At 36.9% G+C, this 144,179-nt stretch overlaps 2 protein-coding genes, 2 long non-coding RNA genes and 1 pseudogene across 13 annotated transcripts; 3 read left to right on the forward strand and 2 right to left on the reverse strand.

Annotated features, from left to right (window-relative positions):
• The first annotated feature begins 4,611 nt into the window (after positions 1–4,611).
• LOC114306503 (membrane-anchored ubiquitin-fold protein 6-like) lies at positions 4,612–10,602 on the forward strand. Its single transcript, XM_082874351.1, has 4 exons — positions 4,612–4,915; positions 8,105–8,110; positions 9,794–9,955; positions 10,253–10,602. Exons 1-4 carry the CDS (start codon positions 4,786–4,788, stop codon positions 10,303–10,305), a joined length of 351 nt encoding a protein of 116 aa, XP_082730477.1. The 5' UTR covers positions 4,612–4,785; the 3' UTR covers positions 10,306–10,602.
• A 931-nt stretch (positions 10,603–11,533) lies between these two features.
• On the reverse strand, positions 11,534–32,012 carry LOC114306531 (uncharacterized). 9 transcript variants are annotated; one of them, XM_082874359.1, is made up of 12 exons: positions 31,789–31,941; positions 31,292–31,454; positions 29,712–29,867; positions 26,650–26,850; positions 26,358–26,480; positions 25,851–25,888; positions 25,636–25,765; positions 18,816–23,282; positions 13,782–13,937; positions 13,584–13,685; positions 13,310–13,452; positions 11,534–12,157 (listed from the first exon to the last, which is right to left on the reverse strand). In XM_082874359.1, the coding sequence occupies exons 3-12, from the start codon at positions 29,787–29,789 to the stop codon at positions 11,905–11,907; spliced, it is 5,691 nt and encodes a 1,896-aa protein (XP_082730485.1). In that variant the 5' UTR covers positions 29,790–29,867; positions 31,292–31,454; positions 31,789–31,941; the 3' UTR covers positions 11,534–11,904. The 9 variants fall into 9 exon arrangements, with proteins under 9 accessions (XP_082730485.1, XP_082730481.1, XP_082730479.1 ...); XM_082874355.1 differs by having other exon boundaries at positions 13,782–13,940; XM_082874353.1 differs by having other exon boundaries at positions 13,782–13,940; positions 29,712–29,878; positions 31,789–31,927.
• Positions 16,563–17,835, reverse strand: LOC114258886 (agamous-like MADS-box protein AGL8 homolog pseudogene; annotated as a pseudogene). The gene has a single exon (XR_014332727.1). The product of XR_014332727.1 is annotated as an agamous-like MADS-box protein AGL8 homolog pseudogene (transcript).
• Positions 32,013–53,875: 21,863 nt separating the features above from the next.
• LOC145792347 (uncharacterized) lies at positions 53,876–55,767 on the forward strand. Its single transcript, XR_014331733.1, has 4 exons — positions 53,876–54,115; positions 54,494–54,577; positions 55,362–55,431; positions 55,512–55,767. It is a non-coding gene; the product is annotated as an uncharacterized LOC145792347 (long non-coding RNA).
• Positions 55,768–81,653: 25,886 nt separating this feature from the next.
• On the forward strand, positions 81,654–82,469 carry LOC145792348 (uncharacterized). The gene is made up of 2 exons (XR_014331734.1): positions 81,654–82,095; positions 82,203–82,469. It is a non-coding gene; the product is annotated as an uncharacterized LOC145792348 (long non-coding RNA).
• Positions 82,470–144,179: the final 61,710 nt, after the last annotated feature.

The following is a 144,179-nucleotide window of genomic DNA, read 5'->3' on the forward strand; positions in this document are numbered from 1 at the left end:
GGTTGAACCTGCAGTGGACAGAATGCATGCTAAAGGCAAGAGATCCTTGTATGAGTCTAGACCACCTAACTACTACAGAGTAGAAAGCAACCATTCTGAAAGAAGATTGGGGAAGAGTTCAGGTTACGGGATTAAAGCCAGGGATTGGCCTCCTAGACTAACCTCACGCAGAACTGAAAGTGGCCACTTTCATCAAAGGCCAGAAACAGACTCGAGACATGAAGTCAGGAACAAGCATCTACCTTCACAGCCAGTTTCGAAGGCGGTTTCGAAGGTAGAAAGAAACAGTTCCACATCTGGATCAGTAGGTTCGTGGGTGCCTGGAGTCCCAGACTGGTTTGTAATGCAAAACAAACCTAGGGAAGTGCTTGCTTATGGAGATGTTGTAAACCAAGGCAGGATGATCAAGCCTCCTATGGTGGCTCCGAATAACTGGGTGCTGCTTAAACACCCAAAGACGAGGGAACCAGACATGGTCCCAGTCATCTCAAGATCACAGAGGAGAAAAATTCAGCGCAGGTACACCCAGTACCAGAAAGATCTGAAGGAAAGTGGAGAAAATTCTTCACCAGTCAAAACGGAAGGAAGGAAGAACCCAAAGTCAGACCATGCTCCAAAGCCGGTTCCACAGAGCAAAGTGGTCTGCAGCCGAGAACAATTGGCTAAGGTTTATGCCAAACTAACAGCCAGAGAGAAGGCTAGTTTAGCTGGATTGGAGAAGGCTCTGATGGAGAGTGATAGTGAGACAGAAGAAGAGATTGGCACAAGCCAAAAGAAAAAAATGATGGAAGAAGAGATGTTCGAAGCCTTCATGGCTGAACAAACGTTTCTGACTGAAGAGCCAGTTGAGAAAGATCCTTCGAAGGGATCAGTTAGCAATGAAATACCAGAATGCATCATGCAGGATGTTTCTGAGGAAGTCGACCAAAGTGACCAAGAGGGGAAACAGGTACAGCCAGCCATCCAGTTTGGCTCGTTTCCCCCAGTATCAGTGAACATGGTACACATACTACCACAGGAATTCCAAGCTGGAGATGAGAATCAAGAGGGGCAGGAAGCTAATCCAGTTCAGATCTCTAGTGAAGACTCACAAGCAAGTATGGTGCAAGATAATTTCGAAATGGTTACCCCGATGGAAGATGAATATGAGAGCGAGGAAGTGGTAAGCATCAACCTATCGTATCCATTCGAGTATCCCTCGAATTCCATGACACAACATGTTAAGCCTTTGTACATCAAGGCTTTCTTCGATGGGATACAACTGAATCGAGTCCTAATAGACAATGGGGCAACAGTAAACTTGTTGCCAAAATCTTCTTTGAAGAAACTAGGGAAAAGGAATCCCAGGTTGATCCCAACCAGCACAACCATCGCTGGTTTTGCTGGAGATAAGCAAATGGCTCAGGGGATTCTACCCATTAATTTAAGTGTGGGAACCAGGGATTGCATGACAGCATTCTTCGTAATCGACAGTAATGCTAAATATAATGTTTTACTTGGAAGGGATTGGATCCACACTAACAAATGTGTGCCTTCTTCTTTGCATCAGAAAATCATGATGGCTTTAGGCAATGGAGAGACAGAGGAAATCGATGCAGATCCTCAACCCTTCATAGCCTGTGCAGACTTTGCGGAGGCTAAATTGTATATTGAGGGAGTGACACCGCTCAGTATACTGATGAAAGATGACGGTTCAGCCGAAGTGAAGGCTGATGAGGAAGTGACACACTTGAAGCACTTAGTCCAAGAAAGTGCTGATGAAGAGGTCGTTCTAAAGGATGACAATGATGCCTGGTTATAGGCAAAGAAGTGAAAAGCAAGAAGCCACATCCTTGGCTCTGATTAAATTCTCAACATTGGATGTAGAAGCTATAGTCCAGAGAGTACAGGAGCAAGAAAGGGAGGCCATGATACTCGGCTGCAAGCAGAAACAGCAACAGGTCAGAATTTTGACCCTTGGGAAATATTGTGCATTGGACATTGAGACAAAAGTCCAGGAGATACAGGAGGAGGATGCCTTATGGACAGATTTTGTCTATGAGGAGGAGGGCAAGGATGTTGAACTAAAGAACCTAGGAGCAGAACAAAGCAAGAAGGCTACTTCGAAGGTTGAAGAAATCAAGGAAGAAGCTTTGGTAAGTCCTCAGGCACAAGACCCTTTAGAAGAAGTAAATCTAGGGGAAGGTTCTGTACAACAGCCCACTTATATAAGTGTTTGTTTGAATGCTCTGGACAGAAACCAGCTATTGGTTGTTCTGAAGAAATACAAAGATTGCTTTGCATGGTCTTATAATGAACTACCAGGATTGGATAGGTCATTAGTGGAACATAGGCTCCCCATGAAGCCTAATTTCAAGCCTTACAAGCAGAAACCAAGGAGGATGAGTCCAGAAGTAATTCAGAAGGTCAAGGAAGAGATCCTTAGACTCCTCAAGGCAGGTTTTATTAGAACAGCCAGGTATGTCGAGTGGCTATCTAATATTGTGCCTGTAGTCAAGAAGAATGGCAAAATGAGGGTATGTATCGATTTCAGAAACTTAAATCTGGCAACTCCCAAAGATGAGTACCCTATGCCTATAGTGGACTTGCTGGTAGACAGTTTAGCAGGTCACCAAGTCTTATCAATGATGGATGGGCATTCCGGCTATAACCAAATCTGCATTGCAGAGGAAGATATCCACAAGACAGCATTCAGATGTCCTGGGAATATTGGCACATTTGAATGGGTTAAAATGCCATTTGGTCTAAAGAATGCTGGAGCTACATATCAAAGAGCCATGAACACTATCTTTCATGACCTCATTGGAGGGTATTTAGAATGTTATATTGATGACATTGTGGTTAAATCCCAATCCATGGAAGAGCACCTGTTTCACTTAGAAGCAGCCTTTGAAAGAATGAGAAGGTTCAAATTAAAGCTCAACCCTCTTAAATGTGCCTTTGGCGTATCATCTGGAAACTTCTTGGGTTATGTGGTACACAAGAAAGGAATACAGATTGACCAGAACAAAGCCAAAGCCATCATTGCAGCCAGGCCTCCATCAAGTAAGAAAGAATTGCAGAAGTTCCTTGGACAGGTTAACTTTCTTCGAAGGTTTATTTCTAACACTGCAGGAAAAATTAAAGTATTTTCTTCCTTGTTAAGGCTGAAAGCTGAAGAAGAATTCGTGTGGTCAGCAGAGCATCAGATTGCTTTCGAAGGTATCAAAGCCTACTTGGCTAACCCTCCAGTGCTGATGCCACCAAAGGGGAACAAGCCCTTGAAGTTGTACATAGCTGCAACAGAGGATTCATTGGGAGCTTTCTTAGCCCAAGACAACGAAGAAGGCAAGGAGCAAGCTATTTATTACCTTAGTAGGTTTTTAAATTCTTGTGAATGTAAATATTCAGCTGTTGAAAAGCTGTGTCTTGCTTTGTATTTTGCTGCAATAAAATTAAGATATTATCTTTTGCCTACAACTGTCTTGGTAATTGCAACCACAGATTTGGTTAAATATATATTATCTAGACCAATGTTGAGGGGAAGAATTGGCAAGTGGATACTTGCCTTATCAGAATTTCATCTAGAATATGTCCCTCAAAGGGCAGGTTTTAGCCAATTTCTTGGCAGATCATCCATCTCAAACAGAGAGCCATGAGATAATGGAGCTTGGTATGGCTAATGTTGAGCCATGGCAGATGTGGTTTGATGGGTCGAAAGCCAATGGTTTAATTGGAATTGATGTTGTAATAAGATCTCCACAAGGGGTAGAAACCACACATGGTTTCAGAGTAGATGAAGCCACTTGTTCTAATAATCAGGCTGAGTATGAAGCTTTAATAGTAGGATTAGAAATCCTTATTGGGCTACAAGTACATGCAGTTGACATATTTGGAGACTCTCAATTGGTGGTTAATCAAGTGAAAGGGATTTTCAAGTGTCAAAGCATAAGTATTTTGCCATATTATGTTGCTGCATTACATTTGCTTTCTCAGTTTCAAATAGCAAATGTAACCCATGTTCCAAGATTCTTGAACATTAGAGCTAATGATGTGGCTCAAAAGGCTTCGAACTTCAAGAGAAAGGATAATTCTCAAAGGGAACTCAGATCATACATACCAGTCTTTATTTCATATTTTACTTTCCAGTTTTACATTCCTGTACTTTCAATACCTGCACTTTACATATCTGCACTGCACTTCAATTCATAGGAGTAGTCTCAAGTAGATTCAAGTGGACTGTTGCTGTAAACCTCTTCGAGGCTGAGTTTGGACTATTGTAAGTTTTTCATTTTTATGAAATACTTCCATTGTTCTTCATATTAATTGTTATTTCTCTTAATTTCTCCTAAGTCAAGCCACCAGTAAAAGTCCTCTTCATTGAGGCTGAAAGAACTAAAACACTATCGTCTGGTAATTGGTTGGCAATTACAATTTCTGTAAGGACTGATTGATCCTTACTGGCACGCTCACATTTACAAAAATACCCTTCGAAAAGCCAAAAAGCCAACACTTTCCCATAAATTTTCAAGGGTCTTTGGATTGATTTCAAAGGTCTCTAATTTTGGTGCAAATTTGTCTAAACTAGTGGGTTCATTTGTGGGCATTTTTTTTTTTTTTTTTTGGGTTCTTTTGAGCAGCTTTTAGGTGTGATCTAGTGATATTTGATCTGGGTTCTTGAAGATTTTGCCTATAAGATTGATTTGTTGAATTGATTGAATGGAGGTTGGATCATTGCATAGTTTGAGCTGTTTTGGGTTTCTGATTATGAGAATTTGAGGTGGGCTTTTGGTTGGAGGTTCTAGAATGGCTGGAGAGGATTTGATTGAGCTCAAATTCAGGCTTGGAGATGGCACAGACATCGGACCGAGCAAGTATAGCCCTAGTACCACTGTGGTATCTCTCAAACGAAAGATACTTGCTCAATGGCCTAAAGGTTTAAAATCCTATTACTCTAAAATTTTGAATTTTGAAATTGAAATTTGGATGTGTTTTGAACCTTCTGTATTGCTATCTTGTGTTTGTTTTTTGCTTGAAAGTCAGATGGTTCTTATATACAGTTTTGATATATAATTTGCTGTTTAAGGACCCTTTCTCTCTTGTATTTGCTTCCTTATACAGTAGTTTTTACCTCAAAACAAATTGTGAGTTGTTCTATTATTTGTCTTTGCAAGTTGGCTCATCAGTGGTAATGAATTTATGATGGTCCATATTAATTTTTTGTTTTTGGCATAAAAATGTCTTTAAAATGTCACTTCTTTCATTTTTCTTATTGTTTTTTAATAATGGAGAACTCCAACCGGCCCACTCTTTCATTCATTATGAGGCCTCATGAATAAATTTCGAATATGCACAATCACCTGCAAACCACGTGTATTGGTTTAAGCCTTAGTGTTTTTGCATCCCATGAGGGTCGAAAATTAACCAACAGTGGAGCTTCCATGTTCAACCCCTTAATCACTAGGCCATCCGTGCGGGTTATAGAACTTATTTATTCTTAAGCCAAAATAGTGGAATTTGGATCATTCCAAAAAGTTCAATATGAAGTATATTGTTTTATTTAGTTCAATTTATATTGCAAACTAATAAAGTCTTCTAAACAAGTTTTTTAAAGACAAAGTAGTAGATAAAATGATGGGTAAATTACTAGTTGAACTTAATTCTTATTAAGTCCTATTGAAAGTTAGTCGTAGTAAAATCGTCACTAAAAATTATTTTTTACGACGATTTTTTGCATGTCACTAAAAATTGACAATTAGCGATTTTTTTGTCATGATTTTTATAAATTGTCTCGAAAACTTACAATTAATGATATTTTCTTGTAACAAATTTAGCAAATGATCGCTGAAAGTTAAAAACTAGGGACTTTTGTGACTATTTTTTTAAACCGTTGCTAAAACTTATAATGAGTAACATATTTGTAACCAAATTTTCAAAATGTCGCTAAAAATTAACAATTAGTGACATTTTTTAATAGTGTTTGATAAAAAACATCATTAATTATCACAGGACCTATTGAACATTAAGTTCATTTATTAATCTACATATGAATCTCCTAAAAGTAGACACCTTATTTGCTCGTCCTTCTACATTTCTTATATATTGTTCAATGGACCTTCATAGAATCTTAATTGGATCATGGATTTGTGGAGGGAAAAAGATATGGGAAGGGAAAAAAAAAAAATTAGCTTCTACTTCATACATTTTCCTTTGCTTTCTGCTCCTTTACAAATCCAAATCCAAACGCAGCCTTATTGTTCCATGACTTGGGAACTCTCCCAAAACTTTGGATGCTATGCATATGATTGTGATTAGTTTTCTATCTGCATGCTACGCGTTGGATTTAGACAATACATACGGACCTATTTAAAAATGCTTGCTTTCTGTAGAAATTTAATGTATAAAGAGAAATAGAGAAATTGTATTATTGATTGATTGATTGTTACAAGATTGATTAATTACAATTCCTATACAATCTATATATAGAAGAACATGTGGTAGTAGGTGTAGTGGAGGTGATAGTGGGTTAGGTGAAGTGGAGTGTGTGGTGAAGTGGAGGTAGGTGAAGTGGAGTGTGTAGTGGAGTAGGTGAAGGTAAAGATGGGAAATTCTAACAGCCCCCCGCAAACTCAAGGAGGAGAGAAACTAACCAACTTGAGTTTGGAGAGAGTAACAAAACAAGAAAATACATAAAAATAAAAGAGGATAGGTGACACTGTATGGTCGTGTCAGACCATTGGTGAAGACACTGGATGGTGGTGTCATAACGTTGTAGAGGACACTGTATGGTAGTGTCATAACGTTGTAGAGGACACTGTATGGTGGTGTCATAATGGTGTAGAGGACACTGGATGGCGGTGTCAGACCGCTGTAGAAGACAGTTTATGGGGTCATGTCGGACCGTTGTAGAAGACAGTTTATGGGGTCATGTCGGACCGTTGTAGAAGACAGTTTATGGGGTCATGTCGGACCGTTGTAGAAGACAGTTTATGGGGTCATGTTGGACCCTTGTAGAAACTAACCGGAATCAATGTCGGGACAGTTTACAGAGTCTTGTCGGACCCTTGTAGAAACTAACCGGAATCAATGTCGGGACAGTTTACAGAGTCTTGTCGGACCCTTGTAGAAACTAACCGGAATCTATGTCGGGACAGTTTACAGAGTCTTGTCGGACCCTTGTAGAAACTAACCGGAATCAACGTCGGGACAGTTTACAGAGTCTTGTCGGACCCTTGTAGAAACTAACCGGAATCTATGTCGGGACAGTTTACAGAGTCTTGTCGGACCCTTGTAGAAACTAACCGGAATCTATGTCGGGACAGTTTACAGAGTCTTGTCGGACCCTTGTAGAAACTAACCGGAATCAACGTCGGGACAGTTTACAGAGTCTTGTCGGACCCTTGTAGAAACTAACCGGAATCTATGTCGGGACAGTTTACAGAGTCTTGTCGGACCCATAAAAAAGTTGCACCCTCAAAAGGTGTGCCCAAAGTTGTCAAAAAAGGCGTGCCATCAAAAGGCGTGCCCAATTCATCAAAAGGTGTGCCATCAAAAGGCGTGTCCATTTTATCAAAAGATGTTCCATGAAAAGGCGTGCCAGTGTGTCGGGCGGCAAGAGGCGCGCGATGCGCGTGGCTGCCTCGGCTATTTAACCATGACAGAGCCTGAGGCCGAGGCAGAAGCAAAAAAACTGCGAAATCCTCTGTAAAACTCTTCGTTGTGCTGAGAGAGAGAGGCTGTAACACTGTTGTGCTGAGAGAGAAACTCTGTAATACGCTGTAACACTCTGTTGCCCAGAAAAATGGCTTCGTCTTCCCGCGGGCTGCTCACCCTCTTTCCCGACCTCAACGAGTCCACAGGAGAGAGAACTGGTGCGGTGGCCAGTGAACCTCAACCAAACACCGCTGGGTATACTCCGTTGAACTTTCCGATGCGGTCTGTGGAGCAAAGAATGGCAGTGCTGTCGGATGTGGAAGCCAATCAGTATACGTTGAAGGCATGTGTGGAAAGTATGACGGCGGTCACAAATTTGTCAAACCGGCTGCAGAGTAGGACAAATGAGGTGCAGCATTTAAACGCCCAACTGGCTCTGCTCCAACGCATGTATAAGGATGCGCGAGCAGAGATAAGCGTGCTAAGGGCAGAAAACAAGGAGCTGAAGCGGAAGGCCACCGTGATGTTCCGATTTGGAGGGCCACCAGATGCGGGAGTGGAGGAGCAGGGAGGAGGCAACTGGCGTGGTGGTCGAGGAAGCACGGAGGCAGTACCGTCAAAGGCTGTCCAAGACAGAGGCAAGAAAAAGAGACCGGCGGCAGAGTAGGTCGGTGGGTGGCCGTCTGCAGAAAAGAAAACAAAGCTGTTGTTGTTGTGATATTTGTTTTGTGGATTTTTGTGGTTGTTGTTGTTGTTGTTGTTTTTTTTTTTTTTTTTTTTTTTTTTTTTTTTTTGTAAAATATGGATCGGGGTTGATCCCGATATGAATAAAATGAGTGTATTGTGAAAAAACGAATGGCGTGAATGGACAAGACGGAGCAGAAAAAGTAAACTGGAATGAATTTTTTTTTTTTTTTAAATAAAATAATAATAATAATAATAATAAATAAAATGAAGTGGAGGCATGGTCTGAATGATGTCTTTGTGAAGTTGGGGGCATGGTCTGACAACGAGTGGGGTGGCATGTAAAGAAAAAATAAAAAAATAAAAGAAGAAAAGTAAAATAAAATAATAATAATAATAATAATAAATAAAAGGAAGTGGAGGCATGTGGTGATGAATAAAATAAAGGAGTGGGGTGAGAGAGGCGAAGCAATGGTGTCCAGAGCCTCAGTGGAGTGACAGGGCTGACAGCAATTTCACTACTAATAATACTCAGCTTGGATGGAGAGCTCTAGGGAACCATCTGTCGGGGTTTCCAAACCAGAGCAGGGAGACATCCTCATTGATATTAATGACCGATTCCCTCGTGATTTCCTTTCGGATACATTCTCTAAGGCAATATTGTCTGAGGTTTCATCCGGGTTGAGTCCGCTACAGAAAGACGGAGCTGGTTTGAGCTTCAACATAGAAAATCAGGATCCTAAACACTGGTCAGTTTTCCAGAAATTGGCAGAAGATGAGATCGGCTGAGATCTGCCTCTCGGCTGGAGACAGAAGTCGGAGTCGAAGCCTGGCGGGAGCGCGGTGCCAACGACGGCCTTAGCTACAGCTTCGAGCTCGTCCAGGACGGCGCCGGCAGGGAGCCCCAAGGGAAGTGGGAACTTCGGGTACGGGCTGTGGCCGTACTGCATGTATAGAGGGTTCGTGATGGGAGGGAAGCAAGTGCAGTAAACCCACGGTAGAAGTTAGTGTGCATTGCTTTCTTCTCTTTTTCCCCTCCATCTTATTGCAGTTGGTTTGGTGAGATGTTCAAGCTTCAAGGTGTTTGTTTTTAGTTTATGGACTCAAGACATTGCTTTAGTGGTTGAAAATAAGTACCTCGTTCCAAACTATTTGGGGCCGGCGACACAATGTTGCCGCAAAAGTCCAGCGATACTATAGACTGCCCAGTCACCCAAAATAACAGATTTGGTCTCATGGACAATAATGACCAGCTATGATGAGAAGTTTATACGAGTAAAGATTATATTGTGGCTATAATAAAAGTAAAAAATAATATCCATTTGTTCTATTCACTGTGCTGGTGTCATTGGCATTCAGTTTTTATACTTCTTTACGAATCTAGAGCTTAAAGTGCTTTGAACTTTGTTCTAGCTCTCCTTAAACCTTGAAAAGTTATAAGAATAATGTCGTCTGTGTTTCAATGTTCTGGATAAAGAAAATGTTCCAAAGAGTATAAATGACGTGACGCTTATTAATGCTGGAAAGATACTGGAAAACAAGACACTTGCTGAGTTCAGACTCTCAATTGTCGAACTTCCAGGAGGGATCATCACTATGCACATTGTCGTGCGTCCTCCTTTTTCAGACAAAAACAGTGGTAATTTATACATACGCATTTTTTTATGATGATCTACAACATATGTTATGCTTTCTTGAGCGTGCGTCATGGTTCCTCATAGTTCCTTGTTCAATTAATTTGTGTTCTTTTAACTATATTTGCTATTTCTTTTCAAAATTTCATGTGGCTTGGATGTTACTCCATTTTATTTGAACCTTCTCTGGTCTTTCCTATGCATTTTATTGCCTCAGAAGCCTCATTGAACTGCTGCTTAAAGTTGCTGCCACCAATGATTGTGCACAAGCACTAGATGATGCTTAATGCATTTGTCAACAGAAAAACTGCACAATGATTTCCTGAAGAACAGGTGTTCATGCTCCATCCTGTAAACCCCAAAGATGACAAGATTGACAATGCTTCATCAGTTGGTCTCTCTATGTCTCTCTCCATGCATCGGATGATCACTGAGAGATTCGTCTCAGAAGCCTCTCCAGATTTCGAGTATTCTTGGATTCAAGCGGCTGCTGAAGAAACAAGAATCTTGGAGGTTATTTGTCGCTTTGATGTTTTGATTTCTCACAGTAAAATGTTTTGTGGTTCGTCAATAGTTGAAAAATCTGAGGAGTTGGGTGGGTTGTTGGAGAGAAGCTTAGTTGGTGCAGAAAACTTTCCCAGAAGGGGAGGGGAAAAAAGAGAGGAAAGAAGGAAAAAATCAAACAGAAGAAAAACATTTTTTGGTTTGAGTTTGGTTTAATTGTTTCACGACAACTTCAAATAAGTACAGTGAATTATTAGTTCTTCTCATGATATGTTTAAAATGTACATGGTGCGACTCTGACTAGGTTTGTTTGAATTTATTTTCTTCATTAGGATTTATAAGTAGGTTTATATGGGTTGAAAGCCTTTAATTATTGTGTTCGATCCAATGATGGTCGCATTAATGTTGTGTTTAGATTATGTATTTGTGGAGGGAAGAAAAAGATTGAATATGTCCAACTTTGATACTCCTATAAAAAATAAATGTAACTACATAGATGATTTTCATTGAAAGAAACACATACGCGACGAATGGTAGGTCTCACTCTCACATAGAGTGGACTCAATATGTGGAATCTATTCTGTTTCACATTTGTGCCCGTTTCTATAAAAATAGTCTATGTTCGACTTAGGTAGGGATTTGGTAAATGTTTCTCACGTGATTTTTTTTTTTAATTTTATAAACAAGTAGCTGATAAAAAGCTTATGTCTTCCCACAAAAAAACAACAAAAAAAGTGAGAAGCAAGAGCCTTCAATAAATACCCAAAAAAAAAAAAAAAAATTGGGAATTTTTTTTTTGTGTGTTGGTCAGCTCAACAAGCCATCACCAAATGTGCCAAAAAAATTGGCAAAATTTTACACCTGCATTAAATGAATTGGGTATGTGTCAAACCTTGAAGCAAGAGCCTTTATGCATTGAATACAACCTAATTTTTTTTAAGATAATCTTCAAATGCATTAATCCACAACTGAAAAAGGGAAGCACGCAAACAATGTAATTGAACCAATAAACACAGGTATAAAGCAAGAATCAGGAATGCAACAACTCAATTTCCAGTCATAAGGAAGCATAAGCGGCATTTGAAAGGGCTTTTCTTGCATGAACTTAAATACGATCAATAATGATAATAAAGAATATAATTTTCTATACAGAGAAATTACAACAGAAAGAGAAAAGGCCAAAAAACAAAAAAAAAAAAAACAAAAATAGAAAAAGGGATAAGGTCCGCATGTTACAGACATCTACACCCTATATTGTAAGAGCGAAAATCAAGCGAGCGCGTTCATTATTTACAAATAAACATAACAGCATCTTAACTTCTGATCTTTGAATTTGCAAAAGGTCAGTAGCCCATGAGATGCCGATGTCAAATATATAAGTTAAACATAGCATGGTAGATGCCATTAGCTTTGCAAGACTTGTTCAACTGTGGGGATACCATTGTTGTGCCTACCAGGCATTCAAATGAGTGAAATTCTTGGAAGTACGGGCATTCTTGAGCGTCATCGTGAGTTTCTGTCTCTCTCCTTCGACCTCAGCAAATTGGAGGCTCAGTTGAGAGTAACGGTCATGCATCTCTTTCAGTTCAGTCTCCACAGCAGCATACCTTCCCTTGAGTTCCAACATCTCTTCAATCAGCTCGTTGATGTCTCTAAAGCTTTGGAATATGGCTTGCTCATCACCATGTTGTTTTAGAAAAGAACTGGACAATCAAGGAAAGGCGTGTTAATATATCTTAGAAGAGCGGTCAAATTCTAAACTGAGCTACCATTTTTCATGTAAAACACTACAAGTAGTTTGATTGCTTCTGGTAGTGCAAGTCTGATCGGTGTTTAAGGTGTCCGTGTTTTCCTAAATAACATCAGAGCATCACTATTGAGTTTCTATGGAACTATTACAAAACTGCCATAGCTGGTAGCTTGAACTGTAAAAGAAAAATATTCACTAGCAAGCCTACAAGGTGTGAGGAAAGCACTAAAAAAAGATTTTTATGGATATTTTAGGCCAAGAAAACCCTACTAAAATTTGTTACTTATTTTAGGGCAAAAATTCATATGAAAATAGATTGAATCCCCCAGAGACAGATTTCAGGCATCAAACCATATGCTAGTAAACCGTGTTTATGCCTTGCTAAACTAATAGCATGCCAGATGACTGGTCATACAGTAGGTCACCTTTGCTGCTGTCTGGGACACCTAGATTAGGCAATCAAAAAATGGTAGCATAAAAGATGAGAAACCTTCAACTCTACAATAGGTAGAGGGCAGGGCTGCCCGTGGGACATGAGTATAGTTTACAAGGCGAAGCAAAGCTGACTGATGTTTAGACATAAAAACAAGTAGTGTCGCACAAGTTCAAGGCTATAAAAAGTAAATTCATTGTAACTAGAAGGCACAGGTGAAGGCAGTGGCAGAACACCAGATAACCCAAGACAAAGCAGAACACAAGGCCAAGACAAGAGTACAACACATGGTCTAATGTTTGGTGTATGATGTGACATAAAATATGCTTCAAGACAAGAAAAACACATCCTGTAGTAGGTGTGACCCTGAAGTGCAGAGGCATTTTTGTTGGAAGTGAACCTCAGGTTTAAGCTATAGAAACCTCAAAATGCAGGTTTTGGGCCTTGTGTTTGGAGCTCAGGCAAAATAAATATGTTTATTAACCATAGTTTGAGCTTTCCACAAGGGCAAAAATTATTGTATCCATCTACTCTGACAAAGAAGGAAAAAATTGTGCGAAAAAAACAGCTCATATAACATTTATTTCTGTTGAATTTGATTATAAAAGTAAAAAAATAAATAAATAAATTAAAAAAAAAAAGAGAAAAAGAAAAAGAAAAGGGATGACCTACCTCTGTAAAAGGATGCTTGACCTCTTCTTTGCCCGCAGCGTTTCAGCAAGCTCAACTTCCAAAGCAAGTACCCTTTCTAATGCATTCCCATTGCCCGGAAATTCATTAAACAAAGGGAAAATGCTTCTCAACTCTTCATTTGCCTTAAAAAGCCACAAATAAATAAATAAATAAATAACAAGAAAAAGAAGATGAATAAATAAATAAATAAATAAGTATCTTGAATGAGGGCACTGAGACATTGTAAGGTGCTCAAGGATGTAGCTCAATTTACTTTGTGTAACTGCATCAATTCTCTCTGAAAAATTTCCAAATGTGGGTCAAAATGATGATTATCCTGTTGAAGAAGGGAGTTCTCACTTTTCATTCTCTCCAACTGCAATCATAGGACAAGAGATATATTAGGTTGCCACCAACAGTGTCCTGAACAAGCAAACTTGTGACTTCCATTACAAAAAAAGAAAGGAAATACCTCTTTATGTAGGTTATCCATGCTAGACTTCAGACACTGGGTTTTAAAATGATCATTGACAACTGCTAGATGCTTTGAGTCATTGTGTGGAAAGGCCACTTGCTCTACAAATGCATGCTTTGAAATTCCATGTACACTTTCTGATGCAAGGACGTCCTGCTAAATGATTGCAAACATAAGTTTGCTTAGAAAGCACTGTTCAATGTGCATAATGAAAATCTCAAAAAACACATTCATAGTGAAAGAAAAGAAAAATGAAATATCTGCGTAATCTTACATAAATCATTATAAAAGAATAAATCCCCTGGGGACACTCTAGTGTCTCAAGTCACATTCTCCCAATAAAGAGGCTCGTGTGTGAGTCTCTTTAAATAAACTACCAAAAATAAATCATTATAAACCAATGAAGTAAAATAACAATTTTCTTCACAAGGAGTGGCTCTCAAAAGAAACCAACTAAAATAGGGAGCCAGTAGCCACACACAGAAACAGTACAGATGTTGCAAGATGGGTGTTACTCGTTTAACAGGCTTTTTGCATGATACAATTACTAGAATTTTTAGATATTTTGTTCCTTTTTTTTCCAAGAGATAAAAATATTCATTTCACTAGACTCAATAGCCCAAGCTAACGCTTTGACCAGCTCAGCGATGTCACAAAGTAAAGGAATTAGTTCATTGTGTTTGCACACACACTAGAATACATAATAATTGGGATGTAGAATAAGCCAACACATATAATTAATATAATAGAATACAAATTATGACTGTGAAGTCTTTGAGTTTCAAAGTGTTAAGAAAAACATATGGACAAGAAAAGAGATTTAGAATATATTATTATGATATAGCAGATCACTATACTACTATATGCTCAAATCAAATTTACCCTCAAAATTTTTCTTATTCTTAATTATGGCATAATATGTTTTCTATGTATTATTGATTGATGTATTGTTAATATATTACAAATGGTGAGTGGCTCATTATATAGGAGAGGGTGAGTGTAGTAGGTGAGGAGTAGGTGGTGGTAAATTGGTGGTAGGTGATGGTAAATTTTAACAGCCCCCCGCAAACTCAAGGAGGATAGAAACTAACCAACTTGAGTTTGGAGAGAGTAACAAAACAAGAAAATAAAAATAAAAAAGGATAGGAGACACTGTATGGTCGTGTCAGACCGTTGGTGAAGGCACTGGATGGTGGTGTCATAACGTTGTAGAGGACACTGGATGGTGGTGTCATAACGTTGTAGAGGACACTGGATGGTGGTGTCAGACCGAGGTAGAAGACAGTTTATGGGGTCATGTCGGACCGTTGTAGAAGACAGTTTATGGGGTCATGTCGGACCGTTGTAGCAGACAATGTTGTGACAGTTGTTGTGACAGTTTACGGAGTCTTGCTGGACCCTTGTAGAAACTAACCGGAATCAATGTCGGGACAGTTTACAAAGTCTTGTCGGACCCTTGTAGAAACTAACCGGAATCAATGTCGGGACAGTTTACAAAGTCTTGTTGGACCCATGAAGGAGCTAACCGGAATCAATGTCGGGACAGTTTACAGAGTCTTGTCGGACCCTTGTAGAAACTAACCGGAATCAATGTCGGGACAGTTTACAGAGTCTTGTCGGACCCCTAAAAAGTCGCACCCTCAAAAGGTGTACCCAATCTTTCAAAAGGCGTGCCATCAAAAGGCGTGCCCAATCCATAAAAAGGCGTGCCATCAAAAGGCGTGCCCAATCCATAAAAAGGCGTGCCATCAAAAGGCGTGCCCAATCCATAAAACGACGTGCCATCAAAAGGCGTGCCAAGTTGTCGGCGAGCGCCGAGCGGCTCATGATGCGCGTGTCTGCCTCTTCGTCAAGGTCTTTATAAATCGAAGAGGAGGCTGAGGCTGAGGCAGACAAAAAACTTCTGAAAATCCTCTGAAAAAAAACTCTTCCTTTGCTGAGAGAGAAACTCTGTAATACTCTGTAACCAACCCGTCTCTGAAACACTTAGTAACATGGCCTCTTCTTCCCGTCCAGCTACCCAGAACCTGGCCTCCTCTTCCCGTGGTCTGCTCACGCTCTTTCCAGAACTGAACGAGTCCACAAGAGAAATAACTGGTGCGGTGGCCAGTGAACCTCAACCAAACACCTCTGGTTTTGCTCCGTTGAACTTTCCGATGCGGTCGGTGGAGCAAAAAATGGCGGTGCAAACTGATATTGAGGCCAATCAGTATACTCTGAAGTCATGCGTGGAAACCATGACTGCGGTCACAAATTTGTCGCACCGGCTGCAGAGCAGGACAAATGAGGTGCAACAGTTAAACTCCCAGCTGGCTCTGCTCCAACGCATGTATAAGGATGCGCGAGCAGAGATAAGTGTGCTAAAGGCAGAAAACAAGGAGCCGAAGCGGAAGGCCACCGTGATGTTTCGATTTGGAGGTCCTCCATATGCTGCAGTAGAGGAGCAGGGGGGATTGAATGTGCTCGGTGGCATGGGAAACACGGAGGCAACACCGTCAAGGACTGCCCAGGACGGAGGCAAAAAGAAGAGATCGGCGGCAGAGTAGAGAAGAAAAATCCCACTGTGAGTGTGGTTGTTTTGTTTGGTTTGTGGTTTTTTTTTTTTTTTTTTTTTGGTTTGAAATAATAATGAAAAAGGTTTCGTGGCCCACGGTTTTGTGAAAACCTGCAATGGGTTGTTCGTTGTATTTTTTTTTTTTTTTTGTTTAATAATAATAATAATAATAATAATAATAATAATATATATGATAGATACAAAAGAAAAGAAAAGAAAAGAGAGAAAAGAAAAGAAATTGAAGTCAATGTATATCTATGTATATGTTTACATATTAAAAGACAGTGGGTGGAAAAAAAAAATGATAAATGATTGTAAGAGATAGTGGGTGTGTCGGGTGTGGTTTGTTTTTGTTGTGTTTAATAATAATAATAAGAATAAAAAATAGATAAAGAAAAGGGAGAATATTTGTGAGTGGAGGATGTTGGGGGCAATGGTGTAATGATCAAAAAGAAAAAATAAAACATAAAATAATGATTTGAAAAACTAGTGATGGTGTGTGAATCTGTGAGTGGGGTGCAAAAAGAGGAAGGAAAGGGTTGAAAAGTGGACAAAGAGGTGCATGTCCTTGAGTGGAGAGAGGAAGTGGGTTAAAAAAAAATGGTGGGTTTTGCGGAGAGAGAGAGATGTAAACCGAATCTGAGCTGGGTCTTGGTTTTGCTGCTCCAATTGTACATGTCGGGCAAGAGCCTTCCCCTCCTTTTCCTTAATCTTCTTTGCAAGCAATTTGTTTTCCTCCAGCAGTGCCTTATCCTTTGTCTGAAGCTCGGAGATGGAGTCATTCATTAGTTGATTCTTTCTTGATCTTATATGTTTAAGAGCAGAGTCAAGCTGGTGCTCCAAACTCTGAAGTTCTTTGACACTCAATGTATCAAGGTCTTCTCCCATAAAATGCCTTTGGGTTCTGTCTAGAACCTCTAGCCTGGCCTGGAGTTTCACGTGTTCCAGAGTCCAGCGTACCTGTGAATCAATATCGGCTGCAACAAGCTGCCTTTCTGCATATGAATATCTCTCATATCGTTCAAGGATTCTTTCCATACAGGAAGTGGTGGAGTACTCGAAGAGCTTGCCTTTGGCGGAGAAGATGATGAGACCGATATCGGCGTCGCAAAGGACAGAGATCTCGTGAGCGTTCTTCAGCAACCTAGAACGCCTTTTCGAGAAAGTCACTGGCCGATTGATCTTGTTCTCTATTCTCTTCAGCGCCACTTGACGTTGTCGGCGAGAGAAGTGAAGGAGAGGAGGCCGGTTCGGACAGGAAGGGTTGAAGAAGGTGGTGGTATTTTGGTGGGCTATCCGTGGCAATTGGAACTTCTGTGTTTGATGGAAGTAAGCTTGGGATTGAGCCATACTCTGTGGAGGTGTTGAAAATTCCAGCGGGCAGCAAAGGCATGGGTGCCGGCCGACTGCCCGCCGGAAAAAAAGGAATATAGGCCTAAATCTTATTGCTCTGATACCATGTAAGAAAACTGATGTATTATTGATTGATGTATTGTTAATATATTACAAATGGTGAGTGACTCATTATATAGGAGAGGGTGAGTGTAGTAGGTGAGGAGTAGGTGAGGAGTAGGTGGTGGTAAATTGGTGGTAGGTGATGGTAAATTTTAACACATTTTGTCTTAATTTATCATTGATGTTTAAACTTATTAATTTACAACTTTTATGTTCTCAAATATTTTATTCATAGTAAATAACTTTAAGCTTTATCCAATGTAACTAGGTATGAATCATAGCATAAGATATTTAATATATTCGTACACGAGTTACAAAACAAAAGACAAAGTAGTCTTTTCATCTTAACAATATTCTTTCTTTTTTAACAAGTTAATGAACCTTTCTAATAATTTTAATTTTAACAAGTCGAGTTACTTTTTCAAAAAATGTTGAAGAAAATTTGAGTATTCATGTATTATATGTATCGTGTATCGTGTATCATATCATAAGGTACATTTAACATAAGATACATATTGGATGTGCATATTGAATAATCATAAGTAGAGCAAACGCAAGGCTTAAGGCACTAAAGATGCCCTGCTGAATGAAGACAGATAAATGTAGAGCAAACACAGGGCTTAAGGACTCACATAGACCAATAAAGGGTGTCTTATCATAAGTATCTGTATTACCATAATCTATTGAACAAGAGATGGAGTATTCAAACAATATGGAAATAATGGGTACAATGGCTTTCAATCTTGCCATTTTCGTATTCTTTGGGACACCAACCGAATGGTGGGTCAACAACCAAGAACGTGTACAAACAATAGTTCACCAATCTGCTGTTGGTATGCTATCACAAGAACACGATCATGGTTTCCTAACTTGTCTTGATTTCAAAGAACCTCAAAACAAAACAATGCCCAGAGAGATCATAATCTCTGAGTCATGTTTATCTGCCTCCATGCACAAATTACAAGCATCAATGGACCAATAAAGGCACTCTACGCATTTATTATCTAGAGAAAAGCAGTTACCTGAACAGGTTGTGCATTCCTGGGTACAGTTGAATGTTCACCTTCAACTATTGGAACTGACCTTGCATCAACTTCTTCATAGTGCATTAAACTATCTCGGTCCACGCAAAAGGGGATTCCAATTGAACCATCCGCAGCACTGCCTGCAGTTACACTTTCAAGGCCTGGTGTACCTGCAACTGCATTTTCTTCATAAGCCTTTCCTAAAACTCGGTCACTAAATACATGCTGCCCAACTTCATCTGATCCATCACTTTCTTCCTTTTGACCATCCATGGGAGGTACAGAGCTCACCAGTTGTCCTTTCATCAGGGAAAGTTCATTTGAAATTCTAGAATTCTCCTCACTGCACTCATGCAAAGAAGCTTCAAGCCTTTGTTTTTCTTCCCTGCAGCATTCAAGGCTTAATAGTGCACATTCCAATTCAGCCTTTGTATGGTCAAAAGTATTGATCTTTTCATATTTCTCAGAAACTAAGGACTGCAATTCAGCCTCCAATTCCAAGATCTTCAGTGATAGCTCTTCATTTCTCTTCAAGTGAGAAGCTTCAGATTTCTTCCTATTCTCAATTTCATCAATGGAATCTTGTAATTTCCAGAGGATTTCCTCTCCATGCTTCTTGGAAATAGAAAGCTGTTGCCTCAATTCTTGCATCCTGGTTTCATACTGTTCCTTGATGAAGGCAATTCTCAATGACTCTTGCATAGCAACTGATGGTCCTTCAGGTTCTTTTTTTCCACGAGCCTGGCAACATTCAGCATCAGCCTTGTCTTTAAGCTCCTTTAAATGGATGCTCAAGTTCTTAAACTCTTCTGTCTTCAAAATCTGTTCAGACAGCCTTTGGGCAAGCTCATTACACTGTTTCTGCAGCATCATCAGTTCATCATTGCATTCTTCCTGTGAGGTTATATGAGCATGCAGCTCATTCAATTTGGATTTGAGAACTATGACAGTGACTTCCAATTCTTCCTTGTACGACATCAATTTATCAATCTCCACTTCACAATGCTCCAACACATGCTTCAGCTGTTCTACCTCCAGAGCATGCCCATTTTTTTCCTTAGAAAAATTAACCTCCGATGTTGCCACCCTCTTCTTGTATTCCTCCAATTGAACAGCTATAACACCATTTAAATCTACAAGAAGTCCATTTTGAGCAATAGAGGCTTCTAATTCGGATCTCAGGGACTCAACAGTTGTCACCAAGTTTGCTTTTTCTTCAATGCAATGCGAAATCTCCCCAAGGTGCCTCTCTGATGACTGAAGTTGCAAGGCAAGCTCCTCAATTCGGTTTTCATACTGAGATTTAATGAAGATTACTTCAACATCTGCAGCTATTATGTATTTATGCATTTCTGACAACTGAATTTCCTGATCAATAAAACAAGATTTTTCATGAAACTTTTCTAGAAATTCCTCACGCTGCAGCAAAATATGGCAGACCCTAGACTTCTCTAGTTCTAGATCTGATGCAAGTTGTCTGAAATGGACCAATTCAGTTTCCTGCTGGGAAAAACAGAGCAACTGGTCATGCTTCTCATTCAATTGGGAAGTAAGATTCACGATAGTACCCTCTAGTTTAACTCTAAAGCTTTTTTCAATGTGCAACTCATCATGCATAAATCTCAAACTTTCTCTCAAACCATCAAGCTCAGAAGCCAGCTTGACAGATTCCTCAGTTTTATCCTGTAAAGACATCATCAGATCTTGCTTTTCATGTGTTAACTCAGTAATGGTCAACTTACTCCTTCCAAGTTCCTCAGTTACAGTGTCCAAGCCCAAAATCTCTTTAGCAAGGTCCATATTCTTAGCAGTAAGCTGATGCAACTCGGCTTCCATAAGAGCCAGATCAGCAAAAAGCTCTTTGCTTTGGTGTGCATATTTTTCTTCAGCTTCAGAGCTTATGTGGAGTTTATTAGAAAGAGCCTCAAGGTCCAACTGAAGCTTTTCCACAAGGGCATTAGACGCTTCTAGTTTAGTCACCATATTCGGTATGTCATGCTTGAACTTCTGCTTCATTACCAGAATATCTGATTTGGCAGTACTTAAGGACACTTTAGCAATATCTATTTCATCCTCTAGATTTTTCTTCTCTTCCAAAAGTTGAAGAATCTTTTCACATGCACTACGCTGGATCTCTTCCAATTGCAAGATGATACCCATGAAGTCCCTCAACCCCAAATCATGACACACAGAATTCATTGAGGAAAACAATCCATTGAGTTGCTTGTCATAAGATGCCAACAGACTCCCCAACTTATCTTCCAGAAAGTTGACAATTCTCTGCAGATTTTCCTTTGAATGAGCCAGCTCACCATATTCAACTTTAACAGTTTTCAATTCTTCTTTCAAAGAGGATATCTTATTTTGAAGATTCCCATTTTCCAGAGTATCCTGTTTTAATAAATTTGCCAGCTCTGTCTTCTCAGCAAAGCAAGCTTCATATTTGCTTTCACATTCCCTCATCAGTGATGCCCATTCTGTAATCTTCTCAGCAAGGAGACAATTTTCATTGTAAAGGCTTTCTAACTTTGCCTCTAAAATTTGATTCTTCAGAGCCATATCACTGCACTTGACAATACAACTAGCTTTGCACTCGTTCAGGGTCTGAACATCCTCCATGGCCTTTTGCAGCTTCAGTGTCAACAACTTCTTGGACTCAGCTGAAAACTCTAACTGCTGCGAGAGTTCATCTATTGTCTCTTTCGCAAGGACAATGTCAGCACTTGCTTCAAGCAAAGTTTCTTGTAGAATCTTTGAGAAAACATCCGACTGCAGGTTTACCAAATGCATCTCAGAGAGTTCTTCTTCAACCTTCTGGTAAAGCCCTTCCTGCAAGAGGAGAGATTTTTTCATGTCCTCTAAAAGAATATCTCCACCCAAGAGTTGTTTATTTATCCCTTCATTTTGATTATGATACTGCACGGGTTTAGCAGCCTCAGATTCTTCTGGGATCGGCACTGAATCTGTGTCTCCTTGGAAGAATATTTGTGAAGTTTCTGAAAAAGTTCGTTTAATAAGGTTCTCGTTAGTCTCAAACATAGATGAAACCTGGAAAGAAAGCAGATCAAGGTCCTTTTGTAATTGACCCACTGCAATGGAATAATTCAAGCGAGCCCTCCTTAGTGCTGCTTCTGAAGTAATAGCCCTCCTTTCAAGCTCCTTGCTAATGGAATCCAAATCACGTCTCTCTTCGGTCAATTTTAAGATCTGCTCATTCATATTTTGGCACATTGATTCCATCTCAGTTCTGGTGGTTGCAATGGTGTACAGGCAGGTAGAGTGCTCATTTCTGAGATTATGCAACTCTCCTAGCATATGCTTTTGATTTTCCTCAAGCTCCTGAATAAGAGCCTCATAGTAGCACTCCATCTGGTTCATTTTTCTAACAAGGCCTTCTCGTTCAGTTTTTGCTTCATCCAACTCCCTTAAAAGTTCAAAGATTTTGCCATCCATTGCATCGGTAGCACCAATAGAATCCGGTTCTTGAGACACTAGCCCAGGTATGCTTAAACAATGAAGCATGTCTGGTAGCTGATACAAGTCCACATCAAACCCATTACCCGTTACAAATTGTTCACTTTGACATGAACTCATTTCTCTGATCTCCTCTACATTTGTGCTTTCTGATGGTAACTTCAGAAGAGAAATTGCTTCCCCATTTCCTTGCTTAAGTTGTTGCAAAACAATGAGCAATGCCTCCAAGTCTGCTGGAAGAAACCTTAAGTCTCTGTCATGGAAGCTGAGGTATAACTTGTTTTGAAGCTCTCTTATCTTATCCTCCACTAACAAAATCCCCTTCAGCCATCTGAGCTGTACGCCTTCAAATAAATAATCCTGGTTGGTGTTACTAGTTTCCCTGTTCACAAACTCAGGGTTCGATTTTAGATTTTTAAGCCGTTCAAGATCATCTTTTAACTTTGAACATTCTGACTTTATGACAGACACCTCATTTGCCAGTTGTTCTCCTGAAGAAACCTCAGCAGAAAGTTGTTGAGCAAACCTTTGTGTTTCAATGCCTATTTCATCAGCATGACTTTGTAAAGAGCTTACCTCCAACTTAAGCTCAACAATAGAAGACTCAGCCACTTCCAAACTAGCTCTAAGTCTACTATTCTCCTCATAAGCAATTGATAAGTCATTATCCATGGAATAGTCTGAACTCCATCCTTGAACCCAATCACTGCTTCGCTGCAACAAAATTCGGTGATCAGATGTATCCCCTTTCTCTATCTGAGGGCTTTGACAGTTGGAAAGTCCATTTAGATCACCAGACACTGTACTTTTCAGGCTATCATTCTCGTGTGTGCTAGAGGTATCGTGCTTTTCCGCATATAAACTTTCTGAAGTATGCGACGATCCATCAAATCCAGCAGCTGAGTCTGCAGAATCTTCTGGTAAGCCTGCCTCTTCTTCGAGTGTCGGAAGCTCTTTAGATTCTGGCCTGAATCTAACTCTTGCATTGACCTATTTCCAGATAAAACAAAAAAAAAACACAAAAAAAAAAAATACAAAAAAAGAAAAAGAAGTTAGATCATGATGAAAACAACCAGACAAAACATTTACTGAGCACATAAAACAGACTAAAGAAATTAATTGCATATACTGAGATTTTTAATTTCTTTTTTACATTAACATAGTTTAACTTTTGGCAATACAATAACTCCAACTCAAGACATGAATTATAAAAAATGGTAATACATTATACAACTGAAAAAAGAAAAGGCAATAGCATGTTTGCTTCTCCAGAGACTACAAGGCACTAGGTCAATTCTTTAGGTATCAGATCAAATCCGCCAAATTGAGTGTGATTCAGCCATACCTATAGGTCAGTTTCAAGGATGCAAGACTCCAGGGTATTACGGATTTTGAGCAATTTTACACATAGCGATGTGGATGGCATGCACATTGTCTGTGCAAGCCAAAATGCAAATCGTGTAATCTGTGCACGTGGACATACAACAGGTGATTGATCATTCTAATAAGGCAGGGACGTTATCTCTTTTGAAACGACCAATCATACTAGGAACCTTGCCAACTATGTGGGTAATTGGGAAGTTGTTATTTTAGTAGGCTATTTTAATTTTTGGCTATTTTAGGAGGTTAAAATTTTTGTGTTTGGAAAGATAGTTGGATTTTTTTGTAGTTGGATGTGATGTTTGTGAGAGAAAAAGTGAAATGATTATGGGTTTGCTGTGACATTTTGTTTTATTGGCTATTTTAGCCTATTTTATCTTTTAGTGCTATTTTAGCCAAAAAAACTCTTCCCAAACACCCCCTATATTAGGTTCTCAAAGGAATTCAGAGACAAACTTTCTTCAAGAACATTATCTGTCTCCCAAAATAGAAGGATCTGTACCAGAACGTTTAGGAAGGGCACACAACCCATATGCATCAAGTCTGCTATTAAAAATCTTAATGCACCTTCTTCTATAAGATAAGAGTTTCATTGCCCCGACGAAGGAACCACTCTGCCACTACCAATAAAAGAACCACACATGCAGCGGGGGAGGGGGCACCAGAAAGAGTATGTTGGGGTAGTGTGGAGCCTGATAAATACTGATCACTGACCACTCAATCGTGGATCCAACAAAGTACTGATTACCGAATTTTGGAGTAAGGGTATTTTGGTATTTCTACACTTATGTCCTGTTGCCCTAATTTCTATTATCTATAGTTGATTGGGAGACAGCTATCTTGTATTTAGTAATTCTCTTATCATAGTGAAAACCACGACAGGAGTGAATGTAGCCCTAGTTTTGGGGTGAACCACGTAAATCCTTGTTCTTTGTGTGTGTGTGTGTGTGATTTATCGCTTTCTTGTGTTGTTCGTATATGTGTTTCATGTCTCACTGATCCTGGTTAGGAGTGTCAATTCCTAAGAGAGTATTACTCAACATTAGACATTCAGAAGTCAAGAAAAAATATTTCTACTGCACCAAAATATCACAGCTCTCATTCAGAACAAGGACAATATAAGTTGATCAGCATTCTGGAAAGCAAACCAACAATCCTTATCTTTGTCATATGTACAGTCAGATAATTGCAAACTTGTGCAACTTTGAAGTATCGCTTTTCAATGGACGGCTCCATACAGCATTATGTGTCGGACACAAGTCCAAATGTGTCCTATTATTCTTTTCAATTCTTATAGATCAAAACATGTTTCAGACACTTAGGAGACACAAGAGTCCATCACTAAAACACACATGAAAAACACTTTCAGTTTGAACAAAATAACTTACAATCTAATGACAAAAGAAAAACAATGTAGATTTATATTTTATACCTATTAATCCCTCCTCCTTTAAACTTTAGAAATTAAATAATTTTTTTTTTTTAAATATCTTTGAATGAAGTATTCATATATATGATGTAATATATATATATATATATATAACTATATTTTTGTGCATCCCCTACATATTGTGTTTTGTATTTTTTAAAAACTGCAAATCAACATCTGTGCCGTGTTGCATGTCCAAGTCTGTTTGTGCTTATTAGAAATCAAGAATAGAATTTCATTTTGATTTTGAAGTAAATTTTTCACGTTGCTTCATGTGTCCTACTTTTGCTTTCAATAATCAAAATGGTAAAATCCTCAACATTAATTCCTCGTCATTATCCAATCCTGCTTTTTCTTCATTAGGTTTTGTTAAGGGAAACATACCAAACAAAACAAGCTCACATTGATTCATAATCCAAAAAAATTGGAACTTCAAGTTTATTAAAGACCAATATCAAATGCAAAGCACGAGAATATGCTGTATGGTAATAACAAGGAACATTGTACATATACAGAAAAAACAAATGATCCAACCTTGTCCATCTGATCATTGGCAATCTCTTCAGAAGATGATGCTTTCCCAGAACCAAAGTCATCATGCCTCTTCAGATCGGTGCCTGTCTGCAAACCCCTCTCTCTGAGTTCCCTTTGCTGCTCAAATTCTCTGGACGCATATAAGACCTTAAGGATCAATAGATTACAATACTAAAAGTATGTACTTTTAAGTGTTATAAGTAATGATGCAATACCTGAATCCAGTTTTAGAAGTTAGTAGCTGGACTGTGACCTGGCAACAAGTAGCATAGTCAACTACAACAATCTATGGAATAGTGCTAACGAATTCTCAAGTAAGAACCAAAATGCTTGCACCTAGCACAAAATTATGAAATGGCGGCAAAAGGCAAAGTCAAATAAGCAAATAAGTTTTTTTGATAAGACAAATATGTTGTGGGTGAGCCTTGGAATCACCCCCAGATCTCAGGATACAGAGATCCATAAAACTGCCTAGAGAGCAACATGAATACTTAATCATTTCACAAAAAAAGTTCTAGTGATCTCCGAATGGGTTTATTTCTTTGTAAAACATGGCCATTGGGTATATGCCCATGCGGACAAGTATCATACATTTCAAAATATCCATGTAAAACATATGGTATGACTAATCATGCATGAACTAATACATTCAACTTGGCCACTGGTTACAATTGAAAAAGGTAGCTGTTTAAAAGCTTAAAGGACAGATAGAAGTGTCTCACATGTAATATAGTTCCAGAGTTACATCCATGTAGAGACAGTGAAATGACAGAAGGCTTCAGTGCGTCAGCATAATCAGCAAGGTTGATGCTAGCTTCACCGAGGATGCTAGACCGTGAAGAACCCTGATACCAATTCAATTCAAGATATCATAAAGTTAATTACTATTGGATAATGTGTGTAATAAGTGCAGAAACAAGAGGCATCAGTGTATCAAGTACAGATAACTAGCAGTACAGAAAAATATGTTTATAAACATAAGAATCAAAATGAAGAATTAGTGAAGAAAACTACCATGGCCACAACAAATTTGTATAGCTTTTCATCATATTGTTTGCTTTTGGAGTCTTGGAGAAGTCTTGTCGTTTCATAGATAGGATCTCCCCATTTGCATGTCCCGTTTCTCACATTTGTTTTGGTCGTCTTTGCTGTTGCCTTTCCAGAATCAGCAGGAATGAAAGATATGAATAACTTATCCCATCCAGCTTGTGGAACCTGAAAATATTGAAGGGGGGAAAAGGACATATTTAGTCATTGCACAGTTCCGACAACAATATGCATTTGTTGAACATCACAATATGATTTTTCTAATCAAAATGAAAACAAACTTTCTATCCCAATTTCACAGAACATATGCAGTTTTCAAACTGCTGCAACAAGCTAAGGACGACAACCAATCCAGATAACTAAAGAAAGTAAGCAAATTTAACATTATAGTCAATGGAACATTTTGTATGGTTGGGTCATATGCTAATTATCATATTACTACCTTGATTTGAATTAGATTTTGCTTTTTGTTTCAACAAATCTATATCTTGAATTTGTTTCTCAGATCAGAAATAAGCTTTAAAAAAACAAGGAGCATACAGGAAGGATTTGAATGTCAATTTCAAACAAGGATTGAAGAGGTAGATCAAGCACTTCCAAGATCCTCAAAAAGCAAGAGCCAGCTGGCAGGTGCCCTGGCCAACTGGTGGCTCCATCATGGCAGTATGGTACTAGTAGTTCTATTATTTAACTACTAAAATCCTCATGAGCACAATTCATAATATTCAACACAAGTTCACATGCCTTCTGAGTACTCAACAATAGCTTTGATGGAAAATTAAGTCAACCGGCTGAGAAAGGTACTTAAGGGTATTCTCATTGTAGGATGTACAAAGGAAACCATATAAAGAAGCAGGTATAATATATTTCAGTACGACATTTTCCTTTCCCTCGTTTGTAGACATGCAGCTGGCAGGTTTTCTTTCCGATGCACAAACTTTAAATTTAAGGCCAATCTCTATTTATCTTTAAGCCATCTTGAAAAGTTTGGCATTGTGTCATTTTTGGTCCTCGCTCAAATTTCCTTCATATTCGAGAACTGGTTTTAATTCAAAGACAAGTGAGAAAGCCATATTGTAGTAGAATGAAGGGTTCATTACACTTTACCTCACTAACAAGCAAACATACCCCCTTCAGGTTTTAAGAATCTGCATATAAGCCCTTTATGATCTGGGTAAAGTGTAAAGTCCAACTCTGTTAAACTTTTTGGTGAAAAGTCAATTCTCTTCTTCATGACACTATACCACCACAGCCTCCTCTCTTCCCCACTTCCTCCATTTTCTTCTTTCGTCTTCTTCTTCTTTCTTTTTCTTCTTTCATTTTTTTCTCTCCTCCACGCTACACCAACAGCATAGCCGCCACCGCTGCCCATGCCCACATCACTAGCCACAACCCTCTCTTTCTTCCTTGTTCTCCTTCTCTTCTTCTCCTCATTCTCGTTTCTCCTTCCCTCTCCCTCACTCATAGTGGCCACTGCCATCACTGCATGCATAGTGGTGCCCACAGTGGCTAGTGAGTAATTGTAGTGTTCAGGGAGTGGTTGCTGGGTTTTGTTTTGGAGGTGGCTTGTGTGGCCAGTAATGGTCACAGTAGGTGTGTGTTCTGCGGTGTGAGGTGGTGGCCTTGGGTTGTTGGAGGAAACGAGAAGAAGAAGGGAAGGGAAGGGAGAGTGGATCGGCTGCGAAGGGAAGAAGAAGGCAGAAGGAAGAAGGATAAGGAAGGAAGGAACAAAAAAAAAAAGGAGGACAAAAGCGTCAATGTGTAGCTGTAGATACACATGTGCTCAATTCAATGCGTGTTACATGCACACTGTTAACTTTGACAAAATTCTTTACTTTGCACTTCACTCCATACCACATGAGGCTATATGCATATTTCAAGACTACAAGGGGCTAATGTGCTTTCAAGCTAAACCAGACCAGATGGAGTAAAATGAAATTAACCTTAGAGTGAAGAATGGACTATAATGGCTAAAAAAGATACCTTGAGTTTCATATCCTATGAGACGATGACAATCACGAAATAACAAGATGCAAATTAAAGGTATGCAACTCAAAAGCTCTAATCTTATTTACATTTTGCTATTTATATCAGCCATGAAATCGCTGCTGGGTAATACAACTACTTATTTTGCATTCAGAAAGACCTTTTCGTGCCCGACTTATTTAACTTTTCTTATATTCCTTGGTTTTTATAATATTTTCCAGAACTTGTAATGTATTTCTACCATAATTAGTTGTTATAATATTTTCCAAAACTTTTAATATATTTTCTTGTACCATGACATTATCTCCATTCAAAGACCAACACACCAATTGTTGCCACCTGAACACCTGACATCCGTACCATTTACCTGGCCACCTGGTTGTTAATTACTGGTGACCACCATAGTCAGCCATTGAATACTGAGTTATGCACCATGGACTAAGGTAACAGGTCCAGTGCATATGTGCATCATTATCCCCTCTAAATCGTGCCTAGTCTGATACCTTCACTTCACACATACACTCTAGGAAAAACAAAGTTCAGAGCTCAGATACTTAATATGAGTTATTATGAACAAAACCCGTCCTGATAATTCCTGCTCTACTTATCGTCAAAACTTTCATGAATTTTCCTACTACATATTTTCCATTTCCAAATAGAAGCTACATATTTAGGCACCTTTGGAGGTACAGGATGCTAATTTACATTATATATGTAGGATTTTAGTTGTTAAAAAAAAAAATTCAAGTTATAAAATAATACAATTGAACTCTACTACAGTCATGCAGATTCTCATAGGGTCCCTAATATGAAACCTGGAAAGGAGGTTTCTGACTGTAGAAGATCTGCAAATTGGATAAGAAACATACATATGAGTGTCTACTTTATGTGTGGACTTTTATAGTTACCAACACAGTAGGTTTAATCAACAAGGAAATCAATAGGAGCCAAGAAGAAACCCACAAACAAAGGAAGAAGGCATACTCATCAGGATGGCACAAACCAGAAGTAAAAAAAATTAAAATGATCAAGAGCAAACATACATGTGTAGCATGAAATTGTAGCCGAAAGACCACTTTTACTTTTGTCTTCTCAATCTTCCACTTTGCAATCCTCGACATTGCTGGGCATTCAATCTACCATCAGCTTCAAAACCCTCAGGTTTCTGCCCCAACTCATTCAAAATGCATTCAAAAACCCTGTATCATTTCTACAATAAAAAAATAATTATATTAATAAGTTGACAACACACATAAGAAATGCAAAGGCTAGGGAAACAAAAGCATTGGTTCTACGATCATCATTGCTCAGAAATACCTCATAAAATTCTCTCATGAACATAAATAATGAATGGTCCCTGATATTTACAGGCCACAGCTTATATAAGAAGTTATAAGTGATCCATAGTCCCACAAACCATTTTAGACCACAATAGGATACTTCTAAACCAGCAACAATTACAGCATAACATCATCTTTAGACCCCCCCAAAAAAAATGTGAAGTCAAAAGAAAGATACTAGATGTTTCAGAAAAGAATACAACTTATATTTGTAGAACTATATGTGATGACTGACCATGATAAGAGGGCAGAGAACAATTGATTTTCAGAGCAATTCATGAGTAGGAAATTTCACAAATTTATACGTATAGAAAATTAGCAAGAATGCATACACAAATATTTTGTATTTCTTTAGCAGGAAAATTCATGATTATCTTATATGAGTTAGTATTCTTGATATTTTGGCTGAGAAATTCAAGTGAAAAACAAGCATACCAATATGAATCATGTCAAAATCATAAATCCTTAAGAACTTTGAGGTAAAAAGTTAATGGTAAGGCCTAGGAGAGAGGGCATATCAACACAGGCAAAATTCTACAAATCCACCTAGATGCATATTGCAGGCAAACTCAAATAAATTCAAAGCACAATATACTAAAGCAACTTTTGGGTGGAAAGAGCAGGAGGAAACTGTAAATTTATCCAAATGATTAAATAAGTTCTGCCCACAAGTAGTAAGCGGTAAGTCAAGTGTTTTTTGACTTCCCTAAACTTGAGGCATATAGATTTCTCATTTATTCACATTAATGTTAGGATTGAGTGTTTCAAATGAACACACTTGTTCTCAAGTACCCTGCTTACTTTCAGAATTAAGTAGCAAGGAACAGAGGAAGTAAATTCAATTATGGACACAAGAGGAAAGGGAAAAAAAAGAAAAAAGAAATAACTCAGTAAAATAACCACAACCAAGTCTTTAATGTTCTCACCGTATTGAAGGAACCCTAAACCTAAGTAAACTTCAAAATGGATTTAAACATTCTTAAAGGGGTTGGCAACTTAATCACATTATGCAGACAGAATTTCCTTGAAACCAAATTTAGAAAAATAACAATGAGAACTAATCAGAGGAACATACTGGTTCAGGTGTAAGAGACAGTGCCACATTTTCAAATTAAAATATCAAAATCACAACAAAGAAATGCTAAAACTAGCATCTGACAGAATAGCACTCAGATCTTTGGAATTACAGCAGCTAAAACCTGGCTTAAACTAACATTTTACAAAGACCCGCCTTGCTGAACATAATTATACACACAAATTAAGCCTTAAAACCGATCAAATACCTATAATCAACTTCCCAAAAACTGGCTCGTACAACCCACTCGTACAACACCACCAAACAAAGCCAATTCCAAACCAAAGCACCAGGCAAAAAGTCTTCACCAAATCTCTCCAACCCAAACCCAAAACAGAGAACTTCAAAATGAGCAAAAGAGTCTTCACAGTCTGATTCAAAAACCCAAAAAGTATAAATCCGAAACCAAAATGTCTAACCAAATTTAGACAAAATGTACCCCCAAAAAGCATAAAACTGAAAACCCATGAACAAAAAGATACTGTTTTTCTTTTTCTGTATCCACAAAACGTCAAAAACACCCCCCCAAACAAACAATTACAAAGCTTCCATTGCAGAAAAACCCTTGTACGTCACAAACCCATCACAGAAATCAGTAAAACCTTCACATTCCCAAACTCCAAACATCACATTCAAACCCTATATTATACATATATGTGTGTGTGTGTGTGTGTGTATAAAAGGAGGTACAGAGTTGTCTGGTACCTAATTTTGGATCTGAGTGAGCTTAAAGTTGAAGGGAAAATGGGGGGTATATGTGGGGGAAGCGTAAGAATGCAGTGAAATTAGGGTTTTGTTTTGGGGCATTAAAATGGTTGAGATCACAGTTGAAATATCAATTTTGGAGTGACAAAAAAATGGGGAGAGAGAGAGATAGGAGTATTGCGGGTAGAGATTAGATTAAGACATTAAACTAAAAGAGACATCCCGCCAAATCATGTGATTACTCCATTATTTAAAGCGCTGTCCTTTGTTGGGAAATTGTGAGATTACTAAAATGCCCCTTGGTGTTTGATTGATTGAGCCTTCATAGATTACTGAAATGCATCTCAATCTTGGGTTAAAATAATTACAAAATAATAAAATAAGTTAAAAAATTAATAAATTAAAGTGTTACATTCAAATCATAATTATTTTATTTTTTTCTCACGGGCGAATTACACTAACAGTTCCTATAGTTTGGAGTTTGTATCACTTTAATCCCTGATTTTTCAAGTGTAACATATTTTATCTTTAATTTTGAATCTTGTTTTAAATAAGGACAATTAAAAATCTATTACTCAATTTCAAAGGCAAAGTGATCAATTTGATAAAATATAAACTAGTTTGACAAAAATACATATAAAAAAATTATTTTTTAATTTTTTAAAATTATTTATACTCACAAAAAATAAAATTATATTATATTGATAAATCTTTTACATATTTATTTATTTATTTTTAACAAACTAATTTTTAATATATGATTGGATGATGATCATGTAATTGATGGTTATTTTTATTTTCATTAAATTAGTTTCTATTTTTTTAAAAGTCAAATATGCCGACAACTTTATCATTATTAAGGCCAAGTTTGGCAACCCAAAAATAATCCATCTTTTTATCTTTTTATCTTTTTTCATCGCATCACATCTCTACTTTTCTGCACATCTTTTCGTAAAAAGACAAAAAGTGCACTTATTTAGGTCATCCTAAACAACCCCTAAATCTATTCATTAAATCAAAAAATCAAAAACTAAATGCATTTCATATGTTCAACATATCGATTACATATTAAAAGCCTAATAACTATTCGTTACATGATAATCATCCAAAAATATCTGTTAACAACAAATACAATCATATATTACATGATAATCATCACACAAAAAAAAAAACAGCCATTACATGATTATCATTCAAATACATAATAAAAGTTAATTTGATAAAAATAAATAAATATATATATAAAAGATTTATCAATTTTACATAATTATCTTTGGTGGGTAGAAATAATTTTTAAAAATTCAAAAATATTTTTAACATTTAATTTTGTCAAATTAGTTTATATTTTATGAAATTGACGACTTTGCCTTTAAAATTGAGCAATGATATCTTCAATTGTCCTTATTTGGAATAAAATTCAAAATTCAGGGTTAAATGTGTCACAATTAAAAAGTCATGGACTAAAATGGGGAGGTTTTATTTACACACCACTTTCTCTCTCAAGGCAAACCACTTCTAATAAAGACACACCAAAAATAATTTACAAAAATAAATATTTTTCTCATCACACACCACAAATTTATATATTTACCCCTACTCACACACCAACCCACAACAATATACCCACAAAGTTCCATCTTTGCCCCCATACAGCCACACACCCCACACCCACGATATTCATCTCCCCCTCCATTCTCTATTCACACCGGTAAACACCATTACTGAAAACACTCATCAAGACGTCGTCGGTGGTGTTGTTCAACACGGTTAGAACTTCACATTGGAGATTTATTAGGTGAGTTATTATTTATTTTAGGGTTTTATGCACTTATCTCCATTGGCATGAAGTTTGTATTTGAGTTAATCGTATTTGAGTGAATCATTCGACACTAGTTGTTCGGAGCCTAAATTCGTTCGGCAGTTGATATTCGGACAACACAATTTTGTACGGGTGTTGACTGTTGAACATGTTCGGTTGTAGATTGCCGAACATGTACATTATGTTCGGACAAATGCTGTCGAACATTTTTTTTTTTTTTCCCTGCTTGATTTGTCATGTCTATAAACATTGTGTATAAGTGTTGGTTAGAAGTTAGGTGAAGATGCGTGGCCCCTAATAGGCACTGATAAAAACATCATATACAAGTTGGCTTTGCTGCATCAGTTTTGACATAATTACGTACAAGTGTCTGTTGTATCAGTTGCTTAATTTGTGTTATGTTTTTTCAATTTATGTTAGATTGGGGATTTTAAGATCTGGGTGTCAAGTTTATGAGTTTGATATGACATTGTTTTGGGTCTTAGTTTTTAGTGTGAACTTAATTGTTATGGTCAAGGAAACTTTTGCTTAATTAGCGTCTTTGTGTAGTTTATGTCTCCAAGTATACATTTTTTTCTTTGATGTGGAGTGGTACTTACAAGATCTGATATTTAGTGCCTTTTGAATTAGTTAGTGAAGCTTGGTGTGATGTGTTGATTGAGTAGCAGAGGAATGCTTTTAGTTTATGTCAACAACGAGTGAATCGAAGAACTCAAAAGATTTTTATTTTTATCCTCTTGTGGTACAAATATCACGTGAATCACGTCAAATTCTGCTTGAATAACTCAATGTGTACGAGTATGACTGTTTCGATGATTGTCTTTTTGTATTTGGGTGTGAGTGACTGGCTAGTGTTCGTAGCCATTTTCTTGTACACTGTTGAAGAATAAACTTTTATTTACTTATTTTTTATTATTTGAGACTAATGTTTTCCCTACATGTTAGTGGGCTGTTAATTTTGCAAGTAGTGAATGAGTGTTATAAATCCAACTTGACTCACAGCTTGGCTCTCTGTTGCCTCAATTCCAGACTCACTCAAATGGTCAATTTCTAAAGCCAAAAAATTGTCAATTTCTGCTCTTTGGCTCTCCCTCAACTCCCACTCCGTAGTTTGGCTCTCCCTCAATTCAATCCCACTGAAATGCCTACTTTCATCCCCAGAAATTGAGCCACCTTTCCATGAATCAGTACTGGTCCTACAGGAGTGGACAAATGGGTGTTTTCACAAGCCACAAATCCACACACCGGGCATGAAAACTGTGCTTGCACAGAGGCAACAATCTACACTTCTCACCCACCTTGAAATTGTCCAAACAAACAGCACAGTCCACTGGACTACTTCATTTCTCTCTTGCTTTGAAATCGAAGCTCGGAAGCCTTTGAGGTCGTCTTGAGACATGCTTATGCTTCCAAAACGGCCACTACTCTCAGTTGCTGTGCTTGCATTCATAAACCCTCTTCTGAAGGCTCTCCCAACTATATAGACATGGATTATGACCAAAAATCCAATACCCACAAATAGAAGTATCAAGTAAATCACAACGTTCATAACTGGTTTGAGTCACAGAAACAACTTCACTAGAAATGAGAAGGAGGTTGTGTACATCTTACCTTACCCAGAGCCTGCTTTAGCAGGAAGCTCATGCATTGAGTCTGCCTGGAAGGGTAAAAATGGAGGGGGAAAGAAAACTTGAAAAAAGATCAGACTAGATGAGGATGTTTTTCAATGTGTCTTAATTAAAGATGTAAATTCATAATATTGGACACTTCGGCGATACTTTTTGAACCCTCCGAACACGACTTATACGATGAATCTCTTCATAATAACAATATTTTGTATTCTTTGGAATTCAACTTATTCAATCTAAATATGTTTTGAAACATTTACAACATGATACATCGTGTGTATTTCTATATTCAACATTTTTTTTTGCATTCTTTACATTGTAGTTATTACGTGAATGATAATTTGATTTTAAGTTATGAAATATATGGCTTTTTAATTTTAATTAGTGTTATGTTGTTTTCTCACTATCTTTGAATAAACTATTCATATCTTCCACATATAATAAATTTATAAAAATATAATTTTTTAACGTGTCTCAAGTGTATCGTGGCTTGCATTTTTTTGAAAATTGACGTGTAAATAAGTGTGTTAGTGTTGTGTGACGTGTCCATGTCTATGCTACTTAGACACCAGCAAAGTGCCCCACTGGCTGCAACAGCAGCTTGGAAACCATTTCAGAAAGTCAAACTAGAACTAACCTCACAAGAAAATCAAACACACATAAAAAGGCAATCAAATTTGACTTAGAAGGAAGAACCAAACCAAGTAACTCTTCTTTGCTCTTGAAAACCTACAAGTCAAATTCAACAAAGTCATTAAACATCCGAAAAGAAAAAGAAAAAAATACTAATTTCCGACATGAGACTACCTCATTAGTAATAAATTGACTCGTGTAGTCAACAAGACCCCCAGATTCAACATTACTGCATTTCACGAATGCTCCGTTCTGAAAATAAATAAATAATAATAATAATTATAAATGTTCGGCAGTACAAAGTCGAATTAAATGAAATTACTCGATTTTTGTTAACTGAATATACGAATAAAGTTCGACTGTAGTATGTTGAACAAAGGCATTTTGTTCGACCATAGTATATTGAACAAAGGCATTTTGTTCGACCGTAATATGTTGAACAAAGACATGTTGTTCGACCGTAGTATGTTGAACAATGATATAATATCCACTTCTGGTTACCTGAATTGTACCAACTATTTACCACTCAACAAGTAACAAAAACGAAAACAAAAACAACAAAAAAATAACCTCTTCCTTGCTCCATTGTTGTGAATCAAAGTTGCTAGGTGCATCCTTCATTGAATCCATTCAAAATCTTCAATAATACTATATTTTTGATTATTTGTTGAAGAGTTTTTGGTTTTGGTTTTAGGGTTTTTATATTCTTGACAAAGAAGATACGTAAAGAACAAGTTTGAAATTAATGATTTATATTATATTCATTCTTGTCCTTTATGGTAAATATACAAATGGTGTGTATCATAACTTGTCCTCTATAGTCATTTCACTTAAGGTTAAAATTATAATAAAAAAATTAATTAATGGTTTGCCTTGAGAGAAAAGGTGGTGTGTAAATAGAATGACCCACTAAAATGACACGAGTCTCAAACTATAGGGACTGTTAGTGTAATTCGTCTTTCTCACAAAAATCAAAAAATTCATTACAAATGAAGCTTTTTAACCTAAACTAAAATAATTAAAACAATTAAAAAATCAACCCATATTCCAAATGAACACTGAAGATTCATGATGGAGTGGTTGTTTGGCTGTCTTTGGGAATTACTCCACAATGCTTATCATTTAACTCTTGTTAAATTAATTTTTTTTGAAAATAATAAAAAATATTAGATTTCATTAATCTAATCAATAAGGTGGTTTGAATTTTGTTTACTTTTTAACTTTTATGAAAAAATATATAAAAAAAAATAGAAAAGTTATTTGACAAGTAAATAAACAAAAATAAATAAATAAAATTATTACTTATTTAAGATTGTCGCCAAACCATCCTAATAAATATCAAAAAAATTATTACTTAGGTTTTGAGGGAGACATATTTTTCAATTTTTTTTTTATTTTTTTTTATTTTTTTACTTTCTTGACTAATCAAAGGCTTTACTAATTACCTTGTTATTGTCGAGGATAAATAGGATTGAGAAAAATAAAACAAAAATCAAAAAAAGGGTAAATTACATTTACCTCTCTTGAGGTTTCTAACAAATATAAGGACCTCCCCTATGATTTGAATAATTACAGTAACCTCTCCTATTTTACCTAACAATGTCAAGATTCCTCCTTCTGTCAAATTGTTCCAAACGGTGTTATTTTTTGCTATAATAAATTACCTTACGCCTTTTAAAATATTAAAAAATGTTTTTGGATTGGAGGACAGATTTGGAAGAAACAAACAGTGTTTGGAACAATATTTTTGGATTTATTTTTTTTAAATATTAAAAATTGTTTCAAAAAATTTATTTTTTATTTTAATATATAATTTTTATTTAAATATTTTATTTTATTTTGTAAATATTTGATTTTTTTTTAATTTTAATATTTTAAACTCAAAACACAACTTCACACTCATCGTAACCAAACACATAACTTAAAACTAAATTCAAAAATTATTTTCAAATCTCATAGCCAAACACATAACTTGACACTCCACGCTGCTTTCAAAACTTTACACTCAAATCATTACCAAATGCATAACAAAAAAATTAAAATATTTAAAAATATATTTATAAAATAAAATAAAATATTTCAAAAAAACTATATATTTAAAATAAAAAATTAAAATTTTAAATTTTTTTAGTATTTAAAAAATATTTTTAAAATATTTTTAAAAAATACAACACATAGATGTATGAAATATAATACACATTAAAATAAATGAATGAATATTTAAAATATAAAATATTTACCCTAAAAAAATAAATTCAAAAAATTTCAAAATTTATAACCAAACAAATTTTTTCTTTTCAAAACTCATAACTCAAAATACGACTCCACACTCAAATCATGATTCTAAAAATAATTTTAAAAAATAAAATAATTTTTTTTGAATTTTTTTTTCTTTTACAATAGAGTTTTTGAAAAAGTTTGGTTTTGAGTTTTGAATTAAGTTTTAAGTTTGTATTTGATTATGAGTTTTGAAAATAATTTTTGAATTGAATTTTGAGTAAAAACATGTTTTGAAAAAAGATTTTTTTTAGAAACATGTTTAGTTCTCTTTTAGAATCACAATTCCAATTAGAAATTTTCAAAAATCTTTTCAAAACTCATATAGTCTTATCCAAATACACAACTCAAAACTCAATTCAAAAATTATTTTCAAAACTCATAACCAAACACAAACTTAAAAAAATACAAACTTATGTTAAATATATTTTTTAAATATTAAAAAATTTAAATTTTTTTTAAATATATAGTTTTTATTTTAAATATTTTATTTTATTTTATAAATATATTTTTAAATATTTAATTTTTTTGTTATGCGCTTGGTTACGATTTGAGTGTAGAGTTTTAAAAGCAGTGTAGAGTGTCAAGTTATATGTTTGATTATGAGATTTGAAAATAATTTTTCAATTGAGTTTTGAGTTATGTGTTTGGTTACGATTTGAGTGTGAAGTTGTGTTTTGAGTTTAAAATATTAAAATTAAAATATTAACAAAATAAAATAAAATATTTAAAAATATTTAAATACAAATTATATATTTCGAGTAAAAAATAATTTTTTTAAACATTTTTTAATATTTAAAAAAAATAAATCCAAAAATACTGTTCCAAACGTTGTTTGTTTTTTCCAAACCTGTCCTCCAATCCAAAAACATTTTTTAATATTCTAAAAGGAAGGACAATAAGGTTATTCACTATAGCAAAAAGTAACACCGTTTGGAACAATTTGACAAAAGAGGAAATCTTGACATTGTCAGGTAAAGCAAGGGAGGTCACTGTAATTATTCAAATTACAGGGGAGGTCTTTGTATTTGTCAGAAACCTCAGAGCAGGTAAATATAATTTACCCTAAAAAAAATTATAATCCAATCGTATTATTTGATCTGTTTCCGTGAATGATTGATTCAATCTAATTATTTAAAAAAAAAGAAAAAAGAAATTGATAATGGTTTGATTTACTTGTTTGGGATTCAATTATTTTAAATTTTTTTTGATTTTTTATAAAATAACGTGTAAAACAAATAGATAAAATAATATGATAACTTACAATAACTTTTTGATTTTTTGACAAAAATTGTTAGTTACCAAACGAGTTTGAACCAAACTATTTATTCTTGTCATATACTTAAAAAGTGTTTTTTATTGAGTTTTTTTAAGCTCAATTTGATTAGATAGATAATACAAAAAAAGAAAAAATATATATATATTTAGATAGAGAGTCTTAAAAGTAACGGAAACTAACATTTTATGTACAACTCAAATTAATTTGTTAGGTTAACAACTTTTACAAAATATACAAGAAGTCCATTTATGGGATTTTTATTGATAAATCCATCTTAGAGTTGTTATAACCCATTAAGTCCACAAAGGAATATTATAACCTGATTAGTCTCATATACTTTTCTTTTTATTCCATAAATTTCATTTTTCTAATTTTATATTTTTACATGGACTATTATGCCCTTGTATATATACACACTGTGTTAATACATAACACGTTCCTGTGATTTCGTGATTCAGTTTTGGCAGTTTCTATCATTCTAAATCAAATGGATACGTTTCTATCTTGCATGCTATCGTTCTATCGTTCTGAGGCTTTGATGTACTAGGGTTTCATTGTTGCTGTTGTAGTCTGGTTCGGTGATTTTCAAGTGAAGACGACGAATTTGAAAGTGTTCGGTTCTCACATTTTTTGGAGTATAACTACTTCAAAGCAGTTGTTTTCGAGTTTCCGGACGATTGTAGGATTGCATGATTAAGGTTAGTATCATTTTGGTTATGAATACATGTTCACTTTATGTTTTGATTTGTAGAATGGATCAGATGCTCTATTTTTTTATTGATATAGATCGGATGCTCTGTTTTTTCAATTACATGCATCATACGTGGTCCTGTGGAGGGGAGGTCATTCAGATTATGTGAAGAATGTTATAATATTCCTTTTACTTTGATGTATCCATAATGAGGCTCTGTGTGAGTAATATAATTCAGAGTATGTGAAATAATGTGAATGTTTACATCATGTTAGTATTACGTGAAGAATGTGGATGTTTGCATTTTACTTTGATGTTTGCTTAATGAGGCTCTATGTGAGTGATATAATTCAGAGTATACGGATCAATGTGAATGTTTACATCGTGGTCCTGTGGAGGGGAGGTCATTAGATTAGTGATGAATGTGGATCTTCTATAATTCAGAGTATGTGGAACAATGTAAATGTTTACATCATGTTAGTATTACGTGAAGAATGTAGATGTTTGCATTTTACTTTGATGTTTGCTTAATAAGGCTCTGTGTGAGTGATATAATTTAGAGTATATAGATCAATGTGAATGTTTACATCGTGGTCTTGTGGAGGGGAGGTCATCAGATTAGTGATGAATGTGGATCTTCTATAATTCAGAGTATGTGGAACAATGTGAATGTTTACATCATGTTAGTATTACGTGAAGAATGTGGATGTTTGCATTTTACTTTGATGTTTGCTTAATGAGGCTCTATGTGGGTGATATAATTCAGAGTATATGTGTCAATGTAAATGTTTACATCTTGTTAATATTATGTGAAGAATGTGGATGTTCTCACTTTACTTTGATGTTTGCTTAATGAGACTTTGTGTAGGTGATATAATTCAAAGTATATGTATCAATATGAATATTCACATCTTGTTAATGTGAATTATGGATTTAACACTTGAATTGTACACGTATTCATCTAATTTTTGCACAATGTGAATTTTCATATCAGTTTGGATTATTGTTGATTATTGTATTATTGTGTTTTTACAGGAGATGGATACCTTTATGATGTTGGCGTGTACATATGGTTGCAGTACCACTGTAATAAATACTACCCACGCATTGTGTTATTCGTATTTGGTGGACTATTTGTGTGAAAAATGGGAGGAGTTGTCTGCTGGTTCTATTTCATTGTTCTGTCGATTACTTGGGATTAATAGGTGTGATTTGGAGAATGAGAAAGAATTTCAGAACTTGTTATTGCTTGCTAAATCAATGGGGGTACAACATGTAGAAGTTGTGGTTGAGTTGAAAAGTGATATTGGTTAGTCAAGTAGCTCGGGATCGCTGCGTGTGGGGATTGAGGAAGATATTGATGCACTACGGAGATTTTGCCACCGTAAGGAGAAGGTGTTGTTGTCAGCCCCTTAGGCAAATGGTATTACGCATGTGGGACAACGGTTTGTTGGAGGTGTACAAGAATTTCTTGATGTTTTATGTAAGTATGCCATCCAATGTGGGTTTCAGTTTACGTATGTCAAGAACGAGACAACAAGAGTTACTGCTGTGTGCGCGATACGTGAGGAGAGAGGCTGCTTGTGGGCTATACATTGTAGAGCACAACGAGCAAATAGTTTTTTCTACATCAAGAGGTTTAGTGATGTGCATAGTTGTGGTACGGATGTCCGAACATCGAAGAATCTGCGAGTTAGTTCGGATTTGGTATTGAGTACCATATCTGAAATTGTGAGGGACAAGCCGTTGACTCGGCCGTGTGAGGTGGTAACTATTTTGAAGAGGGATTATGGGCTAGATGTGAGTTACCATGTCGTATGGTTGGGTGTGGAGAAAGCAAAGGTTGGTATTCATGGAGATCACTTATTATCGTTTGACCAGCTGCGGTGGTATTCGGATGCTGTGATGCAGTACAATCCGGGGAGTTATGTCAATATTGACTATGATGCGGAGTAGTCAACAGTTTTGTCGTTTCTTTGTGTCATTCGCTGCGTGTATTTCTGGGTTCAATTCTTGTCGGCCTTTATTATTCCTGGATGGAACATTCCTCAAAGGAAGGTACAAAGGTCAGCTACTTGCGGCCACGGCGAAAGACAGAAACAATGGTTAGTATTTTTTTTAGCTGTCTATTCATGTCAATAGTCACTCTGAGCAGCATAGTCTGGACAAATGAGTGATTGATAAATTATAAGTAATGTGAACATTGACATTAGTATGCACTGATGTGAATGTTCACATCAGTGTATACTAATGTCAGTTGATCCATTAATGAATAGTACTGTGAATGTTCACATTATCAATGACTCAACAATCAACAATGAATTATTAATGGTTGTTAATGTGAATGTTCACATCGTTGATGTTTATGAACCCGAATCCAACAATAACAATAGTAATAGGGCAATGTAGATATGAACATTCACATGACCTGTTTCGTTTATACTATTTTTTTTTCACTTTGGAATATTGTGTATTGGTGTTGTGTTGTAGGTCTATTTCCTGTTGCATTTGCGATTGTTGATTTAGAGACCACGACCAATTGGTCGTGGTTCTTGCATGAACTTGGGAAGGTTGTTGATGGTAAGCGCCAGATTACTTTTATTTCGAATCGTAATCTTGGTCTGTTAGAAGCTATGCCAAAGGTGTTCCCATCGGCTCATCACGATTATTGCTTACAACACTTGAAGAGCAATTTAAGAGACCGGATGAAAGGAATTGATAATGGATTCAGGGATCACCTAGTAAGTAGTTTGGGTGACTGTGCTTATGAGCCAACTATGGTAGGGTTCCATGAAAAGCTTGCAAAATTAAAAGAGGAGGGTAAACAACGAGCTCATAATTTTTTCAAGGACTTGGCACTTGAGCACTGGGCAAATTCATACTTCAGGTAATAATAGTTTCCTAAGGTGTTCCATTTGGCAAGTTTAGAAAGGTAGCGATGTGAATTTTCAGTTTAGAATGGTAACAATCTTCGAATTGTGTTTCATGTTTAATGTAAATGATGTGAATGTTCACATCTACTAATGATGACTGATGTGAATGTTCACATCTGTTAATGATGACCTGTTAAATTCTGTATTGTACAATGTTTGTGATATTGTGCAGGGGCATGCGTTATGGGGAGATGACATCCAATGCGGCGGAGTCATTTAATAACTGGATTAAAGAAGCACGTAATCTTCCCATCACTCAAATGGTGGACGCAATTCACACTCAGTTGATGCCGCAAATGTCTGCATGGCGTGACCAAGCAAACAAATGGAATGAGCTTATTTGTCCTACATTCGAAACAAGGCTTATGGATTCGTTCAATGACAGCAGGTCTTGGCAAGTTAGCAAAGCCAATGAGGATGTGTTTGAAGTTCATTCGATACCATCTGTTACAGTTGATGTTGCGAGGCGTACATGTTCTTGTTTCAAATGGCAAATCAATGGATTCTCATGTGACCATGCTGTTATTGCTATTCAGAAGAGCCACTATAATCTCAATGATTGTGTGGAACAGTACTTTCATGTAGAGACATATCGTGCAGCCTATTTGGGTGCCATATTCCCAATACCATCGGTGGAGAAGTCGCCTTTTGATCCCACGAACTTCACTATATACCCGCAAACTGTGAAAAGACCACCCGGAAGGCCGAAAAAGAATAAGATCCCATCAAGGGGTGAGAAACTGAAACAAATAAGGTGTGGGAGATGTGGTAAGTTGGGGAGCTATAATCGGAAATCATGCACGGAGACGATATAGGATGTACATTTTTCATTTCAACATTGTATTTTATATTGGATTCTTATATTAGTTTTTGAAATAAGATTGTGTTGTGTTGGCAAACATTGTGTTGCAATAAGATTACGTTACGTTGGCAAATAAAATAATGCATTAGTATTTGATTTGTGTTTTATTTTTATTTTTTTAAGGTACTAATCTGAAATTTATGTTGTTGTGTTTTGGATGAATGCATGATGTTAACATTCACACTTGTGTAATATAATCACATTATGTGAATGTTCACATTGTTGAACTTTCAAACATTTCTGTGGTGTGAATGTTCACATTATTGTTACCGTTAACAGCATCAAAGTAGATGAAATGAACGTTTACATCAATGTAACCATTCACATCATCAACTCATAAGATGTGAATGTTCATGACATCGTTGTTGCCATTCAAATAATCAAAAGTTATGATGTGAATATTCACATCATCAAATTATTAGATGTGAATATTGACTTGTGTTAAGAAATATCACACTCACACCTGTCATATTGTGTTACATGAACACTTTAAGCAATATTCACGTCCATGTAGTATGGTTTAAAACATAAGAAAGTGTACGATCATTCTGTGATGTGAACATTCGCATCATGTCATGTGTCAAAAAAAAAAAATACAATCTCAATGTGCATGACCAACATAAAATAGGTCTGAAAATGCATATACATATATTGACTGAAAAATATCTGTACAAGCAGTGATATAGACTTGATTTACAATTAAGCTAGTCTGCTCCAATATGTAAAATTTATTGACACTAAATTGTCTTAAATGTGGATAACAAATTTGGGTAACAGTGATAGGTGGACACTCCCCACCTATAGGTTTTCACATTGCACTGTGTTTCTGTGGTTCAGAAAAAGGTGTACTAATGAGTCTCTTATTTGACACCATTCAAAGCGATCTAGGCTGGTAACAATGTCTTCACGGTATACATGCGCCCTCATGATATAACAAACTGCAGGCCCGCAATCCACCCTGAAAATGAAAACTTCTTGTTAGATTTTGAAATTTAGGTGGGCAATGGTTGTGGAACATGTGTACAAATCGATTTTAAGCTTACGAATTTGATGTTTGCTGAGGACAAATGTCTACTGATATGATTGTTTGCGAAGTATTTTGGCTTGATAAGTTGGTCCATAATGGTGATGATGGTCCAATGTTGTGCACCAAAGCCGCGATGTAGTCCTTCTGCCAACAATGAAATTTCATATTAGGCACCAACCAACATAGTGCATATGTCCAAGGTCAAATATTACACATCATGACAAGTATTATATGTGTCAGCCACTTACCATTATTTGTGCTTTGTCAATATGTGGGTCATGTATGCCTTCTCTTGGGTGCAGCGAGTTATAATGCCTCCATACATTCTCTTTCATGTCGTACACAACAATTGTCCAATGGAAGTTGTCATGTGTTGGAAAGATTAAGAATCTCTGGCCTTGATACTCCTTGATGTGTACATCAATCAGTTTATTCCTCTTGTGGGGGGGGGTACTCATGTATGATTTTCTGCACACAAAGGGCATACAATGATGTACCAAGTATTTATATCAATGTTTGATGTGAATGATGTGAATGTTCACATCTGCTAATGGTGAGTGATGTTACTGATGTGAATGTTCACATTTGCTAATGGTGAGTGATGTTACTGATGTGAATGTTTACATCTGTTAATGAGTGATGTGAATGTTTACATCTATTAATTTGTGAAACAGTCATACAATGTATTGCAGATGTGAATGTTCACACCTGTTATATTATGTTGTTGTTAACATTCACATCTGTGTATCATTTAAGTTAACAGCATAAAATGATGTTAATGTTCACATCTGTCAATGTGAATCTTCTCATCTGTCATTTTATGTTGTTGTTAACATTCACATCTGCCTATCATTTAAGTTAACAATATAAGCATATAATGCTGAGATGAACATTCACATCTATTGAAACATAAACAAAGCAAAAGTCTAGTGGTTACCAAACATGTGCTTGTAAAGATGAATAATGAATCCTCCAAACTTGGGTTGACTAGCCCTTGTAGTTCAAGTAGAATTTCACCATATGCATCTATCATCTGTAGAAACAGAGAGGTGGCAGTACATTATTTGCAGTGTCTTTACAGTGTGTGTGTGTGTGTGTGTTTTGTACACATTTACAGTTGCCATACGTTGTTGGTTATTGATTCTTCCTTGATGATGTGTATGATGTCATCAAAATACACATCTTTAGTCTTTGAGTCTCCTCGCCACACTAGCAACCTGTGCATTGTGATTACAGAAAACGTTCATGTCAACATTGCACATTTATAAAATGATCAAATTTATTAAGTATGTATGTAAACTGAACATGAGCAAAAAAAAAAAAATTCAGTTGGGGATATGTAAGATCACTTACCCATCATCGCCGTTCTTGTGCAAATTTTGGACCTTCTGCTTGTTAATTTTGTTTATGTTGGCCCAAACCTTCAGTTTGTTGTTCAAGGTTAACTTCTTGTACTTTGTTGGCTGATTTTTTTGTGGTTGCTTGTCTAAATCTTGTGCAATTTGGACTGCATGGGATTGCTCTTTGGCTCCCTCTTTCCCTTTCTTTTGACCAGGCAAGTTGGGGTATTCAAACTCATCCAACCGGTGTTCTTTCCTTACCTTCTGCTTTATGCACTTTACCCTTGATGGTGGGCTGATAATGTGTTCCAATGCTGCAGTGGGATGCTTCTTAAGGCTGTCATGAGCCTTTTGTGCTTCAACTTGAGTGATAATGTGGACGGACTGATCGTCAAAAAAGTCTTGAAGAATTGTTTTTTCACATTCCAAGTTGATGACCAACTTTGTCAGCCGTTGAATTTCTGTATCTTTCCACTCCATGCAAGTCTTCATGTCCATGTCCATATTAGATGAGCCCGATTGGTCAAATAGTTTGGCTTCAAGGGCAGCAATCACCCTTGCCCTCAACTCCCATGATTCTTCCAACTGTTTGTATTTCGCTTCCCATTGTCGTACAAGACCCCAAGCTTTTTGGTTTTCTTTTATAAGTACTTCCACAATGTCCGGCTCAGTTGGTTGTGCTATGATGATACCTCTCTCGGCATTGGGGGTGCTACAGCTGGGGTTGACATCATGTCCAACATCATTCAGGTCCATTGCATCGACAGAAAATCTATCATTGTCGTCACTGCGTTGACTGTCTTTGCTTTCATCATCATTGCTTTCATCTTTCTTTGCTGGTGCAGTTGACAAAATCTCAGGTTTGGACTCCACATTCAATTTTGTATGATGGTACATCTTCGCTTCAGTTGGGGATGCCATTAACTCGCCGCCATATACCTGCAGTTGGAAACAGTATGTTAGTTAGATAGTTTCTTGTCTCACTATGTAAATGGGCACAATATTTTTGGTTGTACTTTTACCTCATTTAAACCAAGCTTAGCCAAAGATATGGACTTCATGTTGCTATGTAAGGCTGTGAGGTCCCACTTTACGCATCGCGGAATGGCATTGGGGTTGCGGGGTTGTAAGATTGTTGTATGCTCACACAACCAGTACTGAAACAAATAACAAATATCAGTAATGTGAATGTTCACATCAATTAACACTGATGTGAATGTTTACACCACTAGGCAGTAATGTGAATGTTTACATCAATTAACACTGATGTGAATGTTTACACCAGCGGCTAATACTGTGTGTTTATACATTACTGAACAGTAATGTGGATGTTCACATTATTGATGTCAACTTCCACACCATTGCCTAGTAATGTAAATGTTCATATCAGTAATGTGAATGTTCCAAATTTGTTTTGGTGCTACCATCACATCAATCTAGATTGATGTGAATGTTTACAGCAGTGTCTACTAATGTGTGTTTGTACATTACTGAACAGTAATGTGAATGTTTACATCACTGATGTCAACTTCCACACCATTGCCCAGTAATGTGAACATTCACATCAGTAATGTGAATGTTCCACATTTGTTTTGGTGCTAACATCACATCAATCTACACTGATGTGAATGTTTACACCAGCGTCTACTAATGTGTGTTTGTACATTACTGAACAGTAATGCGAATATTTACATCACTGATGTCAACTTCCACACCATTGCCTAGTAATGTGAACATTTACATCAGAGTAGGCAGACCTCGTAAATGTTCATATTAAACATAGAATAAGTTTTATGAGATTTACCATTAACAACATCACACATCCGGTGACTCGTCCTGATTTTTCACAGTTTTGGCCCAATGAACCCATCAGGGTTGCCCGGATGCTCTTAGCTCAATCATACTCGATCATCTTGTCTAATGGGTCCATGTATGAAAAGAAAGCCCATCCAATTGTTTCTCCCGATGTAGAAAAGAATAGCTTGACGCATGCATACATGCAAACTAATCTTGCGACCTCTTCATTGTCTTGTTTCTTTGTGCCCTTCAATGCTTCGCTCAGAATTTCTTGTATTTTGGCAGCACTTAACCGACTAACATCCTTGCACATTCGATGTATGATGCCGGTTGTTGGTTTTGCATCGTAAGAGAGGTCCATCGACTTGGTGCTGTAGTCCACCCTAAAAATCAGTGATACGTCGCTTCTAAAAATCTGGATGTTCTTATCCCCAATGCAAAACCTCCCACTAGACGGCTTGAATGTCTGTACTATACGTACAATGACATCATCATATTTCATGCAGTGGTTGAGGTCGGCTTCATTACTGATTAAGCAATCAAATAATGGCCAAAACGGTGTTTTTCTAAGGCACTTCAATTGGCCACTTGTAAATTTTGGATCTTTTAACAGTTTGACCAATCCAGTTATATTTGACCGGTAGTTAACTTTTTTCATGTTCACTTCTTCAGGAACAGCTATTTGATCAGGTTTGGCTTTGGCACGAGATTTCCCTCGCTTTCGCTTGCCATTAAATCTATGGAGAAGACCTGGGTGTTCAAATAAGAACATATAATTGGCTGAAAAACAGAGGATGGAACCAAAAGCACCAAACAACATTCAACAATCAGCATTGACAGTAATGTGAACATTTACATCATTGTACACTGATGTGAATGTTCACATCAGTGTATACTAATGTTAGTTTACCCAGTATAGTAATGTGAATGTTTACATCATCTATGTTTGCAAAATCAATTCCGAAAACAACACCAGTTACAGGACAATGTAAATGTTTACATGGGTGATCACATTATGTTATAATTTGCTAAAAATCAAAGGGTGGAACCAACAGCACCAAACAACACCCAAGAACACAAACAAGTCGGACATTGATGTCAGAATGTGAATATTTACATCATATTTCATCACATTGTTGAATGAAGTTTGGGGGTTCTGTAGACATTAACAATCAACAATATCAACAGTGACAGTAATGTGAACATTTACATGATGTGAATGTTCACATCAGTGTCTACTACTGTAAGTTTACCCAGTAATCAACACTAATGTGAATGTTCACATCATCTATGTTTACAAAATAAATTCCGAAAATAACAACAGTTACAGGACAATGTAAATGTTTACATGGATAATCACATTATGCTATAATTTACTAAAAATCAAAGGGTGGAACCAACAGCACCAAACAACACCCAACAACACAAACAAGTCTAACATTGATGTCACAATGTGAATATTTACATCATATTCCATCACATTGTTAAGTGAAGTTTTGGGGTTTTGTGGACATCAAGAATCAACAAAATCAACAGTGACAGTAATGTGAACATTCACATCATTATACACTGATGTGAATGTTCACATCATTATACATTGATGTGAATATTCACATCAGTGTCTACTAATGTAAGTTTACCCAGTAATCAACACTAATGTGAATGTTCACATCATCTATGTTTACAAAATCAATTCCGAAAACATCTATGTTTACAAATTCAAATCCGAAAACCAGAAGGTGGATGTATACATCGGTGATCACATTATGATTGAAAAGCAGAAAGTAGAATGGTATTACTTACTTTTGTTTCTCATGGTTGGTGGGTATGGATGACACTCAGTGGATGAAATAAACTCAATGCGACGACAGGAATTTCCGAACGACGAAGCACCCTCCTTCCGATGTGAATCTTCGTAGCGGTGAGATGAAGAGGAATCTGGGGTCGACGGTCGACGGTGGACGACGACGACGTTGGTGAGGCGATGTGAATCTAGGGTTATTGGAGGCGATGTGAATCTCGTTTCGTGGATTCAGTTTTTGTTTTGGAAATTTTGTGGATTGAATAGTTGGAATGGGAATGGGCTTTGTAGAATCGGTTACACGCGGGAGAGGCGGAGGAGGGTTATGTTGTCCTTTTACAATTATTGGACCTAATGGAATATTCAAAAATAGTTTGGGTTTTATGGAATAAAACAGTTACAAATAGAATTTATCAAAAAAGAGCCCTTTATTTATCTCACAAATCTTGACAATGTTTATTTTGTTTTCTTTTTGTCCATTTTCTCTGCACAACTCTATGTTATGTAGTGATTATATTTTTTTCATTTTCTTACAAAAAAAATTCATCTATTCAAATATATATAAGAAAATAAATTTTCATTTCTTTTTCTTTTCTTTCACTTCACTTTCTACCGTTTTCACTTTCTATCATCCATTTCTTTTTAAAAAAACGGAGCCTTAAGGAGTTTTATTTTATTTTATGTTTATTAGAAGTTAAAATTTTAAATTGTCTTTAAAGTTGTTAAAAGAGTTTTTTGTGAATAAAAACAATTAATGTGACGTTTTGACAAACAATTTTTTTGATTTGTCCAGTCAAAAAATTAATTTATTTTGCGCTTCTCAAATACCCCTTTTAAGGTATCACATGTGAAACAAATCTTTCGTTACTCATAAAAAATCTATATAATAAGGCAAGAGATTTTTTAAAAATGTGTTAAATGTATGAGAGATACATTTTGAATTAAGGGTTGAGATCATACTTGGCAAGTATCTAACGGTCAAGATAATTTCTTTGATTTTGTTTTTCCCCAAAAAATGTGTCTTTTCACTTCCTCTATTTCCCTTTCCCATGTTAAGAGATTAAGAGATACATTCATATCTCTCTCTGGTTTTAGCTCTAGCAACTCCAGCAACTCTCCATTTTCCAGCAACTCTCCATTTTCCTCACTGGTTTTAGCTTAAATTTCTCTCTCGGTTTCGATTCTGCAATCTCCAATAACTCTTCACAGGTGACATTCCTATTCTCCTTTGCCCTTTCACTCTTCTAACCTATGAAATGGGTTGCAAATATGATGGGTTTTGATATCATTGAAATGGGTTTCTATTTCTGTATGTATTTCAAAAAATGTGATGGGTTGAAAATTTGATGGATTTCATAAAATAAATTTGAAATGAGTTGCAAATATGATGGGTTTATATTATGTGTTTTAATGGGTTGTTATTGATCCAACAAGGACTGTTTCGGCTGGAAAAGTTGAGATTGGGGCATTCAGAACATACCCAGAAGGATATAAACCTCCAGATGAGCCTGTTTCTAAGTATCAAACCATCCCTTTAAACAAGATTGAAGACTTTGGTGTACATTGCAACCAGGTTAATTTGTTTTCCATCAACTCCTTTCTGGAAATGATGGTTTAAAGCTGGATAACTTAAGCTGGCTGTTTTTTGCAGTATTATTCATTGGACATCACGTATTTCAAATCATCACTTGACTGCCACCTCTTCGATCTGCTATGGAATAAGTACCGGGTGAATACTCTTTCCTCATCGCCTTTACTGGGGAATAAAGACTATGTTGCCGGGCAAATTTCTGATCTAGGTATGTCTAAAGCTATTCTTGAGAGATATAGAGGTTCTACATTTCTCCTGAATTACTTAAATAGTTACTTAAAAAGCCCCAGGAATCTGTGATGTTATGGGTTTTAATGGGTTTCATTTTTTAAATGGGTTTCCATGGTTTCATTAGTTAAATCTGAAGATGCCCCAATTTAGATTTAGGAAACTGTTTATTTCAGTTTGATTTATGTTTATTTCAGTTTAAACAATCTGTGTTTATTTCAGTTTAGATGGGTTTTATTTATGAAATGTTTGATTCTTTAATGGGAAATGGGTGCTAATTCATGAAATGGGTCCTAAATACTTTTGAGTTTGCTAAATACTCTTGAAATACTGATATGGGAGTGGGGATACACTCAATTTTCCTACTATTTTGAACAAATTACACCCACAACAAATTTAATGGGTGTTTGGACCATATGAACAAAGATTAGAAGTTTTTTGTTTGTTGAAATTGAAATGAATGTAATGAAATTTTTAGATGAGATTGATAGTTTAGAGATGATGTAGAAAAATAGTGATATTGTAAGGGGGATAAAAGTGAAATTAACCCTTGGTTGCTAAATGTTGTTTTTTTTTGTTTGTTGACATTGAAATATGTGATGTTATGGGTTTTAATGGGTTTCATTTTTTAAATGGGTTTCCATGGGTTTCATTAGTTAAATTTGAAGATGCCCCAATTTAGATTCAGGAAACTGTTTATTTCAGTTTAACTTATGTTTATTTCAGTTTAAACAATCTGTGTTTATTTAGATGCCCCAATCTGTGTTTATTTCAGTTTAGATGCCCCAATCTATGTTTATTTTAGTTTAAATGGGTTTTATTTATGAAATGTTTGATTCTTTAATGGGAAATGGGTGCTAATTCATGAAATGGGTCCTAAATACTTTTGAGTTTGCTAAATACTCTTGAAATACTGATATGGGAGTGGGGATACACTCAATTTTCCTACTATTTTGAACAAATTACACCCATAACAAATTTAATGGGTGTTTGGACCATATGAACAAAGATTAGAATTTTTTTTGTTTGTTGAAATTGAAATGAATGTGATGAAATCTTTAGATGAGATTGATAGTTTAGAGATGAAGTAGAAAAATAGTGACATTGTAAGGGGGATAAAAGTGAAACTAACCCTTGGTTGCTAAATGAATCTTCAACCAGTTTGGTGCGAAATCGTGGAATTTATCAAAATTAGAATTGCATTTTAGGTGAATGGGTGGGCCAATCTCTATCATTGCAACATGAATGATTTTCTACACTCTCTAGAAGGGCTGAAATACACCAGAATTAATTTGTAGCTCTATTTTTGTTGCTTCAGTTCTGTTTTTGCTGATAAAAAATTAAAAAAAAAATGCATTGTGTTTGCTTAATAGGCTCACATTAGATAGCTTGATACTTCCTAAGAACAATGATTGATCATTAGACAGTTTGAGGACTTCCAAACATTGAGGTAAGAATTTGATTTGTATTCTTACTGAAGCAGTGATTGATCATTGTTATTTAGTGATTATTTCTTTGGTTGGTTGTCTAACTTCACTATACAAATCTAGGAATTTTATCATCCATCATGCTTGCTATAGGTATGATTTGTAGGTATATGATTGAACACAATAAAAATACATATTTTTTTGTGTGTCATGTGTCATGTGTTAATGATGAAATAAAAAAAATCATTAATACAAATTCATTTGATGAATGAATGTGTTAATAGTTAGGATTTGTATAGTCAAGTTAGACAACCATGGCTTTAACACCTACCCAAAAAAAAAAGAAACCATGGCTTTAAATTTTTATTCTGTTAACTGTTAGGATTTGAATCTTTTTCAGTTAATTGATTTTGAAATTCATGACTTAATTGGCTATTTTCAGTTAACTGATTAGCGAATGTCTTTTTATTTTCTTAGAATTCTCCATTAATATGATTTCAAATTTTAAAATTTTCCCCCATTTTTTATTGTTTCAATTATGAAGTTATTTTCGAATTCCAAGTATTATTTATAGTAATTTTGTGTTTGGTTTTAGATTTTGATATCTGCATTTTCAACTCTACTGTACAATAATTTTTCTTATCAAAATCAAATCATTGATCTACATGTAACATATTATTAGCTCAATGAAGAATATTATATACAAAGTTCCAAATTGAAATTGTATTTGTGTTTGTGTTTGTGTTGGAAAAATTAAACATATTTGATTTCTGAAATGTGAAATGGGTTTCATTTTTAAATGTGTTTTGATTTGAAATTGCTTTCACTTTAATTTTTCTTTTTAGTTTTAAGTATGAAAGATTTTTTCTCCTAAAATCAATGCACAATTTTATGTTGAGTTGGAGTGTTGTAGAGAAATTATCAATGCATGTAAGGATGACGGAGGCATTGGAATTTGGTGAGGAGAATAGTTCTAAAGGCTCTATGAATAGAGGTAACTAAGATTCCATCCTTTTTTTGCTTCTATTTTTTATTTTTTGTACATTCATGTCGTAAGTTGATGATTTAATCTTTTACTCGATTTCCATAGTTCAAAGACCAACTTCTTCATGTCACTTGACATAAATTACAACCTATTTCCTATTATTTTAATTAAATTTATTGTTATGCATTCCATTGTAAGGATTTGGGTATAATTTTGCAATAATTGAAGTTAAAAATAATTGGTTTTGCCACAACATAATTTCTGCTACTACAATGTTCACCAAATGCTTGATAAATTGTTTGATAAAAAACCATTTTTATATGTTCGCCAAATGCTTCATAAATTGTTTCTCTATTTGATTTGTTTGATGTGTTTGTTAATTCACAGGGAATGGAAGGTGAAAGGAGATTGATTGAATGATCAAACTTTTGGTTGGGGAAAAAGTTCCCCTATGCTAAACTTTTGACTAGGGTGAGGAAAAAGTTCCCTTTACTTGATTAGGTTGAATTTATGAATTTATCTATTGTTTGGACAATGTTCTCTTTACTAATTATTTTTATTATTATTTATTGTTGGGGAAGACAAAAAAATTAGCATTTTTTTTTTTTGCATTACTTCTAAATAGTTTGAATGCTCTCAATTGGATCTTGGTTGTGAGTTTATGAAATCTTTCTTTTCAGATTGTGGTTTGAAGATTTTTGAATATTTTTTTTTTGAATCTTTTGTGTGATTTTTTTTTTTTTTTTTTTTTTTTTTGTGTTTTGAATAGTTTGATGTGTTTTTTTGAATAGTTTGATGTGTGTTTTCAAATGGTATGATTGTTTAACACCTACCCAAAGGAAAGAAAACTACCCAAAGGATAGTTTAACACCTACCCAAAGGAAAGAAAACTACTCAAGAAAGGGAATAAAAAATACACAAATGGTATGATTATTTTCAAGTTTGTTTTGGAACATGTATAAAGAAAATCATGGGGGAAATGTAATATTTTGGAGGATGCATAATCTCTGTGTAATTTCTTTTTTATTGCAAAGTTTGTGAAGATGGACATGGTGCTTTTAATGATGTTCAGACTAAATTATGCATCCTTAAAAAATTATAAAGGATATTTTACAAAGATATATAAAATTTTGCAAATAGAAGAGAGAAGTAACTAAGTTTAAAAAAGATTACAAACGATGAAAGAAGGAAATAAATTGAAAGTGTATTTTAATTAAAATTGTGTTTAAATTATGATCAAGTCAAACTTTTGTAGGATTGGGTTGAAAAAGCTAGAGCTCAAGAGGATAAATAAGTCTACATTGCTCCGATGGAATTGTAATAAGGTATCCTTAGTCCATATTGTTTCAATATTTATTTTTCGTATTGTTTCAATATGCTAATGTTATTGTTTTTTAAATATTAGATTGTTGTGCATGCTCCTCATTGAAAAAAGTACACAGAAGTTGATACATGGACATTTCAGAATGTGATGGAGAACAAGTTTGAAGGTGTCCAAGCGCTTTAGAGGCGGCCATGTACTTTTTGTAAAAGAACAAGTTTGAAGACATTATACGGCTTACATTTTGTAAAGTTGACAAATATTTTGTAAAGTATATCCTTGATGTTAACCACTTTTGTAAAGCTTCCTACTAATTATGTACTTCATTGAATTTCTAATATTTTTGTGAAGTGTCTTATCAATGTAAAAGATTGGATCTTATGGATGGTTATTGAGTGTGGCCAGTAAAGTGCCCTTGAAAATTCACTAAATTTAGTATCTTTGCATATTTTGGTGGAAGTCACATATGCTTGACATGGATTTTTGTGAAAATTTAGTGTCTATTGTGCATGAATAATTTATTAGTGGGTTGAAGGAGGATGTTATACTATTGTTGCCTCTTAATTTTTATATACTTTAGTTCTCCCTTCCCCTTATCATGGTTATGAATTTTCATGGTTTGTTTTTGAATTCATTTTTCTTTTCAAGACCTCTGACTTTCCAACACAGTTGGTTGTGAAATTAGCTTGGATTTGTTGTATCATCCATGATATTCTGGTATTAACAATAAGGTTAGTCTTTAAAGTAATTTGGGTTAGTTTTATTTCATTTATTTATAAGTAGTTAGTTGAAACTGTGAAAAAGTTTGAAGGATTTGAAGTATTCCTATTGATTTGATGTTTTATTTGATTGATTTGAATTATTTCTTAAATAGGGCAGATTTTGAAAATATGTTAGAGAATGAGGTGGGAACTCTTGAAGACATCACCCCAATTATGTGAATGAGGTGGGAAACCTACATTCATGATAAATTCATTAAAAAATAAAAAAATTGAAATTTATTAGTTATTTATTTCAATTTTCTTTATATTTTTTGTTCCAGTTTTATGTGAAATTTTAAATTGAAGTGATATTGTCATTTTAAATTAATTTATTATAATTGAATTTTGTAGCACGTATTAAACAAAAATTGGTCACAGTGTCTTCAGGCACGGATTATCCTTAGTAAACAAATAAAAGAGCACCATTTAGAGAGAAGTAGATTATTCATCATTATCAAACACTCGCTTATACACAAGATGGTGTGCATAATTAACAAGAATCGGATGTGTAATTAAAATTGCAAAAATTATTTAATTTGAAATAAGCAATCACACACGAGTGATTTCGAGATAAATAAAAAAAAAAGATTTTTATTAATAAATCTCATTTAGAGGTGTTCTAACTCAATAAGTTCATAAAACAAATTTATAACCTAATTAGTCTCATGTTTTTATACTTTTATTCGATGAGGTCATTTTTTCCTGATTTATATTATTTGTTTGACTATTATACCCTTATATTTATTGTTGATATATATTACAGGCAAAAAGGATATACACGTTTCCTTTTTTACTATAATTCTGTTTTGACAGTTACCATGATTCATGTTTTTTATTGTGATTCAGATTCACTCTCGTTATGGTGTTGCTTCATTGTGCTAGAGTTTCGTTGGGGTTGAGCGAAGATGACGAATCAAAACCGCATTAGTGTTGTTTGTTTCTGCTCTGTTGTTTTATATGATTTTGCAAAGTAAGACATTGATCAGAGAGAGAGAATGAGTAGATAATTTCATCTCATGGTTAATATTATTTTGTTTAGCGATGTATGTTTATTTATGCTTGGATTTATATAAAGAATTTTATGCTGTATTTTTTGCTTTCAACTTCATTTTTGGAATCAGTGGTGCTACATGCACCAATTAGTGGACATACTAGTGTACCAACTAGTGTTATGATATTATTATTGACCACATTTATTATATAAGGTACAAAGATTGAAAATCATACAAATGATGTCACATCATCTGTTAGTACACTAATGTTACATTAATTGGTACATATAGCATTATTCATTTGGAATAAATGGAGATGCAAGTTTATTTTTGTTGAATGATGTTATGATTTTTGTTTGGTAATTCGTTTATATAGGATTCTGTTTTTTTGGATGTTGTAAATGTTTACATTGCGTGAACAATGTGAATGTTCACATATTATTGGTTATATCATTATAGGAGAATGTTTGCATATTGTTTATTGCCATTATATTTGGTGGTGTAAATTTGAACTTGTCTAATCTATAATGATGTGTAATGATGGCAAAAAGTTTTCGGTTTGGAATTAGCAGTGCAAAATATGGATATAGCTATATTTTTTCTAAGTTGTGAATGTTCACATATCATTGGTTATTTCATATTTATGATATTATATGGTTATAATGTGGGCATTCACTTTCTTGTTTTTGTGTTTTTGCAACAAATGGATACTTTTATGTATCAGTGTATGTATGTTTATTGGGTGGGTATTTCAGTGAATGTGAATGTTCACATTCACTGCAGTTATTATAGTTATGAATTATCATATTTTGCATTTTATGATGTGAACTTCAAAATTTAAAACATGTGATGGTTGCATGACATGCAATGTAGAGTAATGATTGCATAGTTATTGCATAATGTGAATGTTTACATATCACTAAATATTATATGAGTTTTGCATAATTATTACATGGTATGAATATTCATATTGTAAGGAGTCATTGTTTGTTATGAATTTTTATATTGTAATGTGTTTCAATTGGTGTTGTGACCATCACATTATTAATCAATGTTAGTATTCACATTCAGAAATAGTCATACAAGGGCAAACAATATTAATGTGTTATTTTACCAACATACATTTGTAATGTAAAAGTTCACATCAACATTTATTTACCACAACTCATATTAAGCCAATTGTTATGTGTATACAAATATAAGTAACCACCAGCAATGTGGATGTTCATAGTGTCTACACTTCAATCGATGTGAATGTTCATAGCGTTGCTTCTTCACGCCGAAGTAAGGTAGGCGATTTAAGATTTTGGAAATGTGAGAGATTTTCTCCCTAGAATAAGGAAGAGATTTTTTTCCATTAAATGAGAGATTTTCTCCATGAAATAAGAAAGAGATTTTTTTTCTTAGAATGAGGGAGAAATTTTCTCCATGAAATAGGAGACTATTATTTTTTGTTGTATATTGGTTTCAAAATGGAAACACAAAAGATATGACCATCAATCAGACAAGATCGTGGTTAAGAGTATAAAATTAATTGGGAATGTTCAATTGGGAGAAGTGCTAAAGATGAAGCTGTGGTCCACCACGTATTGTTTTTCATTATAAGTGATAATAGTCCGTTAGATTCCGTCCCCATACTTGACAAGATATTTATTAGAGTTGGTGAAGGTAATCCTGAGACCTAGATTGTTGATCTTGACTAGTCCAATTGGTTTTGGATGCTAAAGAAAATGAGATTTAAGCTCGTTGGTGGCAAAGACAAAGAGTACATTCGTCACGGAATAGAAGTTGTGGACCAATTCTTCCCAATTAATGTTTGGACAGACTACAAAGATATGCTATTGGGATATGTTGAAAGTATTCAGAAGAGTGCCATATATTTAATGGCTGCTACTGTTAGTGAAAAAGAATGCAAATTACGTTAAGGAGTCAAATGTACTTTAAAACTGTTTAGAATTATAATTTTATATATTTTTATTTGTAATGTTCAGGTGAATGGAAGTGGACGATATAAAAACTGGAGTTGTTAAAGGTGTTTCAGCAAGTGATTTCAGTTGTATTGAACTTGTTTTGCCTAATTTATTTTCTCAGTTGAGATTGAAATACAAAAAAGAGAGTATTAAGGTTGATAAAATATTCCCTCCTTTATGCACCCAATGCCAATGGGTTGGTTAGAGTAAATGTGTATGATCGGAGGTTAGATGGAAATGACAGTTTGCAGGCATATTTTATTTTCCCTGTGAATTGTCAATGCGAGTTAGTGTATTATGGGAATGGTTATTATTCCATTAACGACAAACAAGTGCCATGAATGGTGAAATATCAACTTGAAAATTCGAATATCAAAAGGGATATTACGTATTGTAAAATGAAAGGGCATTTGAAGTATATTACGAATGATATGCCAGAAGATTTGCAAATGAGGGCCCCATCTATTGTTGTGTTATCTAAAAAATATACTAATGATAATGTTGATGTTTGACATTGTGCTCTAGCCAAGGCTATTCTGATTCTGACACGAACTATGTCTATGGGTTTATCGGAGAGGCGAAGAGATTTGTTGTTAGAAGGTTTTGGGGAAAGTGGTTCAGTTATTCATGAACGCAAAGGTGGTGATGGTGCTAGTGATGTTGATCCTGGTCCGTCGATTTCAAAGGTTGGTGCTGCTAGAAAAAACAAAGTTGATCGAAGAGGATCAGTTGTTATGGACCCCGCAGAATTTTCTGATGTTTTACGAAATGTAATAATGAGTGTAAAAAATAGTGATGAGACTCAAGATGTAATAGTTGATGATAAGGGAAATGTAGTAAGTAAATAAAAGTTTGAGTGGTTTCATAAATAAAATTAATAAAATTTTTCATTAATCATGACAGTGGTTACATTTACATCAAACCATTCTCTCATTTTTTGGGACATTGTATCTAACCAACTACTGTCCCCATTAGTTAATATAATACAAAGAATTCTTCCTCTAATAGTGAGATATGATTAGAATTTAACAAATACATGAAAGTCTCTCTGGCAACCTACTAAATTCTTCATTAATTCAGTAGGGAATATCGAATATTTGATGTCGTCTATGAAGTTATAAACGGCGTCATGATCATAGTCCTTGAAGCTTATTCTGCCGGAGAAGTAGTTGTGTCATCCGAGACTTCTGGCTCAAGCGGTTTTTCCTATTCTTGAGGGTCCTTCGAGGTAGAGGAAGATTGGGCGGATGGGCTACTGTTCTGGATCCTGTTATTAAAGGAGGATGAGAGTTTTTCGTCAGTATGTAAATCATGTAACAATTTTGACATAGCTTGTATTTTATAAAATTCTGACTTACAAACAAAATATTATTTTCTGCCCATTTTTTTTACTTCTTCATTTAAAAAAGGAAATGAATTAAAAGGGCTAGTATATAGGGGCCTCTCTCGTTTATAATGATCCCTCAAAAATGTTTTTAATTAGGGGTATTTTGTGACGTAATCAATAGGACATCTTTCTTTGCAGGGTGCAAAGAATTGTTCCTCCGTTTCTGCTTCTACAAGTATTCCCCTCTAGGGTTTGTCTCTGTTCTTTGAAGGACTTTTCCCCTTCGATGAAAATTCTCCCCATTCTACGAAGTCGCACCCTTTCTGTATATATTGTCGACTTGCTGTTGGAGAGTAGAGTTTTTCTATATTTGGATGATAGATTCTGCCGTTGATTCCAGTAAGATCGAAAAATCTTGAGTTGGTGGTTTGGATCTCCTTTGTGGATTAAACCACGGCATGAAAGTGAGGGTTTCCATCTTAGTAGAGCTCCCTTGCCACAAGTATTTAGTACGGCTGACAGGCTAGTTGGAGAAAGTATTTAAGGAGTTCTAAGAGTTGTTCTTTTAGGCATAGTCATCGTGGGTTGGTGAGGACAACATTCTCGGCATAGAAATAGAAAGAAGCTTGGCGAGGCATTTTGTAAAGGTAAACGAGTAAACTCACACCGACAGTCCCCACCAAATTAATGAAGAATTTAGCAGGTTGCTAGAGAGATTTCCATATATTTGTTAAATTCCAACCATATCTCACTATTAGAGGAGAAATTCCTTGTGTTGTATTAAGTAATAGGGACAGTAGTTGGTTAGATGCAATGTTCCAAAAAATGAGAGAATGGTTTGATGTAAATGTAACCACTGTCATGATTAATGAAAATTTTATTAATTTTATTTATGAAACCACTCAAACTTTTATTTACTTACTACATTTCCCTTATCATCAATTATTACATCTTGAGTCTCATCACTATTTTTTTACACTCATTATTATATTTCGTAAAACATCAAAAAATTCTGCTAGGTCCATAACAACTGATATTCTCCGATCAACTTCGTCTTTTCTAGCACCACCAACCTCCGAAATCAACGAACCAGGATCAACATCACTAGCACCATTACCACCTCTGCTTACATCAATCTCAAACAAACTTAGACGAGCATTGCATTCATGAATAAATGAACCACTTTCTCCAAAACCTCCTAACAACAAATCTCTTCGCCTCTTCGATAAACCCACAGACATAGTCCGTGTCAAAATCAGAATAGCCTTAGTTGGGGTATAATGCCAAATATCAACATTATTATTAGTATATTTTTTAGATAACACAACAATAGATAGGGCCCTCATTTGCAAATCTTCTGGTATGTCACTCGTAGAATACTTCAAATACCCTTTCATTTTACAATACATAAAACCCCCTTTTAATATTCAAAATTTCAAGTCGATACTTCACCATCCATGGCACTTGTTTGTCGGTAATGGAACAATAACCATTCCCATAATACACTAACTCGCATTGACAATCCACAAGGAAAATAAAATACGCCTGCAAACTGTCATTACCATCTAACCTCTGATCATACACATCTACTCTAACCAACCCACTGGCATTGGGTGTGCAAAGGGGGAAATATTTTATCAACCTTAATACTCTTTTGTTTGTATCTCAACCTCAATTGAGAAAATAAATTAGGCAAAACAAGTTCAATACAACAGAAATCACAGCTGAAACACCATCAACAACACCAGTTTTTATATCATCCACCTCCATTCACCTAAACATTACAAATAAAAATACATAAAATTATAATTCTAAACAGTTTTAAAGTACATTTGACTCCTTAACGTAATTTTGCATTCTTTTCCACTAACAGTAGCAGCCATTAAATATATGGCACCCTTCTGAATACTTCCAATATTTCCCAACAACGTATCTTTGTAGTTCGTCCAAACATCAACTGGGAAGAACTGGTTCGCAACTTTTATTCCGTGACAAATGTACTCTTTGTCCTTGCCACCAACGAGCATGAATCTCATTTTCTTTAGCATCCAAAACCGGTCGGATTGGTCAGGATCAATAATCCAGGTCTCAAGACTACCCTCACCAACTCCAATAAATATCTTGTCAGGTGTGGGGACAAAATCTGACGGACTGTTATCACTTATGATGAAAAACAATACGGGGTGGACCACAGCTTCATCTTTAGCATCTTGTCCCAATTAAACATTTCCAATTAATTTTATAAACGATCTTGTCTGATTGACAGTCACATCTTTTATTACCCAACTTAATACTATTAAGCAATCTCGCTACACCTTTATTATCAAATTTAACGTCTCTTAATTGTTCATCGTACAATTGTAACTTTCTTACTCCCCTTTTAGTATTCTTAATATATCGGAAAATATTCTGTACATACCATTTGCGTACATACACCACCTTAAAAGGTGCACAACCATGATAACTACGCTTATATCTACTGGTCACCGGTGTCCTTGACCTCCAGTACGCAAGGGGAGTCCGATACTAACTGCTTACTACTCCTTCCATTTTTGATAAAACACTCCAAATCTTTTATCTTATAAATTCTGTAGATTGTCTTACCTTTGTTAAGCCTTGTGTTCAGACACCTTAGTTTTGATATTTTTTCCCTTTGCTCCTCGTCCCCATGAACAAACTTCACTGGAGCTGACCGTTGGCTCTCTTCCCAAAGTCCTATTTGCCACGTCAAAAAACGATCTACACACATTTGAGTGAACTATCTATAATTCTCAAGATACTCTTCTAAGGAGTATAACATTGTATACCAATACAATCAACAAAAAAGAAAGACAGAAAATGAGGAACGAAATAAGGTACCAGAAAATAACGTCAGCACAATAGATATCCCACTGCAAAAGCATATTCCTCTCTGCCATCAAATATTTTTTGGTACCAAATAAATGGCAAAAGTGGCCCGCGTGTAAGGATGAAGATTCCCGATTTAAAATAATTCAAAAGCATAATCATTTTCCCACCTTTGCTTTATGTCAATCATTCTGAAAATATTTTTACTTTACAACCACGCAAACCACCGCAATCATGACACGTGTGTAGCACTATTCAGCAATGGAATCAAAAGTACTCACACCACTCATATCTGGGCCTGGGTGTGACTTCCTTTTAACCCCATCCATACACGTGTCTACAAGTACAACAATGGACGACCCAGATTAGCACGAAAGAGAGGGCGCTGGTAATATTAACATAGCCCCCCCCAGTCATACCATTCACACCATTCACACTAGGTTTTTTAACTAATAGAGAGTCTTTATACGGCCGGTGTGAGTTTGCTGTTTACCTCTACAAAATACCTTGCCAAACATCTTTCCGTTTTTATGCCAAGAATGTTTTCTTTACCTACCCACAATGCCCATGCCCAAAAAAATAACTCTTCGAACTTCTCCAATCCCTTCTCCAACTAACCTGTCAGCCATACTAACCTCCGATCATACACATTTATTCTGACCAATCCACTAGCATTGGGTGCGTAAATTAATGGGGGAATATTTTATTAATATTTTATGAACATTAATACTCTTTTGTTTATATCTTTAATTTTGTCGTCTTCATTATAAATAGAGAAACAACAATTTTGACATAGCTCGTATTTTACAAAATTTTGACTTACAAACAAAATATTATTTTTTGTCTATTTTTTTACTTCTTCATTTAAAAATGAAATGAATTAAAAGGACTAGTATATGGAGGCCTCTATTGTTTATAATAATCCCTCGAAAGTGTTTTTAATTAGGGGTATTTTGTGGCGTAATCGGTGGGACATCTTAAAGTTTAGAAGGGTGATTTAGTCATATTACCTTAAACAAGACCTAATGGAATGTTAAAAAAAGAAAAAGAAAGAGTTAAATGGAACATAAAATTTAGGAATAGGACTTTCTACAAAATAACAAAAAAAATATATATATATTGCCAAACTTCAAAAAGTGTTTTGAATTGTATACTTTATATAATAATATAAATATACTGAAAACTTAAACCTTAATTTCGTTTCTCTCGCTTCTTATATTGTAGATGACCAGTTGCTTGTTAGGGTTAAAAGTAGTGACCCATTAGTTATGTTAGAAATGGAAGGTTGTTTGATGTTTAGGTTTGAAAATCATCATTTTTATTGTTAATTGTTTGAATTAAATGCAGTGGATAATATTTGAAGTTTGGATATTTTGTGAATGGAATATTTGAAGTTTGGATATTTTGTGAATGGTCAAACCGTGTTCATTCCAAAATATAATATTCATAATTTGTACAATTTAAAAATATAATTTTAAAACAAGTATACATTATTTATGAAATTATTGTTTACATTAAATAAAAAAAGGGCTAAATTGTGATAAAATTTACATTATAGATAACTGAACTTTTTAGAAACATCTATACAACAACATAGGGCTGGTTTTGAAAATGTGTTAGAAACATTTGTCCTATGTGGACATTTGGATGGCTCAGATCAGCTCCAAGAAGAAGATCCAACGATTTTTTATGAAATCATACGGTTAAGATTTAGTAACTTTCTATTTCAAATTTTGAAATTCATTCTTCAAATTTCAAATTTTAAAATTTTGATGGTTGGTTCAGATTGGGCTACATTATAGTAGAAAGGAACTTTAGATATGAATTACTCCTAGTTTTATATAAAAATAGGATTTACTTGTTGTGAAAGGATAAAATATTGGCCAAAACCCAAATTAATTAAGCGTTTGGCCCAGATGAAAGGGAAGGCCCAAATGAACTTTTTAAGGAGTCCATTAGAAGTAATTGGCAACAAGCTAGCACATGCCTACGAGTGTATAAGACAATTAAGCACACAGAATCCTTCTAGAAAAAAGATCCACAGAACAAAAAAGAAGCGTTGGATTAAGCTTCATCCAATGGTAGAAACATTAGACAAAAAATGCAGGAGCATAAGTCAGGTCTACTACACAGTAAATCTGTCTGATCAACTTGATCTGACGAAATACAATGCTTGACAAGTTTGCCACTGACATATAATATAATCTAAGTCGTTCATAAAAGGATGATCAAACAATCAAAGGCAAATACAACTTGGCCACTTGCTCGACCAAAGCCAAAAGCAGGTAGAACCCGCGGATCAAATATTGATCCAACGTGTAATGCCCCAACCCTTTACATATCATCGATATTGTCCACTTTGAGCTACGCCCACACGGATTTGTTCTTCCCAATAGGTCATCCATCCTAGAACTATGCCTAAGCACGCTTAACTGGGGAGTTCTGCTAGGGATTTCATCACCTAGGAAAAGGCTTCGATGCTATATAAGGGTTTAGGTTTTTACTTTTATAGCCTAAGAACTCCCCATTCATTCCCGATGTGGGATACCGGGACCTTACAATCTACCCCCTATAGTTGCTCGTCCCCGTATGTAAATACCCCATTTTTGACCGCCCTTAAGACTTGGGCGCCTTAGGTTGATCACTCGATGATGAAAGATATGCTATACAAACGTTCGATTTTTTCAACAAGAAGAGCTTCTAAATCCCAACCTTACACCCTTTTTTTGATCAAAACTATTTTAGACCTTAAAACCCTCTTTTCCCAAAATATTTTTTCAAATATTTCTACGATGTTCTGAGGCTTGCATTTCATTGAAAATATTACACTTTTCGGTAAACCGAGCAAGGACAAAGTGAACATAAATGGAAGAGAGGTGAACTCTTTGAAAAATCTTTAAAAACTTTTTATTTAGAGGTTTGGAGTTTGTCACGACCCAGACCCGCCCCTATGGGTTTAACATCGTAACCGGCCAGTAATTCGTGATTACTAAAGGCCTGCTTAACAGTAATGACAGTAATACAGAGTAAAGGGGCTGGCGGAAGCCAAAACAGTAAATAAAGATGTCCAATGAGCTGTGATATTCTGTATGCAAAAAGACTTTTCTGAACATATTCACATTCGTAGTCAAAACACATTTACATATCAGATATACATACATACAAGTTAGGGATTCAATCCCTATGCCATAACTGTACAGTCAAACTTATTCAGTCTATACAAAACAGAGACAAAAAGGGTGATGCTGGAACACCCTAAAACAGCCTTGGCTTGGATGGACTTGGAACCTCGAGGTGAGGCACAATAGTTGGCTTGACAAAACAAGAGCTAACCTGACGCTCTTAGCTCCGGTCCGGTGCCTGGACACCTACATATATATATAAACAGTGGGCTAAAGCCCAGTGAATAACAGTTATGTAAAGAGGTTAAGAATGAATATCCTTTCAGTAATTAAACAATCATGTCAGTCACTTAGAAACCATAGCAGTCATATGTGGTGCATCCCATAGCAAAACAGTACAGTAGGTCTTAACAGACCAAACAGTCAGTCGATGGCCATCATAATAGTAACAGTAGTGGTTCCAAACATGGGAACCAACAAAGATCTCTGTGTCAGTAGTAGTAACAGTAAATTGCTATGGATGCCACGAATACAGTTTACAAGCAGGACAAACATTCATTCATTAAACAATAACGTTTCAGTAAGCAGGACAGTTGATCATTCAGAAAATAATCATAATTGAACATATCTTTACAACATTGTTACTCACAGAGCACTGGGTTATAAGCAGCTAGTGGGCGTCCTTGGGTGCCAACCCTACACAGTTACAGAACGAACACACACTAAGTTACACACTCAGGAATCAACAACTTAGTCCCTATCTTGACTCGGTGTGGTTCTACCTCAATATCCTCATTAAGATGCCTTAAACATGGCCTAGGAACGCCTAGGATGGAAAGAGGATGCAAGGATGCACTTTAAAACACTTTTCAAAATTTGCTGAAACAGGGGTCCACGCTCGAGCAGACATACAGACAAAGGAGCTCCGCTTGAGCGTGACTTCCTACGCTCGAGCGGACTGCAAACTTTATGAAAAGTACTGGATGCATGCAATTTATGCTCGATGGACACTCGACCCCCGCTCGAGTGTGAGACTCAGGTCCTCGCTCGAGCGTGAACTTTCTCACTCGAGCGGACTGTAAAGCACATGAAGTTCTGGGCATATGCATTTCACGCTCGAGCATGACTTTTCACACTTGAGCTGAGGTGTATGTACTCAGAGTGCATGCTCAAATTCGATCCCCTTGGGCTAATTTTCTGGAATACTCTTGGAAACTCATAGTATAACATGTTTTTGAAGATCATTTGTAAAATCAAGCCCAAAGGTAAGCCAATTGAACACAAAAATTAAGTGTAAGCACGAAGAACATTGCAAGACCATACATGCATGAGTTCTCATGAACTCTAGTGTTTCAAAACAAGATCAAATGCAATGTTGAGCTTAAAATCATGATGAATTCATGGACCATAACAAAAATATGAACTTGCATGTGGAAATTCTCATGAAACAACTCCAAAATTCAAGAATATGCACATGCATGCAAAGATTAACTCTCAATTCAACATTTTAAACCAATTCTTGACTTAGATCACTAATTTACCATGAACCATGCAAGAAACAATTTAAATACATAAACCAAAGGATGAATTCTCTACCTTAGGTCTTGAATTCAAGTATAGAAGCTCAATTTTGCAAACCCCCTTCAATTCCTCTAAGTTTCAAGCCAATCTAGATGAACTCAATTTTTCTTCCAACACTCTTACTCTCTCTCACGTTTTTGGTCTAGAAAATGGCTGAAGAGGTGATGCCAAGCATATGTAAATCAAGACTAAATAAAGGGCCTAGCATTGTCCACTTAATGACAATAAGGTAATTACTTGAACTAATGTGATTTAACATCATTTAATCTAATTTAATCATTCCAAATTGAATTTTAATTAAACCTACCATAAAATTGCCTAAATTCTAATTAGCATAAAACACTAATCAATTTCTGGTTCGGTCGCCGATAAGACCTTCAATTCGTAGTTCAAGGTTAAAACATGAACAGATTCATTTAGAAATCAAACAGATAGAAATGCATTCAAAACAATACACTCATACAATCAGTTCATAATTTCATTTTTATCAGTTACTTATCATACTTATCATGGATTAGCACTAATCAGAGGTGAGGTTTGTCACAGAGTTAAAGAAAATTGGAAGAGAAGGAAGAAAACTAGTTGGGGAAGAAGTTGGGCATCAATTTGTTGGGTCAGAAATGAGCAGTCTTCACTAAAATAGACAAATATCTTTGCACACTTAGAATTTAGATGTGAGGCCACCACTGTTGGAAATTAGACTTCTAGGGATTCAATTTAGACTCAAGAATGACCTGAAACCGAATCCAGATGAAGGAGATATACCCGTTTGAAGTCCGGCTTGGAAGCAGCTTTTTGTCTGCCGCCCATTTATAGTGGCCGGCAATCCACTTTTAGTAGCCTGCCGGCCACCATTAGTGGTCTACCAACCACTTGTGTCAAAAATCAGATATTTTCTGCCAGTTGTCCCCCCATGTGCATGCACCATTCCAGCTGTGTGTATACAGATATTTTCGAGTTAGACACATGGTTTTTTATATATAGATAACCCTCTCTTTTGTTGGGAAGGTTGGAAAAATTGAGGAGTGAGAAAATATTTTTGGAAGAGCAAAATTTTCTCTCTCTACAATTCTTTTTCTCTCTTACAAGTTACATAGCCTTTGTTTAAACACTCTAAACCAAACCTAGAGAGTTCCTTGCTGAGGTGATTTGGGCTTGAATTTTAGCTCTTGAGGCACTTGAAAGTGTGAAATTGGTGGTTTGTAAATCAAGGGTTCATTTTTCTTCAAGAGGTATACATTCTAGTTCTTTTGTGTTATTTCTTTCTCATAGTTTCTTACTATTTTTAAGCTGTTTATTACCTGTATTTTTGGGCTAAAATTTGTGGTTTAAGGCCATTAAAGATAGAGGGGTTGATAACCCTTTTTTGAACCGTGCTTCTAAGGCCTTTGCCCTTGTGTTTCCCACCTTCTCATCATCTTTTTTTAAGCTTTTTACCACTGATTTTTAGAGGTTTTTCAGAGGCAAAAATCATGTTTTAAAGTCCCAAAGTGGAGGGGTTAGCCTCCCCTCCTTGTGCTTGTGCACTAGTTTAATTCCTCAATATTTTAGCTAGTTGTTTTAGTTGTTTTCGTCTTAATTCTAGCACTTTTTTGAACTGTTTTAGGACTATTTTTATGAGTTAGCTTCATTCATGCCTTGTATTATAGGCTTGTAGTGTAACAGTCCTCATAGGTTTGGTGGTTTAGGCTTTAGCCACTAACCTATTTGAGTTGATAACATTTATTTCTTACTTTTCATACTTTTGTTTACCTCTAAACATCTCTGCAACCTCCCTCATTTCTTGCATTTTCCTTTGCTTTCAGAGTTGTTTCAAACCAATTGCATGTTTAAGTTTGAGATAGAGGTATTGTACTTAATGGTTTAATCCCTTTGGGGGTTCATTACCAACGACATGGTGTCTCTCTCATGTCTAAAACAACACTTGGTTTGACACTTCCCTCCTTTAGTGGACTTAATAAATGATTAATGGATGGAAAGGTAATGAAATGGAGTAATAAAATTGGAGTAAAATAATGCAAGATAATAACATAATTTGGTGTTCAATCGGATGTTAATTGAACACATGGAGACTTGAATCATTTCATATTTGTTGGTGATGAAATGGTTCAAGTTTCCAAGATCAACCACTTTCCTTGATTAAATCATGATGGGGAGGAGGTTTGCAAGTCTTTCATTATGTATTTATTGAAATTGTATCCCTTGGTTAATAAGTCATCACGCAATGAATTTGCACTGATTGATGGCTAGCGAATCGAGCCTATCACTCCGTTGAACTGTTTGATGATAAAGAGGGGTAGGGTGGACAAACATGTCCCAAGGATGCTCTGTTTGTGTTTTGTTTGTCATCTGTCACAGCAGGAGAAACCCAACACTAGTGGCCAACAACCCACTTTTAGAGGGCGGCAAGTCACTACTTTTGGGCTGCCGGCCACTTTTGTTGTAACAACCCGAAAATTTAAGTTGTCCTTTAAATTTTATATTAGTATTTGTTAGGTTTTTATTATTTGCAACCCCGTTTGACAAAACTCCTTTAAGTTGTATTTATTTTCGCACTTTTTATTTTAGTGAGGCTATGAGTGTTTAGATGCGAATCCAACCCGAATTGTGCCTTGCAGAGAAGTTTGTGATGTTAATACTTTCAAGATTGCCACTTCGCTGATTATGACGGGGATTGAGCTGCCCGGTCAGCTCGCGGGGGTCCAGGGGGCAGCGCCTCTTGGCAGGTCCGAGGTAGCGCCCCGAAGCAAAATGCAAAATTACATTCGAAGTCGCATGTCCGCCCTTGCTCGCTCGAGCGAAGGAGTTCTCACTCGAGCGAAGGCTGCGTCCATATAAAAACCTGAAAGAGATGATTTCATGCTCGAGCGCAGGTTGTTTGGCTCGAGCAAAGCCATTTACGGAAAACACGCGTTTTTGGTTCCTCGCTCGAGCAAGAGAGTCTTCGCTCAAGCGAGTATCGCGATTCAGATTTCTATAAGTACGTGTTTCTGTCAGATTTTAGGATTACTTCTCCAGATCTTCTTCTTGGGTTCTAAGGTTTATATCTGGGGATATTTTGCTAGTTTTCTTTGATGTTTTGATTGAGTATTCAACTCATGGTTTAAAGAGTATACATTAAAAGATTATTTGTTTGTTCTACACAAAAGAGAGAATTGTTCTTCGGTGGATTCTGAAGAATTTGAGCCTGAAGCTTTGGTGGATTCTAGAGTGGCTCATCGTCAAGACAATTCTGAGGTGAAGACGGGGTTGTAAGAGACACATAGAGGTTGGTTCAATTCGGGCGTGTATTCGCTAGGTAATTGAGAGTATACCTGTGTAATTCCTTTATATCTTCTTAGTGGATTGTTTTGTGGCTGTTGTCCGTGATTTTTTTTATCACAATTGGAGGTGTCCAATTGTGATTTTTCCACGTAAAATCGTTGTGTCGATTTGTCTTGATTGTTTGATTGTGATTGTTATATACTGCTTAAAATTGATATAAAATCACAAATCAACATCTAGGGGATTTCTAGATTTTTCAGTATTATTTAATTATAAATGAGAAAAATCCTAAATGTTTAATTAAATATTCTGTAAAAATAAAATAAAATATTGAATGTTATGGTTGTATGTGATAAAGTGTAATTTAATTTATATTGTTATTGTGTAATTATTCTATTAATTAGGATTAATGTAAAATTATTTGTGTTAATTTGGTTCCAAATTAAAGTTAAAAATAATAAATAAACAAATACTAATAACAAATCTCATAATAATAACGAATCTAATAATAATAAAAACAAATCTATCAAGAATCAACTGTGTATTTGCTGGGCGACTCAAACTTAGCCATCTGGGCTGCCTAGGAATTAGGGAGGATAGATTATCCAATTCGGGCCATTAATGCCCTTAGGCTGTGTGTATATATATATATAAAGGGAGATGGGTGGGGCTGTAAAAAGTATAGGGAGAAAGGAAAAGGAAATAGAAAGGAAAATGAGAGCGAAGGGACATCTGTGAGAAGGTAGTAAAAATAAGAAGAAAATAGTAAAGGTCAATATTAAAATGAGTTATATTATACCTTGAGTCACCATAATATATTTTACGTATGTTTTGACGTACCGTAATTTATTTTATACAAGTTATGTTTTATAAATTATTATAAATTATATTAATATTTCAGTTACATGGATTAATTTCTGAACTCTATTTGTTTAAAATGAAACTCATGGATATGTTTGTTTAAATTTAAAAGAATGTTTGACTATGACCTTATAAACAATTATGTTTTGTAAGTACCACCACGGGAGTCTCACGCCTTGGGGGAATTAAATAACCATTGGCCTCTGTTTGGTCACTTTGTGGACCTTTGTTGTCATGGATTTATTGACATCTGTTTTGTGCGGAGCAAAGTACTGTGCAGATATAAGTGCTACACTACTGTGAGAGCCACCTCTATAATCCATATGAGCCACCTCTTGAATCCGTACCTCTGTATTGTTATGAACCCATTGATCTCTGTTCTGACTGTCACTCCTGTGACCTCTGTTCTGTTTTGTTCGGTACCGTGGTTATGGTTATTTATTTATATAATCTCAATTTTGCTACTTAAATGATTATTTGTTCAGACTAAGTTATTTTAAATATTTTAGTTACATAACTATCCATGGTTATTTTGTGTCCCTTATACTCTTGGCATAATATTTCTGACTCTGCTATGTGCTTATAGCTGTTTGCCAATTTTCAGGAAACAGTGTTATTCAAAAATAGCTTTTGAAGAGTCTTAGACGTGGGGCTGTAGAATAGACACATATAGCACTTTTATAGTATTTAGAATTCTATTCTTCATATGTAAATATTGGCTTTTTTGGTCAATAAATTTTGTTATAAAAATAGAGGCTCCAATAATTATTTTGGTACTCTCACTTAAATATTTTTCCTCTCGTGTTTAGTAATTTGTTTAAGAATTGGTCGTAGGTAACTTCAATTACTGGCCATCACGATGCTTAACTCTTGGATACGGGGAGCGGATTGTGACATTTGTCCCCCAAGTAGTACCTTTTTTTTTTTTTTTTTTTTTACAGAACAGAGCAAAGGCTGAGGTAAAATAGTGCAAGTTTCTGGCTGCAAAACAGAACCCTATTGGTAGCAAAACAGAGGCATCTTTGGGTGGAAAATCTGCATGCACGCATGAGTCATCCCTCGTCCCTCGAGGCTCATTAAATTATGCTTGTAGTAGTTAGTTAATTAATGATGTTTTTAGTCAATTAATTAGTTTAAATTCTAATTTGTAATTAATTAGTTGGAATAGCCAGTTAATTTTTGTGTTGTACTTAATTAATTAGCTAGAGTAGTTAGTTAATTTGTGGTGTTGCAATAATTAGCTAGTATAGTTAATCTATTTCATTTGGTTTATAATAGCTAGTTAATTAGCTTAGCAAGTCCCTTTATTCTGACCCTCCTGTACGAGGGCCAATATGTAGTAATGTGTGTATGTTTTCCAACCCCACATCTTTCTCCCTTTTATTTACTTGCTTATGATGGATAGAATAGAACATCGTATTTCATTTAGCATATTCCATGATTTGCATCCATTTGTATTGCATGAATCAAGGCTTGGTTCATCATTCTAACAAGCATTGTAATTTACATACTTCGTTGAAAACGTGTTAAAACGCATGCTATCAAATTGATTCACATGTCATAATTAGTAGCCGAGTCTATTAGTTGCATCATTGCATATGTTGCATTACTTAAGAGCATGTATGTTTTCTAACTCTTTTTGTTTCTTTTGGCTCGTCTTGGAGTACTAGGTGAACATTTTATGTTTTAGCATATTGCATGAGTGTGATTGTTGCCATGTCTAGCATGCTTGCCATAAGGCTAAGTGCTTAAGTGCTATGCTTGCTTGTGAATGAAAGCTAATGGCTTGAATTAGAATAATTTAAGTAATGTACATATGATATCACTTTTTCAAGTGGTACATATTCGAAGCAATTTTCAAACAAACATGAATCAAATGTTTCAATTTTTGCAAATTAGTTTATACTTGTGTGCGCATCACATAGTAATGTTAGCTTAATAATCGAAACAAGAGCATATAATGTAAATAAGATTCACATCATGATTAGTAGAGGGCGATCTTTGATCAGGCGAGTGGAGTGCTCAATTCATGACCTTCTCCTCTCGTACTTAAGTTCTTGAGCTGAGACAATCTTGGTGATAACGGACATGTGGCCTTTGGCACGAGTCATAGGTTTCCTAAATTTTCCAAAAATATTTAGGTGGCGACTCTGTATCTGGCAAAATAGTCCATTTTTGGCATTTTGATTCAAAATCGATTTTCCAAAAGATTTGCCAGATTTGGACTCTTTAGTGTTTATCTATTTCACATTACACTTGTGAGATCAAATTCAGAATCACAAGAGTCCGAACTATAGGGCTAGCCGTATCCGAAAGGAGCACGAAAAGTCGAGCTACACCGTGCAGTAGCCTGCAAGCTCACAACCCCGCCCATATGCATCGAGAGACACCAAAGGCCTACACTTGGTACTCCGAAGAGTCGGCTCTGATGCCATTTGTAATTATAATTAAATATCACATTAAATTAATTAAAATCCACATTAAATTCTCATGTATCCACACAATTAATAAAGCCAAAAATAAAATAAAGTAATAATAATAAATAATGACTTACGAAAAATTAGGGTCGCTACTGGTGTGTTTGGTAACGTTTACATTTTCAGTTTATATTTACAAAAAAATTTATAAACCGGTTTTTATTTATTTTTAGAAAAACATAAATTACAAACACATTTGGTAATTGACAAAATATTTAAAAAAATTTAAAAATATAAAAAAAAAATAAGTGAGAAGTGGCAAGTGGCGGCGGAAGACGGCAGTAGAAAGTGGTGACGGTGGGTGGTGGGTGGTGGTGGTGAGTAGGTGGGTGACGGTGGCGGGTGGTGGTGGCAGATGGGTGGTCGATGGCAGGTGGTGGGTGGTGGTGGCAAATAGGTGGCGGGTGGTAGTGGTGGTGGGTGGGTGGGTGACGGTGGCGGGTGGTAGCGAGTGGGTGGTGGTGGCGGTGGTAGGTGGGTGGTGGCGGGTGGGTAGTGATGGTGGTAATGGTGGCTGGGTGGGTGATGGTGGCGGGTGGTGGATGGCGGCGGGTAGGTGGCGGGTGGTGGTGGTGATGGGTGAGTGGGTGATGGTGGCGGGTAGTAGCGAGTGGGTGGTGGTGGTGGCGGTGGGTGGTGGGTGATGGTGGCAGGTGGGTGGTCGGTGGATGGCGGGTGGTGGTGGTAGTGGTGGCGGGTAGGTGGCTGGTGGTGGTGGATGGTGATGGTAGATGGGTGGTGAGTGGTGGTGGTGGTAGCAGATGGGTGACGGATGGCGGGTGGTGGTGGGTGGCAGCGGTAGGTGGCGGGTGTTAGTGGCGGTGGTGGGTGGGTGGGTAGCGGTGGCGGGTGGTAGGTGGTAGCAAGTGGGTGGTGGTGGCGGGTGGGTGGCTGGTAGTGGCTACTGGTAGATGGTGATGACAGATGGGTGGTGAGCGGTGGTGGCAAGTAGGTGGTAGGTAATGATGGCGGGCGGTGGATGGTAGTAGCGGGTGATGGGTGGTGGCAGGTGGGTGGTGGTGGTGGTGGTGTCAAGGGGTGGGTGGTGGTGGGGCAGGTGGGTAGTGGTGGCGGGTGGTGGGTGGTGGTGGCAGGTGGGTGGTGAGTGGTGATGGCAAGTGGTGGTGGGGGATGGGTGGTGGGTGGTGGTGGTGAAAGGCGATGGTGGAAAATGGTGGCGGGTGGTGGCTAGTGTTGGGTGGTAAAAAAAAAAAACTCAAAACTCAAAACGGAAACACATTTTTTGTGTTTTCATTTTTTGGCCAAATTTGTAAAGTGAGACCACTGATTTATAAATTAAAAATTTTACCAAACAAGTTTTTGTTTGAATTTTTAAAATTTTTATAAATATAAACTGAAAACTGAAAACGTAAGTATTACTAAACGACACCTACACAATGGATGAGATTCAAGTAAGAAAAACTATAAAAGGCGAAACAAGTGAAGCAAAGAGCACAAACCGAAGGTAATCAAAGAACTCTCTTTTAAATACAAATATTTATGGCCAAATAGTATTCTGACTTACCAGTCAGAGGGTCCTCCCAACCAATCCTGATTGAGGATGATCACTGACGTTTTGGTTTCTTTTGACATAGTAAAGGAAGGAACACGACATCTCGCTTTTCCTGTGAAGAAGAATTCTACTTTCCACACTTGTCTACAATAAAATATAATCTTGAGTAAAAAATAAGGTTGGTTAGTAATTATCCTATATCATCATTGATATTCTTTTATTTTAAATAAGGTTGGTTAGTAATTATCCTATATCATCAATGATATTTTTTTATTTTATTTTTTATGAAATGTATAATGTTACAAATTTTCAATTCAATTTGTTATTCAATCCTTGAGACCTTTTCATGAACAAAAAAAAGTTAGGATTCCACAATTTACCATAATAGGTATGTGTGCTGGAGATTAAATTGATAAAATATAAAATTCGTAAGTGAAATGAATTTGAACTATTAATTCTTATTTCTGGATAACTTCTAAATTTGTAGTCTTATTGTTTCATCAATCTTATGCCAAATTTCAATTTTAAGCACCTTGATTGGAAGATCCTTATTAGAACGTCTCCTTACATCATGAGAAAGGTGGGGTGCTGTGTCCTTAAGTGGAAAATGATACAAGTCTCAGATTTTTTGCTAAACAAATGATCAAATATCTCACTTGGGTATGAGTAATTTGGTATCCCTAACATTAAGTTTACGAGGAAGTGCATGTACACATTGTTCACGTAGTTCTTATTAAGGGATGGTTTTACGTCTAATTGAAAAAGGTATATCTTTTTGAATTTTTATTTTTATTTTTAATGATTTTCTATTTTTTTTAAAATTTGTATCATTTTTTTTTTTTTTTTTTTTTTTTTTTTTTATAGTTTTCTAGTTCATCTAGTCGAGTAGATTCTAAAAGTTAATTTTTTTTAAATTTTATTAAAAAAAAGTTACTAAAGATAAAAAAAATTAACAAATTAGTCACTAAAAAAGTCAATTCTAAACTATTATTAATTCTCAAGTATGTGTAATTCTTGTGTTCTACATGTTGTAATCATGGGTTTTTGCTAAGAAATGCCTTTAGGACACAAGAGAAAAATTAAAAATTAAAAAACATGAGATACTTTTCATAATTTAATATATATGTATATATTTATTGATATCAATACATTTTATAACACTTTTACTATGATTCTAATACTAAACAATACCTTAAGGGAGCTTTTAAGCATTTGCCATTAATTGCTAGGGTGCCAATGGGAGTGAAAAAATAATCTTTTTAATTATTAATCCATTCATTAAAGTTCCAAATCATAACTTGTGATGTGAAATCATAGTAATTATTATTAATCCATTCATTGAGATTTAAACCTCTAAGTTTTTAAATGAAAATCATGAATTCTGATAAATTGATAATCCATTCATTAAAGTTCCAAATCATAACTTGTGATGTGAAATCGTAGTAATTATTATTAATCCATTCATTGAGATTTAAACCACTAACTTTTAAAATGAAATTCATGAATTCTGGTAAATTGAGGTTGACTTAACACATTGGATGATAGTTGTGTTCCTTCTTTGATGTCCCCCTCATAAGTAGAAGGAAAATGCCCCTTTCAATTATTATTATTACTATTATTATTATTATTATTATTATTATTATTATTATTATTATTTTTAACCTTTTCCCATACATCAGTCCAAAATAATTTGAGTGCGGTGATTGGGAACATCTTTAACTATAGTATAAACAAAATCATAAAATAATAATTGGGATAGAAAAAAACTATAACTAAAATGAACCCTGCTAAATATCCCAGTGGGGTCGCACCCCAGTGAAGTGGCGCGCCCCCACTGGCTGACAACCAAAAAAAAAAAAAAAACAATTTTTTTTCGCCCAATCACGGGTCTCCATCTCACTAGGGGTCGAACCCCAGTGGAGGTATAAAGCATTTTTGAACTAAAATTTCATCAGTTTTTATTATTTGAAACTATGAATTTTTTATGTCAATGTCAAAATTTTATTAAAATTCTATCAATAGAGCTATTGAAAATAATATCATAGTGAATTCGTGTATTTCTCAACGTGTGAGTTTTGATGAATCTTATATTTATACTTTTATTTTTGAAAATTTATTTAATTTCAACAATTAAAAATATTTTTATTACAAAAATGTAAATAATTCAAATTATTTATGAATTTTGTTGTTCATATTTTAAAGAGAAGGGTAAAACTAAAATAATATATATTGTCTTGGAGAATTAAAAACTATGGAATTTCACAGTTTTTTCTTCAATTTTGTATTGAATATAGATCTCATATAATAACTTTTAAAATATATAAATTTTATGTAGAACAAATGTGCATAACAAAATTAGAGTTTTGAAGTTTTAAATTGAGAAAAAAAATTGAAAAATAAAACTAATTGCTTGACACGTAAATTAGGTTGTTACACACATAAAATAACACGAGTATTACTATCATGGTTAATATGTGTGACTTATTAGGTTAAAGAATCCTTTTGTAAGAAAATAAGGGGAAAATGTTTTTTTAGTGATTTTTTGACTAAAATATGAGATGAGAAAAATTTAAATATTTGGGAATGATTTTTTTTTTTTTTTTTTTTTTTTTTTTTTTTTTTTTTTTTTTAAGAAAAGACGGTGCACAAACAAGTAAAGAAACAAGAATAAACGTCTGACTTTTTTCAAATGACCTTTTAATTTTTTGACTTTTTAAATTTTTTTAATAACTTTTTGTTATACTTTCACTTTCGCTTTGTGGAATATGTAGAAGAATTTTCCTTCTTTTATTTTAGAAAATAAGAAATAACTTGAAGTTTAGAATTTCAAACTAATATATAAATAATACATTTCACTTGTTGGGATAAAAAGTGGTTGAACAAGTTGTGAATTATTATTTTTCTTAAGGTCAATAAAGGCCAAGTTTGGGAAGATTCAAAAAAGTCAAAAAGTCAAAAAGTTACTCAAAAAGTTAAAAAGTTAACACTATTCACCAAAAGTCAACAATTACGGCTGCACAACTCCCAATTCAAATTTTTCCCTACAAATCAATTTTTACAATTTTTTATTACACATTTTTCAATAAAAAGTCAAAAAGTTAACCCAAACATCCATATTTTCAACCTCAATTTTTTAGTCTAAAAAAACAAAAAGTGCACTTTTTTAGTCTTTCCAAACTTGGCCAAAATCTTGGCTTCAATTTTTATCAAGCCAAATTAGTGTTTCCTTTTTATAATTGTGTGTTATAAAATTCTTTATAATTGTGTTTGAATTATAAATTTGAGTGAAAATTTATGTAAGAAAAAAATGACACTAATATTTTTTTTGGTCTTTATATAAATTTATATTCAAATTTAATATTCAAACACAATTTAAAATTATAATGAATGGTTGAAGCTGTATAGACTACCAAACCACCACAAACAAATGCAAGTAGGGCAGGTAAAATTGTAGGCTAGATTTTATTCTAAACAAAAACATGTTCCACCATATATAGGGGTATAAATAAATTACAGTCCTTTCATTTTAAATTGTTTGTTTGGTTTCTACTTTTCTGTCCTTTAATCTAATCAATAAATAATGTATTTTTATTTACAAAATTAATTAATTTTTATATAAATTAAACTATTCCAATTAATTATCGTAGATATAGAAAATTTAAATTATTAAAAAATATAAATATAAATGATTTCTCGGTAGGTCTAGAATAGTAAAATAGACAAACAAATTTAAAACGAATAAAGTATAATTAAGATATGGATCAAAATTCTTTGTAATGAATCTTTTGTTAGATAATGTCTCAATGGGACCACATAATTAAATGTGGTGTTATCATTTATAAGAAGCCTACAATTTAAGTGATTCAATTTAGTTAATAGGCTTAAGGGTGTATGTGTTATGGACCTAATGTGTAGATACTAGTTGTATAATTTCTATTTCTATGAGGGGCAAAAATAGAAATTAAAACATATTGGTTAAAGTTGGTTTTCATTACCTTTCAGTTTTAAAACCAATAATGGTTAATTTATTGGTTTTCATTACCTTTCAGTTTTAAAACCAATAATGGTTAATTTATTGGTTTTCATTACCTTTCAGTTATGAAAACCAATTACAACCTTTAAAAGGTTATGGTCCCTATTCCTTCCCAAGGTGAAAAAATAAGAACATTGTTTTGTTTTTCTAAATCCTCTCAAGGAGAAACATAAGGCACCAAAGGGGAAAGGATTAGAAGGCAATAACATAGTCAATATCAAGGTTTTATTGACAATCAGACGCTTCCGTTTAACCGTTCATCGATGGATTCAGGTATGTCATTTTGTCTTGATTTCTTGATGATATACATGGTTGATGATTCGAAACATGAAGTTTCATGTTCTGAAATTTATGTTAACAAGTGGTATCAGAGCGGTTATATCATGTGTATTATCAGAATAGATATGCTTTTATTCATCCTATTTAGTTTCTTGGAATCAGATTCTGTTTTTTGTATTTCTGTTTTTCCCTCTGCTGCAAATTCTATTTTGTTTTCTGGAAATGGAACATAATTCGGATGGGCGGTTCATTTTTCAAATGGTAAACATCATGTATTTACATATATATGTATATAATTGGGATTGTTGCAGATTATATAACATATACGGGTTAACAAATTTAGAAATCTTTAAATTTAATGTAATTTCATACAACGTCTACGGAAATTTAATTTTCTAATGTTCTAAATATAAGTCAATTCAAACAAGATGTCACAAAAGTGATCTCTCTTGTCTAGATTGTTTTATATGGAATGCTTTGAAATTCATGTCTGTGTATCTCATGCGGGTATTTATCGGTCCAAAGACATGATTAAGACTTGGCAGAATTACACACACATTTTGTGGTGATAAACATGTGCCAATTGTCAAGGAAACCTAATGTGAATAATAAATCCATCAAAAGATAGATTTGTTATTTGACATAACTTATTGTCAATGTTTGATCATTACAACAAGAATACCACTTACAGTTAATATCACTACCCAAAGGCTTGGTATTAATGTTGTGCTAGGTATCTTGAGATGTTGTCATTAAATTAATTTATTTAAAGATTATCTGTTTGGTAACTTAATGTGAGTATAATTGTTTATTCCTTTTATTTTCTTTTCGATTCAGCTTTAATGTCGACTAATTCAATCTCTGCCAACATGAACAATGTTCCAATGTTAAATGGAACAAACTTTAAGGACTGGAAAGAGAACATATTGATTGTTCTCGGCTGCATGGACATAGACTTGGCATTAAGGATGCCAAAACCGAATGCTCTCACTGCACAAAGTACTCCTGAGGAAACTGTGTACTTTGAAAAGTGGGATCGTTCTAACAGGCTAAGTCTTATGATCATGAAGCGTGGGATTCCAGAAGTTTTTCGGGGTGCAATAACAGAGGATGTTACCGTTGCCGGTGAGTTTCTTTTAGAAATTCAAAAGCGTTTTGCTAAAAATGATAAGGCTAAAACAAGCACGCTTTTAGCAAGCTTGATTTCAATAAAGTACAAAGGCAAGAGTAATGTTCGCGAGTACATCATGGAAATGTCTCATCTTGCTTCAAAACTTAAGGCACTAAAGCTCGATCTATCTGATGATTTGCTCGTGCATTTAGTTCTCATCTCTCTTCCTGCACAATTTAACCAATTTAAGGTCAGTTATAACTGCCAGAAGGAGAAATGGACTCTCAATGAGCTCATTTCATTTTGTGTGCAAGAGGAAGAGAGATTGAAGCAAGAAAGGACTGAAAGTGCTCATCTGGCAAGCACCTCCAAGCTTACGGGCAAAAGAAAGCATAAGGGAAAGGAAGTTGCTATTCCTCAGGGTCCGGAACCAAAGAAACAGAAAGTGCAGGATGGTTGTTTCTTTTGTGGCAAGCCCGGACACAGAAAGAAGGATTGTGCCAAATACGTCGCCTGGCGTGTAAAGAAAGGTACATCTCATCTTTTGGTCTGTTCTGAAATAAATTTAGCTTCAGTACCAAGAAACACTTGGTGGGTAGATTCTGGTGCTACTACTCACATATGTGTTTCTATGCAGGGTTGCCTGAACTACCGAAAGCCAACTGATGCTGAAAGATACATCTTTGTGGGTGATGGCAAGTCAATAGAAGTGCAGACAATAGCGCACTTTAGATTATTACTGAAAACTGGTTATTATTTGGATTTATTAGACACTTTTGTTGTACCGTCCTTTAGACGGAATTTAATTTCTGTTTCTGTATTGGACAAATTGAGATATTATTGTTCTTTTGGAAATATGAAGTTTAGTATGTCTATTAATTCCAATATTGTTGGTACTGGTTTACTTAATGTGTTTGATAATCTATATTTGCTCAAAACTATTGCATCTTATAATGCAACCTTGCACGTGGAATCACGAGGTACAAAGCGTAAATTAACTAAGGAAAATTCAGCCTCATTATGGCACAAACGCCTAGGTCACATCTCTAAATCTAGAGTTGAGCGCCTTGTGTCTGATGGAATTTTGGACTCTCTTGATTTTTCAGATTTTGATGTCTGTGTTGAGTGTATCAAGGGAAAACAGACCAAAATAAAGAAATATGGTGCCCATAGGACTACAGATGTCTTAGAACTAATTCATACGGACATTTGTGGCCCATTCCCTATGGCGTCTTGGAATGGTCAACAATATTTTATCACATTCATAGACGACTATTCCAGATATGGGTATCTATTTCTTATCCATGAGAAATCACAGTCTTTGGACGTATTCAAAAAATTTAAGGCCGAAGTTGAGTTACAACTCAACAAACGGATTAAAAGTGTCAGGTCTGACCGTGGTGGTGAATACTATGGCAGATATGATGGATCAGGTGAACAACGTCCAGGACCGTTTGCAAAATACCTGGAGGAATGTGGAATCGTCCCACAATACACCATGCCAGGATCACCTAGCATGAATGGTGTATCTGAGAGACGAAATCGGACTCTTAAGGATATGGTAAGAAGTATGATCAGTCATTCTACTTACCAGAGTCCCTCTGGGGTGAGGCTCTAAAGACAGCAACTTATATCTTAAATCGGGTGCCAACTAAAGCAGCTGCAAAAACACCTTATGAGCTTTGGGTTGGGCGAAAGCCTAGTCTAAAACATTTGCATGTGTGGGGGTGTCCTGCTGAGGCAAGGCCTTATAAACCTCATGAACGAAAATTGGACTCTAAAACCATTAGCAGCTACTTTATTGGCTATGCCGAACGATCACGGGGTTACAAGTTTTATGATCCCACAAATAGGTCAATATTTGAGACGGGAATTGCAACATTTTTTGAGGATGTTGAGTTTGGGGGGAGAAATCCAGTTAGAGACATTGTCTTTGAGGAGGAAGCAGGAGTAATCCCACTTCCTACTACTACTTTTGACCAATCACAGGTTCCTATACCTGTCATTGCTCGAGAAGTAATTTCGAATCCTCAACCAGACAATGTTGTTCAAGATAATATAGTTCAAACCCCCATTCAAGATGAGGTAATTGTTCCTGAGGAACAAACTCTACAACCTCAACCTCAAGAATATGTGCCATTAAGGCGATCCACCAGAGAAAGGAGATTTGCATTTTCAGATGATTATATTGTATATCTCCAGGAACATGAGGTAGAAAATGGAATGTCGAAAGATGATCCAATCAACTTTCGTCAAGCCATGGAAAGTTCCAACTCTCATAAGTGGATAGAAGCCATGAATGAAGAATATAAGTCTATGCAAGACAATAAAGTTTGGGAACTTGTCTCATTACTAGTTGGTGCGAAGCCCGTAGGTTGTAAATGGATATTTAAAACCAAAAGGGATTCAAATGGTAATGTGGAGAGGTATAAGGCACGTCTTGTAGCCAAAGGCTTTACTCAAAAAGAAGGAATTGACTTTAAAGAAACTTTCTCTCCAGTTTCTTCGAAAGATTCTTTTAGGACAATTATGGCGCTTGTTGCATATTTTGATCTTGAGTTGCATCAGATGGATGTCAAAACAGCTTTTCTTAATGGTGACATTAAAGAAACAATTTATATGGTGCATCCAGAAAACTTTGTGTCAGGAGACCCAAAGAATATGGTTTGCAAATTGACTAAATCCATCTATGGACTCAAACAAGCTTCTCGTCAGTGGTACTTCAAATTTCATCAAATTCTCACTTCGTATGGTTTTGAAACTAATGTTGTTGATGAATGTGTGTATCACAAGTTCAGTGGGAGTAAACACATATTTTTGGTTTTATATGTTGACGACATATTGCTTGCCACAAACGATATAAACTTATTGCATGACACCAAGAGATTTCTATCTAAGAATTTTGAAATGAAAGATCTTGGTGATGCTTCCTTTGTATTAGGAATCGAAATACTCCGAGATCGTTCTCGGGGTATTCTGGGATTATCACAAAGGAGCTATATCGAAAAAATACTCATTAGATTTGGCATACAAAATTGTAAATCAGGTGAAACCCCGGTTGCTAAAGGGAGACAAGTTTAGTCTCAGCCAATGCCCGAAGAACAGTCTTGAAATTCAAGAAATGCAGAAGATTCCTTATGCCTCAGCTGTAGGGAGTCTAATGTATGCTCAAGTATGTACGCGTCCGGATATTGCGTTTATAGTTGGCATGTTAGGCAGATATTTAAGTAATCCTGGCATGGATCATTGGAAAGCAGTCAAGCGTGTTATGCGATATTTACAGAGAACAAAGGAATATATGCTCACATATAGGAGATCGGATAAGTTAGAGGTCATTGGATATTCCGACTCCGATTTTGCTGGATGCCAAGACAGTAGGAAATCCACATCAGGCTATATTTATCTGTTAGCTGGCGGAGCAATTTCTTGGAGGTCTGCAAAGCAGACGTTCATAGCTTCATCCACCATGGCTGCAGAGTTTGTAGCATGTTATGAGGCATCAAACCAAGGGATATGGCTGCGGAATTTTGTCACTGGGTTGTGTATTTTGGAAGGCACTGAAAGACCACTTAAGATATATTGTGACAATAAGTCTGCAGTTTTATATTCCAATAACAACAGGAGCTCGACAAAATCAAAGCATATTGATATCAAGTTCCTAGTTGTAAAAGAAAGAGTGTAGAGTGGACAGATTTCCATAGAGCACATTGGGACAAACTCCATGATAGCTGATCCACTTACGAAGAAACTACCACCCAAGGTCTTTCATGAGCACACTGCTCATATGGGTGTTGTTCTATTTGAGAACATTCTGGTTTAGTGGGAGTTTGTATTTATATTACTGCTTTATGTCAGCCTTGAGTTTTATCTATGTAATTAGATTAATTTCTGCAGAAATGAAGTATTCAGTTTATTACGCTCTGTTACGTATTGTGAAGTATTGATCTCAATAAAGTTAAGTAGGACCAGTTGGACATAGGCATGTATGGATCACATCACATGTAATTTCCATGCTACGCATCCATGATTGATCTATGTCATTTAGCTATATTTGTATACGTGACCATTGGTGGGTTGAGTTACGATTGATGTAACGAAGACCGCTTTGATCCTATATTAATATAGTTAATGGACAAGATTGTTTGGATACCCTCAAGTTATGATAACAAATTTATGAGCTCACTAAAGTTAAGCACATTTTTCAAGATACATATGTGGTCCAGTGGGAGATTGTTAGATAATGTCTCAATGGGACCACATAATTAAATGTGGTGTTATCATTTATAAGAAGCCTACAATTTAAGTGATTCAATTTAGTTAATAGGCTTAAGGGTATATGTGTTATGAACCTAATGTGTAGATACTAGTTGTATAATTTATATTTCTATGAGGGGCAGAAATAAAAATTAAAACATATTGGTTAAAGTTGGTTTTCATTACCTTTCAGTTTTAAAACCAATAATGGTTAATTTATTGGTTTTCATTACCTTTCAGTTTTAAAACCAATAATGGTTAATTTATTGGTTTTCATTACCTTTCAGTTATGAAAATCAATTACAACCTTTAAAAGGTTATGGTCCCTATTCCTTCCCAAGGTGAAAAAAATAAGAACATTGTTTTGTTTTTCTAAATCCTCTCAAGGAGAAACATAAGGCACCAAAGGGGAAAGGATTAGAAGGCAACAACATAGTCAATATCAAGGTTTTATTGACAATCAGACGCTTTCGTTTAACCGTTCATCGATGGATTCAGGTATGCCATTTTGTCTTGATTTCTTGATGATATACATAGTAGATGATCCGAAACATGAAGTTTCATGTTTTGAAATTTATGTTAACATCTTTTTGTAATAGTTATATTATGATAATTCAACACTCTATATTTAAAATTAAAATAAAATTACGTCATTTTAAGATGTTTAATTTTAATTTTTGTTTTGATTTGAAATGATTGAAATATATACTTTGATGATGTATATTGCTGCTAAAAAGAAATACAATTACAAAAAAATAAAAAATCATAGCATCCTTTAAGATATGCAGTTGTAAATGTTAATGAATGATTGGATAGGGAAGGAGTGTATGAAAATTGTCATAGAAAAAGAAAAACATTTATTTCGTGGTTAAAGTTATCACATTTTCAGATTGCTGACCAATCATGAACATCATGTCTCTTTTTAATATCGTCTCCATAGAATAGGCATTGTAGACTCACCTTTCTCTGCTCACCTCAATGGGCACCACCCAATAGACTTGGCGCAGATGGGGGCCAATATTTTTTTTTAAATATCAGTGACGTTAGCTGAGTTTAAGGCTGAAATAGCGTCAACTTAAAAAATAAGTCAAAAAATTCTTAAGTCAATACTTTATATTAAAAAAAATAAAAAATAAATAAATAAATAGTTGAAATCGTGGGCTGTTACAGTAACACTGTCACAGTGACAGTGTAGGTATAGGCTATCACTGTCACAGTGACAAATTGTCGTATTATTGGTAAATAATGATTTGTTCCTTTACATTAATTTCGAAAAGAATAAAGTTTCGGATCCTCAATGGGGGTGTTGGGATCCCTTTCTATTAGTCTAAAAAATAGTTTTTTTTTTTTGATTTTCAGCCAACCCTAGGTCGACACGTGACACTGGGAGGTCACTGAGGTCTGTAGCATTGTTGTTTTGAAAACTGTAATATTAGAGACAAATTTATCATTTTAATTTTAAATATCATTTTAACATATTTTTCAATACAACAACTTAAATAAAAATTCATTTCATCTTTCCAAACACCAAAATTAAAATAGCCTACTAACATAGTAAAAAAGTCAAAAAACCTCTAAAATAATCACTTCTCAAACATCTACTACATAAGGTTTATGTGGACCTCATAACTATATAAAATATTTAGTAAAATATTTAAAATTTCTAACATTATTCATATATATTTTTTTTCGCCAATGACGGTTGTTTCTTGGAATTCAGGTAGGAGTAATTACTTAATAGTTAGATAGTAAAAAAAGAAAAGAAAATAATACACAAATATAGAAGAGTATAAATAAGACTTGCATTTCTATAGTTTTTACTTGTATCCGACTACATATTTATTACACTAATATTTTTATAATTTTTTTCTATATTTAACTGTCAAGTAATTCCCCTATTAAAATGTTGAATTAGACTCTGTATTCAATAGATTTATTTTTATTCCTATTTTTATTCCATAAGTATGTCTAATAGATTTATTAGTCAAATGTAAATCATTTATTAGTATGTCCTATCAATTGAACTTATTTACTCATAAATTCTAAGTGAAAAAATCATAAACATACAAGTCCTCTGAATGAAAATTTTAGCAGTGTAATTTATTCACTTACGCTTTTGTTTATATGAGCAACTATGAGCTTTATTTATTAGGTTAATAAATTTATCAATGTAGTTGAAAAATTTATCATTCTGATAATTGTTTATATATTAACAGCACTTATTGGTAAATAAGTTTAAATCAGATATAAATTATCTAGTAGGTCATGAAGACCACGTGTTCATGTGTCTAACCAATAAAATGTCATATTTTATCTACCATCTCCTTGTTATTAGGATCATATATTCAATTTACCCCTTACTATTGGCAAATTTATTTTTGCTAAGGGGGTATTATTTGCCAAAAATAATCAGAATGGCGTGATTGATATATTTGAAAATGTTGAATTTATTTATTTTTAAAATTTTACAAAAATAAAATAAATAAATTTAGATAATATTTAGTGAATTTGTCATCTTTTTATTTTATATTTATAAAAAAATAAAAAATAAAAAGCAAATGACATGTTTGTACACATGTTTTAAAAACACATAAAACAATATAACATATTTAGCCTCTGTTTGGGAATTGGGTTGACTTTTTGGTTTTTCGACTTTTTTGGCTATTTTAGCCTGGGTTAAAAAGTTTGGTTTGGGAAGGACTTTTTGGCTTTTTTGATTTTTTTTGTGAGAGAAGAATGTAAAATTATGAATTGGATGTGATATTTTATTTTTTGTGGCTAAAATAGTCTATTTTGTCTTTTGTGACTAAAATAACTAAAAAAATCCCCTTTAGCTCTTACCAAACGGAGTCTTAGTGAGTTGTTGGTTTGGTTATCAGAGGCGGTAGCTAGAGGGAGTGATCGAAGGTGCGTATTGGATGGGAGGATGGCTAGATATACAAGGAGAAATCTTCAGAATTTTGTTCAGAAATATAATATGTGATTCAGATTCACATGATTTTAATAATATATCAATTCAATCTCAATAATGCACTCACATTTTGAATTGCTGGAGGGGCTGATCAAAGAATAAAGTGAGAGGGAGAAACGAATGTTTCCAATACTCTGCTTGTTTGGACGGAAATTTTTTTCTCATACAAAACATTTTTTATAAAAACTGTTTTTCACAAAATGTTTTTTGGAGAAAAATATTTTTCTATGTTTAGTGGTGGTAGTGGAATGAAGGTGAAAGTGGAGGTGGTGGCATGGTGGAGGGGCAATAGCGGCGGTGGCCATGATGGTGGTGGTGGTGGTGGTGGAGGTAAGAATGGTGATGGTGGTGGTGGATTAGTGACATTAGTAAAATTTTAGTTCAAAATATATTTTTTCCTTTTAAAGGTGGAAAATATTTCCTGCCTAAATAAGTTTAATTTTCGTTGATCATGGAAAATATTTTCCTTTGACTTTTGTTTTTCATTGTACCAAATACCAATAAATATGAAAAACATTTTTTAGAAATATTTTTCACCTAAACCAACCGAGCGTATTTGAAAATGTAATTTTTTTCCATGTCAAAATTGTTTCACCTTATTTGATTCCAATTTTCTGAATTCAATTTTTTTTTTAAATTTATATTTTTAATTTTTCATATTTTTTTTTGTTTTTTGTGAAATTTTTAATATTTTAAGTAATTTTTTTATATACACCTAACGTAGATGTATCTAAAAAGTAAAATATTTATTAAAAAAATATTTTAAAAAATCAATAAGTATACAAAAAAACAAATATGTGATAAATTTTCATATATATATTTTTTGTATTTTTAGTATTTAGTAAATTTTTTAAAGATTTTTTTTATAAATATTATAATTTTTAATTGTATTTATATTAAGTGTATCTAAAAAGTAAAAAAAAAAATTGCTTAAAATATTACTAAAAATCACTAAAAATAAAAATAACAAAAAATTTAATTTTTAAAAAATTGAATTCGAACAAAAGAAATCATATTTTCACAAAATGACATACTCAGTTAACACCTCTATATAATTGCGATTACATGCTCAACTTTCGACATATTTGCAATTATCCTTTAAATATTCACCTGCACTTACTTATAGCTATTATTTGACACCAAGGATCCTCTAGAGTGAAATTTTCCTAAAGTTTCCTAAAGTGTTACATTGTGTGGTTGAGATTTATTGGCAAGTCACATCAGAAAAATTGATATGACTTGCCAGTAAATCTCAACCACACAATGTAGCACTCTAGGAAACTTTAGGAAAAAATCACTCTAGAGGATCTTTGCTCATTATTTGAGGGCAAATTACTCACAAATCTATTTTAAGAAGTGTGTATTCTATTTAATTCCAAAATCTTTTAGATAGACCTAAAAGTCTTATGTCCATTATCTTCTCTTTTCTCTATACGTTACTTTTTCTCTTTATCTCTCTTTCTCTGATATTGATGATAACCACGACCATGATCACGCCTTTCTTCTTTTCTTTCTCTTTCTAATCTACAGTCACCGACGACCGGCAACTACTATTGATTTGGGTTTATAGACAACCACCGAATACCAACTCCTTGTATTACGCTCACTGACAACGAAAGAGATGAGTTTTCGACGAAGAAGATAGATCTATATCAGATCTAAGTAGATCTACATTAGATCTGGTTAAATCTAAATAAAAAAATAGTTATCGGAGTACAAGAATCTCTGTCTCTTTTCTTTGATTTCTCTGTTTTAATGCTTTTTCTGTACTACACAATTTTATTTTCCTGTTATAATGGAGAAAATTTTCAATTTTTGAACAAATTGTTTTCGAGTTTTACTTACAGATGGTAAAAACTATAAAATTTTACAGTTTTAGTTTTTTTGGTGCTAAATGAATCATTTTTTAGAACTGTAAAATATTCAATTTCATAAATTTCTTTAGAATTGTAAAATTTTATAGTTTCATAACATATTTTTCAGTTTGATTGATAAGAGTAAATTTTTAATAGAATCATACTTTGAAACTGTAATATTTTATAGTTTCAAAGCTTGATTTTTAGTTTGATCAATATTGAAAATTATTTACTTAAATCCTACAAAAATTGAAAATAACATATGTTTTTTTTTTTTCCCATTGTTGCTATTTGTTGTTCTTAGATTTTTCTTCTTCTTTGAATTTATCAATATTTAGCACATTTTACTATGTTTTTTTTCACTTTAATTTCTCAATTTATTATTCTTCTTTTTTGGGCATTATTTTGGACATTCCGATGAGTTTCCGGCGATATTCTTGACGCCCAACAAACATTTTAGATATTTCAGCAACTTTGGGTGACATTTAGAACATTTCGACAATACTTAGGCAAATTTCTGGTGATATTCAGGCGACTTCCTGATAATGTTGAATATTCCGGCGAGTCTCCAATGACTATCTGATGAAAGTTCGGCGGTGGTGGGATGTAGCAGCATTTTTAATTTTTTTTATAAAAAAAATAAGATTTTTTAGTAACAATTAAAAATATATAAGACTAATTGATATAAGTATTTTGTTTTGAAATTAGATAAATTTTATTGGACTTATCAATAAGTTCCCCATTGTTTAACAAATTACAAATGGGTCAGATAAACGATACTCTAAGCCCAATGGACAATATGATCTTTCACAAAACCAACTGGCCCGGCTTGTCATATATGTAGGTATGTTTGTTTGTTTGTTTTTATTTATTTATTTTTTAACTACATCTGCCGAATTTGTTCGGCTCGAGTTCAAGTGAATGAGACTCTTCCCGAGAAGAGTTTCTAAATCGTTAATCTTTTTTATTTTTTATTTCAAAGAAACAATATTTTGTAACTCAAAAATCGTGGCTGGAATGAGCCGTGTGTGCCAAACTCATGCGCCTATATATCTCCTCTCTATCTCAGACCCAAACTAAAGTCTGAAATTGTTCCCTCTCCTCTCTGGGAAAACACCCCTTGTGTTTGAAAATTTGCAAAGATCTTTTTGTTAATTTCACCTTTACAAAAATCTTAATTCAAACAAAGAAAAGTTTGAACAGTAGTGCATCAAATATCATGTTTCATGTAAAATAAATTGATAGAGAGAGAGAGCAAATGAATAAATGTGTATATATATTTGTTGTGTGTTTATACAAAGGGAGCTTAGCTCTCTATTTATAGACTGATATTGGGCATGCCATGCGAGACGCGAGGCACCGAAAGGCAAGGCTAATGCTTTAGCCAAAGGAACAAACACAATGATAACAAAGGCACAAAGGCGCCGAAAGCTGATGCTATAACAATTATATACAAAGTATAATAATATACTAACATCCCCCCGCAAACTCAAGGAGGGAAAGCATCAACCAAGTGGAGTTTGGAAACAAGATCAGTGAAGCGACCAGGAGGATGAGCTTTAGTGAAGATATCAGCGGGTTGATCGACAGAAGCAATAGGGAGAAGATGGATAGTACCACAGGTAACATGCTGGCGAATGAAATGACAATCAATCTCAATATGTTTGGTGCGATCATGAAAAACATCATTGTGAGCAATTTGAAGAGCACTGTGATTGTCACAAAAAAGGTCAGTAGCACCAGAGGAGGGAACACCCAGATCAGTAAGAAGCCAACGAAGCCAGAGAAGTTCCTGAGTAGTATCAGCAAGAGCACGGTATTCGGCCTCAGTACTGGAACGAGCAGTAAGAGATTGTTTCTTGCTGCGCCAAGAAATAAGAGAATCACCCAAAAAAAAGCAGAACCCAGTAGTAGACCGGCGGTCAGTAGGATCTCCAGCCCAATCTGCATCGGAAAAAGCACGAAGCTGGAGAGAGGAGCGGGCGGAATAATGAAGACCATGAAACATGGTGCCTTTGAGATACCGAAGGATACGAAGTAAGGCAGCATAATGAGGGGTACGAGGAGCCGACATAAACTGGCTGACAATATGAACTGCATAGGCAATATCAGGACGAGTAACAGTGAGATAGACAAGACTGCCAACCAGCTGTCGATATAGGGTAGCATCAGAGAGAAGAGTGCCATCAAGAGGGGTAAGACGACTCTGAGGCTCGAGAGGAGTGGAGGCAGTCTTGCAATCCGTAAGACCAGCACGGGTGAGAAGATCAGAGGTATACTTAGCTTGAGAGATAAAAGAACCCGTAGAATCATGGAAGATTTCAAGACCCAAGAAATAGCTGAGAGGACCAAGATCTTTCATCTCGAAATGGTGGCTAAGAAACTGTTTAAGGTGAAGAATACCATCAACATCATCACCGGTGATAATCATGTCATCCACATAAAGTAAAAGCAGGGTGGTCCCTTGAGCTGTTTTCCGGATAAAAAGAGCAGTATCATAAGAGCTGGAGGTGAAGCCACAGTCATGAATAGTAGAGCTGAACTTGGCAAACCAAGTGCGGGGAGCTTGTTTGAGACCGTATAAGGCACGCCGAAGTTTGCAGACTTTAGGAGGTGGATAATCAGACCCAGGGGGAGGTTGCATGTAGACTTCCTCAAGAAGAATACCATTAAGAAAAGCATTGGTGACGTCCATTTGATAAAGATCCCAGTGGCGGGAGGTAGCAACAGCAATCAAGCTGCGAACAGAGGTGAGACGAGCAACAGGAGCAAAGGTCTCTTCATAGTCAATACCATATTCTTGGTTAAAGCCTTTGGCAACAAGGCGGGCTTTGTAGCGCTCAATAGATCCATCAGAACAAGTCTTGATTTTGTATACCCATTTGCAGCCAATGGCAGACTTGCCAGGAGGAAGATCAACAATATCCCAAGTATGAGTTTTGGCTAAGGCCTGCAATTCAGTAGTCATAGCTTGCTGCCAAAGAGGATTAGAGCGAGCCTCACGATAGGAGGTCGGTTCATAAGTAGAAAAAGCAGTAGAACCAACAATAAAGTCACGAAGACGAGTAGAAGGTTGTGTTACCCGGCGTGGTCGAGCAGACGGAGGAGGAGCCAGTGGAAGAGACTCAGCAGGAGAGGAGGAGGCCGAGGAAGTAAGAGCAGGACCATCAGAGGGAGCAGGAGCATGGGACAGTCCAGCAGGCAAGGCGACCTCTAGAGAAGTTGGCATGGGTGGAGGAGGAAGATCATCAGAAAACAGATCGGTGAAAGGATCAGTAAAAAACAGAGAGGGGGAGGGAACAGACAAACGGAAGAGAGAGAGAGAGGAAAACATTTTGTGTTCCCAAAAGACCACATGACGAGAGATACGAAGTCGTTGGGAGAGAGGATCCCAACAACGATACCCTTTATGTTCAATACCATAGCCCAAGAAGCAACAAAGGCGGGAACGAGGTTCAAGTTTGGTACGTTCATGAGGTTGGAGAAGAACAAAACAGGCAGAGCCAAAGACCCGAAGGGTGGTGTAAGGAGGACGGGTGCCGTGTAGTCGTTCATAAGGAGTGTGATTATGAATGACAGGTGTAGGGATACAATTGATAGTGTAAGCAGCAGTGAGAGCTGCCTCTCCCCAAAAATGTTCTGGACAAGAGGAAGATAGAAGAAGAGCACGAGTAGTGTCGAGAAGATGCCGATGTTTCCGTTCAGCACCTCTCTGCTTTCGTGCGCCGCCTGCTGTCTCCTGCTATTGTGCGCCGCGCACTCTCTGCTAACGTGCGCCGACCGAATTTCTGGTCCTATTTTTTGGTCCAGTCACTCTTTTCCCACTGATTTCGACCTTCTGAATTCACTGGTACCCTCAGATTTTTCAAATTCTACCTCTAAAGTACGCTTTTGCCCTCATGGATCGTCTCGACTCCTCTAACCACCCTATTTCCGTTGTTCTTGACGGGACTAACTATGTCTTATGGGCACAAGCTATGTCTGGGTTTCTCAAAGGAAAGAAACTTTGGCGTATCATCACTGGGGATGTGTGCAAACCCATCCATACAACCACCGAATCCGCTGCCACCACAACCACCGAATCCGCTGCCACCACAGACTCCGCTGCCAAATATATCGATCGTCTGGAGGATTGGGATAGTAAAAACTATCAGATCATTACCTGGTTTCGCAATACCTCTATCACATCTATCAGCCTTCAGTTTGGTCGGTTCCAACTTGACTCTGCTTCCTCTCCCGCCAAGGACATCTGGGATTTTTTACAAGAACGCTATCAGACTACTGGCCTTGCTCACCAATATCAGCTTCTGAGTCACCTTCACCGTATGCGCCAAGAACCAACTCAGACTATTAATGACTTCTTGTCCCAAATGTATTATGTTTGGGATCAACTCGCTCTTTCTGAACCTCCATGGGCTTGTACTAAGGATGCTGCCTTGTTTACCACTTACCGTGACCAACATCGCTTGGTTCAGTTTCTCATGGCTCTTACTTCCCGTTTTGAGCCCGTACGAGCTTCTCTCCTCCATCGCACTCCTTTACCCACTCTTGAGCAAGCAATTTCTGAACTCTTGTCAGAGGAAACTCGGTTTGGTACTCTCCATCCGCACCCTGTGGACTCTGTTCTTGCTACTCCCCAGACTAAGAGTTCTCATTCCCCTCCTTCACCACAGAAGTCAACCTTCTGCAACTACTGTCAAAATCGCAGTCTTCCGTCGACTCATCTTCTGGTTAATTGTCCTGTTCGCCTCTGTCGGTTTTGCAACAAGACTGGTCCTGGTCATCTCCAGCAAGATTGCTTCCGCAATCCCGCCCGTGCTTCTCGCAATGGTCCTTCCCCCGGGCATTTTTCCCGCAGCACCTCCCATGGTCGGTTCCAACGCACTGCTGCTGCTGCCTCAGAGGATGTACCTTCTCCTGTCCCTATAGATCCTTCCACTCCAGTCTTCTCTCACACAGATGTCGAAGCCATGTTTCAACATTTTTTGCAAAAATCTGGTACTCCTTCCTCTCCTGCCTTGTCTGTCACTGCAGGTAACACTTCCTGGTACTTTGACTCCGCTTGTTGTAATCACATGACCTTTGACTCTACTATTTTTACTCCTATCTCTGTTACTCCTCATGTTCCTTCTATCCATACTGCTGATGGGTCTCTTCTGTCTGTGAGTCATGTTGGTTCTGTTTCCACCTCTCACTTATCTTTATCTCATGTCTATCTTATGCCTGCTCTCACTTTAAATCTTATCTCCATTAGTCAATTATGTGAGCATGGTCTAACTGTTACCTTTTCTCCTACTGGTTGTTTGGTGCAGGACCCTCGGACGAGGCAAACCCTTGGGATAGGCCGTAAGCATGGACGCCTCTACGAACTTATCCATCTTCATGTTCCGGATTCCTCTCAGATCACAGCTCCTACCACTACTACCACTGCTCCTCGTTTATCTCCTTTTCAGCTTTGGCACTATCGTTTAGGCCATCTTTCTGCTGGTCGTTTAAAAACTTTAATTTCTAGTGGTCAATTAGGTCCTGTCAGTTCTGATGCTTTAGATTGTGTGTCCTGTCAACTTGCTAAACAACCTGCTTTGTCGTTTAATAAAAGTGACTCTGTTTCTCTTGCACCATTTGATCTCATCATATACTAACATTTCAGAGACCTGAAAATCATGTTTGAAAATGTCGTGCAGAAAATAGAGGACAAAGAGAACAGGAGTTCAACTGATCAATACATATAGACAGAGGCAAAGAATCTGAAACAACCCACTTTTGTTTCTAAAAACAAGAAAATGAAAACAAAAAAACGAAAACTCAACTAAACAGAGTGTATATAATACAATTTGAAGAACAAATAGAAGCAAAAGCAAAGACTAATTACCTCTTATTGTGTCATAATAGCCTCAAAGCTTTGAGTGAAGTTTTAGTGGTGAGAGAACGCTTGACTTGATGAACAATGGTGTCGTCAGTGGTCGTCAGTGAAGATTCTGAACAGAGGTGGATGATTCTGAACATAGGTCGTGTTCCTCTCTCTTTTATTTTGTTTTAACAAACGCATGGGTTCACAAGATGGCAAACAATTCGGGCCATTCGAGGCAGCAAATTTCGAGCTACTTAGTATTATTGTTTCAAAAAATAGGATGATAGTAGGTTAGATTACAACGAAGGAAGTATAGTCACTTCATTAACTCAAATTCTGAATGTCTGATCTTCTTATGATCTTCTTATAATTTCAAGAGACAATTATATAAACTATTAGGTCAATTGTTACGTCCTGTCATGGTTTCTCAAAAAAAAAAAGAAAAAAGAAAAATAACACTAATCATAAAAAGTTATAAAATCCTAATTTTGAACTTATTTGGCACAATTTCTATAAGTTAAAAATAAAAAAATATAAACTAAAAGCACCCTTTTTATTTTTTTTTAGCGGTCATGCTTTTTCAACTTATGTAAACTATTTTGTCTATTAAGCTGCAACAAGAAGTTGTACAAAACATTCTTGCACATATTTTTCACACACAAAAGAAACAATAAATAGGTCCATAACCTGCACCAAACAAGACGGATCTGCAAGTTTTCCGCTTGATTTAACCAGCTGACCCTCATGCTGGTCCTCTTCCTTCTTCTTCTTCTTCTGCTCTAGTAGAATCCGGTGGTGGCGGTGAAGCGTCGGTCGGATGGATCTTCTTGAAGATGGCAAAGAAGCAACCAACTGATGTTTTGCTGTCATGAGAAGTGACTTCCCTGCTGAGCTCTCTGTGATCATCATTTGTAGTAGTAGGCCTTTCCATGGACAAGAGGCTCTTCTTCATTTTCTCCTTGTGGAGTTTTCTCATCATGTAAGCCTCTGCAAGAGCAGCACTAGCTGATGATGCCATGAATTACTAAGCTAAACCAAACTAAACTAACAAATGATTATATTTAATGGTAGTGGTAACGTTTGGGAGGCCTTGAGAGAGTTATATTTATATTTATGGTTGATTAATTTATAGGCTTGGGGTGCACCAAAAGTTGTCATATTTATGAAATATTATGTGATATTATTCACTTATTTTAAGAGTTTGTTTGGAAACTATTTTAAAAAATTAAAAAATCACAAAATTATTTGCCATGAGTTAAAGAGTTAAATGTTACATTAACTTTTTTTGCTCACTAAAAAAAAAAAGGAATTTTTTTAGCAATTTCTCAAATGCATTAACTAAATATATTAAAAAAAAAAACCACTAAAAACATGAATCCCAAATACCTACTAAATCAACCATTGAAATTTCATAGGTGAGAATTGCTTAACTTATCTTTATTAGGTGACAAAAAATAACTTACCTAATGTGTGTTGTGATTTCTTATTAACTGAGAGTACCATGTAGACAATACATTATGATGTTATGACGGATGGAAAAAAATTATTAGATATTGCAATAGTTATTTTAATAAAATTGTTCTAAACTAACAACATTAGGAGAGTCTCGGAAAATCTTTCAATTAGCTTGTGTGGATAAATAGATATAATAATTTAAATACATAAATGAAAAATTGATTAAGTAAAATAAAGAAAATATATTTTATTTTATGTACTTTACCTAGTAAAAAATGAAGACAAGGATCGAAACTAGTTGAGTGAGATTTTAGAAGATTGAAGACTAAAGGAAAGAAAAGTAAAAGTGGAGTGCAAATTTGTTCATATACTTTTGCAGTGTATGAACATCACATTTCATCTTGATTGGTTGTTCAGAATAAATGTAGAACCATCTCCTTTATCCACCAATCAAAAAGAGTGTATTTTTCACCTCTGATGAACAAATTTGTATTCAGAAAAGTGGGTTCACTATATTTTTTTATTTTATTATCATTGGTTACATGAGATACATGTGAGATTGTGTGTGGCATGTTGGTTGTGGCTTAACCGTATTGGCCATTTGAAATTAAGACGTTACATGTACATATGCATTTTTTCTTCATGATTAAGAAAGAAGTTTTATTGAGTAGAGGATTAAGGTCTAAAAAAAAGATTATAAACAAGTCGAATTGAGTCGTATTGAGCTAAGTTTTAAATTATTCTAGTTCAACTTGCTGCAAATTAATTAAGCTCCACTTGTTAAATATTTAAATAATTTTTTGAGCTAATTAAAGTATCACTATGATATTAAATTTTTACTCCAATGCCGGCCACAAACAAAACAAAAAAATTATTAACTTTTGACAGTTAATGGAATGACATCCAAATCAGCTCTTTAGTGGGAGTTGTTACTCTATTGCTTTCATCCCCAATTTTGCTTCTGCTAGATATCAAATTGTTCTGTTTGATTTATTAAAATGAAATAAAATAAAATAAAATGAAGCAATAATTTTATTAGTATATTTATTTTTATGTTTGATTTATTAAAAAAATTTATAGATAATTATATTAAAAATCATCAATTATAATTATAAAAAAATAATTATTTTATAACAAACATAAAGAATAATAATTTAATTCCATTCTATTAAACCCAAGTTAAAAAAATTGAAGTGTATACTTCTCAACTTCCATTATATTTCTCCACCATTCAGTGACAAGTTGATTGACATCCTTTGGCCTAACTTTGTTGACTGCTTCATTTCGCTACGTGGGTGGGTTGAGATAAATTAGTCACTAAAATATAAAATATTTAAAAAGTTAATAAAATAAAATGTCATATTTAAATTATAATTATTTTTATTTTTTCTCTCATAAAAGTTAAAAAGTCAAAAAATTTTTGTTAAATGAACTTTTTAATCCCAAGCTAAAAAAGTTTCAGACTCTAAAAAGTTAACTAAAAAAGTTGTTGCCAAACGGGGACGGTGGATTTCCATTTTATTTTAGGGGAAATTGCAATTAAGTGGAAGTTAAAAAAAAAAAAATTCAAATTAATGATAAATTTTATTAAGTTTAATTATTAAAGTTATAAACTTCTCTATAAATTTGTAAATGTTTTGAAAAGTTTTCACCCATTTGCAATTTTTCTTATATTTTAAAGTTTTTAATTATTTAATTTTTAATTTTTAATTTTTTGGGAGGAGAGTGGAGTTCAAATTCAGTCAACTGGTCTGGCGTTGCCAAATCTTAAGGCACTACAGAAGTTAGGAGCAAATTACAAACATCTATTTTGAAATTTGAAAAAAAACATAATAAATTTATAATTTTGATATGATTACAATCATATCCCTTATAAGAATAGATAGCTTACCAATATTAATTTTGATAATTAAAATATGTTTTTACCCTTGTGTTTTTATTTGATAAAAAAAAACCTATTTGTATATTTTAAAAAAACAATTGTTAGAAGTAAACAAGTAATTTTTCTCATCAGTTAACCATTTTTTACTTTAATTTTGCTAAAAAATCCTTAGAATTCGAGAAAAATTTGAAGGTTTTCTAATGGAACGGAAAGAAAATGTTACATAATATTTAAGAAAAACTGATATAATTTTGCCAAAATTGTAAGATGCATTGAGTTTTTTCAAACCACAAAGGAAGTTAATATAAAGTATCCTATTCTTTTATAAAAAATTAGATTTTTACAATTTATGAGTTTTAATTGGTTTTACGATACTTGGCTACGTGCCTATGTGCATCAAAAGTTATTTTATCTCTTTTTTCTTCATAAATTCTAAATAAGTTATTTTATCTCTTTTTTCTTCATAAATTTTAAATTCAAACATATTTAAAAGAAAATACATAAAAGCATGCATAAGAGATGATTATATATATACTAGGTAGGGAGGCCCGTGCAAGGCATGGGCGAGTCGGTAATTTTTTTATTTTTTTATTAAGATTTGTTTTTATTTTATTTTATTTTAATGTAGTATTTGTTTGATGAAAGAAAAATATAGTGAAATAATCATTTGGTAGAGGTTAAAGAAGAATAATTTTATTTTAATTCAATGATAGAGGTTAAAGAAGAATGATTATTTGGCGTGTATTATAGCATTATCCGTATGTACACATTTATCTCCTTCCATCCCAATTTGTTGATCCCTTTTGGGGATTCCGAATTTGTAAAGGGAGTATGCAATCATTACACTTAAATTTAAATTCCAAATATTTTTCTCTAATGTCCTTATCTTTTCAAATTTTTAATATATTTATAATTACTCAAAATGGGTAGTTTTGAAAAATCAAATGTTTTTTATTTTGACCTTTTTTTCCTAATTATTTTTTTTCTTCTTTTTCCTATGAGAGTTTGTATGATGTGTAAAGAAAATTTCTCATATTTTTTCCTTTTTTCCTCCAGTTGTTGGATAAAAAGGCCTCTTCTTTTTAAAAAATAGTATGAAATTCTTTTGAACAATTCCAAACATATCTAATTAATTTGATTTTTTTATTTTATTTTATAGATGATATGCCCAACGAATACTACAATATGAACGTTTGATTTGTTTAATCTTCCACTCTATTCAATTCCGAGAAAAAAAATATTATTTTGGGATAATAATCTCAAATAATACTTAATTAATTGCAATAAAGGCCGAATATCATTAAATTTAGTGAAATAGAACGAAATTATTGATTTTAAAAGTTTATATTCGAACACTATTTGTGATGTGTATAAGAGTGTAAAAATGGCCGATGGCCCGTGGGTGGCCTGAAGCCCACCCGCGACCTAGTTAGGCTCAAGCTCAAGGCCTTGGGCTTGGGCCTGAGCCATCATTTTGAAGTCCGGCCCGACCCATGGGTCTAGCCTGCCTTGGCCGACCCGTGGCCCGACCCATCGTCCTGCTCAAGGCTCACTAAAATTTCGATCCGAGACCCGGCCTGCCCAAGGCCTAGTGTCATTTTTAATGGAAAATAATAAAATTTTGGTGGAAATTTTTATTTTTAAAAAAAGAAAAATGTTCAAGCCCGCCAAGCCTGAGTCCAGGCCCAAGCCCACCGGCTTGGCCTGCCCAAGACCCAAATACCCCCTGGGCCTAGGCCTAATTTTCTAGCCCTTGGGTGGGGTCGGACCAACCCAAATTTTGGCGGGAGCTCGCTAGGCCTGACATGGGCTGACCTGAGCCTTAGCCTTGGTGGGCCGGGCTAAATTTACACACCTAGATGTGTACTGAGAGTTTTTACGGTGTGTAAAAATATAATTACCCAAAAATTATACCTCTATGTAATGATTTTTTTCCAAATTAACCCTCAAAACTCCAAAAAAACACAAACAAAAACAAAAACAAAAACAAAAAAGAAAGAAACCCAAAAATGGCAAAATGAAGAATTAAAAAACAAGCCAAGGACAAAATATAAAATTCAAAACCCTTACATAATTGACCCAAAACCTTACATAATTTTTGAAAACCCTTCACTCAAGGTCATTCCACCAACTAATAAAGGACCAAATAGAAAGTAGAAATATAAGTTAAGGGAAAAATAGGAAAAAAAAGTACAAGCCACCAAAATGAAAGAGATTCTTATATATCTATATTTATAAGAATAGCTTAGTTACTTGAGGTTCGTCATTTCTTTTTGATTTTGTCATTTCATTTTGAATAATTTACTAATGGTGGCCTATATGTTGAGTGAAAGTTTTTTTTTTTTTGTAATTATGCAAACATTGTTGGTCAATTTTGAAATAGGTTTTTTTTCATAATTACACAAATATTCTTGGTCAATTATGAAATACAAATCTTTTATTTTTTAACAAATTACAAATACACCTATAAGGTTTGTTTAAAATATGAATTAGTCCTATAATACTAGAAATTACAACTATCGTTTGTTATAAATTTTAATTTAATACAATACTTAGTGAAAAAAAACTATTCTCCTATGCAATAATAAATTATCAAAATTGTTTATTGAAAAATATTTCTCATATCATTAAAAACCTTTAATTGACTTAATAATTTATTTATTAACAAAATGGTTAACTAAAAAATATTTTTCATATTATTAAAAATTATTAATTTATTTAATGATTTACTTATTAATAAAATTGGTCATTTGTTATGCAAGTATGATTTATGTATCAATAAAATTAGTCATTTGTATATATATGTATTTTCTTCTACTTCTTTATTAGTTCAACGAATTATCTTAGTAGTTTTTTTTAGATGGCAGCATTATCTTAGTATTTGTTTTATATATTTATCTGTTGAGAAAAGTTACACACCATAATTTTGTACAAATGTGATTTGGCCTATGAATAACTAAGCAGAAATTGTAAGAAAGAAGAAATTTAAACTCAAAATTTATTGAGAATCCTGATGAATAGATTCAATTCTTAAATGATGGGTCATACTTTTAAAATAAATCTCAACCACACATGTAATTTCTAGACAAATTTTGTGATGTCCTGAATCCCTTAAAGCAAATTGAGTGCATTAATTGGTAAGCTATATCTCCTTGGGTCATCTTCATCATTGTTAAACATTTTGAGTCTTGTGTTGTTATTTATTCTTCGTTGTGGTTGTTCCAGTAGATACATCTTAGTGTGTTCCGAGATGTCTTCTTGTACTTTTGGGTGTTGGAGAGAAACCGGGAAGGTTGGCTAATGTTTTTAAGTTTGTCTCACCTTCAGGTTGAGTTTGGTCACTTGAGTGGTGAAATTGACCTTCCAGTATCTTGGTTTGCAGTCTGAACTTCTGGGAGCATGTATTCTTTGCTCAAGCGAAGCTTTCATCACTCGAGCAGTCTTTTACAGAGGGGAGTAGAGATTTTGGGAGTGAGTATTTTTTGCTCAAGTGTAGGTTTTATCGCTCGAGCAATCTCTCAAATTTGAATTGTTCGCTTGAGCGTAGGTTTGGTCGCTTGAGCGGTCTGTTCGCAGTCTGCTCCGAAAATTGTGTCAAATTACTTCAAAAGTTGACCCATACATACTTTTCTATCACTTTTCTCTTCACACCCTCTCTACATTAACTTTCACTCTCTTTTCTCTCATCTCTCTCTAGAAAATTCTCCACGCACTTCATTTACTCATTGATCTCTCTTTATCCATTGAGATTTTGGCATTAGTGTTTTATTTAATTTTGGAGAGCTCGTCAAGGGCTACGTTGTGTACGGTGGAGATTGGATTTTAACGCCATTGATTTCGAAGCTTTTCATCTTTTCCTCCTAAAGTTTTGAGGTACAAATTTTTCTTTGAGTTATATATATGGCTTTTAGCATATCTTATTCATTTCACTATAATTTTTGGCTTGGGCATGGGTTTTGAGGTGTTGAATCTAGAAAATGTTAGAGTAGTGATTTCTTTCTTATGATTTGGTCTAAAATAAATTATTTTATGAACTATGAACCATTTGGGGATGTATGTTTGTAGTTATTTTGAAAATGAAGAAAAGAAAAATCCCCTTTTGATCAAACCCTAAGTTTTGGGTTAATTTGGGAAAAAGTGAAATTGGTGTAATATTCATGAAATTGACGTTAAATCCTTTGAGAAATTGAATGAACTTTCCTTTTGTAGTTGTATTGACGAGGCTCTCATGTGAGGGGTAAGAATTTTGATTGTACAATTATGGTAATGTGTGGTGTAGACGTTTGGATTTTGGAAAAATTGAAAATGGATGTCGATTGTGAATATGAGAAAATGTCATGTCACATGGATTCGTACTTTACCATGATTTTGAGAACTACTGAACCATGGAAGTTTTATTTGAACAAATGTGAGAATTATGGAGATATTGTACAAAGGAGATATTTATATGCAATTATTTCTCATTCCATTCATTTGCATTATCTTGAATATTATTCACTTATGATCTTGACTCGGAAATTTATTTATTGTTTTGAAAAAACAACTGTTATTGTTGAAAACGTTTTGGGGGTAAATACGTTTAGTAAGTCCAGTTAGAGGGTATAGATTGAGAATTAAGTTGGTCAGAGCGTCCTTGGTGTAAGACCTGAAACACGTGCGTATGGGTGCCTAAGCCCTCCGGTTAGTAGCCGGTAAAGTAGGATTTGGTAGTGCTTGATACGCCTATTTGCAAACACCAGCCTTGTAGATTTATCTAAGTTGTATTTACCACCCCTTTGTCTAAATTTGACTTTTATGAAGAAAATGAATTTTGAATGAAATATTGCATGGATTTTGAAAAAGATGGATAACTTTAACATTTGAACATGGCATGGTAAGGCATTCAGATATATATACATATATATATATATATGTACATATTTATGATTGCTTAAAACATATATACTTTGTTAAGATATCTCTACTGGGTCTTGTGCTCATCCTTAGTAGATTTGTGTAGGAAAGGATGCAGTGATCCCGCCTAGTTGAAGGTGTGGAATGTATAGAGGGCAAGAGACTCTCCCTTTTCTATGATCTTGTTGCAAGCCAATAGCTTAATATGTTTTTGGTTTGACAACCTTTTGTGTAACCAGGATTAAGCCTTGGAACTTGTAGCCTCAGGGTATCTACCTTGTTTTTCATTTCTTTCACTTCCATATATGGATTCATCTTTTTAGGAGGGTGAATATATATTGCATGTAAATACTTTTTGTATACTTCTTCTATGAAATGAAATACTAATTGAGGGAGTTGGTTGATTGATGTAGGCTTGTGTGTTGGGTATATTCATGTTATCTAATTTATTTTTTATAAATTTGGGAGCGTTACAAATTTCTAGTAAAATTTTTGAGTTTGTAGAAGTCCTGGTAACAAAGACAAATGTGTATTATCAAAAAGTGGTTGGATTCTCTCTTGTACAGTAAACATAAGTAACAATTGTATATGTAACAAATAATGAAAAACTTACACTTTATGTAGAAAATAAAATGTCTCTCAATGAATAAATATGTCTATTTAATTTAATTTTGTAATGATTCGTATGAGCATAAACCTTCGGCCCATATAAAAAAATATTAATTTTTAACTTTTAAAATTAGGGTTGAGTTTAAATTTGAGAGCACTTGATGGTCTCGTGGGGCTCACCAAAAGTTTTGTTTCGATGATTCGACCAGTTATTTTGTAGAACCCTTAGCATATATCATTCATAAAGAAGAAGAAGAAGAAGAAGAAGAAGAAGAGATTAATCTAATAAGCATAGCATTTTTATTTTATCACATGTCTCTGAAAAAATAGGCGTCAAATATATTTTTAAAAATAAACTTTTTTTTAAGACAATTACGATAAAATTTATATGGAGGGTTGTACAAAATGAACAATTCAGATAATTAAAACAGAATTTGTGGTGAGTCTCATAAGCCCGTCAAATTCTATCACATTTATATTTGAATTTAGATTTAAATTTTTCAAAAACTCTACCATAAAATTATGTATTATTGTATGAAAAATGTTGGAGATTCACAATTTTGTATTTATAAATTCAATTACAATAATGTGACAAGATAATTAGACACTATATCTACTACTATAATTAAGTGTTTGACAAATTAAAAATTAACATATATTAGTATCAATTATGCCACATCATTGTGAATTAAATTAGATTTTTTTTAGAGTTTCATTATTATTATTATTTTATTATGAAGTTTTCTAACGGATGAAAACCGGAAAGCGACCATTCACAAAATTCGGAAGTCTTAGTACCTGTTGCTACATGGTGTCTTTGACTATTGCTATATAGAGCCTTTTTAGGAGCAACGTTTTGAGAAGAGTATTTTGTGAATATGAAAAAATAGAAAACAAGTGACGCGTATTTTGAAAATATGAAAAAGTAGAAAACAAGTGAGGGTGCTCACACTTCTAAAATAGTAGTAGATGTGAGATTTACAAAAAGGTGAAATTCACTTCACATAAGAGAGTTGTGTCTAATTATGTAATTGGTATATGTGTTCTTGAAAATTTTCAAACATATTATCAGGTTGTACAAGTTAATTATGAGAATCACTTCCTAAACCTCCACTACATTGCTCACTCCTACCACTTAAGTCTCTCTTCCTTAGAGGGTGCTTCATACTCTACTCATGGCATTGCTACTGCGAAAGCCCCTACTGTTGAGTCCTCGCTTGCCTCTGAGTTTGATTCCTCTTATTTGGGTTCTTTAACAGTCGATCATGCTTACTGTCCTAGGAAAAACCAAGGCTTAAAGGATCTAGAATTATCACTATAGAGTGCAAAAGTATATTTGAGAGTGCCAATCTTTATAATTTTAAATTGCTTTAAATTTTTTAATATAATATTTAATATTTTTCAAAATTTTGAGGGTGCGGGCTATATCCATCTTGGGCTTAAGAGTTTTCATCCGGCTATCCTTGCAAGCTAAGTGTCGTATCGCTCGGGGGGTACCCGTACGTGCTAAACAGTTCGGACCCTCAATTTCTTTAATCTAGTCTTACGCGTGCAATGTAAAACATAGTTGAGAGCCTAAATCTGGCAATTTTTATAGAAAATCCATTTTAGTGCAAAACTTTTGCTAGAAACGGACTGCGTCATCAGATCTCAGAGTCATCACCTAATATTTTGGGAAAATTAGGAAACCTGTGACTCGTGCCAAGACCATTGTTCGTTGTAACCAAAGATGTCTCGGTTCGGAACCTAAGGTATGGGGGGAAGGTCATTAATTGAGCACCCCCGCTCACCCGATCAAAAGATCGGCCTCTACTAAACCATGATATGAATTTTATTGACTTTATATGTTCATATTCTGATTATTAAATAAATCCTAAAATTTACTAAGTGAAGCAAACAAGTATATACTATGTCATTCATTTTGGAACAATTTAATTTTCATGCATTTTGAAAGAGTTTTGAAAATGTACAACTCAAAGAAATTGAGTTTACAAACATGAAAATCAACATCATTCCAATTAAACGACATAACCTCCATCCACTGGTATTCATAAATAGGAATGGCAACGGGACGGGGCGGGGCGGGGCCGGGGATCACCCTCCCCGTCCTCGATTCCCGATTGCCAAAATCTCCCCGGCCTCGACCCCGACCCCGATCTCCGACAGGGAACTCATCACCTCCCCCGCCCCCATCCCCTAACGGGGATCGGGTTTCCCCGACCCCGAAATATCCCCGACAGTTTTCAACACACACACACACACACAAGAACTGTTCAGATCAACAACCATCACCAACAGCAACAGATACATATATATATATATAACTTTAAAAAAAAAATTGTTCATCAACAAGAGAGAGAGAGAGAGGGCTTCTGCAGATCGAACCACAGTCTGTCCAGCAGATCGAACCACAGTCTGTCCAGATCCAGATCGACAGCTTCAGATCGATCGGAGATAAGAGAGATCTGTCCATCGGTAGCTTCATATTACGGTCTGTCCAGCAGATCTGTCCATCTTTAAACTTATCCTGTATACGGGGCAGTGACATGGTGAGATGAGAGAGATGAGAGACGTAAGTGAGGGAGAGAGAGACGAAAGAGATGAGAGGCGTGAGAACAGAAGCAGTGAGGGAGAGAGATATGGGAGAAGCAGTGAGATGAGAGAGATGAGAGATGTGAGTAAGGGAGAGAGAGACAAAAGACATGAATGAGAGAGAGAGAGTAGATGAATCAAAGATAAAGTATATATATATAATATACAAATCATTCGAGGGACAAACAGGGCGGGGCTCGGGGCCGGGGCCAGGGCGGGCCGGGACTAAAACATGTATCCCCGTCCCCGGCCCGAATATCATCGGGGATTTTTTTTTATCACCATCCTCGGCCTGTCGGGGGTATTTTTCGGGAAATAATCGTTATATTCGGGATCGGGGGGTCGGGTCCCCATCGGGCCGATTTCAGATTGCCATCCCTGTTCATAAAGTTATCAAAAAAGAAAATAGCCTCATGGTTGAATGCTAAACATAGTAAGGAAAATACATGCGAGATGCTAAAGTATAAAAACTTATATATTTACTGATGTCCCACGAACAGCTTTGAAGGAAAAGATGAATTTTCTGATTATCAAACTTTCTTCCTAACACCATCACGGTTATGGAGTATGCTTTGAACTCTTTGTAAGAAGTTGCAAGTTTAAGCTTTAATGAAATTTTTTGGTATATATCAGTGGATAGAAAGGTTTAAGATTTGTTGAAACAAAAATTATTTTTTCAAAATTTTCTCTTCTCAAGATTTTGTGCAACAAAATTTTTCTAATTTTTTCTTTTTTTTTTCCGTTCTTTTTTTTTTGAAACAAAATTTTATTTCTCAAAATTTTCTCTCTTTTTTCCCCTCTTTTTTTAAAACAACAAAATGAGGGGGTATTTATAGAATTCTCAAACACTCAAAACACATGGCTTGCCATGTGGTATCTCAAAACCATGTGGCTTGCCATGTGGTGTAAGAATTGATTTTCCAAAATTGCTAAATTTTCGAAAAATAAAAAATTCAAAAAAATATTTTGAATATTTCTAAAATAATTTGCCGAAAACAGGTGTAAGGTTGGAATTAAAGCTTAAACCTGACTTTTCTGCTAAAAATTCATAAAATAGCAATTCCAATTTTCATCATCGGATGTTCGAAAGAAAGCGCTCAAGTTTTAGGACCGGTCAAAATAGGGTGTCTATACTAAAAAAATAAAGTAAGGGATGTCCTTTCCTTCTTACCTGTTAGCAATAGTAGGAAACAATCTTGGTAAGTTTATGAGCTAACCTATTTCTATGATTATGTTTACTAAATGTTAATAACTTCTTTAAACACCTTTAATAGTTACCCTTAGCTTATCTATTTACACTATTTTTTTTTTTTAATTGCAAGGCTAAAATTGGCACGAATGACCTGATTAAGGCTTTTTATGTGGCTTTTTTGAAGCATTTTTTAAGTAATTAAAGTTGAGTTTTTTGGCAAAAAATTATTAATTCCAAATGATATAGAGCTTTGGGTGGTTCTATTTGCATAATATCAAACCTTTCAATATACACCAATTCATAATTTTTTATTATCATTACTCTTATGTCCTTTTATCAAATTACTATTTTGGACATAATTCTAAACCCTATACCCTTAATAAATACCTTTCTTCATCAGAGGGCACAACTACCCACCACTATCACCACCAGCCTCCATGGCCTACTTTCTACCTTCGGCCACCGTCACTGATACCAACCATCACGACCATCCTCTTTAGCCACTATCGCAACTTCTACAGTATCCTTACTTTGCTGTCCCACTCCCTCTCGGCCCCACTACTACAACCATAACAACCATTCCCTCACCGGTGACCCCTTCCCTCGCTGCAAACCCTTCCCCCTCCCATCATTAGCGATTCATCACCACAGTGAACAACCAACACCCGCTATCACAAAAGCCCCATCGTCTTCTATCCCCACTATCACGAATAGCCTTGCCATCCAGCCCTACCATCACGACCCAGCGCTTCACTTCTACCATTGCAATCTAGTCCCCATCGTCCTTCATTGCTATATATATATATATATATAGAGAGAGAGAGAGAGAGAGAGAGAGAGAGAGAGATAGAGAGAGAGAGAGTGTTGGACAATCTTCATTGCATTCGAAGAATGGATTAAAGAGAGGAGAGAGACTGTTTGATTACAAAAATCAAAATAGTATAAAAAAATAAAAATAAAAACAGATTCTTATTTTGTTACTAAAACAAAATCAGAATCTGAGAGAGAGAGAGAGAGAGTGTTGGACAATCTTCATTGCATTCGAAGAATGGATTAAAGAGAGGAGAGAGACTGTTTGATTACAAAAATCAAAACTGTATGAAAAAAATAAAAATAAAAACAGATTCTTATTTTGTTACTAAAACAAAATCAAAATCTGAAAAAGAAAAAATACTTAAAATTAAAATTAAAATAATTATTTACCTTATTAATTTCTCGAACAAAATTTTTGATCAAGTCCAGTGCTTAACAATGTGTCCTTAAGACAGATTCGTCCTCTTCATAGTACTTTCAGATTATGGACGTTTATCTCCTAAGATAAAATGATCAACAGTGAATAGTAGCAGCACTAGAAACTATTCACACAACAAACACACTTAGTGTTTACACTATTTCTTATAAGAAAAATAATGCGGCAAGAATACAGAGAGCAATAGCAGATTTAGGATGAAATTTCTCAATTAAGAAATTAATTGAGGGGCTGCCTATTTATAGATGAAAATAGTGGCTATTCGGTTTGAATACAATAGGTATGGCACCTGTTCGGACAGATTTGGTTTGATTTGAACAGATACAGGTTTGGATTTTGAACAGATAAAAACTGTTTAGGTTTGAATTTGAACAGATTCGGATTTGTTTGAATAGATATGTAACCTGTACAAAAATTCTGAAGAGGTGCTGGGAGGCCCCTAAAAATTTTAATTTCTTAAAAGTCCCTTACTTTTAAATTATTTCCTTAAAGTCCCTCAGTTTCTTAATTAATTGCAACCCTAGGATCAAAATACATGCGCCAACAAAAAAATTGCAAACCCTAATCGATTTTGGAAACTTAGAAATAATTTCTAATGCTCTAATTGACTACCTAAATATGAAATTACCACTTGGAAACCCTAGGGTTTTCCGGTTTTTATCACGTTTGTTGGTTGATCGCGTTTTTGTTCAAAATAAGAAATCCAAACCGAATTAGACTCTCTAACCCCAATTTAATTTAATTCTACACTAAAATAAATGTCCCAATTCATAAATTAAACCCAATGCCCTCACATTTTTCTTAAATCACATTTTGACCCCAAACTAGTACCATTACACACATATATGCATATATATACTTGTACCTTTTTTAAATAAATAATTTTATACACAAATATCTTCATATCTATATATAAAATCAACAAAAATCTCCCCAAATCTAGCACATGGCCAACCATCACCCTCTCTAGGCTACAATCATAGGTACTTTAGAGACAAATCCCTTAAATCATGGAAAAAGTATCATTGGTACCCCCAAATCAAGGAAAGTTGTCTCGTACTTGTAATTATCTTAGTTCTACTTAAGCCTAACCCTAACTAGATCATGCCTTAATACATGATTAGGCTCCCTAATGATCCTTCATTCCATTACATTCGAACTAAATACATCTCAATTCCATTTCATTCCAACCAATGGGCATTTTGGACATTTTACACCAATTTTATTATAAAAACACCACCACCCTCCACATGTTACACATCTCATACACTCACACACCTACACATTCAGTTGAGAGAAAGAAAGAAGAGGAAGAGAGTGAACCTTGGTAGTAAAGGAGAGGAAAAGAAGAGACAATTGTGCAAACACTTCACTAGGCAATCAAATAAGTCATAACACAACTCTCTCTTTCATTTTTCTTTTTCAAATACATGTTATTAGAAGTTTTAAATGATATTTTCAGATTTGTTTTGATGGTATTCTCTTGTTAAAAATGAAAGAAGTTGAGCCTTGATTCTACCCTTCTTGTATTTCACTTAATTGGTATAAGACTACCTTTTTCCATATCAAACTCCCAAAATTTCCAAAGGCACACCTTCACCTTAAATTTCTGAGTTTAATACATATTATTTAGCAAGTTTTCATCACAAGATAAGTGGAAAATTTTCCCTAGTTGACCTCTTTTCTCACCAAATTTCTATTTTCAAGAACTGTGCTAGAAAACTCTATTTTACATCCAACTTTCAAAAATTCTAGGAAAATGTAGAAAAATCTTCTGGGCCTCATTTTTATGTCAACATCTTCCTTAAAGAGTTATTTTCCAAGTAAAATTTGTTTCATTGAAAAAGAGTGAGCGGTTTGAAAGAAAATTTGATTTTCGTAACGGTTGACGAATCTGGACAGCGCTGGAGTGTTTCTTAAATAACTAAAAATTTAGAAAAGCTATTCCATTTCCGAAACATGTTCTGAAAACTAGATTAAATTATCTACAAACAATAGGAAGGTCGAGTTTCAAAAAAAAATCTGAAATAGCCCTTTTGATTTTAATCTTTAAATGCTACTGAATCTAGAAATTTGGTTTTGCATGGGTGTTTTATGCTCTTGTGTACATGAATATGCTTATTAGTTTATGATCATGTCTCGGTATGGTATTTCATGTGTTATGGTTATGTTCTTATCTTCTTCATTTTAATGATGCTCATGCTTATGTGGATATTACTATCTTGTTGAGTTTGTTCTAACTTGACTTAAAACATTGATCCAAACGGAAAACTTAATTGGGATGGCATTGGGTTTTCAATCACTTGAATAATGAAGAGATGATAATGTGTTATGTATGGATTGATGGGATGTGCTCCCTAATTGAAGGTTAAGTCTTGAGCAAGCGGTTGTCGCGTAAACCGTAGAATGGAACAGACGTATTCGGACTCTTTGTGATGGTTTGATTAATGAGATAAGGTTGGGTCCGGATGGGACATTCAGGAGGATAAAACTTTTTTGAAAGGACAAGTTTGGATTTAGGAGATAAAACCTTTTTTCTTATCACTGTCCGTTTTGAGGCCCTGCGGTTGGCGCTACGCGGTATATAATCGTTGGTAGGCATCCGAGGTTAGTTCTGCAACAAAGCAGCAAAATGGAGAGTTCCGAATAGTCCGGTGCCCAATTCTTGTGGTTGGGAGGATGAAATCTCTTTGGGGGATTTCTAGAATACTAACCACTAACATTATAACCTTTGTTATCTATTTGAATGACATGTTCATTTTCTCTATTATTGAAATTGCTGTTATTGACTTGAATATCATGCTTCACTACTTGCTTGCTATAATGTGATGGTGTATTGGATTGGGAAAAAAAAAGGGGTGTGTGTGCGTTTACTGGGCATTCAAAGCTCATGGCGTTTCATGCCAGGTATTGAAGACTATTAGATCGGTCAAAGGCAAAGTTGAAGCATTTGAGGACGTACAGCTACCCTAAGAGGATTAGAAACTAGTTTGTAAACGTGTTTTGAGATTATAAGTGATAGATCACATGTTGTATTTAAGACATGATTTTGTAATTTGTATATATATAACATTTGTAACCTATCCTTATACCCCGTCAACTGATGTAGGCCTTGTGTTAATACCTTGTCAAGATCTATAAAAAATGTAGTTTTACTATCTGAGGTGGTTGGACTTTGAAGGGATACTATTTTGACTCCTCTGACCTTTCTGGGATCTTGCTTGGTTATTAGCCAAAGGACTCATTAGTGACGTTTCTTACTCTTGTAACCTTAGATAAACCCTATATTTAATGGTTAACATATTATTTGATGTTCTCGACTTTTGGGGCATCACAACTTGGTATCAGAGCCTAGGTTCAACCCTTACCCATACATTTCGACCTGCGATTAGAGATTCCCCTGCCTCGACTATGTTATATTATTTTTACACTATTTACTCTATCAACTAAAAGACATTAAAAATCAATTTTTGCTTAACCGACCTTCGGATGTTTCTTCGGATTTCGGGCATGGCAACGCCGGCTCGTGAAGCTATATAGTGGTGGTCTAGCAATTCCATCATTGGAATCGGAGAACTGAAGAAAGCATATGAATTTAAGACCAACAGAACCAAACTTTCATAATGAAGAAGGAGAGCCTTGATCAATAAATCAAGCCATGTAGTTTGTCCAGAACAATCAAGAATGGCGACGGAATCGGTAATTGAGTAGGACTATGTTAGGAAGCATAATATGAATTACTTGAATTAGAAGCATTTCACCTTAGTAATTCCCTTAACTAACCGCGTTAGTAAAACCCTAACCTGTGCCTAACTGTACGTTGGCAGATGGTGAACCACACACGAGCAAACAATTACACTGGTATCAGCGACAACACTAACCACAACAATGACGTCAATATTAACAGGAACGGGACAGCCGGGGTCAATAATCACATTCCTATATCGACAGCCAACTTACCCGGGAATATCAAAAATCGAATTTTGGAAGAATTAGGAAGGCTGAAGAGCACATGTTAGAATGAGAGGATACATCTATTCTCTGAATTTCGCAAACAGAGACCGCCGATCTTCACTGGTGAGCCCGATCCTAAGATTGCTAAAAATTAGATTTGACAAATTGAGAAGATGCTGGAGACAATGGGAATAGTCGAGCAAACAGACAAGGTTGCTCTGGTCGTTTACCAGTTGGAAGGTGAGGCAGACCATTGGTGGACATTAATCAAGGAATCTAGGGACATCACGACTATGACTTGGGTGCAATTTAAAGAATCGTTTCTGAGGAAGTACTTCCCACACACTGTTAGATAGGAAAGAATTCGTGAGTTTCAATTGCTAGAGCAAGGCACGATGATGGTGACCCAATACGTGGCGAAGTTCGAGGAATTAGCTCATTATGCGACTCGATACATAGCCGATGACGAAGAGAAAGCACAAAAATTTGAGTGGGCTCTATACCCTATAATCAGAGGAAGGGGTTTTGCCCTTGCGACTCCCTACTTTTGCAGATGTGGTGGACACAGCACTAGATGCAGGGGAATTTGGAGCTTGAAGAGATAAAGTCAATCCCATATGGGACCAGAAAGAAACAACCGAAGAAATACAGTACCAAAACCGTACTCTAGGGCACCACAACAACAACTGCAATAGCAGTACCAGAAGGAAAGCTTTCAAACAAGATTAGCTTGACCGATCCAGTGTTACTATTGTCAACAACTGGGGCACAAGAAGAGTGAGTGTCCGCAACTCATCCAGTCAAAAAATCAAGGAGAAGGTACGAAAGCAAATGCATAAGGGATTGATAAGCAGAAGACATGGAAGAACAAACTAGGTCCATCTAGTCAACAATACCAGAGGGAATGAGGCAACAAGAGGCTTGAGCTCAATAATAATCAGAGGCCAATCGGCAGAATATTTGCACTACAAGGAGAAGAAGACGAAGACCTCACTAAGCAGTACCCTGAGAGCGAGAAATACAACACATATGAACCCGAGAAACTGCAGTACGAGCCTTGGTTAACCTAGAAGAATGTAACTAAACAGTTAGGACTCCTTTGGAATGACTTTTTGTAACCTGAATGTAGATGGTGTAAATTTCCTTTATTTAATCCAGTCTTAGAACTTTTGGGTACACATTTTATTCATCGCATTCCTTCATATCTACAATATGTGTTAGGGCATAGGAATTATTTGTGCAATTTTTGAGGCACCCGACTCTGACCTCATCTTAGAAATAGATTCGTTACTCGTACCCTAGCAATTATCGATAGTTACCAAAAGAAAGAGATGACTTACCCATCCAATAGAACGCTTTTATTATTTAAATGGGATAGATTCATTTCCATGATTCAACACAACAACTTGACAAACGCAATGGCGTCGGCAAATTACTAAGGGATTGATTCTTAACAAGAGCATAGATCACCAAATCGGGAATTTGGCAATACAAGCCCTCACACTGAAGCAACAACGAACAATTCAGAATTTTCAAAATAACATGGGAGACTAATGCATCTCATAACATCATTAATTGGGGGATGAATTCGATTCAAAACACTATTATTAGAACAAGACCAATAGTGGCTTGGACAACAGAAGAAGAACTTGAGAGAAGAAAATGATCCGGCTAATTAATATACATTGGCAGCACTAGGATGCAATTGCAGACAACATTTGAGACATGAAGAATGTTTGAAATTTCGCAGACGAAATTTATTTCAAGGGGGATAGGTTGTGAGGCCCTTGAAAATTTTAATTTCTTAAAAGTCCCTTACTTTTAAATTATCCTTGAAGTTCTTCAGTTTTTTAATTAATTGCAACCCTAAGATCAAAATACATGCGCCAACAAAAAAATCACAAACCCTAATCAATTTTGAAACTTAGAAATAATATTTAATACTCTAATTGACTCCCTAAATATGAAATTATCACTTGGAAACCCTAGACTTTTCCGGTCTTTATCACGTTCGTCGGTTGATCGTGTTTTTGTTCGAAACAAGAAATTCAAACCAAATTAGACTCTCTAACCCTAATGTAATTTAATTCTACACTAAAATAAATGTTCCAATTCATAAATTAAACCCAATGCCCTCATATTTTTCTTAAATCACATTTTGACCCCAAACTAGTACCATTACACACATATATACATATATACTTGTACCTTTCTTAAATAAATAATTTTATCAACAAATATAAAATCAACAAAAATCTCCCCAAATCTAGCACATGGCCAACCATCACCCTCTCTAGGCTACAATCATAGGTACTTTAGAGACAAATCCCTTAAATCATGGAAAAAGTATCATTGGTACCCCCAAATTAGGGAAAGTTGTCTCGTACTTGTAATTATCTTGGTTCTACTTAAGCCTAACCCTAACTAGATCATGCCTTAATACATGATTAGGCTCCCTAATGATCCTTCATTCCATTACATTCTAACTAAATATATCTCAATTCCATTCCATTCCAACCAATGGGCATTTTGGACCTTTTACACCAATTTTATCATAAAAACACCACCACCCTTCACATGTTACACGCCTTATACACTCACACACCTACACATTCATTTGAGAGAAAGAAAGAAGAGGAAGAGAGTGAACCTTGGTAGTAGAGGAGAGGAAAAGAGGAGACAATTGTGCAAACACTTTACTAGGCAATCAAATAAGTCACAACACAACTCTTTCTTTCATTTCCCTTTTTCAAGTACATGTTATTAGAAGTTTTAAATGGTATTTTCAGATGTGTTTTGATGGTATTCTCATGTTAAAAATGAAAGAATTTGAGCCTTGATTCTACCCTTCTTGTAATTCTATTAATTGGTATAAGACTACCTTTTTCCATATCAAACTCCCAAAATTTCCAAAGGCACACCTTCACCTTAAATTTCTAAGTTTAATACATATTATTTAGCAAGTTTTCATCACAAGAAAATTTTCCCCAGTTGGCCTCTTTTCTCACCAAATTCATATTTTCAAGAACTATGCCAAAAAAATTTGTTTTACATCCAACTTTCAAAAATTCTAGGAAAATGTAGAAAAATCTTATGGACCTTATTTTTATGTCAAAATATTTCTTAAAGAGTTGTCTTCCAAGTAAAATTTGTTTCATTGAAAAAGAGTGAGCGGTTTGAAAGAAAATTTGATTTTTGTAACGGTTGACGAATCTAAACAACACTGGAGTGTTTCTTAAATAACTAAAAATCTAGAAAAGCTATTCCATTTCTGAAACATGTTCTGAAAGCTAGATTAAATTATTTACGAACAATAGGAAGGTCGAGTTTGGGAAAAATCTGAAATAGCCCTTTTGATTTTAATCTTTAAATGCTACTGAATCTGGAAATTTAGTTTTGCATGAGTGTTTTATGCTCTTATGTACATGAATATGCTTATTAGTTTATGATCATGTCTCGGTATGGTATTTCATGTGTTATGGTTATGTTCTTATCTTCTTCATCTTAATGATGCTCATGCTTATGTGGATATTACTATCTTGTTGAGTTTGTTCTAACTTGACTTAAAACATTGATCCAAATGGAAAACTTAATTGGGATGGCATTAGGTTTTCGATCACTTGAATAATGAAGAGATGATAATGTGTTATGTATGGATTGATGGGATGTGCTCCCTAATTGAAGGTTAAGTCTTGTGTGAGCAGTTGTCGCGTAAACCCTAGAATGGAACGGACGCATTCGGACTCTTTGCGATGGTTTGATTGATGAGATAAGGTCGGGTCCGGATGGGACATTCAGGAGGATAAAACTTTTTTGAAAGGATAAGGTTGGATTCAGGAGATAAAACTTTTTTTTTCTTTTCGCTGTCCCTTTTGAAGCCCTGCGGTTGGCGCTACGCGGTATATAACCGTTGGTAGGCATCCAAGGTATAGTTCTGCAACAAAGTAGCAAAATGGGGAGTTCCGAATAGTCTGGTGTCCAATTCTTGTGGTTGGGAGGATGAAATCTCTTTGGGGGATTTCTAGAATACTAACCACTAACATTATAACCTTTGTTATCTATTTGAATGACACGTTCCTTTCCTCTATTATTGAAATTGTTGTTATTGACTTGAATATCATGCTTCACTACTTGCTTGCTATAAATGTGATGGTGTATTGGATTGGGAAAAATGGACGGAGTGTGTGTGCGTTTACTGGGCATTCAAAGCTCATGGCGTTTCATGCCAGGTATTGAAGACTATTAGACCGGTCGAAGGCAAAGCTGAAGCATTTGAGGACGTACAGCTACCCTAGGAGGATTAGAAACTAGTTTGTAAACGTGTTTTGAGATTGTAAGTGATAGATCCCATGTTGTATTTAAGACATGATTTTGTAATTTGTATATGTGGGGGAGTGGTTCTGGAAATACTCTTTGGTTCCAATGGGGCACTCGAGATCCTCAGCTAGTCACTTGAAAAAGAATGAACACTCCGGTCGGGGGTGTCGGAATTAGCACTCTGACGGTTAAGTCAGTAACTACTCTCTTGGTTGCTTCTTTCTTAAGTTAAGTTTACTAGTTCTCATATACCTCTCTCTGGCTGATGTTCTTCTATCTATATCTTTTCTATCTTGGGCCTCAGGACTGGGACCACCTTCAATTCGCCATAGAACTATTTACTCGGCTCATTTTGTTGCAAACTGCTTTTCACTCGGCCCTTTACTCAACTGGTTATTTGGCCGAATAGGGGAGGATTTGTACGTATAAGACGGGACTAAATGCGATGTATATATTTTGACTCTCTAGGCCCAATTATTCGACCTCGTTACGTCTCCCAATATTTGGCCTCCACAATTGCCCCCCCAAACACTTCACTAACAACAGTTAGCTGGTGTGTTTGGTTTCGAACTTGAAAAGTCAGAGCCAAAATTCGGCGGCTGACCTCATTTGACCTCATTCCAACGCGGATGTCAGAGCTCACGCCTTTCGGTCATCATTACAACTTCTTGCCCCTTTGTACGCTTCTTCCATTTATTGTGATTTAAAATTTTGTCGTCTTTTTGAATGCATACACATTTTTGGACGCTTGAAGCTCTTGGAGTGCCTTTCGACTCACCTCTGCAACTTCTTTTTATCCCTCATTGTCCTCTCCGTCTCTTATAAGTTCTCTTCCTCTCTGCTTTGAATCCTTTTTCCTGGTTTGTTTTTAGTTTAGTGTACTCCTATAGGTTGATGAAAATGACAAAGCATTTGAAAAACCTCCTCTCCATGAATCGAGTCTCTGGCTTTCGACGCCATTTTTCTATCCCGGATGACGTCCGTCTGCCACTTGTGACAGATAGCACCTTGATATGAAGTGGACTGATGAAAGCACAATCGTCTTCCCTCTCTTATCAATTGCAGAGGGCGGAGTCCGTTTCCCCCTTCACCCATTCTGGGCTGTCCTTCGCCATTGGAGTCTAATCCCTTCCCAACCTAATGTAAACTTTTTTTGAATCGTAATGGGGATTTTAGAGTTAAACCATAGCCTTAGGATTAATCTCGGCATACCTGCTATTCGGCATTGTTATGTCTTGGCCAAATTTTCTGCCCGGCATGGGCGCTATTTCCTTAGGGCCAAGGACACCGACCATCAATTAGTAACTATGCTATCCAGCTCTGGCAAGCAAGTCGATGGTGTCGTGGTTGTTGTCCGAGGTAACTGGGAATTTGGCGAAAGCAAGGACCGCCTAGATCATATTCCTAGACGGAGGGGCGAACCAGGTGGCTGTATAGCTCCTTGCGTTTATTTTTCTTATATTTACAAGGCTTTATTTTTTTGGTCTCATGGTTTTGCTTGTGCAGGAAACGATTTGAAGAAAGTTTTGATTTCAACTGACAACGCTGTTCTTGCAGAAATTGAAGTCGCACTCAAATACTTCGGCCGTCCAAGCCTTCAGAAACAAGGGAGGGCGGCCCACATTCTTCTTCAATACGAGCCGACGTATACGACATTTTCGGCAGAAAAAAATCCCAATTTCGAGGGGCGAAGAGTTTCTTACGGCTCTTGTTTTAACCAACTTTAAAAACTTGCGGTAAGTTGGTTTGGTTAGATCCGACTCAGAGCAGGCGGAGGTAGTTGAGGAAGTTGCTGAAGAGTCAAACCAGTCCGAAGTCGAAGTAGACGAGGCTTTGAAGTTGGCCTTTGAGGAAGCCGGCCTCAATTCAGCCAACCCTCTATCCACTTCGGGCCGAGGGGACGTTTCCTTCGACGATGTTTTTATTGGTTTAAAAGACCTTCACGACACATACCCTGAGGACATGGCCGGGTTGTCACTCACACAACTCGCCAAAAAGAAAAACGCTGAAAGAATGGCCACGTGGCGGAGAGTAGAGGCCATTCGATTAGAAGTGTCACCCGCCGTCGATGCTGAGCCCTCCCTTCCTGTTATCGAGGTGGTGATGGCTCAAACCCGAAATGTCGAGTCGGAGCTGGCAGAGCAGGCGAATCAAGAGGCTGAGGAAAGGGGGTAGAAACTTCCTGTCGAGGTCGAGGCCGGTTTTGAAGAAAACCTCGCTGACAAACGGCCGCGCTTAGAAGAGTCGGATGTGGTTGTGCCTTTTGTCGTTCAACCAAAGATAAAAAACAAGCCGATCTCCTCTGACGCGTCGGCTATGAAAGACCCAGCCGCGGCGTTGAGCATGGCTTCGTCGGTCTCATTATCGGCTGACAAGGCGGTTTTTCGGGCGGAGCTGGAGCTGGATCTGTTGGCAATAGCATTAGCTGCTCAATCGACTCTTCTGGTATATAACTTGATCCTGTCTTTCGCTTTTATACGTATATTGTTTTGGTTATAATTTCCTATTTTGCAGACGGTCGGAAGGATAGCCGAGATAGGGCGGCGTCAGCATGACACCATCGAACGAATTGGTCGTTTAAAATCGGAAGTTGAGGGCAAAAGGAGCAGGGTCGAGTTCGAAGTAGCGAGGGCGACGATGGAAAGTGCAAGGGCCGAGGCTGAGATGGAAAAGGCGAGAAATTCTGACCATCTTAGATTGGCCGTCGAGGAGAGGGCACACGCGAGCAAACGTGCGCTCAAGTTAGCCTAAGAGGTGATTGCCAAACTGGAGGCCGACTTGGGAGAATCGAAGAAGGCGAAGGAAATAGCCAACTCCGAGGCTTCCAAGGCGTACGAGGCTGGGCAAGGCGCCGCCCTTGCAAATTATGTGGAGGAAGTCTCCAAATTTGAGAATCGAGGATTCAAACACGGCTGGCTCAAAGCCCTTGCTGCTGCAAATGTGACATTGGCTATGCCGATTCTATACGAGCAAGTGAACTTTGAGCCGCTGGAGTCTGACCCCGAGGATTGATTAGGGCGACACTCTAGTGGTTTCTGTTAAGGATTTTGAATGTATTATTGTAGCTTTTTGTTTAGTAGTTTTTATGTGTAAAATGGCTACTGTTTTTAAGTTTTTGCTAGGCATCTTCCATGTAAAGTTGTAGCTTTTTGTTTAGTAGTTTTCATATGTAAAATGGCTACTGTCTGTACCCAATTTACTAATGAAAATTTCCTTTGTACTTTGCTATTATTTGTGCTTAATTTTGCTATTGATGAATAGTATTGCTTTTTGCTACTTTGGATAAAACATCTGTATACACTTGCCGATTAGATAACTAGGCAATTTAGTAATTTATCCTTCAATTTATCCGAATAAGTGAAACGGCTCAGGACCTCGTTGAATAGCTGATTAGCTTCATGAATCTACCCTTGCAGTGGCCATTAGTTCGAGTGGCTGCAGCACACGTCGATCGGCATCGGGCCTAGATATTTGGCCGATCAGATTAATAAATTTGTCTTTACCAATGTATGAACTCCGAAGACCGAATATCATTAGTTCATGGAGTGACTACAGCACACGTCGATCGGCATCGAGCCCAGATATCTGGCCGATCAGATTAATAAATCTGCCCTTGCCCCAGCCAATGAACTTCGAAGGTCAAATATCATTAGTTCATGGAGTGGCTGCGGCACACGTCGATCGGCATCGGGCCTAGATATCTGGCCGATCAGATTAATAAATGTGCCCTTGCCCCAGCAACCAATGTATGAACTCCGAAGGCCGAATATCATTAGTTCGTAGAGTGGCTGCGGCACACATCGATCGGCCTCGGGTCTAGATATTTGGCCGATCAATTAATACATCTGCCTTTGCCCGAGCCAATGTATGCGCTCCGAAGGCCGAATATCATTAGTTCATAGAGTGACTGTGACACACGTCGATCGGCATCGGGCTTTTAAAGTTTTAGCATTAATGAAATCACCTCGGGGGCGCTGCATGCGTTAGGAATAAATGGGGTGATTTCTTCGCGCCCGTAAATCCACTTATTGTGTTTAGACTCAATTTAAACCAGTTTGTTGCGGAAGGTTAGATAAGTGCGAATGTCAAATAGACTATTCTTCAACAACAGAGGAGAATGGCGGACATTGGTTGAGCTTGACACTGAAATGAAGCGTAGTGGTGAGCCCACACGCACGGGAAGTAGGACGTCGAGGGAACGTGAAAAACGTCAGTCCCCAAGTCGTCGAAGTAAATCACCCAGAAGGAAAAAACAGCAATGGGGCAGCTCCCCTCGACCGTTATCGAGAAGTGAATCCGATGCGACACCGCGACAGTTGAGTTTTGCGATTTTTGAGGGGAATAAACCAATGACAGAGGCGGATTCTATTGTTCACGACCCAGGTGTAGTGGTCGAGTTCGCTCAACAGATTTTTTCACTAGAAGTCCAGTAGTCGATGGTTGGTCAACAAGATTTTGAAGTGTTCCGAGAGGGCATCCATGGAGCAGTGAAAGGGCTGTATACTGCCTATGAAGTCGACATGCGTCTTCGTGCCACGCGGTGGGAGATAGAAAAGAAGAATGAACGAATTCAAAACTTGGAGGCTCGTGCGGAGAAGGCCGAGCGTGAGCTAAGGAAGACCCGAACTGTCGAACCGCGTGCGGCTGGACAATCTAACCTGGTCATGGAGGAAATAGTGACCCAACGGCTTATAAGTCATGCGATTGCCGATCGAGATACGACAAACATGTTTGCAGTAGAGACTGCAAGGTCCATGGGTTATGAAAAAGGCTTTTACGACGGTCGGAAAGTCGGGATAGACAAGACCAAGGAGAAACTCGCTGAGGAAGTGTGCCGATGCAAGAATCAGGGTTTTAGGCACACGTGGATTAAGGCTCTCCAAGATGTAGACGCTCTCCAAGAAGCAGGTGTTGAATCGGCGTTGCCATTATACCAACGTCATCATTTTCCTTTTGGTGCTTAGCCGCCAGTTATGTATTTATTGATTAATTTAATAAAATACTCTGTTTTAAATGTTTGCATGCTTCAACTTATACTGATACACTTTCTGCCAATCAACCAATTTAAAGAAACATTTCATTTTAAATGCTTGCATGTTTTCATTTTCGCTATGTATTGTGATATCCTCGAAGGGCGTTCTGAATCTGGAGTCTTTATTCAGCCCAAGCGTGACCTGTACGGATGGGGCTCCAAATTCAGAGGCTTTTTTGTCTTGGCCAATCGTGATATCCACGAAAGGCACTCCGAATTTATAGTCTTATTCGGCCCAAACGTGACCTGCACGGATGGGGTTCCGAATTCGGAGGCTTTTTATCTTGGCCAATCGTGATATCCACGAAGGGCGCTCCAAATCCGGAGTCTTATTTGGCCCAAACATGTCATGCACAGATGGGGCTCTGAATTCGGAGGCTTTTTGTCTTGGCCAATCATGATATCTACGAAGGGCACTCCGAATCCGGAGTCTTATTCGGCCCAAACGTGTCATGCACGGATGGGGCTCCACATTCGGAGGATTTTTGTCTTGGCCAATCGTGATATCCACGAAGGGCGTTTCGAATCCGAAGTCTTATTTGGCCCAAACGTGTCATGCACGGATGGGGCTCCGAATTCGAAGGCTTTTATCGTAAGACTTCGGAACTGAGTTTCACAATGAGAAAATACGAGACTTTGCGTTGCAGAAGTGAAATCTGTACATGGTGAATCATTCAAAACAAATATCATGCCTCACAGGTTGGGTTTAATGATAGAATTTACGCAAATGCGAGGAATTCCAAGGCCGTGTGAGACTCCTCCCAGACATGTCTTTGAGCCGATATATCTCTACTCCCGCGATTGAGTTGATCTGATAGGGGCCGTTCTAGTTAGGACCCAATTTTCCATCAGTCGAATTCCTAGCAGCTGGAAGCACTTTCTTCGGGACCAACTCTCCCGGTGTATAGCGGCGCAGCTGAACACGTTAGTTATACGACTTAGCAAACTGCTGCTGGTACCGTGCCATGGATGCCAGGGCACGGTCTCTCTGTTCTTCAATCAGAATCAAATCCAAGGCCAGTATCATGTCGTTTCGGCCCATATCAAAAACTTTTCATTTCAAAGTTGGGAGGCCGATCTCCAAGGGGATGATTGCCTGCGTTCCGAAGCACAAAGTGAACAGCGTCTCCCTAGTGGACCGCCTCGGAGTAGTGCGATGAGCCCATAACAGGAAATTCGTCGACCCATCTACCTTTAGCTTTCTCCAGCCTTTTCTTGATGCCGTCCAAAATAAATTTGTTAGAGGCTTCAGCTTGGCCATTACTCTGAGGATAAGCCGGGGTGGAAAAATAGGGCCGAATACTATACTTGCTGCATAGTTCTCAGTAGACACCGCAATTAAACTGAGTGCCGTTGTCTAAAATAAGTGCTCTTGGAATGCCAAATCGTGTTATGATATTTCTCCATACAAAACATTTCACATCAATATCTCGAATGTGCGTTAGTGCCTCCGCTTCTACCCATTTTGTGAAATAATCTGTTGCGAAAATCAAAAATCGCTTGTTGCCCGGGGCGCGAGGCAATGGTCCGATGATGTCAAGTCCCCATTGGGCGAACGGCCAAGGACTGGTTATAGAGCTTAACTCTTTATCAAGCAGATGGGTTAAGAGAGAAAACTTTTGGCATTGTTCACATTTTTTCGCATAACATTCGGCATCAGCTCTCATTGTTGGCCAATTATACCCTTGTGTCATAGCTCGATGGGCCAGAGAGTGCCCGCCAGAATGGGCACCACAGCTAGCTTCATGTATTTCAATCAGGAGTTCCTCGACTTTATCCGAAAGAACGCATTCTAGGTATGGGCCAGAAAAGGATTTTTTGTAAAGCTTTCTTTGCGGATCCAAGTAGTATCGCAGGGCTTTGTTTCACAGCTTGTGTGCTTCTTTCTTATTCAATGGGAGCTGTTCGGAAGATAGGAATACATCAATGGAGTCCATCCAACTTGGACCTGACTCTATGACATTGATCTGGACTTCTTCTGAAGGGCCAATGCTCGGCTTAGGAATAAAACCCACTTCAATTGTCCGTTTAATCTCTGAGTTAATGGCGGAGGCTAGGCAAGCCAGGGCGTCTGCATGTGTGTTCTGATCACGGGTTACTTGGTTCAATTCATGATGATCAAATTTTGCCAGCAAGGAATTTGTCGTTTTCATGTAAGCGGCCATACGGTCGTTTTTGGCCGTGTACTCCCCCTTTAGTTGATTGATCACCAGTTTTGAATCACAAAATATAAGCAAATGCCGAGCACCCAGGAGATGTGTATTCCGCAAGCCAGTTAGCAGGGCTTCGTATTTGGCCTCATTGTTCGATGCTTCGAAGTCGAGTTTGACAGCCTGCTCAATTATTACTCTGTCGGGAGCCATGATCATTACTCCGACTCCGCTGCCGCGTTGGTTGGACGATCTGTCACAGTATAATTACCAAATGTCCCCAACATAAATTCTCCAGTTCGGCATAGGTTGAATTTGATCAGACTTCAAGTCGGCAATACCCCCAGTGAATTCGGCCACAAAGTCGGCAAGCACTTGTCCTTTGATTGAGGTTCTAGGCAGGAACTGTATATCGTACTAGTCGAGTTCAAGAGCCCACTTTGAAACGCGTCCTGATGCCTCTGCACTGCAGAGAACTGCCCGGAGGGGGTAGTCCATTAGTACCCCAATGGTATGCCCTTGAAAGTAATGCATCAGTTTTCTTGCTGCCATGATGAGGGCTAGGATGAGTTTTTCTAATGGAAGGTAACGTGTTTCGGCGTCAACCATTGCCTTGCTAACATAATACACTGGCCGTTGCTCCCCGAGCTCTTCCTTTAATAGTACGACGTTCACGGCCCGGTCGGAGGCTGCCAGATATAAAATGAGCAGGTCACCTGCCTGTAGACACCCCACTTTTGACCGACCTTAAGACTTGGGCGCTACTGATTGTTTATTTGGTCATGAAAGTTGTGCAGTGCAAAGGTTCGATTTCTTCGGCAAGAGGAGAGTCAAATCCCAACCTTACACTCCATTTTGGACCAAAGCTATTTTTAATGGTTTTTAGACCTTAAAACCCTCTCTTTCAAAATATTTTTGAAATAAAGTTCCTACGATGTTCCAACGCTCGCATTTTGTTAAATGTTACGCTTTTCGGTAAACCAGGCAAGGGCATAGTGGAAATGCATGAAAGAAAGGTGAACTCTTCAAAAAAATATTCAAAAACATCTTGTTTGGGGGGTTTGGAGTTGAAGAAAAGAGGAGTGGAGGGAAGAAACCTAGTTGAGGAAGAAGTTGGGTATGAATCGTTAAATGAGAGACAAACAGTCCTCGCTAAATCGGGCATATCTTTCTGTATACTTGGATTTAAGCTATGAGGCTACCACCGTTGGAAAGAAGACTTGCGGGGCTTCATTTTACACTCAAGAATATCCTAAAGTCGAGTCCGGATGAGGGAGATATGGTTGGTTGAAGTTAGGTATCAATCCGATTGAGCCGGAAATGAGCGTCTTCACTAAAAGAGGGATATCTCTTAGTACACATGGAATTTTAAGATGAGACTGCCACCGTTGGAAATTTTACTTCCGGGGCTTCATTTTAGACACAATAATGACCTGCAAAGGAGTCTAGATGAAGGAGTTATGCCCATTTAAAGTCGGACCTGTAGAGCAGAATTTGTAGTCGGCCACTGGAAGTGGCCGATCGGCCAACAAAGTAGCAGGTCGGCCAAAAAGATGGCCGGTTGGCTAGAAATGACCCAAACTCAGATTTTTTGAAGATCTTTTCCCTCCAGCTGTTCCACACAAGCTCCAGCTGTCCCACACAAGCTCCAGCTATCCCAATTCAGATATTTCGACCCAAGCTCTTGTTTTTGCTATATATAGAAGCCATATTTCTTGTTTTAGAGGGGTTAGAACATATTGAAGAGTTAGAAAATTTGGGAACTTCTCACTCTAGAATCCCCTCTCTCTAGAAGATTTGTGAGCAAATTCTCTCCTCTTTCTAGAATTCTCTATTTCTCGTTTTGTTTTAGGCTTAGAAGTGAGAATTTCCTACACTTTTGCAAAGAGACCCTTAACCAAAGTTGATCATCTTTGGGCTGAGGTAGCTTGGGACTTTGTTTGAGCTCCAAAAGGCTGATTTTGGCTGGTTTTGCTGCTGTGCTTCAAGGTGCTTTAAGGGTAAGCACTTCTCCCTTTCAAGCTTGTTTTTGCACATTTTCTTTACCTCATTTTTCCATTGTTTTGGACTATTTTGAGGTTGGTTTTGAACTATAAAAAACTCTAATTTTGAGGTTCTAGAATAATGGTTTAAGCCTTGTTTGGCTAGGGGGTGTTTCCTCCCTTTTGCTCCTTGGCTTGTAAAGCCTTTTGAGCCATCTCTCAAAGCTTTTCAAATAACCTCTTTTTGGCCTTTTAACCACTGAAATCCAGGAGATTTTTAGTAACAAAAAGCTTGTTTTGAGGTCCCAAATGGGAGGGGATAGTCTCCCTTCCTTGTCTCTCCATGCCATGCCTGTTAGCACTATAAAGTAGCATCTTTTTGTGACTTATGTTAGCTCTTTTCAAGCATGTTTTTATGACTTTTAGGACCTGATATAACTCTGTTTTGGGCTGGTTTGGTCACTTCTTGCATGCTTTATGTGCTTGTAGTGCAATCTCACTCATTAGCCTAGTGTACTTGGCGTTTTGGCCTTTCATTCTAGCTTGTCTCGGCTATACTCCATGCATGTTTTTGGCATTATTTTGACATGCTTTAGGACTGTTTTGAGTGTTCTTGGCCTTTTGGGGCTTGCTTTGTATAGCTATAGTGTAAATGGCTTCAATAGTCTTGAGTTTTGAGACCACTAGCATGCTATATTTGTGATGTGTGCATGACATGGCTTCATTTGGTATGTAATTTCAGAGTATATGTGATTGCCACACTCTCACATTTTCCACTCCTTCAATGTGTTTGAGAGTTGTGTTTTCATGCCTTGTTTGCGAGCCATCAAATGTGCATATTTTTCTTGTGTTATATGCCTTGATCTTAGCATATTTCAGCCACTATTTTGATATATTTAACCTCTGTCCAGGGTTGGTTTAGTCATTTAAGCTTAGTATTGTATGCCTATAGTGCTATGCTCTTTGCTAGTCTCAATGCCTTTGACTTCAAGCATGTCTTGCATGCATCATTTTCATGCTTTAATGTCATTTAGCATCTTATTTCAGTGCTGAAGTGTATATCATGGCATGCCATCTTTCATTTGTTGTATCACTTTGAAAGAGGTCTTAAGCCCCTTGTTGGCTTGAGTATGGAATTGAGGCTCTCATGCCTAATGGTTTTAGCCTTCTCTTGAGGGTTTCTACTAACCAAAAGCAGGAGGCTTCTTCCATGCTCAAGGTGCTTGTGGCTTAGATCCTCTTTCAAAATTAGAGGACTCTCACTTTTGGACTTAACCGGTTAAAGAACTTATCGGTAATCTAAAATGAGTAAACAAAATGAATCAAAGTAAAACATGCCAAGATAACATGTTTGGGTTGCATTGCATGTGTTTGGATCGGACGTTAATCCAAACACAAGAAATAAGAGACGTTTCATACTTGAAGTGATGAAACGTGCCTCATTTCTTAGTCACCGACACCCTTGATCGTGTATGATAAGGTGGAAGTTTCATCGAGTCTATTTGTGCATTCATTGACTTGTACACATTTGACTTCTCGGCCATTGTGCATTGTGATGCTCGGTTGGTGGCCCGAGAGTTGAGTACCATGCTCCTTTGAGCTTGAGATATGATAAGGAGTGTGGTGGTACACACATTTCCTTGCAAATACACTGTCATGCCTCTGTTTGTGCTCTGTTGCAGCAAAATGAGGAAATTCAGGGAATTAGTGGCCGATTGGCCACTAGAGCAGCCGATCGGCCATCAAAGCCTGCCAATCGGTCATAATTACTAGGCAATGGTCACCATCTCTGGCCGATCATCCCTCAGCATGTTCTTGAGATGGGTCAGAATCAATCTGGAAGTTGGCACAATTTTCAGAGGTCTAAAGGTGTGCAAACAGAGGCATCTTGAGGCAAGGCGGTGGATTTCTAGGAGGATGCGACTGAGCATGCATGCCTCCTTCGCCCGTGAGGCCATTTTACCGCTTTACTAGCTAGTTATAGTTAATTACATGTGTTGTAATTAATTAGTTTAATTAATTAGCTTAGATTAGCTAGTTATTCAATTCAATTTGGTTTGTAATAATTAATTAGCTAGAATAGTTAGTTAATTAGTTAGTCTGTAATAGTTAGCTTAATTAGCATAGCTAGTTGTAGACGTCCCCGAACGCCCCGGGAGGAACGAGCTCCCGTTCTGTTCATTTGGGGTCACTACAGCTCAGGACTCTCAAATTTGTCACGGTTCTAAGTCTGAACCAAAGAGTCCAAATCCGGCAAATCGTTTTGAGAAAAACAGATTTTTGAAAGAAGTGCCAAACATGGACTGCTTTGCCAGATACAGAGTCGCCACCTAAATGTTTTTTAATGGGAAATTTAGGAAACCCTGACTCGGTGCCAAAGGCCACGTGTCCGTCATCACCAAAGTTGCCTCGGCTCGGGAACTTGGGTACGATTGGGGAAGGTCACTTCGTGAGCACCCCCGCTCGCCCGATCAAAGATCGGCCTCTACTAACCGTGATATCTATTTTTGAAAACTTTGTGTGTTCTTATTCCGGTTATTAGCCTAGGTTACTATGTGATGCACACAGCATATAAGTATAGACTGGGTCGCCCGAATTGGAACAAAACATTTCATGCTTGTTTATTTGAAAGATGGTTTGCTACTCGCAAGTAGGCTTAAAATGCAGATTTTGCCACCCGCGGGTGGGCTTGGAAAAGATGGTTTTGCCACTATCTAGTGGGCTTAAAACAAACAGTTGATGATTTATTCCAATCTAAGTAACCCAACCTTCACCCACAGGCATTCAGGCAGTTATATCACATAAGCATATAGCCTCATGGTAAGCATGCTATTCATGGCAGTCACTCACACGCATGCAAGGATGCTAAAGCATAAAACTCACCGAGTACTCCAAGCCAAAACAAAAACTCATTAGAAATCATGCCTGAATCCTAAGTATACAGAAATGCCTAATGCAACACATGCAAGAATGCAAACTATAGCAGGCTCGGCTATTCTAAACATGGCATATGGAATGCTACAGCTAACATGTATTCAACTTGAAATTCAAATACAAATGCAGTTAGTATGATGCGCCGAGCCCGGTGCATGCAAAACAGATGAATGATGCAAACATGCTGTCATACTGTATGCTAATTGAAATATGCCCTAATCTAACCATCATAAGCAGGTAAATAAAAGGGAAGAAAGACGTGGGGTTGGAAGACATACATCACACTCACGCACACTTATTACAATTATGCCCTCGCGCAGAGGGTCCGAATAAATATACAGTCCCGAATAAAAGAATATTACAGTCCAAATAATATACAAATTCCTAATTAATTAACAAATTAACTAAGAAAACTGTAAAACTGGCGTGCAAGCCAGGGATTGCTTTGCTTCTGATGAATGATGTATGTCTGGGCTGCCTTGCGCGGAAATCCACTGGGATGCCCCGATTAGCCTCTGTTTTGTGATTTTTCTTGGAAAGCGTGCCAAACTCCGGAAGTTTGCTGATTCTTCATTTTGCTGCAACAGAGAGCAGGAAAGGGGCATGGCAATGTATTTTCACGGATATATGCATGCCTCGATCCTCGTGCCACCAATCACGCATATCTATGCATGATGACAGAGAGGTCGAAATGTGCAACTCAATATAGAATGAATGCACGTGTAAACACAACAAGAACCTAACTCCATCATGGGTAATCCGGAGTGTCGGTGACTGGAAATTGAGACAGGTTCCGTCACTCGGAGTACGAAACGCGCCTCGTTTCCCGTGCCCGGGCTAACTTCTATCCCGAACACGATGCAATATGCATGATATGCATGAATGCAACTAAGATACAGCCTAGTATGCACAATGCTATAAAAATGAGATGTCTCGAAATGCGTGCACACATGCACGCAAACCGAGAAAATGACAGAATGCGATCTAAGATACAACCTAGTATGCACTATGCTGTAAAAAAGAGATGCCTCAAAATGCGTGCACACGGGCACGCAAATCGAGGCAATGGCATATGCAATGCAATAATGGGCTTACACCAACATTAGAGAGCCTCAGCCACACTCACATAAGAGGCCGATGGATGAAAATGAAGTGTCTCGAAACGCGTGTACACGGGCACGCAAACCGAGACAATGGCATACGCAATGCAATATGGCTAAAATGACATATAGAATGCCACATGGACTTACACTAACATGAGAGAGCCTCAGCCACACTCACATAAGAGGCCGATGGATGAAAATGAAGTGCCTCGAAATGCGTGCACACGGGCACACAAACCGAGGCAATGGCATATGCAATGCAATAATGGGCTTACACCAACATGAGAGAGCCTCAGCCACACTCACATAGGAGGCCATCAGATGAAAATAAGACAACTCGAAATGCGTGCACGCGTGCACGCAAACCGAGGACCGACCTCAGGCACCGAAATGCCACTCTAATGAGACATGGCAAAGACATGGAAAATGATATGCAAACATGCAATTCTCAGTAGCAAAATGAGGGGTAAAACAGCCCCGAAACGAGGCGAAAGTACACCCAATGCATGGAATTTCTCCCGAAATGCAAGATTAAGTACGTGAAATGGCTTACAGCTATACAAAGCATGCATAATTGATACATGGAATGAAAAGACAGAAGCAAGGCAGCCTCAAAATAAGAATTTTTACAGTTCAAAGCATGGCCAAACAGCTAACCGAAACAGGGAAAAACTAGCATGCAAAAATGGCCCTAAATGTGAGGTTATGAAACAACTCACAGCTGCTGACCTCAAACAGGTTAGGGCCCTTCAACAACATTGAAGAGGGGCCCAAAATAAGCCACTTTACAGAACTGTAAAAACCCCAAAAACAAACATAGATATGGCTAAGCTCTTATGCAAGAAAATGGGCCAAAAGGTGGCCAAAGAAACAAGTGGTAGATGCAAAGCCCGAACAGAAAAAGAGTCTTCTATAACACTGAAGAGGGGCCAAAAATATGCACATTTACAGTTTATGGCAGCCCCAAAATCAGCACAAGTATAGCTAAACTTTCATGCAAGAAATGGGCCAAAAGATGGCCAAAGCACAAAGTATACTAAATATCCATCAAAAGGCCAAAGGCCCTTAATGAAACATGAAGAATGGGCCAAAATAAGGCTATTTTCAGTTCTGTAAAATGACCAAAAACCGAAGTATAATAGGCTGCCAAAACATGTAAGAAAAAGGGACCAAAGAGGGATATAACATGAAGTGGCATATGTAGGCCCCAAACACTGATGAGCCCTTCTTCAATGTTGAAGAGGGGCTCAAAATAAGACTATTTTTAGTTCTATAAAATGCCCAAAAATGGAAGAATAATGGGCTGCCAAAGCATGCAAGAAAATAGCATTCAAGGAAGATATTGAAGCAAGTGCAAGATGGGGGGCTCAAACAGGGTTGAGCCCTTAAGAAAAAGTGAAAAAGAGCTCAAAATAAGGCCACTTTCAGTTAGGGCCGGAGCTCAAATCAGTAAGCACGTATGGCTAAGAAAAGATACCAAAATAAGCTCAAAAAAGGAAAAATACTACTTGCCCTTGAAGGCTTGACTTTGGTTGCCTCTTGGCTTGAGTTTGTGGCTCCTCAGGCCTTGGAGAACACCTTCAAACTTCTGGAATGGAGGATGGAAGGGTGGGGGTTGGTGGTGTAGAAGAAATGGTGGTGTAGGACTTGGAGGTTTTTCAAGGAAATAAGAGAGATGGAGAGAGATTTGTGTATCAAGGCTTGAAGACCAATTTTTCTAACCCTTCTCACCAATGCTGCCTGCTGGTTATATGGACCAAAAAAAAGGGAGTAAAGGTGGGGGAAAAGGAGGCAAGTTTTCCCCCAAAAAATATCCCCCGGATTGAGATATTTTCTGGGGAATACAACTATACAGCTGTAAAGTGCCTATTGCATGGATCAAGGCCGGCTGATTTTTGGACTTGCAGGTGGCCGGCCGACCACCTCCCCTAGCCGGCCGGCTAGGGGTCAAAAAGGTCAAGTTGAGTTAGTGGCCGGCCACCACATAAAGATGTCCTCCCATGTCTCCTCATCACAACCATGTGGTTCGAATTTGGAAACTGTAAAACAGGAGAGAGAACAAGCCATTTTTAAGAGGGGTTCAAAAGGTTCAATTGGAGTTTCTGGCTGGCCATATGATATTAGGATCCTCCTATGTGTGTACAACACAAATATGTGGTTTGGGGCTGAAGAAAGTGGCCCCAAGGTGTTCAACATTGGCTCGGAAGTGAGAAAAACGGGTGTCGGAGGGCGAAAATGGAATATAATTGGTTGCCAAGATAATTGCTGGCCTCCCACTCTCCAGTGACCTTCCTGGTGATAAAACAGAGGTACCTGCCAAAAATGAACGAAAACCGATGCAAAACGAATGCTCGGGGGCCAAAACACGCAGTTCGGGGTCCCAAAAATGGGCTGCTAAGCACCGATTGTGGCGTTCGGCCACGAAGTGGGTTTCTCAGACCCCAGTGTCCCTCAAAAGGGAGAAAATAAGATGTATGCCAAAAATCAGAGCGAATGGAGATGGTTAAGCGGTCCCGAACTGAGGCACATGGCCAACGGTCCCAAAAAACCAGAAATCGGGCTCCGAAATGGGCAAAATGGCCTACGGCCACAAAATGTAGCCCACGGCCACTGAGAGATGGTCTACGGGACCTCTCCCTCCCCTCAGGAAAAGAAACAGAGAAAACCAAGTCTGGTTCGCAAATCGAGGCAAGGCAAAGAAGAGGGTTCGGAAATCCAGAGGCAGGGCTCACGGCTGCGACTCTGAGACTTCTAAACGAGCATAATATGCAATATCGCCAAGTGCTCAACTGGTGACGTCTGAGTCTCAAGGTCGGTCAAAAATGGGGTGTCTACACTAGTTAGCTTTCATATTATTCGGACCCTTCATCGAGAGAGAAAATGTTGTAATAAGTGTGCGTGAGTGTGTGAATGTCTTCCAACCCCACGTCTTTCTCCTTTTTATTTACCAGCTCTTGATGGTTAGTTTTAGGGCATGTTTCAATTAGCATACTTATGCTTTGCATGCGTGCATCATTCATTCGTATTGCATGCACCGGGCTCAACGCATCATTCAAACTGCATTGAATTTCAATACTTACTTGAGTACGTGTTTCAAAGCATGTTATCGAGTGTTGCATTCATATGCCATCTTAGATAGCCGAGCCTACTTATTTGCATTTTGCATGTGTTGCATTAGGCATTATTGACATAGCTAGGATCATGCATTGATTACTAACTAGCTTCTGTTTTGGCTTGGAGTACACTGTGAGTGTTTATGCTTTAGCATCCTTGCATGCGTGTAAGTGATTGCCATGACAACATGCTTGCCATGAGGCTATATGCTTAAATGATTAACTGCATGAATGCCTGTAGATGAAGGCTTTATTGCTTGAATTAGAACAATTCATCAAATGTGCATTTTAAGCCCACTTGAAGTGGCAAATCATCATGTTTTAAGCCCACTTGAGGGTGGCAAATCAGCGTTTTAGCCTACTTGCGAGTAGCAACTTCAAACCATTTTCGAAAAACAAACATTAGATGTTTTGTTCCTACTTAAGCGATTTGGTCTATACTTGTATGTTGTGCGCATCACATAATAATTCTAGATTAATAACCGGAATAAGAACACTTGTGTTTTCAAAAACAACATATCATGTTAGTAGAGGCCGATCCTTTGATCGGGTGAGCGGGGGTGCTCATTTCAAGACCTTCCCCTCTCGTACCCAAGTTTCTGAGCCGAGGCAACTTTGGTGATGACGGACACGTGGCCTTAGGCATGAGTCAGGGTTTCCTAAATTTTTCAAAATAAAATATTTAGGTGGCGACTCTGAAATCTGGCAAAGTAGTCCACGTTTGGTGCTTTTGATTAAAATCGATTTTCCAAAACAATTTGCCAGATTTGGACTCTTTGGTGATTTATCAGTCTTACATTGCACTTTGTGAGATTAGATTTAGAACCGTGACAGGAGTCCAAACTGTAGTAGCTAGAAACCCAAATCCGCGCCCTTTCCGAAAAGAGGGACGCACGAAGCGAGTTCGGGCGGTCTACACCGCCGAAGGTGTTGTTAAGAGTGGAACTGATCGGAGGTAGGTCTTCAGACCGTTAAAAGTAGCGTCGCACTCAGAGGTCCATTCAAAAGCCTTTCCCTGCCATAGGGTATGAAAGAATTGTTGGCAGTGGTCTGTGGAACAGCTGATGAACCTGTTGAGTGTAGCGGACATCCCCATCAACTTTTGAACCTCCTTCACTGATCGAGGGAAGTCGAGTTCCAAGATTGCTGTGATTTGCCTCGGGTTGGCTTCGATTCCTCGGTGGTTGACAATATAGCCAAGGAATTTGCAGGATTCAATCCCAAATGCACCCTTGGAAGCGTTCAGCTTCATTTTATACTTTCGTAAAATGCCGAATGTCTCCTCTAGATCGGCTAGATGAGTTTGCCTTTCATTGGACTTCACCACCATATCGTCAATGTACACTTCCATAGTGCGGCCGAGTTGCTCCTTGAACATGGCGGTGACTAGTCTTTGGTAAGTTGTCCCTGCATTCTTCAGCCCAAAAGGCATAACCTCATAGCAATAGGTTCCTTTTGGGGTGAGGAATGCAGTTTTGTCTTGGTCCTCCGGATGCATGACGATTTGATGGTAGCCTCTATAGGCATCGAGGAAGCTCATATGTTGATGACGCGCCATGGCATCTACAAGTTGGTCTATTCTGGGAAGAGAAAAACAATCCTTGGGACAAGCTTCATTTAAGTCCGTGAAATCCACACAAACACGCCAAGTCCTATTTTTCTTCTTGAGGACCACAGTGTTCAATAACCATGTAGGGTAGGTAACTTCCCGAATTGCCCCGATGTAGACGTCTCCGAACGTCTCGGGAGGATGAATCCCCCATTCTGTTCATATGGGCTCACTACCGTTTAGGACTCAATGTCACAGTCCTGTATCTAATCTCGCGAAGTGCAATGCAAGACCGATGAATCATCAAAGAGTCCAAATCTGGTAAATCATTTTTGAAAACAGACTTTTTGAAAGAAGTGCCAAACATGGACTACTTTGCCAGATACAGAGTCGCCACCTAAATATTTTATTTTTGGGAAAATTTAGGAAACCCTGACTCGTTGCCTAAGGCCACGTGTCCGTCATCACCAAAGTTACCTCGGCTCGGGAACTTGGGTACGATTGGGGAAGGTCACTTCGTGAGCACCCCCGCTCGCTCGATTAAAGATCGGCTTCTACTAACCATGATATCTAGTTTTGAAAACACTATGCATTCTTATTCCGGTTATTAGCCTAGATTTACTATGTGATGCGCACAACATATAAATATAGACTGGATCGCCTGAATTGGAACGAAACATCTCATGTTTGTTTTGAAAACGGTTTGCTACTCGCAAGTAGGTTAAAATGTGGATTTGCCACCCTCAGGTGGGCTTAGAAAACATGGTTTTCCCATTATCTAGTGGGCTTAAAACTCGCAGTCGATGAGTTGTTCCAATCCAAATAACCCAACCTTTACCCATAGGCATTCAGGAAGGTATATCACATAAGCAAATAGCCTCATGGTAAGCATGCTATCATGGCAATCACTCACACATATGCAAGGATGCTAAAGCATAAAACTTACCGAGTACTCCAAGCTAAAACAAAAGCTATGTTAGAAATCCATGCATGAATCCTAACTATGTTGAAATACCTAATGCACCACATGCAAAATGCAACTATAGTAGGCTCGGCTATTCTAAGGATGGCATGCGAAATGCTACAACTAACAAGTATCCAACTCGGAATTGAAATACAATGCAGTTAGTATGATGCGCCGAGCCCGGTGCATGTAATACAGATGAATGATGCAAACATGCAAGCATAAGTATGCTAATTGAAATATGCCCTAATCTAACCATCATAAGCTGGTAAATAAAAGGGAGAAAGACGTGGGGTTGGAAGACATACATCGCACACACACACACTTATTACAATTGTGCCCTCGCTCGGAGGGTCCGAATAAATAATACAGTCCGAATAATAATTACAGTCCGAATAAGTACAAAACCCTAATTAGTTAACAGTTTAACTAGGAAAGCAAGTAAATTAGCATGCAAGCTATGGACCGCCTCGGCTCTGTTCCGAATGATGAAAGATGCATGCTTGAGTTGCTTGGCGCAGAAATCTATTGCGATGCCCCGATTCGCCTCTGTTTACACTTAATCCCGGAATGTCGTGCGAGGCTCCGGAAGGCTGTTGATTTCTGATTTGCTGCAATAGAGAGCAAGAAAGGGGCATGGCAAAGTATTTTCACATATGTATGCATGACTACTCTTCAGGGAGTGTAGTCCTCGATCCTCATGCCACCAATCACGCATCTCGATGCATGATGGCCGAGGGGCCAAATTGCACGACTCGATGTGAATTGAATGCACATATAAACACAACAATACCTAAACTCCATCATGGGTAATCTGAAGTGTCGGCGACCGGGAATTGAGACACGTTCCGTCACTTGGAGTACGAAACGTCCCTCGTTTCTCGTGCTTGGGCTAAATCCTATCCCAAACACGATGCAAATGAGATGGCATACACAATGCGACTAACATACAACCTAGCATACGCAATGCTATGAAATGGAATACACAATGCTCGATGTAACATGGCATACACAATGCTCTAACATGCAACCCAGCATACACAATGCTATGGACCGAAATGGCATACACATTGCACGATGGACTTACCTCAACATGAGTGGACCTCAGCCACACTCACATCAGTGACCATTAGATGAAAATGAGACAACCGAAATGTGTGCACACATGCACGAATACCAAGGACCGAACCTAAGGCATGGAATGCCACTCTACCGAAGCATGGCAAGGATGAAACATGACATGGAATAGCATAAATTACAGCTCTAAAACAACATGAAATATAGTCCCGAAACATGTAAATATGGCACACAATGCAAGTTAGGGGGCCCGGGTACCGAAACTAGTGAACACTAGAGGTACCCAAAGCAATGCACCAAAGGCAAAACCAACCCCAAACAGACCCTAGGTAGGTCTGAACCAGTGGGGAAATGGCCTAAAATGATGGCTCGGAATGCAACGAAATGGAGCTCATTCAATGGTCCGAAAACAAAGCATACAAGCCCGACTCTCAAACGCATTTAAAGAGATGAAAACATGGAAACATGGCATTCGTATAAGCTCTGAAATTTGATGAAAAATGACCCCAAGGTATGAAAATACCTCGGTATATGCATGGAATGGATCTCAAAACTCAAAGCTAAGTATGGACCTTGAACTACAAGCATGCAAAACTAACATCATTTAACCACAAGACCTAAAAACAGAGCTAGGGCAGTCCAAAATAAGCACATTATTAGTTTAAGACATGGCCAAAATGTGCTAAAATCAAGGTCCAACAAAGCGTGCAAAGAAAGCTAGTGAACCATGAGTTGTTCTACAACTATATGAAGCATATGAGATCTCACCCAACCAGCCCAAAAAAGAAGTATTTCATGCCAAAATATGCCCAAATAACCACTGAAATGCAGTTAATGCATGCAAAAATGATAAGCTCCTTTGGAAGGCCATGCAAGGGGTTACTCTACACATACATGATAGACAAACAAAAGGGCAAAACCACATTTGGAAATGAGTTATGACAGCCCTAAAACCCACCAAAAGGAGCCTGAAATTGGTCTAAGAAGCATGTAATGAAAGGTCCCTTTGAAAGGCCTTGAATGGGATTGTTCTACACATGCATCATAGACATAAAATATGGCCAAAGAGGCTCTGGACAGAGCTAAGTCAGACCTCAAAACTCACAAAATAGGGCCTGAAATAAGACTTCAAAGCATGCAAGATGGAGCCCCTTTGGAAATCCAACAAAGCTAGTAAAGAGAATGAGGGGTGAGAGGGTCACCCCTCTATGATTTTGGAGCTCAAAGACACATCAAAGTCACTGAAAATCCATTAGATTTCAGTGGCTAAGAGGCCAAAACAAGGCCAATGCAAATGCTCAAATGCATGGCTCAAAGCATGAGGAAATGAAGCATGCAAGGAAGAAGATGACCCCAAACAGAAAAAATTCATTAAAAAAACATGTTTAGAAGATCAAAACAAGACTTTTTATAGTTTATGGAAAATCTCAAAAATGCTCACAAGTAGGGCTAAGATATGATGCAAAATAAGCCTACAAAGAGGGATAGAGCATACAAGGAGGTAGATGGCCTCAAACAGAAAAGTGTCCTTAATCAATATTCAAGAGGAGCTCAAAATATGATACTTTTTAGTTTTTGACAAAGTCCGGAAATACTTGCAAGTAAGGCTAATCAATAGAGAAAAAAATGCAAGTTTAAGGGAAATAGGTGCTTACCCTTGAAGAGCAGCAAAGATGGAGCTTCTGGACCAAGTTGGTGAACCTTCAACCCTTTCAAATCAGTCCCAAAGTTCTGGAATGGATGGAGGAGGTGTGGTGCTAAGGGTTGTAGTGCAAATGGTCCAGGAAAACTAGGGTTTGGAGGCTCAAGTGTAGAGATATATATATAGAGAGAGAGAGTTGTAAGCCTTCAAAGTTGTTCAACCCCTCAAATGGAAGAGGAGGGCCTCTCTTATAGAGGAGAGAGGCCAAAGCTTCTCTTGGAAGCCTCAAAGATCCTCCATATACATGTATGGAGGATAGTCCAAATGCCTCCCAACTGGCACAGTTGGATTGCATTCAGAGAGAGCAAAAAGTAAGAAGCAGGCCGACCAGTTCAAGTGGCCGGTTGGCCACTCCCCCTAGTCAGCCGACCAGGGGTCAAAAGGGTTAAGAAGAAATGCTGGCCGGCCACCCCAGAAAGGTGGCCTCCCAGATGAGTGCAACATAGCTATATGGTGGAAAACCAGAAAAAGTGAGCCAGGAGAGAGAAAAACCAGCTTTTTAGCAAGGTTCAAAAGGGTCAAGATAAATTACTGGTCGGCCTACCCATATTGGTGGCCTCCCAGATGAGCACAACACAATGATGGTAAGAAAAGCCAGAAATTGTGGCTTAAAAGTGAGAAAAACCAACTTTCTATCAAAAAAATCGGCTTTAGGAGAGAGAAAAAGAGAAAGCTGGTTTTTCAGGAGAAAAGGTGGCCTCCCACCATCTTACCACCTCCCTAGCAATGAAAATAGGGTTCCTACAAAAAATGGACCAAAACGGATGCAAAACGAAGGTTCGGGGGCCAAAATGCGCAGTCCGGGGCCCCGAAAACAGGCTGTTAGGCACCGGAAGTGGCGTATGACCACGAAGGTGGTCTCCCGGGCCACAGTGTCCCTCTAAAGGGAGGAAATAAGGGGTGTGCCAAAAATTAGAACAAACGGAAGTAGTTAAGCGGTCCCGAATTGAGGCACATGGCCGACGGCTCCGAAAATCGAAAACTGGGCTCCAAACGGGAAAAATGGCCTACGACCACGAAACGTAGCCTACGGCCACTGAGAGATGGTCTATGAGACCTCTCATTCCCTTCGGGAAGAGAAAACAGAGAAAATAGGACCCGATTCGCAAACCGAGGCAAAGCACAAAAGAGTCCCGAAGTCCGGAGGCAAGGCTCGCAGCCGAGACTCCGCAACCTCAGAACGAGCACAATATGCAACATCATTGAGCTCTCAGTTGGTGACGTCTGAGTCTTAAGGTCAGTCAAAAATGGGGTGTCTACACCCGGCATCAAGTAACCAGTCAACTTCCTCAACAACAGCAGTAGTGTGTTCTGCAGCTGACCGCCGGCTTTTTTGAATAATCGGCTTGCATTTATGGTCAACGTTTAAACGGTGCTGCGAAATAGACGGATCCACACCCGACATCTCATATGGTGTCTACGCAAATACATCAAGGTTACCGAGCAAGAAGGAAATTAGCTGCTGCCTGTCGGCTTTATTTAGGGAGGCGCCGACCATGAAGAACCTGTCTGGATTCCCCATCAATTTCAACTCGATCCAAGGCTTCCGTGACCTTTTCACTTGGGAGCCACCTAACATCGTCGAAGCTCTCTCGATCCAGCACCTCAATAGAATTCACTTCCAACTTTTTTGGTGTCTTTGCAGCAAGGAGATAACATGCTTGTGCCGATTTCTGGGAACCACGGATTTGCTCAATGCCGCGTTCTGTCAGGAAGCGGAGCAGTTGATGATAGGTGCTTGGCACAGCCTGCATGGTATGCAACCAAGTTCGCCCCATGATGAGATTATACGGCGAAGGTAGCTTGACGACCAAGAATTCCACATCTACTGTTCGGGAGCCCGCTCGAACTGGTAGTGTGATTTTGCCCAACGGGTACTCTGGATTAGCGTTGAACCTGAATAATGGATAAGAAGCCGGAGATAGGTCTGACTCGGTGAACCCGAGTTTGATGAAGGTCTTGTAATACATAACATCCGAAGTACTCCCCTGGTCTATGAGAACACGTTCAACAGTGAATCGGTTTATGCGTAGTTCGATGACCAATGGATCAATGTGGGGAAGTGTTACGCCGATCAAATCAGAATCGTCGAAGGTAATATTTGGAGCTTCATGGGGCCATTTTGCTGGTGTGATTTGCTTTTGGGGGCCTGGATATGACTGAATTGCATGCACGGTTGGGGCTATTGGCAGGTTGTATATCATATGGATGACGCCGAGCGGAGGTGAATCCTGCCATAGGACAACTGTTTTGGTTGAGTTCTTTCGGACATGTTACTGGAGCTGACCGTCTTGTACCAACTCCTCAAGGTGGTCTTTCAAAGCATAGCAACTGTCGGTAACATGACTGTGATCTTTGTGATACTCGCACCATCTATCCCGTCTCCTCGTGTCGGGAGGTCCCACCATTTTTTATGGCCATTTGAAGAACAGAAGGTGTTGAACCTTAGCCATAACCACACTGATTGGCTCTAATAACTCCGTGAATTTCTTGTCGGCGTGCCTCGTGCACCTGCTATCTACTTGAAGCTGCTCATTAGCTCGGTGTGGACAATGGTCGTTTGATCGGCGTGAATCCCGTCTTCTATCTCGCTTAGCCCGATTCCGTGATTCAGGGCTCCGTAGTGGTACAACGTTTATCGGCTGCACGACGTCAGGCTGGGCCAACTTAGGGGCTTTATGCCCGTGTTTGACCCAGGGGGCATCGCTTCTACTTTGCAATATTCCTCAACTTTTTTCATCAACCCCCAGAACGTTTTTGGGGGCCATCTAGTCAAAGAGTTACGGATGGCACTGTCTGGATGTAATCTCATCTTGAAGGCAGTAATGGCCATGGAGTCATTGCAGGCATCATCTACCAGATTAAAACATTCCCAATACCGCGTTGAACACGCACGAAGGGTTTCCCCCGGTTGAATCTGCATTGCCCATAGAGAATTGACTTGCTCCGGCTGGACCTCATTAGTGATAAACCTTGTCCTGAAGGATTTTTGGAGTTGGTGGAAGCTTTTGATCGAAGTCGGCTCCATTTTATAATACCATCTGACAGCCAATGGTCCTAAACTGTTGGGAAATATTTGGCACATGAGGGCCTCGTCGTCTACGTGCAATGTCATGGCTTGCTTGTCGTGATGGATGTGATCAGTGGGGCCTGATTTTCCATCGTAGAGAGTGAATGACGGAGCTTTGAACTTTTTGGGCAGTACCGCCCTTGCGATCCGTCGCACAAAGGGGTCATGTTGATCCTCTTCGTCCGAGTCATCTCGTCTTCGTTTAGTCCTTGCACGCAGACTCCTTTCGGAAGAACTGGAGACTGCTACTCATCCCTTCTTTTTGGAATCTGGGGATGACGAGTCAGAATCACTGCTATTGTCTTGTTTTTGAATTTGGGATCGTCGACCATCCTTTCTTTGAGGTCATCCCGGGTCTTGGCGTGCAGCTTCTTGAGATTTTGCCACCTCTAAGGCCAAATCCTGTCGAAGGCGCTTGTTTTCAGCCAACATGTTTTCCAACCTCTATTCCTTTTGCTTTGCTTGCTCCGTAATCACTTGCATTGCCTCATGTGCTGATGTCGAGGGTGAATCGAAGTTCAAGGCCCTTCTTGCGGTAATATTCTCTGGCCCAAGCATATTGCCTGGAGTGGTTTCATCTTGCGGCGTAGGGTCGCCAACGACTGCCGGAGGATCTTTCGTCACGCCCGCCATAGATATGCTTGGGTATTCCCACAGACGGCGCCAATTGTGGGTAGTGTTTCTGAAAATACTCTTTGGATCCAATGGGACACTCGAGATCCTTAACTAGTCACTTGAAAAAGAATGAACACTCCGGTCGGGGGTGCCGGAATTAGCACTCCGACAGTTAAGTCAGTAACTACTCTCTTGGTTGCTTCTTTCTTAAGTTAAGTTTACTAGTTCTCACACACCTCTCTCTGGCT

The sequence above is a fragment of the Camellia sinensis genome, chromosome 6 (assembly GCF_055761805.1).
Source record: "Camellia sinensis isolate YWXY chromosome 6, ASM5576180v1, whole genome shotgun sequence".
Lineage (NCBI taxonomy): Eukaryota > Viridiplantae > Streptophyta > Magnoliopsida > Ericales > Theaceae > Camellia > Camellia sinensis.

Bases quoted from the DNA above. Each gene is read 5' to 3' on its own strand.
- LOC114306503 (XM_082874351.1), top strand. From the start codon at position 4,786: ATGGCTGGAGAGGATTTGATTGAGCTCAAATTCAGGCTTGGAGATGGC. The intron at 9,956-10,252 runs GTAATTTATACA...ATTTGTCAACAG, and splicing joins TTTTTCAGACAAAAACAGTG to AAAAACTGCACAATGATTTC.
- LOC114306531 (XM_082874354.1), bottom strand. From the start codon at position 29,789: ATGTCGAGGATTGCAAAGTGGAAGATTGAGAAGACAAAAGTAAAAGTG. The intron at 23,283-25,635 runs GTTGGATCATTT...ATCTGGAAATAG, and splicing joins CCAATGATCAGATGGACAAG to GTCAATGCAAGAGTTAGATT. The intron at 13,941-18,815 runs GTAACTGCTTTT...GCAATCATTTAG, and splicing joins GGAATGCACAACCTGTTCAG to CAGGACGTCCTTGCATCAGA.